The 142737-nt window shown below is 49.4% G+C and overlaps 2 protein-coding genes and 1 long non-coding RNA gene across 3 annotated transcripts; 2 read left to right on the top strand and 1 right to left on the bottom strand.

The window, feature by feature from the left end:
* The first annotated feature begins 60068 nt into the window (after window positions 1-60068).
* On the top strand, window positions 60069-80642 carry IGFBP5 (insulin like growth factor binding protein 5). The gene is made up of 4 exons (XM_032354746.1): window positions 60069-61179; window positions 74432-74661; window positions 74872-74991; window positions 76163-80642. The coding sequence occupies exons 1-4, from the start codon at window positions 60846-60848 to the stop codon at window positions 76292-76294; spliced, it is 816 nt and encodes a 271-aa protein (XP_032210637.1). The 5' UTR covers window positions 60069-60845; the 3' UTR covers window positions 76295-80642.
* A 6461-nt stretch (window positions 80643-87103) lies between these two features.
* IGFBP2 (insulin like growth factor binding protein 2) lies at window positions 87104-111446 on the bottom strand. Its single transcript, XM_032354745.1, has 4 exons — window positions 110879-111446; window positions 89841-90070; window positions 88960-89100; window positions 87104-87612 (listed from the first exon to the last, which is right to left on the bottom strand). Exons 1-4 carry the CDS (start codon window positions 111333-111335, stop codon window positions 87448-87450), a joined length of 993 nt encoding a protein of 330 aa, XP_032210636.1. The 5' UTR covers window positions 111336-111446; the 3' UTR covers window positions 87104-87447.
* An 11677-nt stretch (window positions 111447-123123) lies between these two features.
* LOC116596907 lies at window positions 123124-126733 on the top strand. Its single transcript, XR_004288358.1, has 3 exons — window positions 123124-123216; window positions 125767-125914; window positions 126561-126733. It is a non-coding gene; the product is annotated as an uncharacterized LOC116596907 (long non-coding RNA).
* The last annotated feature ends 16004 nt before the right edge of the window (window positions 126734-142737 follow it).

The following is a 142737-nucleotide window of genomic DNA, read 5'->3' as shown; positions in this document are numbered from 1 at the left end:
CTGAGCCAACCAGGTGCCCCTCCATCTGAGTTAGTTGAGATGACTGAGTGAATTAAAGAGCACTGAACTTTATTCAAATCTCTCCAGGCTGAGGTCTTTGGAAGACAGCCCATCCTTGGCTGCCCTGCCACCATCCTTCCTCAGAGAGCAACCTCCAAAGTCATCTGGCACACACATCAAAGAGGCTTCTTTTGGGGAGCAGTTATGCTTCTCATTATCACCCCATAGTCTCATAAAGAGCATTTCATAGATACAACAATCTAGGGTTCTACGCTCTGAGGGCAGACGAAATGGATCCTACCAAGTGCTAACCCCCAGGCTTATCTGTCAGGATGATCAGGCACGTTATGCTGTGTAACAAAAAAAAAAAACAAAAAAAAAAAAAAACCCAGATCTCAAAGGCTTAAAACAACACAGGTTTGTTTTATGCCACATGCACATTTCAGGCCCACTGCAATGCCCCATCTCTCCTCCCTCTAGGGTCTTGTTGGAGATGACCCATGCTGCCATCATTTCAAACATTGGCAGTGTCAGTGTCAGAGGGAAAAGGAGAAAGGTCACAGGAAGTGAAACTCATCATTTCCATTTATATTCCATCTGCCAAAATGAGTCATTGGTCACGTCTGGGTTCAGGTGGGTAGGGAAGGAAACCACCCCATGCATATAAACAACCCTAACGACCACTATACGCTATGTTTTTTATGGAGCTGGGACTCAACCAATTGACAGGGATTACAAAAAAAACTGACTTGCCCCTAAAAGTAAGGTAAAGGTTTCTTTTGTTTTACAGAAAGGAGGTAAAGCATGGGTATACACAATGAGAAGCAAATGATCACCGAGTCACTCCGTGTAAGAAAGAATGGACCCAGGAGTCCTGCGTGGGCAGAGGAAGCTTGAACCCTCTTGGGGACCAGGAAATTGGAACTAAATGGGAGAGTTTGTAGAAAGAGAGAAAAAAAAATATGGCATCCCCCAGCAGAAGAGCAGATTAGAAGTTTCTGCTGCATGGAGAGTGGCATACTGTCTTTGGACATCTCCCCCACTTAGGAGCCAGTCAGTGGGTTTGGGAAGTGACAACACGCTGAGGCTGACATCCAGACAAATACAAGGCAGGACAGGGGGCGGCCAAGGAGTCCCAGTTACTGTCAACAGGCCAAAGCCAAGTTTCGTTTCATTTTGTTTTCCTGCTCTGGCTCCAACTGACATATCGTTTTTCCTCCACTATGACTTGGCCCCTCTACAAGGGCATAGGCTACATTCTACCCCATCACCCCACTGTGGGCTGCCTGGTGCTTCCCCACCCCTATACATTCTGACTCCCTTACCTACCTCCTGAGGCTCAGCTCTAACTGTCAAAACCTCCAGCCCCCACCTCTCAAAATCCTCCCCTCTCCTCAAGCTATACCTGAGAAGCCAGCAAGTCCCTTGAATCACTAAGATGTCCTCATCTCTATCCACGCCATGCCACCCCCTTCACAAAGCAATGTCACATACAGAAATTACTGGCAGACATGATCTCTGCCTTTAATGACTATGAGGACCTCCAGGGCCAGGGAGGATTTCTACTTCACTTAATCTTTGAACCTGAGCCCCCAGTACAGAATTGAGTATGAAGTAACAACCATAGTGACACAAAATAGGAGTAACAGGAACAGATGACATTTACCAAGCCCTTGTGGGTTGGGCCCTGTGCTAACGACTTAAGTACATCATCTTTTTATCTCTACAGTCAACCTAGTGAGTATTAGCTTAATTTTACTGATGAAAAAAACAGTGGAGACCCAGAGCATAAACAACCAGCACCAAATCCTACAGCTCTGGTGTCAGAATGACCTGGGTTTGAACATCTTCCTCCCCACTTAACTCCAATGGTCTATTGCTCCTGCAGGGTTCTGAGCACGTGCGACTTAGCAGTGGGGCTCAGCTTTCACCTTGAGTCTTTCTGATGCCCAAGACAGTGCTCTGCAACGCAAGGTGCTTATGGGAAAGATGGTCTACGTGTTCAAACTACTGGCCTTCGCTCCCCACTCTACGCCTCAGCCTCTCGAACGCGGGCCCGAGCACATGTAGAGAGAGCAAGGAATGCCATGCCTACATACCCAGAGCATAACGTTTGCCACTCTCCATGCTCTCCTGCCCCTCAGACCTGCCACCTTGTGGCTTTGAGGCTCCACCGGGGACCTGGGCCATCGTGAGAAGATCCATCAGAGGAACAAGTGACTTCACGCAGTCACATCCCCCGATTCCGCCCTGACAACCCCATGCCTCCTCCCCGGGAGATGTGAGCAAGAAATGAGTTTTATTGTGCCAAGCCATTGAGGTATGTGCATTCACTGCTGAAAAAGTCAAGTCATCCTGACTAGAAAGGTGCTCCATAGAAGATTGATTTTAAAGCAATACTTGGGGCACCCCTGAGATCGTAGGAACTATTTTATGTCAACAGGGAGAGGGTCCCCAGGAGTGCTTAGCCAAGACTTGACATCCATTCACCCAACTACCCCATGCATTTTGGGGGCAGATGGCTGACTACTGGTCTGAAAGAATGAGTGGGACTAAAGATGGAGTGGAAGGAGGCCAGAGATCACTACACGGAGTACCCAGGAGCAGGGGGAGACATGCCACGCGGAGCTCCCAGGGCCGGGCTCCTTCCACTGACAAGGCCCCCTGGGGCGGCGGAGGCAGCCACAGAGGAAGGGGACACTGGTCCTGATCACCGAGTGCTGGCCAGGTGCAAGGAGAAGCCTGCCTGGCTGGCAGGGCTGACAGCCCAGGCCGCCCGCGGGCTTCATCTGAGATCTGGCCCTGTTCTTTGTCAAGCAGTCCTCCCAAAGCATGAGCTGGCGCGGTGAGCCGGCAGCTGGTTTCCCACTGCCCACTCTCTCTTTCTCCTTTTCTTTCTCTGGACTCTCCTCTCCCTGCCACCATTCTCCTGCTTCTCAGTGGCTGCATTAAGTAGAGATTGACAGTCCCCTGGGGCAAAGAACACCCTAAACCTGAAAACAGACTGTCCCTCTGCCCACCCACACACATTATGCCCCACTTATTTGCATGTCAATACCCAGAATGCCCTGCCAGTCCACGCCAGTACCATTAGACAGCTGTTGCCAGTGTCTGGAGCCTGGAATTGGCAGGGCTAGGTGTCCCTCAGATCACAACGTGTTTGCGTTTATGCCAGCCGAAGCTGGGAATGAATCGCTTCACCTGCGGCCCCAGTCCCCCTGACAGGGTTCCGCTAGCGTGGCTCTAGTTGGCAGGAGGCACAAAGGAACCCAGATGCACTAAGAAATGATTCTGGAAGCCACGTGACCACCTTTCAAGATCCTCTCACTGCTCACTAAGTGTATCTACCAGCACAGCTGCCTCCCGTTCCAGTGCAGCCCAGCCCTCTAGCTGAGAGCAGGGCCTCTCCTCACCATCGCGGGCTGCCAGAGAACTTGCTCAAAACCTAGATTTGAAGAGCTTCCCCCTTCACCCTCTACCAACCTCCTCCATCGTGTCAGGGTACAACAGCTGCCTCTTTAGGTTCAGAGAGGACAAGCGACTTGCCAAAAACCACCTGGGCATGATGAAGCCCCCAGCCTCGGTCCCAGCATCTCAGGGTTCCCGAGCCCTGTCGGAGCGGTGTCAGCTCACCGTTCCAGAGAGCAGCTTGGGAGAAGCTAACGTCTCCGGGTCAGGGACCAGCGAGAGGCACACATGGGGTGGAAACAAGCACCAAGAAAATACCTAGGAGAATGATCATAGGTGATGACAAAGAAGGTGCATAGAAGTTGAGCGGGAAGGGCTGGGTGCGAAGAACAAGAGAAACAGCACCGACTACCGCCTCCATGTGCCACCTCGTCCAAAAAGGGCTTCGTTTGTGCAGAGGATATTAAGCATACCTGCTCCTGGCCTACAGGAATATCATCCGTGACTCAGACAGATATTTAACAATTCAACGATGCATTCACTGAGGTAAGCCTAATGTGCTTACTAAACTGAACGTGTCAGACCCAATGGCAGTAACGGGAAAGGTGTGGCCCTGTGGGTGGTGTGTTTATACGCCAGTGGGACCAGCAAGCCCCTTTCCTCCCTGCCACATTTAATGACCGCCTCCTGGGGGTCAGGGACAGGTGCTCCCCTCAGTCACCCAGGCCCACTTCTCTGGGAAGCAGCTGGCCCAGGGGCACAGGGGGAACATGCCCTCTGCCTCGGCACTGCTCGTGCTCCAAAGGAGACCGCAGTTTCCCATCTAAGGCATCTGGCACGAGTCCCTCCTCTCTGTGCCTCGGTTTCCCCATCAGCAAAATGAATCCCATTACAGAACTCCCTTACAGAGCAGAGGTGAGGATCGAACATGTTCACACATGGAACGCTCTTCACACAGTGTGTGTGACACAGATCAAGCCATCGATAAACATCAACTATTCTGACCATGGCAGCTGGGCATACTTATTAGCAAAACTCGCTGCAAAACTTCAGGAAGCGGCAGCCAAGGGTCACAGACTCCAGCAAGGCAAAACAGTTTGTACAGGAAACCAAACTATGGATTTGGCCTCCTTGCATGGGGCTCTTACCAGGTTAAGGACAGGACACCAAGCAGTTGCAACATGTTTAAATCAAGGGATATATTGATTACTGGAAGGGTGACTGGCTAATAAGGTAGAATTCCAGATGTAAGCATACATAGGAAACACCAGGTTCTTCTCCCTACCTCTCCACTGCTACATTGCTTTGGGGTAAAGATGGGTGACATGGGAAGAGTCCCAGAGAGGCCGCTGACACAGCGCTTGTGGCCCAGAACCAGGAAAAGCAGGGGTCCTCGCACGGGGTAACTCTAGCTGCTTGAGAAAGGTGATGGTGGGCCGTTGCTAACCATTTCCCAACTTTGACACCACCCTGTCTTTGGTGTCCTCCCACTTGTCCTTCCCCACCCCAACCCTCAGGGTGTAGTCAAAGACCGAGGGATTTGGAGGGCTGAGCCCCAGGTCCCAAGAAAACTCCTTTCTCCATTCCCCAGGATTAGAAGATTAGGAGGAGAACAAAGGAGCAATTCACCAGTGGATTCTGCAATTCTCCCACGTCCGACTCAGCAACCACTGAGTTCCCACCATCTGAAGCGGCTAGAAAGAGGGTCGAAACCAGCTGGCTGGCTTTAAACAATGTCTGTACAGGTGCCTCTCCTGGAGACTCTTCAGGGCCTTCTGTGCTTGTAGCTTAAGGGAGACAAGAGGGAGTATGTGTGTGAGAGTTGCTTAGGGGAAAATCAGAGATAAGGGAAATAGGTACTGAACCAGAGAAGCTTCCACAGGTCTTGTAGTCTGAAAAATGCCTTAAATCCCAAAGAGACACTGACCAGGAAGAATGACTGATACAACCCAACCCCAATTCCAAAGCTATACACTCTGCCAAAGACACACATTTTGAAACTTACGGAAAATTGAGGGACACATTTGCATCATGGGTAACATTTTGGAATACTTCTTCCACTTTCTTTGTCTATGTATTTTTTTAAAATATATAAAATATCATTCAGTTTACACTTTCTTGGGGCTCACAAGGTCCCAGGCATGTTTGCATGCTGAGACACATTCTTCCCATCCAGGCTTCTTATAGGATGGAGCCCAGCATGAAGACTGATTATTCAAGAAGATTCATGACAGGGAAATGAAGAATGAAGGAGACCCTGAGTTGCCATGCTGAAGCTCATGGAAGACTATTGCCAATAAAATATGTTCCAAATAAAATTAGAGGGAAGCAGTGAAAACTGACACCATAAAAGAACATCTGCTGACTATGAAGATAATTCTTCTAGAAAGTAGATTAAAGTTCCTTGGATCATTCCATTCGGTTGAGTTGTGGTCAGTCCTTCCTAAATGCCAAGAGATGCACAAAACGTGACTCCTTCTATCAAGGAGGTTTAGTGTTTGCTCATTCGTAATGAATCTTTTCTTCCATTCCTGCTTGCCTCTGTCAAACATAGTCACACGCATTCTCGTTTTTTGGAACCACCCCCTCCCACTTAGAAATACACACAGCCTCTCCTTCTTGTTGGCACTACACTGGGCATGTTCCAAATGGATGACATGAAGGGAGCTCCAAAAATATTGCTTTTCCTATAAAATTGGGGATGTGTTGGCAAATGTAACTTTGAGCGACATTTGAGAAAGGTGATGGTGGGCCGTTGCTTCTGCCAGCATTCAGTTCTATCTTCCTATTCTCTAGACAGAAATGCCAGAAAGTGCTTGATATAATGTGTGAAGCAGGAGAAGTGTTGGCTAAAAAAAGAAGAGGTGGTTCTTAGATGGAGTAGCTCTTGCTTTGTTGAGAGGATAACAATTGGAAAGGTGAAGTTCCACGTGGGAGCAACAGCAGGACACCTTCGTATATGGGGCAGAGAAGCGTCCAACCTTATCTCTCTACTCTACTCCTTTCTCTAGTCCACAGATCAGGGAGGGGGTACTGAGATCAAGAGAGAAGTCTACTTTTCATCACTCTCCAGCCTCCAGGGAAGCATCGGTTGCTGTCAGCTGGATCGAAAAAGACAAAAGACCCCACCTCTGCGGTATCCTCATGGAGCAACCCACCAGTTGCTTTGGCACAGTTTTCCCAGGGCCCACAAAGCTCAGGGAAGACTCAGGATGTGAGTGGACTGAAAAAGCAAAAAACAAGATGTCACGGTTTGGAAGAAAAGAGATTCTTCTCTCCAAGGTTAGTTGCCTAAAGGCCTGGGATGGAAGGAGAATAGAGAAGACATTTTTTCTGGTTAAGCAATTGTAATGGGACATTTCAGAAGTTCACTGATAGCATTAATGATTTCTGCTCTCCCCCCACCTTCTTTGGAGAACCCATTCCCAACTTGGCTTCAGCCTCCAATGTCTGCGTTCTCAGGACCTCCCCCAGCTGCTCATGGGAAGTATCCCCATGACTAAGGATGAGCAGATGGTGGGGAATGGGGGACAAAACAAGATGGAATCATTATAATAAGAGCTCAGCCAAAGTCAAAGAGAAAAACTGGTGTCACCTCCAGCTCACAGAGCAGCCAGAGCCCTCATTTGGAGAGATGCTCTGGCAAGCCCTCAGTGGTCAACAAGCAAGACACAGATGCCGTGAAAAGGAGTTGATGATTCTTTTGACTCATTTTTTAGAAATCATAAAATATCAATAGCTGGAAATCATCACTTTTGCATTCCTCCTTTTGCCGATGAAGGCATACAAGCTCAGTCAGCCCAAAGTCATGGCAAGTTAGGGCCAGAGCCAGGGCTGTAGTCACAGTGTCTCGAATCCAGCTCTAGGGCTTTCTGCACTGCTCTGTATTCACATTCACACTGCCAGCATGGAAGCCCCCCAGCCTCACCAGGACATTCTCCTCCCCATACAGCACCCAGATGCATCCCGCTTTAGAGAGAAGATTAGTTCCCATCAGGGCTACCCTGCCTGTGATTGTATAGTCTGATGCCATGCAACAGATGGAGAAGCATGTGCAGGGCAGGACACCGAGCACAAAGGTCTCTAGGGAAAATCTTGGGAAAGGACAAATGGCTGAGAAATAGGGAAAGAGTGAAAATCTGAAAGCACTTGCCATGGGTAGGGTTAAAAACCTACAGTGATACTGGAGGAGAAGCTAGGAACTTCTGCTCTGGGCAGAGCCACAAAATGGAAGCCTTTGGGCTCTCAACCTTCCTCTTCCTTGCCTCTGCCTCCCCCAGACAAGGCTCTTCTTCTTCATAAGCAATATTTTCTTTCAGGAAAGCAGTTAATGAGCACATCCACATGGAAGCAGAAGTGCCTGAAAATTCTCTCCAGCACATTCCATAAGATGTCAGAGCTAAAAGGGACTAAGGCATCATGTTGCCAACCTAGCCTGCAAAAGTGTTTTAAATCCATAAGCTAAGTAGTTAAGTATCCTCATTATCTGCATGCCAAGACTGTAAATCCGACCACTTTGCAGCCTGCCTGACATGAAGCAAGCCCTCAGCAGAAGACTATACCTCACAGTACATCCCTTCTCAAGACCTCAGTATTTGCAGGATCCCACATTATTTCTTGACATACGTCCTTTCGTGATAATCTGCCACAGGCTTCACGTGGGGCCATCCTCTGGTCACTCCAGGTATTTAAGACCAGATTACTTCCAAGAGGTCATTAGCACTTCTCTACTAGAACGCAGGAAGAGTCAGGATGGGACAATACTCCCCTTTCCTTTTCCTTGGCCACCATAAGCTCATACATGAAACTGCAGGTACATGCAAATTTCTTTGTTGAAGAATTAGAAAAAACTCAAAAGGGAATGATCCTTTAGGTTGGACAAATCTCAAGTGAACTGTGAACATGGACTCTTTTTCATTTAGCTCACAAGGAAGTCATCTAACATTTAGTCTTTCACAGGGAAGAGGTCATCTATGCAGGGCCACCATATTGCACAATGCATGAAAGCACCATTCATGTGAGGGTCTACATAATGCCTCCCCTGGGGTTGTGCATGGTCTTGCTTCACCCTGAACTTGACCCACTTGCACTCAGATTATTCACATGGCCTCAAGCACCCACTTTTAGGACACCCAAGTCTCTGTGTCCTACATATTACTTTCCTTCAAGAACCATCCTCCTTTCCATGCAAGGAGGTCTCAGCTCCCTAAATCATTGTCTTTTACTGCCCCATGTAGAGCTCTAGATAGAGCCATTTGGTCATCGTTGGCATGTTGGCTATCACTGAGTCCCAGTGATACTAGTGGAAGAATGGGTTCTGGTCTCATGAGCAAGAACGAATATAGATCTTCTAGTCCTCCCATCAGGGAGAGCTACTCCAAGACAAACATGAAATGGGGAAAGGAGAAAAAAGATACATTTTAAACCATAATGAATAAATGCCCTGACTCCACCCTGGTCAGAGGGTGCCCAATATTGTACAAAAATCATTTGGTTTCTTTGGGGCTCTCTCCTGTGGACAGCCACACCCATGAAAAATCTACAATGGGGTCTATTCACTTCTCCATCGAATCAAAAAACTTTAATAAAAAACCTGCATGATTTCCCCAGATAGCAGAGCCTCTCTCTGATACACACATCCTCAAGATGGGCAATATTGTTGTGAAAATTTGTTTGAGGGTAGGGGAGGTTTAAAAAAAAATCTCAAATACAGCAATAATTTGGACCACCAAAAGTCACAGTATGAACAGATATCAAGTATATAAAGGAGGAGGGGAAATGTTCAGGAAATCATAACGCGCAAATGTGTAAAAAGGCTTCTTAGGGGAGTGACAACCAAAAAAGTAGAGATACACTGCTCTAGTACAGGAGGGAGACAGGGATGGGGAAAGCTGCCAACCCTAACTGCTGTCATAGTTATTACTATTACTATTACTATTATCATCATCATCATCATCATCATCGCAATCATCATTGTAACTAAAAACATTTTGTAATTAAGAACATTTTGTATGCATACCCTAAACTAATCCTCCTAACAATCTTAAGGGGTACGTACAGGGGAACCTGAACGGCTCAGTCAGTTAAGCATCCAAGTCTTGATTTCAGCTCAGGTCATGATCTCAGAGTGGTGAGATCTAGCCCCGTGTCAGTCTGCACTCAGCATGGAGTCTGCTTGAGATTCTCTCTCTCTCCATCTCCCTCACTCTAAAATACATAAGTAAATCTTTTTTTTTTTAAGGGGGGTAAGTACTATTGTACTCATTTAAGATGATGAAACTGAGCTATAGGGGTCTTGTCCAAGGCCACACAGCTGGTAACTGGCAAAGGCACAATTCCAATACCATTCTGTCCGACTCTGAAGTCCATGGGCTCCACCATCTTAGAATACTGACTGCATCATCCATCCAGTAGAAGGAACGTTGGCAACAGAGAAGCCCATCTCTATAAATTCTACCATCTACTCTATCATCCCAAAACCACCTCTAAGATAACGGAAGATAGTTAAGTTCTAAGAACAGAGATGGACAAATCCTGAGAAAACTCGGGTTTAGGTTGAGGATGAGGAGGGAGGAAGATGGCCCCACTGTCCCCTGAGTCTGCCTCCTCCCCGCCTTCTGGGGGGCACTGAGCCACTGGGACCAGGATCTTGGAACCTGGGGCAGAGAGAGAAGTGAGAAAAGGGAGGGAGGCCCCTGCTGTGGCTCAGCTGGGGCTGCAGCCAAGCCCCAGAGATGGGGTGACCTCTATTCAAACAGAACTTCCCCAGGCGGTGCTTCTGCAAATATAAACACGGACTCACCACGTGATGGGTTCAACCAGTTCATGTAAACACTCCAGAGAGAAAAAATTCAAGGGAAAAAAATATGCTCCGAGGGACAGAGCAGGGTATGGAGTTTTGTGACTCAAAGGGAGGAATTTCAAGAGTTAAGGGGCTTGGAAGCCACGGGGTCCACAGTAAGGTCCCAGGGGCGACTCCATACCTGGGCAAAGGGAGCCTTGATCCCCTCACAGTGTGGGAAATCCTTTGTCAGGGCAATGATCCATGCGTGGTTGGCTTTTCCCCTACAGCTGAGGTATATCGGGTTAGATTTCCATCGAAAATGGAGAGGGGCGTCCGGAAGCAGGAGGACCAGCCCTTAGAGATCAGAGGGCCTTCCCCACTGGCTAGTACCTTCATGGAAGGAAGGCTCTTCTAGAGAGGTCCGTGTAAGCTTGGGAATAGCCGACCCTCGTGGCAGCTGGAGGGTGGATGGATTGAACTCTGAACGGCACACCCTTCCTCCTTACCCACATGAGCCCCCTCCCTGTTGTTTGTGCTGGCAAAAGGGATGCTTTCCCCCACAGCCCTGCGTTATCTGTGAGAATGCCAGCACAGGCTCTGTTGTTTTTGCAAATAAACCCACGCCACCCCTGTGGAAAGAGGCCCCTCTCCAGAGCATTTGCAAATAGCACGTGGTCCTACAGAAGAGTTTGGACAGCACTCTGTCTCCATCTGTCCCAGGTACCTGTTACCCTAAAATAAACCGGTCAAGGAGCAGGTCGGCAGCTGGCCCTGGTGGACAGTGGGAAACAGGATGCCCTGTGCTGCTCTGGTGGTCTCCCCAGCATCTCCAAGAGAAACCACGGTGCTCTAGGACACCCCACAGCCAGACAGTTGGCAGTCTCTGACTTTGGATGGCACCAAGAGGATCATGGGTGCCACCCCAGGCCCCACCACTGTATCGGGATTTTTCCAAAAAGGTTTGGCCTCCGGGAAGCTCAGCACAAGGGGCTCACCTGGTCCCATTGGGAACTAAAATTGCACCCAAACCCCGTCCAGCATCGGGATGGGAGAGGGACAAAGAGAAGGACACATGAGCAGCCCTGGCCTAGAAGAGCCCGGAAGGGCATATAAGGAGAAAGTAAATCCCGGTGGGCAGGGAGGATGGTCTACCCAGGAAGAATTAGTAACAGACAAGTCCCGTAAGTAACAGGAGATACACTCCAGTGGCCTCCTAGCCACCCTTCTGCCCCCTTTTTACCTGCGCGCCCTTGGGCGAGTAATAGAATTCCTCTGTACCTGGGTTTTGAAATGGGATTAACAAGAGTACATATCTCATAGAGTAGTTATGAGAATTAAATGAGTTACTATTTGGAGAGCACTTAAAACAGTGCCTAGCACATAGGAAACATTAGCATCTGTTAAACGCCCATAGGCCAGGATGATTTTGCCTCCTATTTCATGCCAAAGGGCTGCTCACCCTATCCTTTCTCTCATTCGCTTGTCTATTCAGTAAATATTGATTGGGTGCCTACTACATGTCAGGCTCTGCGTTGACCCTGCAGCTGTAAAAGTGAGCAAACACAACCACGGCCCTGCCCACTCCTGGGGCTTAGTGGCTAAATGTCAGCTCTTTTGACGAGCTTTTCCTCTGAGCACCTCCAAGTCCCTGTCAGGTTAAACCGGCCCAACCTAGATCAAATCTTGCCTATGGGCACACGCCCCCGAATGCAGGATCTGAAAAGGAAAACAGCCTGTGGTTTTTACAGCCTTAGTCCCAGCCTTAGTATTCAGGAGAGCAAGCAGTCCCTGAGCCCCCGTGTCAGAATGCCAGAAAACCGAGGGCGGAAGCCCAGGCTTAGCTGGGGTGGGAGGGTCGGCAGTCTGCCTTGCTCAGCACCCATTCCGGCGTCTAGCAGGCTTTTCTCCAACCGCAGAGGCTAGAACCCCAAAACCCACATTTCTCAGATGCCCACGCAGTTAAGGGTTTGAATGTGACTTGATTTGCAATCAAGGTATTAGGGAAGAGAGAACCAGTATGGAATGTCTGTTGAACTGGAGCAGACTGGAGCCAGGGCAGGTGGTCCCGGAGCCAGCTGTGTCTGTGGCCTCCTCATTGAGCAGGCTGCTTTCTGAGCACGGCAGATGGGGCAGCTCCCACGGGCGCCCAGTTTTGCTGCGTGGTTTTGAGAGCCATTCCTGGAAAGTCAGCCTAGACGCTTTTCCTCCACCCTACCCCCCGTTGGTCCGTGACATATCTACACCCATTTTAATAAACCCCTTTCAGTCTACACTAGCTGGAGTGGATTCCATGATCAGCAACTAAAAGCAGGACCACCTATCCAGAGCCAAGCACCTGTTAACAATGCAATTATGATCGAACCAAGGCAGAAACCTAATGAGAAAACTCTATTTCCAAAGGTGCCAGGAAGGAGAAGACACCAGTTTCCCTGTCATTTGGCCAGCAATGCCAGCAGGGCCAGTCAGGAGATTCAATGAATCCCTCCTGAGCATTCTCTCTTTGGAGAAGGCTTCCCAGGATCAGCAGGCAGAGCAAAAGACTGGAAGATATGGGCTCTAAGATCACAATGGAGTGGAGCACTGGGTGTGGTGCAAAAATAATGAATATTGTTATGCTGAAAAAATAAAAAATTTAAAAAAAAAAAAGGAGAAGAGATGGTACAGCACTACATCTTTCCCTGCCTGAGCCCTCAGTCTTATAGCACTTCTTTCCCTCTCTCAAACACACAAAGTTTGTCCCTGCCCCAGGCCCTTTGCCCTTACTGTCCTATGTGCTGGGAAGTGACTTCTTTTCTTTTAAAAAAAAAAAAAAAAAAAAAAAACCAAAAAGATTTTATTTATTTGTTAGAGAGAGAGAAAGAGAGCACAAGCAGAGGACAGGGCAGAAGGAGAGAGAAAAGTAGACTCCCTTCTGAGCAGGCAGCCCAATGCAGGGCCCCAAGACCCTAGGACCATGACCTGAACTGAGTCAGATGCTTAACTGACTAAGCTACCCAGGCACCCCGGGAAGTGACTTTCTAGCCCATTTCTCTATTCTATCTTCTTTGCAGCATTTATCAATTATTTTATTGATTTATTTGTTTATGTTTAGATTATCTGTTTTCTGCCATTAAGCACAGGCTTTTAGAGCCCGGGAGATATGACTTGTTCACGCTGACTCCCCAGACACCCAGACTATAGAATATGCCTGATGCATAGTAGGGGCTCCAAACAAAACTGTCCACTGACTAACCTCTTCACTGACTCTCATTCCTCAAAAACCTGCTTCCTAAGGTCAGAGGCTTTTGAGCCAACCAAAAGGGTCCAGCCTTTTGAGTACGAATTAAATCCCAAGTACATTTTTTTGAGAACAGAAGGGGCTCATGGGTTAAAACTTAGAGGTCAACGGCAGGGAAATCCTTCTCCCCTGAGAAATTAATAAGTTAAATCAGATGGAAATAAATTTAATCTTCTTCTTCCCCTTATTACCCTAATTGGTTTAATTTTGTGGCAAACTTTTCAGCATTCTCATAATAGAAAGCAACTCATGTTGCGTCGGTAGCCCAGAAAGTAATTATCCTGTGGTTTTATTCTAATTCACTAACAGACACTCTCCGGCTTTGAGGACCCCTCAAAGTGAAAAAGTAAATAAAGAAGATCAGAAAATGCTTTTTCCATTTCTCAGACTTTTTTTTTTTAATTAAAAACTATGATAAAATGATTAGGTGTGACAGTCCTCTTTTTTGAAATTAAAAAAGAAGGTACATGATTTAGAGCATGATGTAAGACACAAATAAATGGAAGCAAAAATCTCATCAAACTCACTGGGCATCTCATTCACTAACCTTTAACTGGTTTCAAATATTGCTGAATGCAGCCTTGGTTTTATTCCAGAACTGAGTAAATTAAACTCTTTTTGATTATCCTAACTTGGACATAAACTTTCCCCGAGGCTTATCCCAAGTCTAGTGTGCTTTGTGTCTTTGTAGCAGTGTTTTGTCAAAAAAAAAAGAAAAAAAAAAAGGCAAGGAGCTTCTATCCAGCTTTGATCTTTTTTCTAACAAGAAAGATCTTTAATGTCTTACTTGCAGTTTATTAGAGGAAAGTCCAATTTGTCCTTTTATGTCCCCAAGCTCTTTTCCCCTGCTTCCTCTCCCACTTTGCTGCCCACCGAAAACAAAGTAAAATCCAAACGTTTTCAGCCTTTATACAACCTCACTGTGAGATTTCCAATGTATCTGGAAATTTGTATCTGAAAATTTGCATAGAAATGTATCTGAAAATTTGTGTAGAATCATGCCAGCACTCCAGGTAATGTCTGCCATGGATACAGACTATCCTGTTAAGAAAGCATCAGTTATCATCCCTTGACACCACACTTATTTTAAACGGGTGAAAATGCTATTTTCGGAAGGTATGGGAAGTGATTTCTCTACTGTGTTTGCAGCCCACCCATTACATCCAAATGTATGTGCAAAAATCTTCTGAAAGTCCTGAATCAAGTGACAAAATAGAAACTGGCGTGATTGTCAACAGAAGGAGAAGGTCCTGGGGACAGTCATCCCAGGGCCACAGGTGCCTCTTTCCCATCCCCATTTCCTTTGTTCTAGACTTGGTGGCACAAGTAGGAGGTAGAAGCCTCTCAGCTGTCCCAGGGCGCTGAAGTTTAATCCCCCACTTGTCAAGCAGCGGAGCAAACTTTCCCAGCTGTCACCATGAGTCAGCTCACTCAAACAGATGTGGACAGTTTGGTTTACAAAGAAGAGAGCCAGACAAAGACAGGGGGTAGGAGGAGCAGAAAAGAGGATGGGACAATGGTGTTGCTCAAGGAGCCTGGCTTTCAAGGACACACCGGTCTCCAGCTTCACCAGGGAACCCTGTTTCTGCGCTTTCTCTTTCTCCCTGCACCAGAACATCGATATGTGACAAACCTTCTTTGTCCCATGGCCTTGACTCTCCAATACACACTACTTCTTCTCAGCATTTCCTCCTTCTTGGTGGCTCTTCAAGCTGGGAGAAACCTACGAGGATCATCCTATGGGGCGGTTTACAGATTATTGAGAACAGCAAGATGTCCTCCAAAGTTTGGGGCCAGTGTGGGAATGACAACTCCTCATTTTCCAGGAGTGATATTGTGATTTGTGAGAAATATAGATATTTGATCTTTGTCTCCATTTCTGGCACAGAGCTCCTAGAACCTTTGGAATGTCCTAAGTAATGAGAACGCTAAAGGTGTCCTTTGTTATGTTAATGGAGTCAATTTTGGAAAGAACATAAGGGTGAGGGTTGGTTGTCAGGAGAACCAACCTTGTTTAGTGGGTTGGAACTTTTTGTACCACCCCCTTGACCTCTGGTGAGGGGAAAAGTGTGAAGGGCTAGAGGCTGAGTTTAATCACCGATGACCAATGACTTAATCAACCATGCCTACTTCATGATGCTTCCAGAACACCCTAAAAGGATGGTCTTCAGAAACCTCTGAGGTCAATGAACATGTATGGAAGCAGGGAGAGTAGCATGCCTAGAGTGGCCGTGGAAGCTCTGAGCCAATTTCCCCTCCCCTTGCCCTATGCACCTGACTCTTCCTGACTTATCCTTTCATAATGCACAGATACCTAGTGAGTAAAATGTTTCTCTGAGTTCTCTAAATAGCTCTAGAAAATTAGGTGAACCCAAGGGGAGGGGTAGGTTGGAACCTCCAAGCTGAGATAGATCAGAAGCACCGGTGATTAACTGGGTTTACAACTGGTATTTGCAGTTGGTGGGGAGGGCAGTCTTGTGGGACTAAGCTCTAACCTGTGGGATCTGAAACTACCATCAGTTAGTGTTAGAGGTGAGTTATTTGCTTGGTAGTGTTGGAAAACCCACATGCACACTGGAATTTGGTGTATAATTCTACCAAGTAAGTGTTACATCAGTTAAGGGGGTTTTCAGAGACAAGTAACAGAGAACCCAACTCAAACTGGACCAAACATTAAGGAGATTTAAGGGATGAGAGTGGCTTCAGATAAGGTCACAGTAGCAGCCTAATGACATCCTCCATGGCCTGAGGTCCTTCCGTCTCCCCAGTTCCTATCTACAGCATCCATATTCTCCCATGTGGATGTAAGAGGCTGCCAGTGGCAATGAAGCCTACAAGTAAGTTTTCACATTCCAATGAGAGAAAGCAGAGAAATCTCTGCCCCAGACATGGAATATAAATCTTTCCATGATCTAATCTGATTGGGTTAATTTGAATCACTGACATAACCAAAAGCTGTCACCAGATTAAATCAGTGGTTCTCAAACTCTTCCAACTTGGGATCCTTTTAAAATTCTAGAAGTTACTGGGGAAACCAGAGAGCTTTTGTTTTGCTGAGTTATCCATTGTTGCATATTTTACAATAAATTAATACAAGGAAATTTTTAAAAATATATATTTATCAATTTATTTTAAAATAACAATAAACTCATTATATGTTAACATAAATGACGTGTAATGAAAAGTGACTATTTTTTTTTAAAGTATAGTGAGAAGTAAGGCATTGTTCCACATTTTTGCAAATCTCTTTAATTTTTAGTTTAATAGAAGACAGCTGGATTCTCATATCTGCTTCTGCATTCAATCTGTTGCAAGATCACATGACAGCCTCTGGAAAAATCCAGTGTATGCTCCTAAAAGAATACGTGACAAAGGCAAATAATGGCTTAGTCTAAAAATAGTTTTGACCTCCCAGATGCCCTAGAAGGGTCTCATGGCCACACTTTGAGAACTGCTGTGCTTAGATTAATCGGGGTTTGGGGAATGGGGTGGAACTCTGAACAAAACTGGATCCTGATGGAAAAAAGAAGAGTCTGTGTTTCAGTAGCAATCAACTGTGCTGCTTTCACTGATACTAAAAGCAGGCAAACAGATAAAAACAACTGTCATCTACCATCTCCTACATTTCTTTATTTTATGAGCATTCTGATATGAAAAACACGAGGTGAACACAATTTTAATATGCAGGGTAATAATTTTGATTGAATACATAAAATTTTAATGAAAATCTTACCATGATGATTGGACATGGAAGGACAGAGGAAAGAAATGGATGGTCTATAGCTTGAGAAGCAGGAAAGAAAGGAAGCCATTTACTGAATGAAATAGAGAACCAGATTTGGGGGGATTGGACAGATTTGAGGCAAAAATGATGAGTTCCACTCTGGAAATGTTGAACTTGATGGGGTCTGGGAGACAGCAAGTGGACAGGTCACAACTGAGCACAGAGATATGGAACCAAGGGAAGGGTCATGGTTAGAAGAAAAGCTTTGGGAATCCTATGTATGTGAGTGACAGTTGAAGGCCCTGCCGGAGAGGAGGTGGCCCTGAGCGACAGGACAAACAGGACGTGAGAGACAACATGGGAGAATCCTGACTGGCACCTATCTTTAGAAGAGTGGGTAGGAAAGGAAAGACAGGCAGGGAATAATGAAGAGGAGTTGCCAGAAAGTTAAGAAGTCATGTTTCAATTGACGGTCTTGAGAACATTCAGGAAGAGGAAAAGGATGATAATCGGAATGGATCTGATCTGCTAGCAGCCTTCACAGTTAGCCTCTTGCCTCCAGTGTCTACAGCCTCAATCTTCTCCCTATTTAAAAACAAAAACAAAGCGCGGCGCCTGGGTGGCTCAGTGGGTTAAGCCGCTGCCTTCGGCTCAGGTCATGATCTCGGGGTCCCGGGATTGAGTCCCGCATCGGGCTCTCTGCTCAGCAGGGAGCCTGCTTCCTCCTCTCTCTCTCTGCCTCTCTGCCTACTTGTCGTCTCTGTCTGTCAAATAAATAAATAAATAATCTTTAAATAAAAACAAAAACAAAGAACAGGAAAACTGTATTCAGAAAAGAATCTCTAGAGGCATCTGGGTGGCTCAGTCAGTTAAGCCTCGGACTCTTGATTTCAGCTCAGGTCATGATCATGATCTCAGGGTATGAGATCCAACCCAGGTGTAGGCTCCATGCTGAGTGTGGAGACTACTTGGGGTTCTCTCTCTCCCTCTCCCTCTGCCCCCGTCCCCTGCTCAAGCTCACATCCTCTCTCTCTCTCTCTAAAAAAAGAAAAAAGGAATCTCTAAAAAAATGTGCAAGATTTTATTTATTTATTTGACAGAGACAGAGAACATAAATAGGCAGAGCAATAGACAGAGGGAGAAGGAGAAGGAGGCTCCCCACTGAGCAGGGAGCCCAACGTGGTGCTCAATCTCAGGACCGTGGGATCTCGACCTGAGCTGAAGGCAGACACTCAACTGACTGAGCCATCCAGGCACCCCTCTAAAAATTATTTTTAATAACTGTGTAGTATTCTGCTTTTTAAATATGTCACCCATGCATAAGTGTAAGTATTCACAGTAGGTAGACTATCCAAAAAAAAAAAAAAAAAGCAAGACACCAAACAGTATATGAAGCGTGATGTCAGTTTTGTGGGTCTACCTAGATATGTCAGTACGAGTTTATACATGCGTATAAATCGACCCACACATGGTTAAATAAAACGAGGTGCCTGGGGTGTTCTTGGATGGGATTTGTCTCTTTAGTTCTACTGCATGCAGCTGTGAGCTCTGAAAGCTGATGAGATTTCTAGGGGTGGGAGGGTGTCTGTGCCAGGTGGCTGGAGAAGCCAAGGAAGATTTTCTTGGGAAAGAGAGAAGAGACAATGAGGCAATTTCCACCTGAACTAAAATTTTGGAGAAAGCACACAGATGTTTAAAGTGTATGGAAGAGAGGCTTGATTTCTTGCACAGCATAATATAAACATCTCCCCCATCTCCCAAGAAATTCTAGAACAATCTACATTACCCAGCAATGATTTAGAAATTGAACAGGTAGGACTGGGGGGCCCAGAGAGACTTGGTGACTTATGAGTTACAGCACAATACTAACAGCAATAATAACACAGAGACCTCCCAGTTCTTGAATCAGGCAGTGCTCACTCAATCTTCAAAACAGCCGTATAGCATAGGCACCGTGATCATCCCCATTTTACAGATGTAGCAGAGAGGAGTCCATCATCAGTAGAAGGTCACAGAGCTAGTTACTGGCTTTGCACCTGCTTAGGGGGTCCTGTTTTAGCCTCTGCACACCTTCAGTAAACTAACCAGTATGCCTCTTAGAACCAGAACAAAAGTTCTGCCATTGTCTCTGAGTTATACAAGCATGGGTGATTTGGGTTTCCTTGTTTATGCATATTTCATATATTTCGTCTTTTCTATGGTGATCTGGTGGTACTTTCACAATCGGATGAAAATACGAAAAGGATCTTATTACATCATCAGTTACATAAACATGAGTTATAAGTGATCAGAGCATAAATGAGACCTCTCTTCAAAGGAGTTACATTTTAATCAGAAGCAAACTCCTAACTGGAAGGAGAGAATTTTCTCAACAGCAAGCAGGCTGTGAAATGCTAGAAGGGAGGGGAAATCCCTCAGACTCTGAGGTCAGGCCACTGCTCACCACCAATGCCTGGCCACAACGGTGCTCCCTAGAGCAGCCCCTTGAAAAGAAGAGAATTGAAGGGAGAGTGACCGCCAAAAAGTAGTCAAACCTCAAGGAATGCATGAGCCCCTGACCAGTTCTTTGAGGTGCCCCCTTAAGTCAGCATGATATTATGCAGTAAGTACTCAATAAATTCTTATTAATTCATGTGATTTCCATGTTCACAGATGACCTATAAAGAAGGAAAGAAGGCATACCTCCCCCAGGGGGGAAGTTTAAGAGGACTTCTGAAACTAAGGCATGGGGTCCCAAAGAGACCAAATTGGCTACCCTGGAAGTATTTCCCAACATGACCAACTTCAGCCAGTCTAGGAGCAGTGAAGAGGCAGAGGGATGGCCACCAGGACTTTTGATGATCCAATGACCTAAGCACAGCCAGCATGCCCCAGCTGAAAAAAAATCAACCAACCAAACCTAACAAAGTACCTCCAGGCCTGGGTTTGAGTGCCAGTTCACAGAGGTTTGTAGAATTTGGGGTTTGATGAGACCTCATGGATCTTCCCATCCCTGCTCCTAGCCCACATGCAAACCGTTCCTACCATTTCGCCGGCCAGTGGCCCTCCTACCTCCCTCTGACCATGCCTCCCTCAGTCCCCAAAGAGCCCGTTCTATGAACAATCCTCAGGAAGACACAAACATCTCCACAAGTGTCGATCACCTGAGAGACAAATGCTCTGAACTCCCTAGGACAGGAAGCCTAGTCAGACAGGCAAGCCACAAAGTTCATGAGACCCACCTCTGCCCTCTCTCACACCCTCCGGGCCACAGTCTGTCATCAGAGCACTCCAACCCACCTCCCCGCACCGATGCCCTCTAGAATGCTGGATTCATTTCTTTAAGCCCTATTTCCAGATGAGACAAGCTACCGCTCACTCCGTGAACCTGATCAAATCTCCAACCATTCTTGGGCCTTCATTTATTCATCTAGAAAATGAGAAAGTTAGATGAGACCATCTCCTGCTGAAATCTAAGGCTAACATTGTGATCCTGTGATTACCCTTGAGGGTCACATGGAAGGTGGGGGAGAGAGAAAGTACTCCGGAGTCATGTGGGAGTCACACCTGAGCCCCAGGTAGAAACGGCCTTAGCACTTAGCAAAGTCTCAATCAGGAAAAGTGGGGGTATTAGCACTTGAGAGCTGGATGGCTCCCACGTACACACAGTAAAGCCAGGATCTCAGGTCAGCTGAGGGGAGGGCCCCACTGTCCCAGCATCTGTCAGGCTATGGGGGAAGGTGCCTACAGTTCCCACTTACACCAGACCCACCTAGCATGGCTCTGGCCCACAAGGGCATGGGGAAATGGGGTCTTTTCTGGCAGAAGCTCCCAAAACTTGCTTACAGGGCTGAGGAAAACACTGAGGTAAGGGATAAAGGGTAAGCCAGCAGGAAAAACAGGCCAAAATAAAAATCTGGATATCCAGAGGCACCGCCCAGAAAGGCTCGCCTGTTGCATAGACAGGATGGAGTGGCCCCAAGATGCACCCACCATGTTCCTCAGCCCCGTCCTGGCAGAGCCGGGCTGGCAGGGTGGCGAGGTAAAGAGCTCCCTCTGACGTTGCCTGGCTCCCAGCCCCACTCCTCCCCCTGATTCACAGCTGGACTACTTGGATCCAGTAATTAACTTTTCTGAGCTTGGTTTCTTCATCTGTCTAATGGGGATGCTATTAACCTCATAAGCTTCTTATGGGGATGAAGCCGGATGATTTCAGTAAGCACTCAGGGAAGTGTCCAGAACCTAAGTCATGATAAGGTTACTTAACAGCAGGGATCATCTTGTCCCCCTTTAGACAGGCCCTCACCCAGCCCCATGCTAACAACCTAGCAACCTAGCAACCTAACTGCCCGTTCCCAAAGCTCCTGGGTTTTGGGGAGATGATGAAAGGAAGGGGGCAGGAGGGAAACCCATCCCCAGGGATAAATCAGAGGAAAAAGTCTTTTCCTTCCCTGTGCTCCACACCCAGTAGCTCCTGGCAGGGGACTGCGGCATCTGTACCCACAGCTGACGTGGACTCGGGCCCATTTCTTTTTGGTGACCTAGGAGCATGGGTGGCAGAGAGGGCCTAAGGGACAGAGGGAAGCAAGTGGGTCATGGCATGTGGTGGAGAGATGGGAAGAGAAATGTTTTGCAGTGATGTAAACAGGGAGAAAAAGGAAAATCAGTGGACAAACCCAATGCGGAATGTGGAACAAGGAATAATTTTATACTACAAGTACGTGTAAATACCGCAGGGGGCACACTTACACTTAAAAAAAAAAAAAAAAAAAAAAAAAAAAAAAAACTGTTGTTTATTTGAAATTCAGATTTAGCCTGACATCCTATGGTTTTATTTGCTAGATCTGGAAGCGCTGGCAGGAAGCGCAAGGACAGCAGGCTGGATGGGAAGAGGGGAGCTGGGCTCAGCCTAGGAGGGAAGGAGGAAAAACAAGGGCCATCAAGGCATCCAGGAGTCAAGGGAGACTCCCCCCCACCACAAGTGCTTAGGCTATGAAAGGTGACAAGCTGGTGGGGCAGAAGAGAGAAGAGAGAGCACTCGGGCCTTGCGTGCAAAGGCCCAGAGTCTGAAACAGCACGTGCTCTGAAAACAGCTGGCATCCAGGGTCACCAGTGAGGCTGGAGCAAAGGGCATGAGGCAGGGAGAGCAGGGCAGGGGGGTCCCCACCTCAAGAGGCGGTCCTCACTCAGAACTTGTTCACGCAGAACCCAGCGAGCAGCTGCAGTGTGCCAGGCTTGCTTCCGAGGACAGGTAGTGAGCAGACGGACAAGCTCACCGTTCCCATGGTGTGGTTTACACCCTAGCAGGAAGCCAGGGCACGTCAGACAATAAATAAACAGCGGGGGGATGAGAGCCAGCGACAGTCGGATGAAACCCCTCTCCCATGTTTACTTGGCTAATTCCAAGTCATCTTTAGGTTTTACCAGGATATTAGTCCCTGGAGGAAGCCTCTCCTAAAGTCTGTAACTGGGGCTGGGAGCCCTCCTGAGTTTCCCTGGGTACAGCACTTAGCACACAGGATTGAATGGAGTGGTCCCTTCTCTGTGCCACACACTAGCCCAGAGCTCCCTAAGGGGAAATCTCCAGTACCCAGGAGGGTGATCAGTACCTAGCACAAGCTGAAGCATGATCTGTTGAAGAAACGTGTGGGTTTTGGATACAAGACCTGGCTATGTGCCTCCTGGTGAAGCCTAGTCCAGTTGCAACTACAGATCTGGAAACAGGAGAAGGATCAGGTGGTTAAAATCAGAATTTTCAATTCCAGTGTATGGATGGTATGTTGGGAGTCACGGGCTTAAATACTCTTGTCTAGGGAAAGCATAAAGCATCGTAAAGTTTTGTGGGGTTTTTTTTTTTTTCTAATTTGACAGAGATCACAGGTAGGCAGAGAGGCAGGCAGAGAGAGAGAGGAGGAAACCGGCTTCCTGCTGAGCAGGGAGCCCAATGTGGGGCTCGATCCCAGGACCCTGAGATCATGACCTGAGCCGAAGGCAGAGGCTTAACCCGCTGAGCCACCCAGGTGCCCCAAAGCATTGTAAAGTTAAATAAGTTTCCTCAGTTAGCCACAAATAAGACTAACCCTGGCAGACTTGAAGAAAAAACAACCGGTATCACACAAACAGTAACAAAGCCCACTTGGAGGTAGAGATCATTTGGGGGGCTAACACAAGTAGCTCCCAGAAACAGCAACAACAACAAACACTGGGAATCAAATTTAGAAAGGTCAGATCCAGGGCACGTGAGTGGCTTAGTGGGTTAAGCCTCTGCCTTCAGCTCTGGTCATGATCTCGGGGTCCTGGGATCGAGCCCCACATCAGGCTTTCTGCTCAGTGGGAAGCCTGCTCCCCCGCCCCCCCAATTGCCTGCCTCTCTGTCTACTTGTGATCTGTCTCTCTCTGTCAAAAAAAAGAAAAAGAAGAAAGGCCAGATCCAAAGTGGGTCCGGGCATCTGGGTGGAGCAGAAGCTCTGTGTGCCCAGGACCCACGGAGCACACCAGTATGGCTCACTCATCTTGCCCATTGACACCCACCATGGCCCAGGAGAGAAGATCTAGATGGCATAGCTTGGGGCACAGACCCACCTCTTGGTTGAACCAGGACAGGACACCTCTTGGTTGGCCAAGGACAGGACTTCTTCTCTTCGATCTGCCGTTGGATTTGTAGGTATTTGCAATCTTTAGATAAGCTATCTAGCTGATCTCCTGCTAGCTGAAGTAGTCTCAGCCTGCTACTTCTCCGCCATCTTGACTCCTCCCCGGCCAAGGACAGGACTTATGGAGACCAAGATGCACCCACAAATAATTTTACCATATGACATGAGGGTGGTATCATCTGAGAGAGGAGAAAATGGATGCCCAGCAGCCAAAACACACACGTCCTCATAATTACAAAGCTTTGCCAAACAGTGATAATGCAAAATACTTGCATGAGTGAGCCAAGAAGACCACGAAGCCTTCTTCTATGTCATTCCTGAGAGAAATCATATACAAATCGCTGCCTGAGATCATTCGAATGGAGCATTGACTGGAAGTAGGAGAATTCATGAGGCAACATCTTCAGCTGTTTCTAGAGCTATAAGAATCAATGTCTCAGGATGGCCAAGGGAGCCTGGAAGTTTTGATAGCCTCTATTACGTGTCTTTTCTAAGCGAGACAGTGTGAAGTCCTGCCCTTTCGTTTCTGGTGTGGTGGTGAGGAGGGTGGCCGGGGCACGATGGGGGAGCTGTTGGAATAACCAACTTCAGGCTGAACAGGTAACGTCTAATTTACGTGTCGATGTGCCTTCAGTGGTGGGAGTGCACATGGCAGGGGAGACACCCAGATGTGTTGCTGTGGGGCAAGCAAATCGTCCTCCGTGGTAGAGAGCCTGGGATCTACAGATCTGAAGGAGCCCCCCCAAGCAAACAACTGTCAGGAATGATGGGTGCCCAAGATCTCAAAGAGGAGAACCTGTTGGAACTGAGTTCCATTCTCCTCATCCTTGACTCTCAAGGATCAAGGACTGGCCATTCTTTCCAGGCTGCCCAGAGGACATGGAAGCCAAGGCACCAGAGCAGCAATTAGAGAGGTAGTGAGAACAACATAAGATTTATCTGATCAGAGTGGAGGAGAGAGAGGGAGAGGGGAGCAGAGTGGTAATGAGGGGCGCTAACGGGAGCAGAGAGCCCACAGGGGAGACCAAGAGGCGATTTCCCATGTCAGTAAGAAACTAGGATGATTTTCCTCTGAAACTATTATTTTAGACAAGGAATCCTCCTCTCCAGCTGTAATACCAATCCACTTTCTCCTCATTTTTAAAGCTCAAGAGTCTTTCCTTCCCTCCTAAATTGCCCTGCTCAGTTTGGGTGTCCCTAAACCTCCCACGTCGCTGTTTCCTTCTTACAGTCTTGAGGAGACCTTGTATAACAAGCAGTCGTGATATTAAAACCCACAGACGCTTTTCCCCAGTTTTATAATAAATAACAGCAGTCCTGTTTGGGGTCATGTCAGCCCTGCGAAACAGGTGGGGTTGGTATTATCTTTTTTCAAAGCTAAGAAAATAGTATTGAAGAAGTAAAGCTACGTGTTCAAGATTGTGTAGCTGGTAAGGAGCAAGTGGAGAGCTTAAACCTAGACCGCTTTTTTTCTTACTGTCAGAAACATCTTTTCTACATGTATTTTTAACACTATTGACAGGTTCTACAGTGACTCTCAATCTGAAGTCTGTATACAAGTAGTTCACATCGAATCATCTTCTTTCCCCCCAGCTTCATTGAGGAATGGTTGACAAATAAAAATTGTATAGATTTAATGTGTACAATGTGGTGGTTTGACATGGGTATACATTGTATAATGATTACCACAATGTATACTACTTCACATATCCATCACTTCTTAATCATTGTTGAACAAGACATTCACATTTTCCTTCACACTGGGCCCCACAAATTCTGTTGCTGGGCCTGCACAGGACTTTAGTTTCTTGGTTGGGGATGGACAAGAACAAGGAAGCACACAGCTTTGGTTGTGATGTGCTGCTATCTTGCAGCCATGAGAAAAACCAGCCCAAGCCAACACTTAGAGGAGGACTGACCTGAGAGAATCACAGAGAGCCAGTGGATACTGGTGTACACTGCTTGTTATACAATCACAGAGAGCCTGATGCAGCCATGCCTGAAGTCCATCACGCAGCTGGACTTCTTGATCATATAAGCTAAAACATTCCTTTCTTGGTTTAAATAGATTTCAGGGAAATTTTCTATTTCTTGCAACTGAGCAGATCCTAACTGATAGAATAACTAATGACAGCTGTCAATGCATTCACTTAGACCCTTAGAGCCACATCTATAGAACAGGAATGGGTGACCTCAGCTTCCTCCCCTACCTCCCCTACATATTCTGCACTCCAGTCCCATCTTCCCAGTGCAGTCTATCCTGCCCACTCACTCCAGCCCCTGGGGTCACTCACTCATCAGAGCTCTCCCCCATAGTATTGCTCAAAGTTATCTTATATAGATATTTAACTCTTCAGTTGATGCTTAGCTTTTTGTGGACACATGCTTAATTAACCACCTTCCAGAAGCTCCTTCAGGACATGTCATAATTAAGTAACGTCTGCCCCAGCACCTAGGGCAGGGCTCTTCACTCAGTGAGTACTCAACAAAGAACTGTTGACTCATTGGCCCACCTCCTCTAGCAGATGGGATGCAAGAACTTCCCCTTTGTCAGCTTCAGAAGTCTAGCTTTCTGGTTTGCAAGATGGAAGATCCGACCAAATAATGTTAAAAATTGGTCAGTGAAGGGAAGGTTCCAGGGACTTCTTGAAGTGGCAGGGACAAGATACCTATTCTTTGTGCCAACTATAGACAAGATCCAAGAGAATGGGGCTCCACAGCTGGAGATATTTGAGTCAGGTATTAAGAAGTTCCTCTCTCTACTGCAGCTCTGATACACTCTCAAAGAAGCTCATGGTGTTTTCTGGACACTTCTAGAAAAGGGGACACTGCTTTTGAGTATGGTTGGCATGAGGTGCTCACTGCAGATGAGCAGATGGATGTTTCCTGCTCTTTCGTAGGCCTGCGGTGGAACAAGAGCAAAGAGAGCAGAGCCTTGGGACCTGAGTCCCAGAGGTCAAGCCGAAGCATCCAGTGGTCCTACTGCTGTGCCATGCCAGCTCTCTCCCCACCACAAGGGTGCGATCTGGGGGCAAACCAGTGTGAGGCAGGGATGAGGCTGTGAGGAATGAGGGACATAAATCCCCTCCAGCAATCTGAGCTCTTGGGAGAAAAGTATAGCATAAATACCAGGTCTTATTATTATGAATCAGAATTTTTTTTCTCTTTAAATCCCTTCTTCACTTAATACTCTCAATGTTGAACCATTTCTAAGAAAAGGGAATTAAAGACCAGAGAGGTGGTTTTCCAACTGAGTGGAGGGTTTGGGATGCTTTCAGCCAGGTTTCCAGATGATTTTTTATTTCTCTCTTGGGACCAGATGTCATCAACTGACCAGACACCGTTCTGTCTAAACAGGGGATTCCATATGCCTGACCCCTCCCTGACCCCTGCCTGCTCCCCCTGATTCTCCCCCTCTTTTATGTACCCTTTGACCTGAACATAATATAAATATTTAATCTCCTTTATTACCTGGAAATTATCTGTATGTATTCTGTTTATTTAGTGACGGTTACTTCAAAACAAAACGAAAACTATAAAAGCAGGTCAAACAACCAGTTTGTCTGATTTTTCCACTGAGGTAATCTCTGCTGGTATTTAATTTCAATAATTGACTGGTTGCTCCCCAAACACAGGTCAGGTTTTCCCCATCCCCTTGCCTTCAGCCTCCCCCTCCATACCATCACATCCCTTCTCTGCCTGGCAAAATCCCACTCACATCTCGAAAACCTATTTCCAACACCCCTCATCTGTGAAGACACCCCTGACCGTGTGGCCACCTGTATAGCTGGACTACACTGCCCCTTCTGTGTTTCCAGGCCCCTGGGTATCATCACAACCACTCCCTGCGACCCACTGGGAGGCAACAAAATAGAGCTCTCTCAAGAGGATTCCAGAGCACACTTCCTGACTTCGGATACCAGCCCTAAAATTTTCTAGTTCTGTGATCTATCGCAAGTGTCCTAACTTTTCTATGGACCAGGGATCCCATCTCACTAGGTTTTGCTTGATATGCTTCTGGCCTCTAAGAGATGGGTGTAATCCTCAGGGGATGGATAGATAAGGAAGAAAAGAGAACTAACCAGAGGACTAAAGATATGGATGGGGAAAGTTAGAAGGAAGAGGTTGGAATAGAAGAGGATTTTTCTAGAAAGGAAAGAACATATCATTTGGAAGTGGTTGAGACATCAAACATCTCACCCCTAAGTATCCACACCTCAACCTAGCAGCCGCTGTGGTCTATGGTTTGGGAGGCATGGGTTAATTTGTCAGCTAGCTCTGCGTTCCTATACAACAGTGAAGTCTGGGCTGAGACTCAGATGCAGTGACAGGATGAGACCTGAGCAGGCAGGTCTCAGCAGTCTGTCCTGGCACAACTCACAAAGTCTGCCTCCCAGCAGGACCTCACTTCGGGACTATCCCAGCCCGCCCCTGCTAAGCCAGATCTACCTAGCCTAGGGCTAGGAGAAGCCCATGGCTTTATAACTCAGGGATCAATGTACCCTTTTAAAATGCAAGTCAGCCCATGCTAGTCCCTTGCTCTCAGTGCCCTGATGGCTTCCCAGTCACTCGGGCTATAGTCCCAGGTACTTAGGTAGTCTGGCCCCCTGGCTACTTCTCTGCACTCAGTCCCCACCTGGCCTTCTTGTGGTTTCTTAAGTACACCAAACCAGCTCCTTTCTAAAAACCTCTGCACTTGCTGTTCCTTTTCTGCAGATCCACTCCTCCAGGTACATGCACGCATTGCCCCTCCTTTTGTCCAGTCTCTGCTCAAATGGCAGCTCTTGGGGGATGGCTGCCATGCTACCTTATTTAAGGGAGGCTCCATCATTTGCTCCCCACTTACCTGCTCTACTCACCTGTATCACACTCACCTCGCCTGCATCACATCTTGCTACCTGCTTGCTCACTGCTTTACTTGGTTTTTGTCAGCCACTCTCCCTGCATACGCTCTGTGATTGCAGAGACTGTATTTTGTTCACTGCTGCATCATTGGAGTACCTGACACATCATAGATGATGGTCAAGAAGAGTGGTTAAGTGGGTAACAGAATGCAGGACTCCAACCCTCTCCTTCACAGGGAGGAACCCAGGGCCCAGAACAGGGAAGATGCTATTGGAGGTCACACTCACAGGCTGGCTTGTTGCAGACCCTGAGTTCAGCCCATGTCTCCTGGATCCTAGTTGGAGACTTTGGTGCCACGCTATGCTGTGATCTGAGGACTGGTCCTTGCACCCTCATTGTCCATAAGCACACATGGCAAGCTAGACTCTGGAAGGGAAGCTGAGTATACAAGGCATCCAGGTTGCTTGCTCTCTTGTACTTGAGTCTCTTCACATTTCTTACTCTGAGTAGGTTCTGAACTTCAATGAAAAGGTGTTTCAAAAACCCAGGTTTTTGAAGATGACCAAAAAAAGACAGAATAATAAAGCCACAAAGGGATAAGACACGGGTAACCTATTCACTACACTTGCTGTGCCCATCACATGCCCAAAGACAAGGCCATGAAGACGTTTATTATTCAGAATATATTAGAGGCCACAATCATCAGGGACATTTCTGAGGTGCGTGTCTTCGACACCTATGTGCTTCCTGAGCTGTATGTGAAACTCCATTTCTGTGAAAACTGTGCCGTTCACAGCAAGGTACTCTAGTGAGATACAGAGGACCAAACACCCCGAACCCAATTTAGACCCACAGGTCCTGAAGAAAAACTGTTCTCTGGGGAAAAGAGAAAAGAGGAGAGAAGAGAAGGAAAAGGAAGGGGAGGGGAGGGGAAGGAACAGGGGAGGGGAGGAGAGGGGAGGAGAGAGGAAAGGAGAGGAGAGGGGAGGGGAGGAGAGGAGAGGGGAGGAGAGAAGAGAAGAGAAGAGAAGAGATGAGATGAGAAGAGAAGAGAAGAGAAGAGAAGAGATGAGAAGAGAAGAGAAGAGATGAGAAGAGATGAGAAGAGATGAGAAGAGATGAGAAGAGAAGAGATGAGAAGAGAAGAGAAGAGAAGAGATGAGAAGAGAAGAGAAGAGAAGAGAAGAGAAGAGAAGAGAAGAGATGAGAAGAGATGAGAAGAGAAGAGATGAGAAGAGAAGAGAAGAGAAGAGAAGAGATGAGAAGAGAAGAGAAGAGATGAGAAGAGAAGAGAAGAGAAGAGATGAGAAGAGATGAGAAGAGATGAGAAGAGAAGAGATGAGAAGAGAAGAGAAGAGAAGAGAAGAGATGAGAAGAGAAGAGAAGAGATGAGAAGAGAAGAGAAGAGAAGAGAAGAGAAGAGATGAGAAGAGAAGAGAAGAGAAGAGATGAGAAGAGAAGAGAAGAGAAGAGAAGAGAAGAGATGAGAAGAGAAGAGAAGAGATGAGAAGAGAAGAGAAGAGATGAGAAGAGAAGAGAAGAGAAGAGAAGAGATGAGAAGAGAAGAGAAGAGAAGAGAAGAGAAGAGAAGAGATGAGAAGAGAAGAGATGAGAAGAGAAGAGAAGAGAAGAGAAGAGAAGAGATGAGAAGAGAAGAGATGAGAAGAGAAGAGAAGAGAAGAGAAGAGATGAGATGAGAAGAGAAGAGAAGAGAAGAGAAGAGAAGAGATGAGATGAGAAGAGAAGAGAAGAGATGAGAAGAGAAGAGAAGAGATGAGAAGAGATGAGAAGAGAAGAGATGAGAAGAGAAGAGAAGAGATGAGAAGAGAAGAGATGAGAAGAGAAGAGAAGAGAAGAGATGAGAAGAGAAGAGAAGAGATGAGAAGAGAAGAGAAGAGAAGAGATGAGAAGAGAAGAGATGAGAAGAGAAGAGAAGAGAAGAGAAGAGATGAGATGAGAAGAGAAGAGAAGAGAAGAGAAGAGAAGAGAAGAGATGAGATGAGAAGAGAAGAGAAGAGATGAGAAGAGAAGAGAAGAGATGAGAAGAGAAGAGAAGAGAAGAGAAGAGAAGAGATGAGAAGAGAAGAGAAGAGAAGAGAAGAGATGAGATGAGAAGAGAAGAGAAGAGAAGAGAAGAGAAGAGATGAGAAGAGAAGAGAAGAGATAGAAGAGAAGAGAAGAGATGAGAAGAGAAGAGAAGAGAAGAGAAGAGAAGAGATGAGAAGAGAAGAGATGAGAAGAGAAGAGAAGAGATGAGATGAGAAGAGAAGAGAAGAGAAGAGAAGAGAAGAGAAGAGATGAGATGAGAAGAGAAGAGAAGAGATGAGATGAGAAGAGAAGAGATGAGAAGAGAAGAGAAGAGAAGAGAAGAGAAGAGAAGAGAAGAGATGAGATGAGAAGAGAAGAGAAGAGATGAGAAGAGAAGAGATGAGAAGAGAAGAGAAGAGAAGAGATGAGATGAGAAGAGAAGAGATGAGAAGAGAAGAGAAGAGAAGAGAAGAGATGAGAAGAGAAGAGAAGAGAAGAGATGAGAAGAGAAGAGATGAGAAGAGAAGAGAAGAGAAGAGAAGAGAAGAGAAGAGATGAGAAGAGAAGAGATGAGAAGAGAAGAGAAGAGAAGAGAAGAGATGAGAAGAGAAGAGAAGAGATGAGAAGAGAAGACAAGAGAAGAGAAGAGAAGAGAAGAGAAGAGAAGAGAAAAGAAGAGATGAGAAGAGAAGAGATAGAGAAGAAGAGAAGAGAAGAGATGAGAAGAGAAGAGAAGAGAGAGAAGAGAAGAGAAGAGAGGAGATGAGAAGAGAAGAGAGAGAAGAGAAGAGAGAGAAGAGAAGAGAGAGATGAGAAGAGAAGAGAAGAGATGAGAGAGAAGAGAAGAGATGAGAAGAGAAGAGAAGAGAAGAGAAGAGAAGAGAGAGAAGAGAAGAGAAGAGAAGAGATGAGAAGAGAGAGAAGAGAAGAGAAGAGAGAGAAGAGAAGAGAGAGAAGAGAAGAGAAGAGATGAGAAGAGAAGAGAGAGAAGAGAAGAGAAGAGAAGAGAAGAGAAGAGAAGAGAAGAGAAGAGAAGAGAAGAGAAGAGAAGAGAAGAGAAGAGAAGAGAAGAGAAGAGAAGAGAAGAGAAGAGATGAGAAGAGAAGAGAAGAGAAGAGAAGAGAAGAGAAGAGAAGAGAAGAGATGAGATGAGAAGAGAAGAGAAGAGATGAGAAGAGAAGAGATGAGAAGAGAAGAGAAGAGAAGAGATGAGATGAGAAGAGAAGAGATGAGAAGAGAAGAGAAGAGAAGAGAAGAGAAGAGATGAGAAGAGAAGAGAAGAGAAGAGAAGAGAAGAGATGAGAAGAGAAGAGAAGAGAAGAGAAGAGAAGAGAAGAGAAGAGATGAGAAGAGAAGAGAAGAGATGAGAAGAGAAGAGAAGAGATGAGAAGAGAAGAGAAGAGAAGAGAAGAGATGAGAAGAGAAGAGAAGAGAAGAGAAGAGAAGAGATGAGAAGAGAAGAGAAGAGAAGAGATGAGATGAGAAGAGAAGAGATGAGAAGAGAAGAGAAGAGAAGAGAAGAGAAGAGATGAGATGAGAAGAGAAGAGAAGAGATGAGAAGAGAAGAGATGAGAAGAGAAGAGATGAGAAGAGAAGAGAAGAGAAGAGATGAGATGAGAAGAGAAGAGATGAGAAGAGAAGAGAAGAGAAGAGAAGAGAAGAGAAGAGATGAGAAGAGAAGAGAAGAGAAGAGATGAGAAGAGAAGAGATGAGAAGAGAAGAGAAGAGAAGAGAAGAGAAGAGAAGAGAAGAGATGAGAAGAGAAGAGATGAGAAGAGAAGAGAAGAGAAGAGAAGAGAAGAGATGAGAAGAGAAGAGATGAGAAGACAAGAGAAGAGAAGAGATGAGAAGAGAAGAGAAGAGAAGAGAAGAGAAGAGATGAGAAGAGATGAGAAGAGAAGAGAAGAGAAGAGAAGAGAAGAGAAGAGATGAGAAGAGAAGAGAAGAGATGAGAAGAGAAGAGAAGAGATGAGAAGAGAAGAGAAGAGAAGAGATGAGAAGAGAAGAGAAGAGAAGAGAAGAGAAGAGAAGAGAAGAGATGAGAAGAGAAGAGAAGAGAAGAGATGAGAAGAGAAGAGATGAGAAGAGAAGAGAAGAGAAGAGAAGAGAAGAGAAGAGATGAGAAGAGAAGAGATGAGAAGAGAAGAGAAGAGAAGAGAAGAGAAGAGATGAGAAGAGAAGAGATGAGAAGACAAGAGAAGAGAAGAGATGAGAAGAGAAGAGAAGAGAAGAGATGAGAAGAGATGAGAAGAGAAGAGAAGAGAAGAGAAGAGAAGAGATGAGAAGAGAAGAGAAGAGATGAGAAGAGAAGAGAAGAGATGAGAAGAGAAGAGAAGAGAAGAGATGAGAAGAGAAGAGAAGAGAAGAGAAGAGAAGAGATGAGAAGAGATGAGAAGAGAAGAGAAGAGAAGAGAAGAGAAGAGAAGAGAAGAGATGAGAAGAGAAGAGAAGAGATGAGAAGAGAAGAGAAGAGATGAGAAGAGAAGAGAAGAGAAGAGAAGAGAAGAGATGAGAAGAGAAGAGAAGAGAAGAGAAGAGAAGAGAAGAGATGAGAAGAGATGAGAAGAGAAGAGATGAGAAGAGAAGAGAAGAGAAGAGAAGAGATGAGAAGAGAAGAGAAGAGATGAGAAGAGAAGAGAAGAGATGAGAAGAGAAGAGAAGAGAAGAGAAGAGAAGAGAAGAGAAGAGAAGAGATGAGAAGAGAAGAGATGAGAAGGGAAGAGAAGAGAAGAGATGAGATGAGAAGAGAAGAGAAGAGAAGAGATGAGATGAGAAGAGAAGAGAAGAGATGAGAAGAGAAGAGATGAGAAGGGAAGAGAAGAGAAGAGATGAGATGAGAAGAGAAGAGATGAGAAGAGAAGAGAAGAGAAGAGAAGAGAAGAGAAGAGAAGAGATGAGATGAGAAGAGAAGAGAAGAGATGAGAAGGGAAGAGAAGAGAAGAGATGAGATGAGAAGAGAAGAGAAGAGAAGAGAAGAGATGAGAAGAGAAGAGATGAGAAGAGAAGAGAAGAGAAGAGAAGAGAAGAGATGAGAAGAGAAGAGATGAGAAGAGAAGAGAAGAGAAGAGAAGAGAAGAGATGAGAAGAGAAGAGATGAGAAGAGAAGAGAAGAGAAGAGAAGAGATGAGAAGAGAAGAGAAGAGAAGAGATGAGAAGAGAAGAGATGAGAAGAGAAGAGAAGAGAAGAGAAGAGAAGAGAAGAGAAAAGAAGAGATGAGAAGAGAAGAGATGAGAAGACAAGAGAAGAGAAGAGATGAGAAGAGAAGAGAAGAGAAGAGAAGAGAAGAGATGAGAAGAGATGAGAAGAGAAGAGAAGAGAAGAGAAGAGAAGAGAAGAGATGAGAAGAGAAGAGAAGAGAAGAGAAGAGAAGAGATGAGAAGAGATGAGAAGAGAAGAGAAGAGATGAGATGAGAAGAGAAGAGATGAGAAGAGAAGAGAAGAGAAGAGAAGAGAAGAGAAGAGATGAGATGAGAAGAGAAGAGAAGAGATGAGAAGAGAAGAGATGAGAAGAGAAGAGAAGAGAAGAGATGAGATGAGAAGAGAAGAGATGAGAAGAGAAGAGAAGAGAAGAGAAGAGAAGAGAAGAGAAGAGAAGAGAAGAGAAGAGATGAGATGAGAAGAGAAGAGAAGAGATGAGATGAGAAGAGAAGAGATGAGAAGAGAAGAGAAGAGAAGAGAAGAGAAGAGATGAGATGAGAAGAGAAGAGAAGAGATGAGAAGAGAAGAGATGAGAAGAGAAGAGAAGAGAAGAGATGAGATGAGAAGAGAAGAGATGAGAAGAGAAGAGAAGAGAAGAGAAGAGATGAGAAGAGAAGAGAAGAGAAGAGATGAGAAGAGAAGAGATGAGAAGAGAAGAGAAGAGAAGAGAAGAGAAGAGAAGAGAAGAGAAGAGATGAGAAGAGAAGAGATGAGAAGAGAAGAGAAGAGAAGAGAAGAGAAGAGATGAGAAGAGAAGAGATGAGAAGAGAAGAGAAGAGAAGAGAAGAGAAGAGAAGAGATGAGAAGAGAAGAGAAGAGAAGAGAAGAGAAGAGAAGAGAAGAGAAGAGATGAGAAGAGATGAGAAGAGAAGAGAAGAGAAGAGAAGAGAAGAGAAGAGAAGAGAAGAGAAGAGATGAGAAGAGAAGAGAAGAGATGAGAAGAGAAGAGATGAGAAGAGAAGAGAAGAGAAGAGAAGAGAAGAGAAGAGAAGAGAAGAGAAGAGATGAGAAGAGAAGAGAAGAGAAGAGAAGAGAAGAGAAGAGAAGAGAAGAGAAGAGATGAGAAGAGAAGAGATGAGAAGAGAAGAGATGAGAAGAGAAGAGATGAGAAGAGAAGAGAAGAGAAGAGAATTCAGGTGTTGAGATGATCATAAGGCTCAGGGAGCCAGTCATGAACAGACACCTACAGAGGGCAAGACAAGAGTCTACTGGATTTGACTGGGTTGGAGTTTGGTTGGGTTTTGTTCCCAAAAAGTCAGGTGGAACTGGAATAGGTCTCTAAGACATTCTAATGGAATCAAAGCCCTACAGAGACAAGAGAAAGTCACAGCTATCCTTTCAGTCATTTAGCAAATATTTATTGAGCATCTACTAGAGTATTGTGGTATGTCTAAGGACAGGTGCATGGACAGGATGACCTGGGAGGCCTCATAGCCCACAAAACCTGATCCCGTATGACTTTGTCTTCAAAGGACCTCTTTGCAGAACACCTTATTCATTAACTGAAGCCTGTGTACTAGGGACAAGAAGTATCCAACAAAGAGATACAAGCTTCTTCCTCCTCTTTGCTCTGCTTCAGCAAATTGGATACCAATGATACCCATTTCATGGAGGTGTGGAGGCTGGTACCTGAACCCTCCATAGCTCATTTTCTCCATCCTCCTACCCCTAAGAATGAACTCTACTTTCTTGGACCCAGGCAAGGGTGAGCTATTTCTAGAGATTCCCCCTCATAGTTAATTCCATAGCATCTTTTGGTCCACTTTTCTTGACTATGGGCTTTTTCCATCATAAAGTTCCTTCTGAAATCACCCATACCTCTCTGCTATACCTGGTTAAGTTCTTTTGTAAAGTTAATCTCAGTTATCATAGGTAATTCCATAGACACCAGACCCCCTTTGTCATCACTTACTTAAGACATTAAAATTTTAATCAGTCAGCAGCTAGCAAATAAGCACTGGGCATCAGTTGTATGCAAAACTCTGTGGTAAGTTCAGGCAGAGGTACAAAAAGAAGGCAGAAGAAAGAGCAGTAGGTCTGGAGACAGATATCACGTTGGAATCACAACACTGACACTTGTCCCATGAGGACAAGTCCTCTTCCTCATGTCAGATTTATCATCTGTGAAATGGGGTGACCAATTCTTGTTCCACCTAACACACTGGATTGCTATGAAGCTCAGTTAAAAAAAGTACAATAAGCAGGGGCTTTTTAAACTGTAAAATTCCATAGAAATATGAGTCAGATGCAAGATGGTACAGTGGAAAAACACCGAACTTCCAGCCACAAGGCTGAATGGGCCTTACTCTGTCACTTCCTTCCCTCAGGATTTTGGGCAGGTCATTTCTTTCTCTATTTAAAAAAAAAAAAAAAAAAAAGGCTTGTTGCGCAGATTGAAACACTGAATGTGGAAGCATCCATCATTAGCCCCTGGTACCCAGCAGATTCCCCATCTGTATTTGTTCATTCATTCGCAGGTGACAAGGGGTAAGAAGTACTTGCAAGCTGATTGAGGATAGATTGCAATAGTGGTGAACGCCTGGGCCCCACCAGGCTTGAAGAGTCAGCCTGGCAGCAATGGGAAATGAGACCATAATGGCCATGAAGGGGAGTGGGAGGGTGAATGCCAGACTGAAGAGTCTGGGCTTGAGAGAGTCATTTATAGGCGTTAAGGAGCCATTGATGGTCTTAGGACAGCAGGGTAATAGATGAAAGGTATTTCTGTTCTTTATGGAAAGTGGCTCAGTAAGGGGGAATATTCTGGAACTCTTGGATTCTCCTCTCCGGGACTGGGTGGCTAACCTGCTGGAATGGAACATGGGCTTTAGAGGGGGAAGGCCTAACCAGCACCTCTTCTGAGCTAGAACTCAGAGCAAAACCTGCCTGGACTGCTAGAGCTTGGACCTTGTATTCATCGTATAGAGCTGTGTGACAAATTACTTCAAGAAGCAGTGGTTAAAAGCAATATGAAATATTTATCATTTCACAGTTCCTGTGGTTAGAAATTTGAGAGTATGCTAGCTGGGTGGTGTAGACTCTGAGTCTCTCATGAAGTTGTAGTCAAGATGTCAGCCCAGTCTGCAGTCATCTGAGGACCTGCCTGGGACTGGGCCATCCACTTCCAAGATGGCACACTCACATGGCTGACAAGTTGGTGCTGGTTGTTGGCAGGAGGCCTCCGTTACTCAACCCATGAACCTCTTTACAGGGCTGCTTAAAAGTGATCATGACACGGTGACTAGCTCTCCAGAGCAAGTGTCCAAGACAAAACAAGGCAAAGGCTACAGTGTCTTTGATGCACTAGCCTCAGAAGACACACACACTCACTTTCATGGTATTCTGTTGGTCACACTGGCTAATTCTGATATAACATGGGAGGTGGCCTACATAAGGGAGTGATCAAGGATCACTGGAGCCTTCTTAGGGGCTGGCTATGATGACAGGGAGAGTGGAATGTGAAAGAGAATTATCTTGGAATTGAATAGACCTGGGTTCAAATTTCAGGTCCTTGACTTACTCCCTGTGTGACTTCAAGAAAGTCACTTAAAACTCAGGCTTGAGTTTCTTCTCTGTAAAATAAGAATAAAATTAAGAGTCACAGCCTCATAGAGGGTCATGAGGAGTCAGCAAGGTGGAGCACATAGGGTGATTGATCCAGCTCCAAGCACAGAGTCCACATTTGGTGAACAATAGTTTTATTTTCTGGTGTAACACACAAGCCAGTAGGTAGAGATCTGTTCTAGAAGCACAAACCATTCCCAAAATGGTGGCAAAAGAGAGAAATAAGAGCAATAGAGCAATTCCAAAGATGACTGGCCTGACCTTCCAACTGAAAATGCCTTTTGCTTAATGATATATCTGAGAAAGGATTAGTATCCAAAATATATAAAGAACCGATACAACTCAACACCCCAAAAAACAAATAATCCAATTTAAAATGGGCAGAAAACATGAATAGACATTTCTACAAAGAAGACATACAGATGGCCAATAGATGCATGAAAAGATGTTCAACATCAATCATCATCAGGGAAATGCAAATCAAAACCACAATGAGATAGTATCTCACACCCATCGGAAGGATTAAAATAAAAAACATGAGGAACAAGCATTGGCAAGGTTATGGAAAAAAAGGAACCCTTGTGTGCTGCTGGTGGAAATGCAAACTGGTGCAGCCACTGTGAAAAAGAGTAAGGAGGTTCCTCAAAAAGTTAAAAATAAAACTACCTTATGATCCAGTAATTGCACTACTGGATATTTACCCAAAGAATACAAGAACACTAATTCCAAGGGATACATGCAACTGATGTTCATTGTAGCATTATTCACAATAGCCAAGATATAGAAGCACCCAAATGCTCATCAATAAATGAAGGGATAAAGAACAGGTGGTAGATATGGAATATTATTCAGCCATAAAAAAGAATGAAATCTTGGCCATTTGCAGCAACATGGATGGAGCTAGAGAGTATAATACAAATTAATTCAGTCAGAGAAAGACAAATACCATAAGATCTCACTTATATGTGGAATTTAAGAAAGAAAACAAATGAACAAAGGGAAAAAAGAAAGAGGGAGGAAAACCCAGAAACAGACTTAACTATAGAGAACAAACTGCTGGTTACCAGAGGGGAGGTGGATAAGAAGATGGGGTATATAGGGGATGGGAATTAAGAGCACACTTATCACAATGAACTCAGAGTAATGTAAGGAAGTGTTGAATTGCTATACTGTACACCTGATACTAATATGACACTGTATGTTAACTGTACGGGAATTAAAACTAAAAACTTAATAATGAAGATAAGTAAACAGACAAAATACATTTTGCTTGACAAGAAGTAAAATTGTGCTGGTTAGTTCCTGAAGACCTCTGAGGGCCTGCTCCAAAATGGCCATTCTACAAACTTCTTTCTCCCCTGAGAAAGGGGATAGGGGAAGGGACTAGGAAAAATGGTCTCCTGAGACCTTGGGGACATGAGAGGGAGGGGGAAAGAAGGAAGCCCTACTGAGGGGTTTGCCATGCACAGCCCATTAAAAAACAAAAACAAAAAGAAAAAACAAGCACAGGATTTGGAGCCCCAAGCTTTGGGGACTCCAAGAAAGTTTCACTTCTCCAAGGCTCCCTTGTGTCATCTGTCACGTGAGATGGTTATGAAGATCACACAGGTGAAGCCACGTATTTTGTCCTATACAATAGGCATATAGTAAGTGAACAATAAATGTCAGCTATTATTACAGAGACCCATTCCATTTAGAAAGGATTTATTAAGTTTTACTACATATCAGGCAGTGTAAACAGTGGACCAGCAGCAGTCGGGGCTCTTAATGAGTTTGTGGTTTGGTGGGGGCCCCAGGCAGGTTCCTGTGGGGCCTGTGGGGCAGGCCAGAGAGTCCCAGGACCCCCTGGGCTCTCTGGATGATAAACAAAGGGTTTCTGGGGAGCACACAGACTTGTCTTGCAGGCCACTTGGAGGGGGCTAGTCAGTGCTAAAGAAGGCAATCAAAAAAGTTTGCTCTGACCTCCCGACCCACAACATCCCCATCTGTAAGAGACACACTGCCCCGTGGTTGGTATAAAATAGCCCATATGCCAGCAGCCCCACTAACATCAGCTACTCTTAATCATCTTTAAGAACCCAAGCTTCGGAATCCTACAATTCATTCCAACCCTCACAGAGCACTGCCAAGCAGTCTGACTTTTGATGTATAGCTTAAATTCACTCAGTATCGGTTGTCCATCCCTGACATAGGAATGATGACCCCTCCTTGCAGGTGGCTGTGAAGTCAAGGGACATACATCCATCTCAGGGTGCTGGGCGTGGCATAGGCTCTCAGTAAGCTTGGTCACTGGCCAGGCCTCTCACACCAAATGAAAATCAGATGACCTCTAAGAATCGTTCTGCTCCCCTGTGACCCTGGCTGCTCACCTGGCTGGCACTTCTCAGGAGCAATGGTGAAGGCACTGAGCTCTTGCTTGTGCCAGACACAGCCAACCAGAGAAGTAGGAGAGGAGCAATTACCCAGCCAGGAGCTGTGCCAGCCAGAATACCCACAGGGCCCTCCGCTTCTGTGCAGCTGCCTCCAGGCAGCCTCGTCAGCAGCGTCGCCCTGGTCCAACGCGAAGGCAGTGCCTCCACTTCCGGGGCCCATGCCGGCAGTTTACAGCTGGAAGTTCTCATTGGCACAGAACCTCTGTCCTTGCTGCGGCAACCGGGCTCTGGGTGGGGCTAGAAGACAGGTGTCTGTCCCCTGTCCCTTGGCAAAATCCATGCAGTCTCCTGTAGGAGCAACAGTAATAGAAACTTCTATCTTTGCTTGTCATGTGCCAGCAGCTATCCTGGACAACCTTCTGAAGGCAGAATATTACCAAATACCCATTTGACAGATAAGGAAACTGAGACACAGCCTACATAACTGGCTGCAAGTTACTCAAGTGGGAAGGAGAGCATCAGGATTCACATCCAGCCATTTGACTTGAGAGGCCCTGCTCTTCTCCATCTAGCCACTCAAGCATACTACCCTGTGGACCTACAGTCATAGACATCACCCTCCCCCACGGCCAGAGACCCTGAAAAGCAGTGAGGAGGCAGACACTGGTACAGTGCTCCCTGGGACCACAAGAAGATTCCTGCCTGGGAGCAACCAACCAGACTGCACTTGCCCTACTGGTGCCCAGTCCCCTCCCTCCTCCCTCACGACCCTCTGCACTGGTCCCCCAGGACCTCTGCAGAGCTGTCTCCCAGATCACTGGTGGAGGGAATCCTGCCTCAACCAGGTCCTCCCCAGCACCTCCAGGCCAGCCAGAGGCAGAAGGTTTCTTGACCAAGACACTAGAAATTTTCCAGCCCTTCGCAAATGCCCTCTGGGTGGGGAGTTGAAATAAAAAGACAGAGTGGGAGGAGGAGCCAGTTGAAAAATGAGCTTTCCCCAAACACTGAGCCAGCCTTAAACATCCTGAGAACTAGAGTCCAACAAGTCGCAACTCACCAAAACATCTTCCCCTCCAGCTGCACTGGCTAATTACAAGAGAAAGGTTGAAAGGGAAGGTTCAAGCTTTCCATGACAGTGTGGTTTTTTCTTATTCTCCTTCCTCCCGCTCCTCTGTTCCTCCTTCTCTGCTCTCTCGCTCGCTCTCCTCTTCTTCCCCAGGCTCAGGCTCCTGGCAACACGCTCCACAAAAGAGGTATGACTTGGCTGTGTGCACTGAGCAGTGACCCATCTGCTGGAAGGGCCTTCCAGAGGTCGTTGAATCAAATCCCTGCCTCCTTACAAAAAGATCTGCTCACCTGTCAGCATCATTCAGAAATGGGGTAACAAATGGGGTAACAAAGCTGCTCTCCTCAAGATAGCCTCCAAAAGTAATGTCTATTTCTCTCTGTACAAGTGATGCATCCTCATGCAAAAGACAGAAACACCTAAGATCATCCATGATCCCAGCAACTGGAGAGAACACATTATGCATATTTTGCTGTACAGTAAACCCTTGACATTCCCAAGAATTATATCTCAGATCTTCATGAGTTCAAATTTAAGAAAATGGATATGTGAAGGACAATCCCAAGAGCCTTGACAAAGAGAGTCTTACTCTCCATCTAAACTACATCATTATAAGCTTCAGGAAGAGAGGCCCTAGTTTGAGGCTAGGGGATAAATGAGGAACAACCACTTTACAGATGAAGAAACTGAGGCCAAAGGGATATATCAGTTTTTCTGTGGCCCTCAGTTAAATGGGAGTCAAAGATGTGGCAAAGAAGAGTGAACTTCCTGGCAGTGTCTGCAGAAAAATGACTGATGCCTGCCTTGGTCAGGAACTCAGAGGTTCAGGGAAGCCAGTAGGAATCTTGTCCTCCACCTGCACTAACAGGTTGAGTCTCCAGCTTGACCAAACCCAAGTTTTCCAAGATCCACAGCCAGATGTGTTGGTCTAGGTATGGGAAGTGAGACACTGGTGGGGCTGAACTGCCATCCCATGGTCCAGGGGGCCCTATGCTGAGACGGGGTGTGCGCTCCCAGGTAGTAGAGCTGGACCAGTGTATCCCCAGAGAAGTTCACCAAGGAGAAGTCCAGATGCTCCCATTGGATGTCACAGGAACAACTCATTCCAGAAAGCATGTCCTACCCAGGCATTCAGGGAGAGCTTGCCAGGACTAGAAACCTGGGATCAGCCCGCCTCCTCATCCCTGTCCTGCACTTAACACTACTTAACCCTGGCCAAGTTCTCTGACAGCTAGCATCAAACAGTGCAAATCTTTCTTGAACAGAACGATCCAGACACCCCGGACTGGTGACTGAGCTTACCCCTCCATTCCAGGATAACCAAAAAGCTCTGGGCAATGCTTTGGAGTTGGTTGCAACCTGTAATGCTGCCTGTCCCTCCCCTTCCTCCTCCAGGATTGAGCCTGGAGCTAAAAGCCCTCACTTGCCACTCCCTTTGCACAGCCCAGAGCCAGCTACATAAAGTCTTCCATTCCTAGACCTGCCGCGGACTGACTCATCCCCTGCCAGCTTTCCCTGAGTCCTAGCCCAGAGTCTGTTCTCACTGCACCCACAAACCCCTTGCTGGACGCCCTTCTTTCTTGTGCTGGAACCTATGAGAAGAGTCCGTTTATTTCTCCCCAACTGCGCCTAAGATTCTACAGCTTCTGTCTTCATATTTCATCTCCCCAGTGGCTTATCGAGGAGAAGAAAGAGGAGTTTAATGAGAACAATTCTAGATAATGATAAAATGAGGAAGGAAGGATCTGCACACTACTCTAAGAATCCCAGCTAGCTCGTTCTTCCAAATGACCTAGTGGGGAAATTTAACATAGGAGACCAATTGCCCAAGTTTCACGAGGGCCTTTGGAACATATCAAGGATCTCCGAGTTCTTGGAAGAGTTTGGAAATAGAAAATTATTAATTTTGGACTCATTCAAAAGCCAAAAACTAAAACCACTGAGATGACTTCTGCCTTAGATATTGTTTCCTCCTGAGATACAAACATATCCTGCCTATTTGCTTTGATACCCATGAATCCTAAATGCAAACATGTGTGTATACCCCTTTCACACAAACCTGGGGATGCCAGGAATTTGGCCCACCCCAGGTAGAGTGGCCAGGTTAAAAAAAAAAAAAAAATAGGCCACCCAGTTAAATTTGAATTTCAGAGAAACAACAAATTTTAAAGTAAGGATGTCTCAAATATTGCATGGGACATATTTATATTAAAATCTATTCATTGTGTAACTGAAACTGTAATTTAACTGGCCCTCCTATATTGCATCCAGCATCCTTAACCCTAAGGCACCTACCTCTAGGTCCCCCACAGAAGCCCTCTAAACCTAGCCCCACACAGACTCTCTACCATAAACATTAACTTTGATCTGTTGTGAATTCTCCCTGTGTTCATATAATCACCTGAAAATTGCCAGGGCTGAAGATCCTAGGAGGAGCAGGTTATTTGAAGGCCTTTAACCATCTACCTTTCTCCTGATCTCACTCAGGAATATGGTCAGTGACTCAAAGATTAGAGATGTGCAAGGTATCCAAATTGGCAATGAAGAAGTCAAACTCTCTATTCGCAGATGACATGATTCTTTATATGGAAAACCCAAAAGACTCCAACCCCAAACTACTAGAACTCATACAGCAATTCAGCAATGTGGCAGGATACAAAGTCAATGTGCAGAAATCAGTGGCTTTCTTATACAATGAAACACAGAAAGGGAAATTAGAGAATCAATTTCATTTACTATAGAACCAAGAACCATAAGACACCTGGGAATAAACCTAACAAAAGAGGTAAAGGATCTGTACTTGAGGAACTACGAAACACTCATGAAAGAAATTGAAGAAGACACAACAAGATGGAAGACCATTCCATGCTCTTGGATCGGAAGAATAAACATTGTTAAAATGTCTATACTGCCTAGAGCAATATATACTTTTAATGCCATTCTGATCAAAATTCCACCTGTATTCTTCAAAGAGCTGGAGCAAATAATCCAAAAATTTGTATGGAATCAGAAGAGACCCCGAATCGCTAAGGAAATGTTGAAAAACAAAAATAAAGCTGGGGGCATCACGTTACCTGATTTCAAGCTTTATTACAAAGCTGTGATCACCAAGACAGCATGGTACTGGCATAAAAACAGACACATAGACCAGTGGAACAGAGTAGAGAGCCCAGATATGAACCCTCAACTCTATGGTCAATTAACCTTCGACAAAACAGGAAAAAATATACAGTGGAAAAAAGACAGTCTCTTCAATAAATGGTGCTGGGAAAACTGGACATCTGTAAGTAGAAGAATGAAACTCGACCATTCTCTTACACCGTACACAAAGATAAACTCAAAATGGATAAAAGACCTCAATGTGAGACAAGAATCCATCAGAATCCTAGAGGAGAACATAGGCAGTAATCTCTTCTATATCAGCCACAGCAACTTCTTTCAAGATATGTCTCCAAAGGCAAAGGAAACAAAAGCGAAAATAAACTTTTGGGACTTCATCAAAATCAAAAGCTTCTGCACAGCAAAGGAAACAGTCAAAAAAACAAAGAGGCAACCCACGGAATGGGAGAAGATATTTGCAAATGACAGTACAGACAAAAGGTTGATATCCAGGATTTATAATGAACTCCTCAAACTCAACACACATGAAACGGGCAAATATATCAAAAAATGGGCAGAAGATATGAACAGAGACTTCTCCAATGAAGACATACAAATGGCTATCAGACACATGAAAAAATGTTCATCATCACTAGCCCTCAGGGAGATTCAAATTAAAACCACATTGAGATATCACCTTACACCAGTTAGAATGGCCAAAATTAACAAAACAGGAAACAACATGTGTTGGAGAGGATGTGGAGAAAGGGGAACCCTCTTCCACTGTTGGTGGGAATGCAAGTTGGTGCAGCCTCTTTGGAGAACAGTGTGGAGATTCCTCAAGAAGTTAAAAATAGAACTTCCCTATGACCCTGCAATTGCACTCCTGGGTATTTACCCCAAAGATACAGATGTCATGAAAAGAAGGGCCATCTGTACCCCAATGTTTATAGCAGCAATGGCCACGATCGCCAAACTGTGGAAAGAACCAAGATGCCCTTCAATGGACAAATGGATAAGGAAGATGTGGTCCATATACACTATGGAGTATTATGCCTCCATCAGAAAGGATGAATACCCAACTTTTGTAGCAACATGGACGGGACTGGAAGAGATTATGCTGAGTGAAATAAGTCAAGCAGAGAGAGTCAATTATCTTATGGTTTCACTTATTTGTGGAGCATAACAAATATCATGGAGGACAAGGGGTGTTAGAGAGGAGAAGGGAGTTGGGGTAAATTGGAAGGGGAGGTGAATCATGAGAGACTATGGACTCTGAAAAACAATCTGAGGGGTTTGAAGTGGCAGGGAGGTGTGAGGTTGGGGTACCAGGTGGTGGGTATCATAAAGGGCACGAATTGCATGGAGCACTGGGTGTGGTGAAAAAGTAATGAATACTGTTTTTCTGAAAATAAATAAATTAATTTAATTTTTAAAAAAAAGGATTAGTGATGTGGGGGTGCTCAAGTTCACCAAACATGAGTTTGGTATCCCAAAATTAGTATCTCTCTCATTCTAAACTTTCCCTCCATGACAGGACTGGTTTGGATTAAGAAGAAGCTGAAAGTATTGGTTCGTGTGAAGAGTTTAATTCCCAGGTGCTAGAGAAAATCAAAGTGGTGACTTGGCTGGTTTCTAAGGTAACATCACAGAGATGTCCAGGACAGTAGTGGAAGCGGTCTTAGCAGATCTATTGTTAAAGGACTAGATGTGTTTTGTGCCTATTATGAAGTCCCCTGACCCTGAACTCCATGAAAGTGACCATGACAATGGAGGCAGTCCATCTCTAAGTCCTTCCCCTGCTCATCACCTGGACAGCTGTGCACTCTCCAGCTGGATGAGCTCTCTCCTTGTGGAGAAGAGCAAAGATATCCAAAAGCCCTCATACGGCTCCTTGAAACATCTCTGTTGGGGGCCTTTCTTTTGCTGGGCACGTGTGGACAAGAGTCCCTCGTGTTTTTGACTCATCCTGCAATAACCTCTGCCCAAGGCTCAGGTCTCTAGCTGGCAGCTTGGCAATGAGCCTGTGATCATTGGGGAAGGAGGCATTCTACTTGGGTTTCTAATGCTGACTTGCCTCAGAGATATCCATAGTGTCAACCAGTCTTCCTCTGAGCTTCTACTTCCAGGTTGGTAGAATGGGTTTACTTAACTAACTACATATTGTCAGAAGGACCAAAGAGAAGATGTCTGTGATTATATGGTGAATTCTCAGAAAGATAGGGCCAAGTTCTAAAACATCAGTCTTCTTCCAAGGACTGCTATGGTTTAAAGCTTTCAAACAGACTTTACATCTCCAAGACTTCTCTCCTGAGAAAGACAGAGTCTTTAGGATGCAGAAAGATCTCTGAGAAACCACATAATTTGCGAGGTGGGGGGACCGGGAGTACAAGGCTCTCAGAGAGAATAAAAAGAATGATGGAAGAGGGGGGTCCAACCTTCAGCAAGAGAACCAGCATTGGACTCTTCAGGAGTTTTCTAAGAGTAGAAGATTTCTGCTCATGAAAATTGACCAAATAATGAACCCTTTTCGTGGAGCTTCTTGCAGAGTCAACATGCCATAAAAATACACAATTCCAACACTCTTCAGGATGGCAGAAGAGGGCTTCTGTGACAGCCCAGCACCACCCAAAATCAGAAAATCCATGAAGACGTTTTAGTGGAAGCTCTTTTGATTGCAAAAGATGGAGACCCTCTCTGACTAGTTCAAGGGGAGAGAGGAGCTGTTGAAAGGATATTAGGAATGTCACAGCATCCTGGAACAAGAAAATTGAAAGGCTTTGTGACTCTGGGTCATTCTCACATGTCTCTGGCCTATTGGTTGCAGATCCTCTTCACTTGCCACTGAGCATTTGTTCATCTTATTGTCCCAATAGCCTGGTCTCCTAAGACTTCCCAGCTCCCATGATATTGGTCATTCCTTCTGTGCCTTTCCCTCACATTTATGAGAGAGAATCTAATGGGCCCAGCTCACTGATGAAAGAGTCCTGATGGGGTCAGGTGTCCTTCCCTGAGCCAATCGTTGTGATGGGGCAGGGAGGGTTCAAGGCACTGAGCAGAGGCAGAACAATCATGATACCTGGTAAGAGGGAAAAAGGAATACATTGACAGAGGAGGCTAAGGCTATCTTTAAAAGAGGACATAATCTCCCAGAAGGCCATCCATTTAGTGGGCAGTATGCTAAGAATTTTACATATGTTATCCTGTTAAGTATTCCCATCAACCCTGCACAGTGGTCTAATTATTCCCATTTTACAAGCAAGGAAAACTGAAGTTCAGAAAGGTCACTCACCAGGTCCCTCAGCGAATGGCTGGAGGTGCTATGGTCCAACCCAGCCCTGTAGGATTCCTGACTAGTGCATTTGTAGACACAGTCAGCCACAGAACCACACTCTCCCTCTGTACATGGACTCAAATGAAATGCAGGCAGTATGTGGAATCACCCTGCCTGAGGAAGAATGGGAAGGGACAGGAAGACCAAGAGAAAAAAATGACATGTTTTTCCTGCGTAAATATGAACAAAAAAGTGGAAGAAGGGTGGTCTATCTGAGGATCTTGGGAGTGAGGCAAAGGGCAGCAGAGAAAAATGAAATCCAAGGCCATAGAAAAGTACTTACTTTAAAGGAGTGATTTTTTTGTTGTTGTTCTTTGTTTCTGTACCAGAAGTGCCTATTAAAAAACAAAAACAACACACACACAAAACACACACACAAAAAAAACTGCCATTGCTCCAGCAACAGATAGAACCGGAGCCCTGCAAGGTCTCCACCAGGTCAAGAGCTTTTTCTATTCCCCCAACATTTCCATTGTCAAGATGAGGGGTAGAGGCTTGCTGAGACACACCACTCAAAAGATATGCCAGCAATCCAGACCTCACTTGAACTGGAAAGGAAGCTAAAAAAGGCCTTGGGGGAGCAGAGGGGGCCACACGATGGGCTCTGCCCAATCCCACCTGAAGACAGTGACAGAGGTTGAGGCCAAAATCAAGTCCTGAAGATGATCCACACAGAAAGTAAGAGGAAGGGGAATGGAGAGAAATGATCAAAGCTAAAGCACAGGCACCTAAGCCTAAAGACCCAGAACCAGACTCATAGACATTCTTACAGAAACAGGGAAACAGACCAGAGGGAGAGGAGGACTGCCCTGTTGATTCTCCTGAAAGGCATCTGGATTTCTCAGTGAGATCCTGATTTGGGTCTTATTCTCGTTTTCCATCTGGACTGAATGGTGAAATGCCTGGCATGAGAGGTGCCGTGAGTCAGCTGCAAATTCAGGCTTGGTCCCTCTGCCCCTCTGCTCTGCTCTCTGCCAGACCACACGGCCTCCCTCCCCTCCTGCCAAGCGTGGCTTAGCTCACCATCCAGGTAGCACACTTCAAAGACTTGGGAGTGAGGTAGGCTGGGCTGGGCCAGCCTCAGGATGGGAACAGATTCCACTCCCAGCCCAAACACTCCTCACCAGTTCTCTTGAATGCCTTCCACTCCTCTCACACCCTTGACACTTTGAATAACCCCTGGACGTTAGAGCTGGAAAACCCAACTGTTCACTGGAGCAGTCTGTCTCTGCTGCACTGCAGGTCTGTGCAGCTTTACGACTGTGGGGTTGACCAGATGTCAGCCAATGCCCAAGCACAGCCTGGCATTAAGGGAATCTTTGTGTGTTTTTCTCCAGAGTTGGGGATACTCCCCAGGGCAATCAGAAAGACAGGTGGTGCTTATGTGACCAGAAACCACAGGACCTCTATCAAGGTGTGTGGATTATGGTAACCATTACCAATGTGTGGTCTGCTTCCTTCATCTCCTAAGACGTGGCCTTTAGGCCACTTTGTATCAATTATATGTGTCTGATCCCCCACAGAAAACTATAACGTTCTCTGCAATCAAAAATACACTCATCTCTGTGTCCCTCACAACACAAAGAGAAGGACAGCACCTTGTGCTACATTGCTTTCATTAAATGTTTTCTGACTTCAGTGCCCGGCTGGTAGCCTCCTTAAACTTTTTTTGAAATACTGCAGAACTTGAGAAGCAGGAAAACAATGTCATGTCTCTTCCTTTCTCAAATCTTTTCTCTCCTGACAGTTGGGTCTATGCATGAAATTGAGCACTGGTAAAGGACTCAGAGACCTATCACTTTACTGGTAGAAAACCAGGATGAAAAGGTCATTGACCTAAAAAAATAAAATAAAATAAAAGTTTTTATTTTTTTTTAAAGATTTTATTTATTGATTTGACAGACAGAGATCACAGGGAGGCAGAGAGGCAGGCAGAGAGAGAGGAGGAAGCAGGCTCCCCACTGAGGAGAGAGCCTGATATGGGGCTTGATCCCAGGACTCTGGGATCATGACCTGAGCTGAAGGCAGAGGCTTTAACCTACTGAGCCACCCAGGTGCCCCTAAAATAAAAGTTTTTAAAACTGTCATTGACCTGTCAAGCATCATGTTGGGCAGAATTCTACGATGACCCCCAATGACCCATGTTCTTATATAAAATCCACCTCCCCACCCCAAGTGTTGGTGGGACATGTAATTTGCTTTTAACCATTAGAACATGGCCAAGGTGATGGGATATCAGTTCTGCGATTGTGGTACCTTATATGGCAAAGGTGATGTGACTCGCAGATGTGATTAATTTGCAGTTGACTGAGTCAATTCAAAGATAGATTATCCAGGGTGAGCCTGAGCTAATCAGGTGAGCTTTCTTTAAGAAAGAATCTAGATGTTCCCTAAAGTTAGAAATTCAAACCTATGGAGGTGGAGACACACCCTGTCTCTTTGTGTGTGTGTGTGTGTGTGTGTGTGAGTGTGTGTCTCAGACCTGGAATAGATTTTTTTTTGGTGTGGGTTGAGGGGCTTGGTTTCTGGGTAGGCAGGCAGCCACCCACCCCGGACATTGCCCCATCTGTCTCCCAGCAGTCCTGTCTCCCCTCCAGTCCATCCCAGTTGTCTTAACTGTTCATTTCTTTCCACACATCCCAACCTCTTCCTACCTTGACATAATGACCAGCTCTTGACCTCCTTCAGCAAGATCAAATCAAACAGGTGTCCTCCACCCACACTTCCTCCCCCCGAACTATCACAGCAGAGGCTTTCCTGCAAAATGAAGTAGAACTGCCTGTAAAACTTGACTTCTCCTCCTAAGCCAAACCGTGGCACTCTTTTCTCCCAGAGCCTTCCCTCTGGGAGTTCATACTTTATTATCACATTCGTATGGATGGTCCCCAGACGGCTCCCACCAGCTCTGCTCTTCCTAGCCCAGCTGTATTGTCCGCGTTCGAGCTAGGTTTCCCCGGATGTACTCTATCTACCTCCTTCTCTCTACTTTTCTTCAGTGCTTCCTCTGCCCGGATCATCTGCCTCCCACACCATCCTCTCAGATGTCCAGACTCTAGAACCTCAAAGTCATGTATCCTCCACACACCCACTTTCCTCAAATATTCCTTATTGGTCACCAAATTCTTGCTCCATAATATAGAAGAAAATCATCTATCTTCCTAGTTATCTTTTGAGAATGTCTGGGTGAATTTTCAGGGTGGAAGAAAAAAGAAGCTTCATCAATAGAAGTGTATCTGAAGCTGAAGAGTTACATTTTCACTGTGTGTTAAGATTCAGTCAGTAGAAATGGAGCAAGTGGGTAGAGCCCATATATATGGGGCAGGATGGCTGTGGAATAATGGTTGCTTGGACTGAGGGATGGGCTCATGGCAATTGTGATATTCCTGTCTACTTTTGTGTATGTTTGAGATTCTCCACAATTAAAATGTTCTTAAATAAAGCTAAATAACTAGTTAAATCTTTAATTTAAAAAAAAAAAAAGTCAGGGTGAGCGAGCCCACACGGTTTTAATTGGCCCCAAATTGTATCCATGGGCTGAAAGTGAATTGCAACTTTGCTACTGCCCCTCTTGAATCCATGTTTCTCCCCAGTCCCCCAGCCAGTCTGGATCCTTCTTGTTTTTGGCTGGGGTCTGCGTGCATTTGGGACATTAGTTCTACAGCTCTGAGAAAACAGCTAGGTAGATAGACAGATACACAGGGTCCTCTATGATGCTGGTACATTATTAGTGTTTTTTCACTCATTTCTCTTTTCAGAGTAGTGGGGGATTGAGTCCAGACACCTCCTCAGAGCTCCTTAGCCTATGACAGTTCATCTCTGAGTCTGTAGAATACAGAGCATTTTCCGTCTGTGTTTCACACTTCAGTTCCTGAGTCCATCACTCACACAACTCCTGACACGTTTTCAAAACAGGAGCCCACTGATACAGGTGGCCACATCTTTGGGGCCAGCACTGGTGGTTTGTGGACACAGAGTCATTGTTCCAGATGAAGGGGGCATCGACCAAATTTTTCTGACCCACCCTGGTGACCCTGTCACACCCAATAAAGCCCCTGTACTTTTCCAGACCTGTGGTCCCTCATTTTGACTTTGACTTTCAACCAATAGAGCCAATATTGACCTCATTGTCTTCTTCCCAGACACTTAACATTGGGTTATATGCATTCCAAACCCCCCAGCCCTGCCCAAAATCAAGCCCCAGGAATAGGACTCTTGCTGTCTCCAACACAGGCACCTCCAACCCCTACCCCCATCAGCACCCCCGCTGCCCTCTGCCATCTGGCTGGGTTTCTAACTGGCTGCAGGGAGCAAGTGATTATGGAGGATTTAATAATTATCAACAAAGGAAATTAAAATTTGTTCAGTTTCATGCCTTTTGCCTTTAATACTTGGGCAATCTGGAAAAGGTAACTAGGGAGAGAGGCTGGCTACTGAGTAATAAAAATAAATAAATAGAAAGGAAGACAGAAATAGACCTCATTCACTTATCTACAAACACTCACTGGGTCTGCTAGGGGCCCGCGGCTCTAGACCCCGGACAGCACGGTACTGAGCCCCACAGTCAAACCACCTGCTCTCGGGGCACTTTCTGTCTAGACATAATCAAGGCCTGGAAAGAACAGAGACGCAGACCTGGAGGCAGAAATGGCCCTATGGAAAGGCGTTTGAAGGTACTGTGAATAATAACTACCACCTGAGCATTTCTATGCAGTGTGGGTTGAATTATGCCCCCCGCCAAATTCATGTATTGAAGTGCTAACCACAAGTTCACCGCATGAACGTGTTTGGAAAGAGTGCCATCCATCACAAGTGTAATCAGGTAAGACAAGGTCATCCTGGAGTTGAGTGGCCCCTAATCCCATATGACTGGGGTCCTTCTAAAAAGGGAAATTTGGACATAGACTGCAGTCAGGCTGCCACAAGCCAAGGAACTACCAGAAGCTACCAGAGAGACCCTGAACAGATCCTTCCCTGGTGCCTTCCTAAGGAGCCGGGCCCTGCTAATTCCTTGACCTTCAGTTCACCTGAATGGTGAGACCATAAACTTCTGTCACTTGTGTGACTTTGTCACAGCGCCCTAGCAAATTCAGACACTACAGAATAGTGCTAAGTGATTTAGAGATTATCTCATTTAACCATCTTACCAACCCATTGGTAGGTACTGGAACCCATTTTACAGAAGAATAAATTGAGCCAAGGGAAGGTCAAGTAACTTGCTCGAGGTTGAGCTGCTTTCATCTGAAAGGACAGTGGTGTTCAAAGCTCGGGACTCAGACTGCATATTGTATGGAAGCACTAAATCACTATACTGTACACCTGAAACTAAAATAACGCTGTATGTTAACTATACTGGCATTAAAATCAAAGTATTTTTTTAAAAAATAGAGTTATCCACCACACCCAGTACTCCATGCAATACGTGCCCTTCATATTACCCACCACCAGGCTCACCCAAACTTCCACCCCTCTCCCCTCGTATTGCATGGAGCACTAGGTGTGGTGCATAAATAATGAATTCTGGAACACTGAAAAGAAATTAAAAATAAATAAAATTTTTAAAAATTAAAAAATAGAAAACATGGAGTAATCATTGAAACAAAAGTGAGAACAAAGCACGGGGCTCAGGGAAACCTGTCCTCCACACCCAGTGTCAGCTAACTGGGTAAATCCCACATCTCTCCCCTCAGCCTCTCAATCCTTACTCCAAATAGATGTTATCTCTCTGGTTGGCTTATGATGAAGATGCTTCTCTGCCCTGCTTGGTGGTTAGATCGGTGCTTGTATCTGTTCTAAGTCTACACGAGTAAAGGGGTCTTGTGGGTCATGATATTCCTGCTGTATGTGGTACATCCACTCCAGCACTCGTGTTTACCTGCAAATCGGTAGCTCCCTCGCATGTCTCACGCCATCTCTGCGTGCAACATCCAACACACCCCTCCCTGCCATCATAGTACAGACTGTTCGTGTTCTTTAAAAATTTTATTTATATATTTATTTTGAGAGTGTGTGAGTGAGCATGGGGGGTGGGGAGGGGCAGAAAGAGAGGGAAAGAGAAGCCCAAACAGACTCCCCACTGAGTGTAGCTCCAGATGTTGGATCCCAGGCACCCTGAGATCATACCCTGAGCCGAAACCGAGAGTCGGATGCTTAACCAACTGAGCCACCCAGATGCCCCGTTCATGTTCTTTATATTTGCTTGATCCGTGTTTTTGTCCAAGGCTTGTCACCCAGCTGTATGCAGATTTCCCACATCAGTCAGCCTTGCCTGCAGCTCTAGAAAACATGTTCCATCTTCAAAGGCATGAGAGCCAAGTGGCACCATGTTCATTGCCATGGGCTCAAGAGTGGATGTGAGCCCAACCCTGAGACAACCCACCGGCGCCGAGTAGGGGGACACGATGCCATGTCATCGAGGTAAAGATGTCATGGGACAATTTTGTGTCACAAGGGATTAAAGGAGTTCTCAAGGGGAATTTTGATTATACTTGATTTTTGTATTTCAAGCTTACTTTAACCACTACATAAGCCATGACTCCATTGTAATTTAAAAAAAAAAATAGTGAGAGAATTAAATCATCAAAAGAACATCAAACACGTATACACCAACCCCAAAAAACTTGCCCTGTAACAGTTAAACCATAATCATGACATGAGTGATTTCTTTTCAGCAAAACATCCATTCAACTAAACATCCACACGCTAAATTAATGGTATCACTTTGTATTTTGTTGGGATTGCAGTTTTGATTGAGTTCATTTACGTATTTGTTGGATTTTCTGGTGAGATGAGCTTATGAAGCCTATGCCTTAATATGTACATATTTAGGTTACACTATAATTAACATATTTTAAGCCCAACAAGAAGAGTATATTGGAATTTATTGTTATTTTAAAAGATTTTAAAATACTGTTATTTAAATGATTCACATTTGAGAAACAAAGTGTTGACCAGACTAGTATATAAAGGGACAGAATAGAAACATACCAACATGGACATTACCAACTGTCAGAGTGATGCAGACATAGATAACTAGGTGATTAGAAAAATGTTGGAATCATTAAAGGTCAGCAAATGTTTTTCATTCAAAAGTAATTAATAAGTAATTATTAAGGGCCTTCTCTGCTAGGAACTGTCCTGGAATCTCCTGGCCAAGAAGTAGGAAAAGAAGGACAAGTGGAAATAAGATAAAGATGAGTAGGACCCTGGGTCCTTCAAAACATCCGGTCTAAAGGGGAAGATTTGGTCTCATAGGTAATACTCAGTAAGCATTAATGAGGCTCACAGACACTGCCTCGATCAAGGCTCAAAACAACCATACGGGGTAGGAAATAAGTCTCCCTCCCCACCCCATTTTACTGATGAGGACACAGAGGACCACATAGGATAAAGGCTGCTACATAGGCTTCTTTAGGAAATCACACATGGGAGTTGGGGAAATCTGTTACGTAGATGTGATTTCAACTCGATCTTTAGTAATGATTAGTTCACTAACCAGAACAGAGGGGAAAGGCATTCTTGCCAGAATGAACAGCTTGTGCAAAATCATGCAAGCATTGAAAGGCATGGTTTCCTCTAAGGAATGGCACAAAGGTATAGACTGGCCCAGCTGAGAACAGAGTCAGCCAGCGTCAGCTGCTTTGAAGGGTCTCAGGACCCTTCAGCCTCAACTCTGATAACCATGTCACTAGACCAGTCCTTTCCACACTAGTAGAAAAACAGTGTTTCCTAATGGTTTGGAACCCAGGCTCAACTTTTCCAACCAGTGCCACCACATACAGTTTCGCAGGTTGGGTACTGCATAATAAGAGTCCCGTAGATTGTATATTCATTATGACAATTTCCTGGAAGGGTGAGTAAAGTTTCTTATTCTAACAAAGTCTGTATTTCATAACAACTTGCTGACAAATAGATGTAAAGTGTCTTGAGGAAGGGTATCTTTTTCTAAATCACACAAATCTGCCCTATGGACTAGTGGTGGTAAACTAGCTCTTACGGTTTCTTTCCCCTGAATTGTAATGGAACCTAGATTCCAACCATGCACTGTGGTTTTATTTGGCCTTTTCATGGCTCAGCTGCATCTGCTTCGAGCAGTTAACATACTATCCCTCTCCTCCTATTCCGTCTTCCCTATGTAGCCCATCCCCCTCCCTCCCAGATCTGATTCTACCAACACTGTTTTTAAACCACAACAGATCACTTTTTCTGGTTAATCTCATTTTTCCAAAATTCAAACACAGCTCTAGGGCTGTCCATTGTACAAACATGTCAGATCCCATGATCCAAGAAGGCCTCCAACCAGAAACTGTATTTATGGAGCTGTCCCTATTCTGCCATATCTCTCTGGAACAGTTCCAGAAGACTTCTAAACATCAATTCTTAAAACTATTAACTTGCATATTGCTCGCATAGAAATATAAGTCACTGAGTCATAGTTGGCTCCAGCTCCATCAAAAGTCAGCCCTAGGGTCAATGTGGACTGTAGTTAAATTGCCACCATACCAAGCACCGCTACAAAATTAACTCTAAGTAGCTTGTGGTTTCACCCTCAAAATCGTTCTAATTCTGTTCTGTAAGAAACTTCACGTAAAACCTAGGGAAAATGCAGTGCAAAAAGATACAAAGCTCTTTCAAAAGAGTGGCTACGTCTGCACAGAAGGGCCAGAGGCTGAAGGGGAGCGGGTGCCCAGGGAAGGGGGGAGCTGTTCTCTGTAACATCATAGATCTTTTTAACAAAATTTCAAACAAGGATGGCAACATAGTAACACATTAAACATGTGTGGTTGAGTAGAGGCTATCTGTTACACTATCTTCTGCTACTGAAATGGTTGAAATATACCATAATTAACATTGAAAATTTTTTAGAGGACCTTTTTATGCACTTTGGCTGAAGGTCATATTCTAACTATTCATCAGAGAAGCTTCAGGACATTCTTTGAACCCAAAGTAATCAAGCTCTGACCTGGCCCTACCTGTCTCCAAGGTACAGTGATCATGAATATAGCTGCTAGTGGGACTTGGAAGCTGCCTTCCTCCACTGGATCGGTGCTGTCATGGCAAAGGGAAGTGCCAAGGCCAGGGCGATGTACGGAGGACCCACAGGGTATTGATGTGGCCCTCCATCGGTGCCTTTCTTCCCCCCCCCCCCCCCCCCCACAATCCTTGTCCCTGTTGCTAAAGACTTCCACCACAGTCTGCTTCTTTCCCTTGGAGAAAGGAGGCGTGTTTGAAATGATGTATCTATTCTGCCACCTAGCCTTCAGCCCCATCACTACAACAGAGCTGCCTTAAACATTCTGCAGAAACCTCAGTCTTGTTAACTTCCCTTACCTGGGGGGGACCTGAGTGACCAGTTGCTTTATTTCTTAAAGGTGACCATACCTTCATTTTAAACTAAGATGAAGTGACAGCATCAGTATGCCTGATGTGTGCTGGTCTCTGGGAAAGGGACTGATGTCAATCTCATAAGATATTTAACACAGAGTAATTACTCAGCACAGGGAATGGGTTCGGCAAGTCTGTCTAAGGCCGTGAGGAGAGTATTGCAAAGGAAAAGAATGAAGACAAGACCCTTAGCTGACATTTTTCCTTTCCAACTAGAGGAACCCATGATACTTTATGTCGTATTAAAAGTCCAGTTTTCTCAAACTGTGATATCGGGTGTCACCCTTGCCTTGAAAAATCACTTAAAAACTTAACAGAAAATAATCAAGCTTTATAAAATAAAAATGTTACTCGCCCTTTGAAAGTTGTCCATAGAAAAGCATAAATCTTTTACTTGGTTTCATTTCTTGAGACTTGGTTTTGATATGCAGTTAGTTGTTTAAAGGAATGGGGAGGAGTGATCTCTAGGGGATGAGACACAAGTGGATGATATTTAACTTCTTACTTCTCCAAGAAAAATGTGGTTGAAAGCATCAAAACTCAGACATGGCAGGGTGGGAAGCCGAGTTGGGAAGCTCAAGGCAGGGAAAGCACGTCATCAATAAAGGAGGGCAGGGAACCTGACCTCTGACATTTGCATTTGGCAGGAGTAAATGAGCCCCTCCTAGCTAAATTCATTGATGCAAATTATTTTTTTTTTCCCCAAAGGTGATTGTGAACAGATCTAGGTCTAAAGAGTGGAGGGGAGGACGGAAAAAGAATGGAGAAAGGCCCATAGGCAGGCCCCATAATCCAACATCACATACCAGAACCTCTCTTCCACTCTCTTATGTTACGTATGGACTCGTGCAAGCAAACCCAACTGATCAGTCCCGTCTTTGGGGAAAAAAAAATCACAGTAGACAGCCCCAGGCTACCAAGAATTCTTTCTCTAGTGTTTTCAGAAGTCTGCCCGAGGTCCCCAGAAGAGCAGCTCTGTCCTACCAGCTCTCAACCCCTCATGACTTAGGCTCATTTCTAAGCAGACACACGGAATGGTCACTTCTCATTTACAGGGTTGCAGAGTACGCGCTCTCCACCGGCCCTCTGTGTGCTACCCCAAGGACCAGCCCCAGCCATTACCTCCTCCTCCTTTCCACGCTTTTCGTCTTCTCCATGAATCATCCCCCTCTTCCTTCTACCTGTCCTCACACATTTTATTTTCCAGCCACTGGAAGTCGGCTAGACAAAAAGACGTGTCACTGGAGGCCGTCTCTCTCAGAATAGCGGGTGGCTGGAACTAGCAACTCATGTTTCTCTGGAAGGAGCACCACAATTTCCCCATTCATCTTAAATGCTACCAGTGTGCTTGGAGTCAGCTTTGCCACTGAGCTGGTGCAGAAATAGGAGCAGGGGTCAGAACACACACCGCACACGGCTGGGCCACTCTTCCAGTCTGAACTTGACACAAAAGGGAAAATAACATGATCCCCATGGTTCCTGAAATATTTCAACCAAATTTTTGAATACTAATTCTCCCCCTACCTTTCCAAGCCCCCAGACAGAGGGGAGAAGCAATGCAAACAGGTCTTGCAGTTTGGGGGGAGGGGAGGTTGTTCAGGGTCTTGTTGGTTTTTAGTTTTTTGGGTTTTTTTCATCACTACACACAACTCCTCCTCCCTCACCCAGCCAACACCTAAAACCCCTCTGGCAATACAAATAAAAGTGCAACTTTAAGCTTGAGCCCTCTTTTAAAACGTGCCTTTCAGCACAGATAAGCAAGCAGGAAGATCAGGATCTGGGAATGTTAACAGCATACAGTGAGATGCTCCTGAACCAAACCAGCACGAGAAATATTTTCTTAAGAGCAGTCCTACAGACAGAATTCTTATCACAGATAAGGGTGCAGTCTAGTGGCAAACTTCATGAAATGCAGCCCCTTTTTCCAAAGGAAAGTGAGAGCACTTCTAAAGGGATGAAGGAAATGTAAAAACGGTGAGTCCCACCCCAGGTCCTCCCAAATGGGGCCCCAAGGACAAGTCATTTCTCTCTGTTCGGGCTGTAGAGTCCGCAGCCCAGCCATGTGGATTTCAGAAACAAAGGAAAATCACTACCTTCCTTCCTTTAAGACTTTAGCTTTCATTCTGTTTCACTAAGGAAAGCAGAGACCCAATAGTGTTTGAAGAGGTTGCCTGAGGTTTCAAATAGAAGAGTGATGTCCCTGGTCAGGATCTCTTCAGAACAAGTCCCACGGCTCTGTCAGCTCTCAGTCCTGAGATGTACCTGTGCGTGCCAGTTAGCCTTGTAACAAGGCACGCCTCTGGTCTGTCACCCACTCCCTCCAGAGATGTGGCCCTACCCAGTAGAAATGCTCCAGTAAACCAATGTGAAGGGAAGGTATCACTCCAAGCTGCCTTTCTTCCATCCCAAAAGCCCACACCAGGATACCTTAGGTCACCAGGCAAGATTTTTCAGATTTAGCATCTTCCGGGAAGCACGAGTCTCTGAAACTTACCACTCTTTACAATGCTGTTGAATGAGTATCCCTTCCCACAAGTATACACAACACAGATACCCACAAGCTTGAGCAAGTGCGCAGACGTGTGTGCATGTACACACACACACACACACACACACACACACACAAAACCTCCCTGGGCCAACAATGGAGCTGAAGGAAAGTGGCCACCTCTTGATCATATGACCAAAGACAGTCACTCGCACTCCAGGGGCAGGAGAAATGCTCTTAATTAAATCCCCTTTCCTGGGCTTTTAGGGGGGAAAATCCAATTTCGCTTTTCTTTTTTTTTTTCCCCCCTTTCTTTTTAATTCAGCTCACTACCCTCAGCTGGCCATCCTACACTAACACTCCCCTTCAAATACACACACACACACACACACACACACCCCTCACACAGTAACTTAGACACCAGCAGACAGCCATTTCCCAAAGCTTGGGAAGAATTTCTTGGGCACTGTATATATCCACTTGGCTAATAAGAAAATGCTTCTCCCTGCAGCCTGGGCCTTGGCTAGTTAAGGGGTGGGAGGGAGGGGGAGACCGAGTTAGTCTTCATTGTGTCCACCAGCTCCTCCAATTCTCCCTTATACTCGCACTCCCCCCCTCCCTCGTAGGCAGCCCAGCCCAGTCCCCCAACCCCCTTTCTTACATTCCGGGGGGGTGGAGGGAGGGGGGCACTGTTCCGGGAGCTCAGGGGAGCCCCCGTGTGTCTAGAAGGCCTCTCCCCACCCCCACCCCGTGTGAGTTTGTACTGCAAAGCTCCTTGGCATCCTCGCCTGGGTTGGGTGTTGGGGAGCTCAAATAGCAGCTACAAACTGGCTGGAGGCCAGGGGCCGTCTATTTAAAAGCGCCTGCTCCACCGGAGCCCGTAGTCTCTTTGGAAACTTCTGCCGGGGAAAAGAGCTAGGAAAGGGGCAAATCGGTGTGGGATTTTTTTTCTCTTTTCTTGCTCCTTTTAATTACCCCTCTTCCGTTTGCACCCTTCTTCGAGCTTCACGGAGAACCTGCAAATTTCGAAGAGGTGGTGGCAGAGTGGGAGCAAAGAGGTGTTAGGCTTTGGGATTTGGGCCTTTTTTTTTTTTTTTAAATTTCTTGATTTCGACATTTTCCCCCACTCTCGCGGCCACCGCAGCCGCCTCTTACCTGTTCCCCGGCAGCCGCGCGCTGCAGGCAGCTGCAGGTTAGAAAGGAGCAGGGTGCATTTTAGACTTTAAACAAAATTTTTGCAGACAGCCCCATTTTTCTCCCCCCCACCCCCTTCTCCACAGCCTCCGAGCTCATTATTCCGGTGGTTGCTTTGGGGTGAACAATTTTTGGCTTTTTCCTCCCTGTAATTCTGAGCGGGTCTGGCTGGGGGGGTTGTTTCTCCGGCTTTCACTCCCTCCGCGTGCACCTGGCGCGGCTCTTTTCCCCCCAACCTGTTGCAAGTCCTTTAATCCTTGCAGTTGGGACTTGCCGGCAGGCACCTCAGTCCCCCATCTCTCCCTACGTTTTGCAATTGTCTGGGCGAGGGCACCTGCTCTACCTGCCAGAAAAAAAATTTTTTTAATTTCTCCGGGCGCCCTCTTGGCCCCTCTCTCCCTACTTGCTCGCTCTCGTGTCCCGCCCCAAGGTAAAGAGGAAGACTCGGAGAAGATGGTGCTCACCGCGGTCCTCCTGCTGCTGGCCTCCTGTGCGGGGCCGGCCCAGGGCCTGGGCTCCTTCGTGCACTGCGAGCCCTGTGACGAGAAAGCCCTCTCCATGTGCCCCCCCAGCCCCCTGGGCTGCGAGCTGGTCAAAGAGCCGGGCTGCGGTTGCTGCATGACTTGCGCCCTGGCGGAGGGGCAGTCGTGCGGCGTCTACACTGAGCGCTGCGCCCAGGGGCTGCGCTGCCTCCCCCGGCAGGACGAGGAGAAGCCGCTGCACGCCCTGCTGCACGGCCGTGGGGTTTGCCTCAACGAAAAGAGCTACCGCGAGCAAGCCAAGATCGGTGAGCGCGCTCAGTGTGCCAGTCAGTTACGCGGCGCACGGCCGGGGGACACAGGGGAGGCTGGCCCCGCGCGCTTGGGCCAGCAAGTGGCTTGGAGCCGGAGTGTAGCCCGGGAGGAGGGCGGGGAGGGTCCTTGCACCTCGGAATTAGAGCCTGACGGATCCAGCTACCCCGGGCGGCTTTCTTACCCGTGTCTCTCGCAGCTTTCGCTCCTTCTCCTCGCCCCTACCCCCACCCTTCCCCACCCACCTCCTCCCCCTCCTTCTGAATACTGGCTCTGAGAGCATTCGGTCTCCAGGTCCAAGCCCCTAGGTACTCAATTTCTAGTCTCAGAAGGTGCGTGTTCCTGTATCAGCTCCCTCCTCCACGCACGTACCCACCTACCCAATACGGGTTTGTTTTTTTTCTAAACTTGAAAAAAAAAAAATCTCTTTGTTAAAATATTGCTTCAATTGGGAACCCAGAGAGAGAAGCGTTACCGGTCTTCTGCGGTGATTCCACCTTTGTCCCTTCCAGCCCCTGCCCCTGCCCCCTACCAGTCCGTCCTGGCGTTTCTTCCCCTCTCTCCCTACACCCACTCGCGCGCGCACACACGCGCAGAAACGCTTGAAAGCTAACGCCTTTCGGGGGGGGGGGGGCTTTTATGCCCCTCCCACGTGCACACCCATCGCTCTTGACTCGGTGTGATTGTTTGTGGTATAGCGTAAAACATCTTAAAATGCCAAATACCTTTTTTCCTTCCGGGAAGGATAAAATTACTTTAGCTCGCTCGGCGGCGGTGGGGAGGTGGGGGGGGGGGCCCTGAGAGGAATAGGACAGGATTTCTGTTCCCCTGTTGAGTGTTGGTCCCTGAATCTAATTCCTTTTTCCCCGCCCCAGTTCAGATTTTACCTAGGAAGAAAGGTGGATATAGGGGCAAGAAGGGATATAGAACTCAGACATCGCAACTTCTCCGCCAGTGCTAATCTCACCCCCCACCCCCCACCACCTCAGTCTTTCAAACTGGATCACAAGTGGGTGTGGTGTAAATGCTAGAGGGGCCCTGGAAACACAGAATGCAAAATCAACTGGGCGGAGACCGAAAAGCCGCGCTCCGGGAGCCTCCCCGCCGCCTCCAAGTAGCCCCGCCCCCGAGTGGCCCCGCCCCCAAATTCTCTGCGTCTGGAGTCGAAGGGTTTTAAAAAGTTAACAGAGCTGCTTGTTCCGATCAGAACAGTTCTGCCCCCCCTCCTTCCTTAGAATGTGGCTCCTTTTGGATTTACCTGATCTTACTTTTTTTTTTTTAAGCCTAATGAGTTCTACACGAAAATCTGGGCTCTGAAACGTCAATCTGGTTATTAATCCTCCCCAAAAGGGCTTAAGACTTAGCTAAATAGTGTTTGTTCTCTGTAGTTTCCCACTGGAGCGAAGCCCTTTTTTCCCTCCCATCCCGTCCATTAGGGCACCCCAATATGAGTTTTCGCAACTACAAACTGCACACTATCGCGGGGGGTAAGAGTGCGTCAGCGCTTGCGAAGCGGCAGGAGAACTTTCCTGGGTTCAGCCTGGATTCCCCGCAAAGCTTGCAGGGTTTGCCTGTCGCCCTCAGCCGCCCCCCACTTTTCGAGAGGCAGTGGTCCTCCAGACTGCAGCCTGCCAAAAAGGAGCAGAGTGCAACGCGCAGGCCCCGGAGGCCCTAGAGGCCGGTTTGTGGAGTTATTTTTATTAAGCGCCACTTTTCGAAGGCGGTCCTGGCCGCTCTCATCTTCGGGGATGTGGATTTGGAAGAGCTTAGCACGGCGCGGTGGCGAAGGGGGGCGGGGAGGCGGGGGGAGGGGGGGGACTGGGTTAGGGGGACGGGTGGAGAAAAGGCATGAATCGGTTTCCTGACTTGGAAGCGAGCGCTCTGGGTAATAATCCGGTCACATCGAAAGTATGCAAGGTATCACTCAGCCGCATTCTGGCCCCGCTTTTATTTGCCCAACCGTGTGGTTGCTGTGATGTGGTTGGTGTGAGGGTGTGCGCGCAAGGCGCGCGCACGCGCGCGCAATTGCTTGGAAGAGCAAATTGGCGCATCATCCAACTTTCCAGTTCAACGTAACACACACACACACACACACACACACACACACACACGGGTTTTTTGTCCCAAGCAAGATGCCCTTTAGACTTCTCTGCCAACCATTCTTCAACCCCCACCTTCAAGGTGCCTCCCATCCCCACCCGGGACTTTCTTGGGACTCCACGCCGCCTTTGGCAGGTGCCTGACCAACCATTGTTGCAGGATGGCAACAGGAGCTGACCCCTTCCTCCCGGAAGATAGTATGGTAGTGGGCGCTCCTGGCTCGAGCCTTTCAACTCGAAAACTGTTGAGTGGGTGCCCCAAAAGTTGGAGACGGCGCAGAGAGGGTTCATAAAGAGAAGGAAATGAACAGAGAGAGGGAGGAGAGTGTCAGCTCCCTTGACCAAAAAATCTGCTCCTCAACACCCTACTACCATGTCTCCTTACCAAAGTCATCAGTGAGAAGTTGGCTTTGCCTCTCTCTCCTGCGGTTGCCATACAGATAGAGAGGATATGCATATATAGGCGCACACCTAAGTCAAAAGATATATGCATAAAGGAAGAAAGATATGGATATAGATACATATCTTTTTTTGACCAAAAGAAACAGTGCGTTTCCAGAATCCAAAACGGGGAGCTGAGGAGAGCGAGTTGGCAGGCAGCCAAAGCTGCTGGGAGGAAGAGCTGAGGGCGGGCGGGCCCAGACTGGTGTTTTGCTGGGCGCGTTGCTAAGCAACGCGAGAGCAAGTCTGCTCTGCCGGGGAATTGGGTGCTGAGAGCGCACTGGGCCCTGCATTTTATTTTGGCCAGTTCTGGGGCAGAGATAGATATAGAAACAGAGAGCAGTGTGTGTGAAGCTGGAGGGAGGCGGGAGACGGGAGTTATTTATTGATCCAAGCTCAATAAATATGGGTGAGCTGGATCCAGCCAAGGAAGCACAGGGCTTTGCTTGGGCATTGTTTGGAGAAGGACCCTTGTGGCTTTCTGGGCAGGAGGGCGAAATACATACTTGCCCCGTTCTGGGAGATCTCTCCTGAGCGCATGAGACATTACAGGGAGAAATGGGTTCTGAGTTTCAGTTCTGTCGTTGAGAAATAAGAAAGAGAGGACAAATAGTATGATCTGGGAAAGAAAAAATATTACCGAAGTAAAAATAAATTCCGTCTTTGCTTCTCTGAGATGTTTGGCGTCCATCACCCTGGCATCCTCTCCAAGCCTGGCCCAAATGCCGTGTAGAAGTCAAGCCCTGGAGTTAGGTTTATTGGCCAGATTTGTGTCTCCGTTGAACAAGATCATGGAAAACCAAAGGAGCCAAATTCCTTTCCCACCCGCACACCCTCCCTTTGAAATAAGCCTTTGAGAGGCTGGCTGTGTCCTGAGCCAACCAAAGTGGGAGCCGGGAAGATGAGAGATGGTGCTTTTAACTTGACTTTTCTTGCCTCCCGCCCCCTCTTTCTGCTGTGTCAGCTTAGACTGGAAGGGCACGGACAGTTGGCCACAGTGAGAGCTCATTTTCTTACCGTATTTCTCTTTTCTTCTCCCTTCCTCTCACTACCCCCCCTCCTTCCCCTAGCTCCACGGCATTCCTTGGGGACTTGGATTTTAAGTTGGAGCAGCTGCCAGTCAGTGCTGGGGCTTGGGTTGGATTTGAGCAGACAGGTGGGTTTGCAGCTGCAGAGGGAGGACCAGGCTGACCTAGGAGGCAGAGGTCACTATGAGGGTTACAGCAAAGGGCATGGGAGCGGGAATCCCAACAGAAGCTCTGGGCCCCTTAATAAGGGGTGGCGGGGGCAGGGGAAGGGGAGATGGCTAGCAGGAAAGGAAGGTGATTTTTATCTGTAGTTTTTACTTTGTATCTGAGCAATGCCTTTGAAGCTTTGGGTTATTTAATGCATAGAACATAGAAACTTCGGAGAAGGGATGTGCACATTCCAAGCCCACTGCACCCAGAAACTGGAAGAACTCCATAAACAGACCAGGTACCAGTGAGGGACCAACAGGGAGCAGAAGTGAAGGCGGAGGGTGGAGGGAAGTTGGATGTGGTGAAAGATGAGGAGGCAATTTGGAGGGGTTTTGTCTGAGTTTTTGTTTTGCATTTTTACTATGCTGATCCAAAAGTTTCAGTCCCCAGAGAGCATCCTTAAATGGCAATCTGGATGTGTTTTCCAAAACAATGAGATTTATTGCATATTTGCAAAAATAAATAAGGAAATAAACAAAGAAGCTGGTTCTAAGCTTCTACCCCCCATTGCCCCATATCCAGAAGATCTCCCACTTGTGTTTCCGGTTCCATTTCTTTCCATGATTTCTATTATGATGCCTTTTATATATACATATATCTAAATCCAGAGGAGCTACTGAAAACCTCAGTGAGAGACAAAGTGTCTTTTTTTACCTGGCCACTTGGCTCAGCTCTGTCCTAGTGTCTCCCCAGGAATGGTCTAGGTGTTGACCCAAGAGTGTTAATGCTGGAGAGAACCCCGAGATCGTAGCACTCAAAGTGATGGTTTTACAGATGAGAACACTGAGGTGGAGGGTACAGAGTCACTTGTCAGTTGGGCTCTTGCTGGGGCCCTGCCTAACGTGCCGCAAGGCCTTCAGCAAATATGGCACAATACTTGTCTTCCTATAGTAGGGGTTGTGAAGACGAACTGGGGGAGAGTGCTGTCTTTTAAGGGAAGAAGTGACGTTGCCTCAAAGTGGAGAACACAACACCCTTTCTATTTTCAACACACTCTGTTGCCTCTCTTCTCCTCCATAGTCTTGGAAGCAAGACTGGCCTAGGCCAGTTGTTTAGTGAGGGATGGCGACAAGGAGGCTGGAAGGGGACAGTGCTGAGCCCAGACTTTGGGTCCATGGACTCAGCTGGCTTTGCTGAACCGCAGGGAGCTCTCTCCTGATGTGGGAAGGCAGGCAGGCCCTCACTGGCCCACCGTGCAGAAGGAGAACATGGCCCAGAAGCAGCCAGCTTCCCATGGCAACCAGCCACCACCAGCACAGGCCTTTCATGGAGGCAGGCAAGCAGGATGAGGAGACCCGAGCTCCAGGGGGTAGGAGGGGGAAGAGAAAACCACTGCCCCCAAGAGTCGCTAAGGAAGAGAGCAAGAAAATCACGGGGTTTGTGAACACAGGCAGGGATATCGGCCATCCTTCCAAAGAAGAAGGGAGACAGGCCTCCTGATTACAGCTGGGGGCTTCAGATGGATCTGAGGAATGGCAGAGAGAATTCGTAAGAATCTGAAGGAGAAGGCATATAGGTTAAGGTCCTCTTCCCAATGGGTTAGACCTGCCAGGTGCACCCCAGTGGAGTTACATATAAAGAGATTAGTTCCCTCATTTGTCATCCCTCCACCTCAACCTTCAGACATGGGCCTTCCCTTGCCGAAACCTGAGGCAAGACCCAGACCAAATTTGTACTCAGAACCTGGCGACCTTCAACCTCTGCTGGTCCCCACAGATGAGTTGGGCCGTAGTTATCCTGAACCATTCGGGTTGTACCATCACAGCTGAGCTGACTGGTCTCCACGTTCTGTCACCCCACTGAAGAGGACCCTCGTCCCAGACCCTTAAGAGCAGCACTGGCCAGTTGAAATCCAATACAAGCCACACATGTAATTTCAAATTTTCTAGTCACACGTTTTTTTAAAAAGGCAAAAAGAAACAGGTGAAATTCATCTTAACCATACTATTTTAATTCCATGTTTCCAAGATATTATCATATCTACATACACACAAGCAGTTACAATGAGATATTTTACATTCTTTCTTCCATATGCAGTCTTTGAAATCTGAGGTGTCGTTTGCATTTACAGCATGTCTGAATTTGGACACGAACTTTGCATTAAAAATACTGTATATTTAAGTTTCTGTATATTTAAGTTTCGTACAATTTACAGTTGAGGAACTGGATTCATACACCTGAGTCCTTCCAGACACACTCAGAAAGTTTCCAATAACCACCCTGAGTATTAGTTTTTAAATTTAAATTAATTTCAATGAAATAATTTTTCTTTGAGTTGGGGGCAGAGGGAGAAGGAGAGAGAGAATCTTAAGCAGGATCCACATCACGTGGGAGCCTGACTCGGGGCTCCATCCCAGGACCCTGACATCATGACCTGAGCCAAAATCAAGAGTTGGACGCTCAGCAGACTGACCCACCCAGGCTCCCCTAAATGAAATAAATCTTTAAATTCAACCCCACTAGCCACATTTCAAGCTTGAACGGCCACATGTGGCTAATAGCCTACCCAACTGGAAAGTATAGATGCCACCAGCAAGTGCCCCTGCCCCCAACCTGAGAAGGGAAGTAACGTCTCCGTTCTCCCCTCCTGCCCCAAAGAGTCCAAAAGGAAGAGTCTGAATCTGGATTGCCAGATACCACAGGACTCTTGTTTGACACCCAGCAGCTCTCTTTTCTTAGGGGGACTGGGGAGGCTGCTCCCTGCCACCCCCTTCTGGTCATCCAGGACCATTCTCGGGGAAGGTGGTTGCCTAATTGTAATGTTCTGAATGGACTGCGGTGAGTCATGAGTGGAAGTGTAGCCAGGTCAGAGAAATGGCCAAGTGCTTCCTCTCCCTCTCCTCTGAATGGCTGCTTTACACCCAGCCCCTCCATTCCCTTCTGATTAGATAGGAACGTTTCCGCTGAACGTGCTCTACCTTCCCCAGTTCTAGAGAAACCCAGCCAGAGACAATCATCTAGGACGTTGTACTTAAATGTGCATTTCTCATGTGTGTAAATGTATCACCACCTGTCTCCCAGAGATCAAGAAATCATGTACTGGAGTCCCCAGCCTCCACCCTCCTTTGGCCGTAGGGGAGAAAGTTGAGGGGGATCCTTTCTGTACCTCTGTTCCCAAGACAGTGAGAGATGTATGAGTGAGACCCCAGCCTTTGATCCTGGGGGAGTGTCACCAACTTGACAGCAGCTATCTATGCCATCAAGGGAAGCTGGTCACCTCTTCTCTCTGCATCTTTTGGAAGGAAACCTGGTGCCTTGATACACCATGAAGGAATGCCTTTAGACAGGGGATGCTTCGGAGGGAGTTCTCCCGGTGAGGACTGGTTGCTCTCGCCTGGGGCTGGCAGTCACACTTTCTGGCAGTCCGACTCTTCTGACTGTTCACCCACCAGGCTATCTGGTGTCTCTATTTCTCTGTTTAGGATAGAGATGTTACATACCCACATTGGCCAACTTCGTATTAGTCTAGAGCATGTAAGTCCCTTAGTTTTCCTGGACTGAAACGGAGTGAGGGCTGGAAAGGATCTCAGCAGGGTAAGCCCATGGTTCTCCTTGTCTAGTCACTGAGGCTCTGAACCTGCTCCCCGTCTCTGCCATTCACCCCAAGTGAAATTGCTCCTCCAGTGTCTTTTTGCAACTGTTCCTTAGGATCACGGTTGTTTGGGTTTGTTTTCCTCTTGAAAAGACAGCGCTCCTTTCCTTCTCAGCCCGTAATTCATGTTAAAAAGAGCCCAGAACATGCACGTCTGTTACTGACCGCAGAGGAAAAGAAAACAGTGTCTTCCAAGAGAGATCGGGGCAAGGCAGACACTGGCCAGGAATGGAACGGCTAGGAGGAGGTACACTGTAGTTCCCCTGGAAGGCTCAGCAGCCCCTCCCTATGCCTGCACTCTTTATGCAAAGGCACACACGGTGTCATTGATTCATTTGGCATACACAGCTGGGAAACGGTCAGACTTCAGGAGACTGAAACACACCTCACAGTTTTTTAAACAGTGAGCGGCTGATCCATCATTCCCCGTAAGCTTCATGTCCTAGCAGAAAGCTGGAGGATGGAGGTTGGCGGGGAAACGGGGCAAAGTGGGGAGGGGGTGCAAAGCATCTAGCCACAGCCTGGCGTGGATCAGTGCCCTCTGACCAGCTGTCCGATGGGACTCTCTACAGGGAGGAAAATGCCCTCTATCTGCTCTGCCAGCGCAGCAGCCACTCTCCACTGTGGTCATGGGTCCCTGAAAAGTGGATAGAGCAACTGGGGAGCTAAATTTGTAACTTGATTTAATATTTATTCATTTAAGTGGCCACATGTGGCTAGTGAGCACTGTCATGGATAGCACAACCTTAGATCAAAGAAGCCCTGGAAACCCAGGGGAGCCCCCGCTTGTTCCCATCCCCCGAGACATGTTCCTCTGCTTCTTGGCTACCTCTGCAGCAGCTACAAGCTTACAGGCCAGAGCATGAGCGAGGTGACCTCTCGAGGCATCCACGGAACTGTGGCGCGCCCGAGTTTATGTTACAGGCGCGCTTCTAGACCCACTTCTCTTTACCGCTCCAGGAAATCTGTGCATCTCCCCATTTAAAGATTATGTACTGAACACCGTACAAAGGAGAGAAAAAGATAGATGACAAAGCTCCACCCTTAAGAAGTTTACTGTTTAAATTCCACCGCAGGAGTCAGAATGAAAGCTGGAGGAAACCCAGCTCCCCTTTTCATTCCTTGTAGAGAGATTCTGGGCAAACGCATCTTGTCTCCTGGCTAGAAAAAGAGACTTTCCTCTCCCCAGGTCCAGGTGGCCTGGCATTCCTCCTGAGCTGTGAATTCTGAGTACGCCTTGGTTTCTTCAATTTCCGTAAGCAACATCGCAGTATCTGGGCCACCCCGAGTTCTCTGGAGTTCAATGATGAGGTTAAGATAGAGTGGGAAACTACCACGAGTCCTGGACCAGGCGTTCATGGTGCTAGGGAATGACTAAGAGTCCCAGGATGGAGGGTTAGACAGCAGGGGGCAGCAAGGTCCCCAACATCGCTCCAGTGCAACGCCAGACTGGAGAGCAGGATGCTATCAGAAGGCTTCTTAAGAGCATGTGCCTGCGTCTGCTGGCGTGCCAGCCGGCCCCTGCGAGAGAGCTTGAGTGGGAAACAGGCATGGTATGCTCTGGTGTGAGTGGTGCTGCCCACCCTAGGAGGTCTCCGGGTCCATAGCAGCAGGGCCTACAACCAGACACCCTCTGTGTTTGCTGGGACAAGGAGATGGCTTAGTCCCCAAGCAGGTGTTTGCGTTGCCAGAGGAAGGGCTGTGTACCTGTGTGTGCCTCCGTGGAGGCTGGCACAGCAGCGTGACCTGGGAGTGCCTTATGAATGAAGGAGGGGCTGAGCTGGCCACCCCGACATGGCAGGGGCAGGGGCCATCAGAGAGCTGGCTGGAAGGCAGACCAGACTCAGAACCCACCTGAAAGGCAACCATCAGGACAATGTGGTAGCCCTCGCTTCCGTGGTCTTCGGATGAGATCACGAAATTCACAGGCCATGCCTCTGCTACCCATGGAGGAGGGAACAAGGCTGAGCATTCCACATTTCCATCTGCTGCAGAATCCTTTCAAAATGACATCTAGAGATGGGAAGGGGGGGACCCCAGACAGGTCTCTCTTCTACCCCAGATTACTTTTCAGCTACAGATGAGAGAAGGAGCATGGGGCTAGGCACAGGTCTTCCTTGTCCCCCGCTTGAGCCTCCAGCTCTCATACCTTTGTGGTATGAGAGCCACATACCTTGTATGTGGGTTTTTCTAGTCCTCACCCGTCCATCCCCCCGACTCCTGAAATGCGTGCTGCAGATACACAGAAGGAGAGGACTGGGGTAGCTGTCAGAGAAGTTGGGGAGGGCAGCACCTAAGTCCCAGATCTGAAAATTGCTTGCAGTCCCCAGAAACCAGCGCTGGGGACATGTTGCATGGCCATCAGTCTACTCCGCCATCTACTGGCCATGAGAGGTATTGGCCTGCTTGTGGAACACCCTCCAGAGCCTCATGCACTCAAAACTTCCCTTGCTGTTCAAGGGCAGGGCAACTTCACCAGGAAGTCCTCCCTTTCATCCACCTAAATCCCCTCTGCAACCTTGGTCCATTTTCTCTCGATGAAAGATCACAGGAGCCACCTGTCTACATGTGCCTGCTTGTCTTATCTAAAACGTAAACCCTGCCCAAACTGAAAGCCTATTTATGAATTGGCCAGGAAGCTGCTGAGTAGGGCTCGCAGGCTCTGGCATTCCAATGCTGGTCTTACTTTCCAGCCTTTTAATCTCCGTAGCTCTGCCTGGGGTTTTGCTACATTTCTGTGGTCTCTGCAGCCTGCAGGGGACCACAAAACCCTGATGAGTATCTTTGCTACTCCACTGTCCTGCTCTCTGTGTAACAGGTCCCACGGGGTCACGTAGCACCAAAACCGGGAGGCACATGAAAACTTTAAGCCTGACCAGAAGCAGCCAAAAAGCCTGTGAACTAGGGAGGGCATGCCCTCAGGAACCCTACCTCTGCGACCCTAGGGAAGGAAAGAGGGTTTGCAGAAGTGCTTTGAGTTCCTTAAGGAACATACAAGAACCTACGGGAATCAGCATTGTTTTCCAATATCAACATGTGCTTAGCCCCAAGGCCATACTTGAACACTTTCAGAGAAAAGACTAAGGTCAAAGAAATTTGCTCCCAAGTTCACTGAACCCCTGTGAACAGCCCCATCCTCCCAGGAAGAGTGAATCAAGGTTAAAGGCAGCTCACAGCATTTCTTAGGAAAGGTCCTAGAAGAGGGAGGGTCTTGAGAAGAGCTGTCAGTACACGGTGTGCAGTGAGCCAGCATGCCTCCCTCCACGTCCACTAAGGCCAGAGAGAGAAGCCCCGTGAAAGGTGGCATCACGTCTGGTGGAGGAGGGCATGACACCTTCTGACCAGATGTCTTTAAGAACTAGAAAGAGTACTCCGAGACACATTCATGTCCTTGTTCCTGCTGGGACACAGGGAGATGGACCTAACGGTCTAGTGGAAGGATTCCAGGAGCTGGTACTGTCTGCCACTGAAAGTAAGCACCTTCCTGGGATCTCCCTGTGGAAGAGGGAACCCCTAGAGCCCAGCCATGGAGGTGCCCGTGAGACCAATTTACGGGCCCTCCAGCCTAGCTGAAGCAGCCTCTAGAGTTGCCGTCCAGCCCTCTCCCAGGTGCTGGTCAGCCCCGGACCTCCCACCCGTCTTCCCTCACTTCATCTGCTTACAGTCTCGATTAGGGAAAGGGCGTGACCATGCACCCCCAGAATGCCCCCCCCCCACCTTTCAGTGGCAACCATCTCTTGTCCTCTCTCCTACCAGTGGCCAACCGCTTTTTCAGGGTCAGGATGTTTGGTGATGCCCAGAGAGGTTGAGTGAAGCATCTCCGATCACCCAGCAAGATAGGCTCAGCCACCCTTCTGAGCCTCAGTCGGCTTTTCCTCTCCACGCACCTCTCCCCAAGACCTGAGCCTCGGATTTGGGCGTATGTACTAGATCACAGAGCCCTAGTCTTTCGGTTTGTCCAGCGTCCCCCAAGCAGGCTCTGCTCCCCCCTGCACGCCACCCCATGCTAGCTTGTCCCACAATGAAGGAAAGTTGCTTTACTCCAAACATCCCTCCTTTAGCTCACCCTAGAAGGCTCTCCTCTGCCTGCCAGGCACATCGCCGCCGTGCTGTGAACAATCACAGCAGGTTTGTAGAGTCGTAACACAGAGTCAAGCCAAGGTGGGAAGAGGGACAGAAAGACCAAAAGTGGGGGATGGGGACCTGGCACTGAATTTTGCTCAGAGAAAGCCCGCCCATTGCTTTCCTGTTTGCTCTCTCCCCATCATCTCCCTCTCCAGTGACTACTTCCCGTCCTCCTCTGTGGAGAAAGATCCAAAATCAGCTAACCACCCAAAACACTGCAGACCTCTGGAGGCTTCTTCAGGGCAGGGAACGCCTCTGCCAGAGCCTTAAAGACCGGATACCTATTCAATTAAGTTTGACAAATCCCAAGCCAAGAGACAAACAGGTGCTCAGGGGTTTCCTGCCACCTGCCGTCCGGACCTGGTTAGGCCAGGTCCCCACACATCTCCCTTAACCCACACCTGGCACTTCCCCTGGAGAGAGGGTTCCTGCCCCTGGGGGCACAAAACAGTGTCTTCTCACCAAGATCCTCCTTCCCTGTGCATCTCTTCTCCCTGCTTCCTTGGATCCCTCTCCTTCTATTCTCCATTCCAGGACCTTGTCACCGTGGTTCCTGGAGAGCCCGGTGACAGTGAGGCGGGTGGAGGAGACGATTTTCCTTCATCTCATCCGAGTTATTCGGGGTCACTCCAGAGCCCTATTCTTCTCTTTCTAAAATGTGAAAACAAAAGAGGCTGTGAAGATAGGCCGCCACACCCCTGCCTGGCCCACTTACACCCAGTCTCACTGTGGGCATCCTGGCCACATCCTGCCCACCTGGGAAGAGCGGTGGAGCCCTCCTCACTCTGGGTCTGCCGAGGCCGGCGGGGTCAAGGAGCCGAGAAGAGAAAGGGAGCCCCAGAGAAGGGAGCCCGTGAGATAAGAACGTACTGGAAGTCTGTGGATGGAGAAAAGGCCAGGGGCTGGAATCATCAGATCAACAAATAAATGAACAAAGTCCTACTTCTTTAAAGGTCATAAGTCAGCTAAGTATAGACTGTCACCGAGTCTGTCCTATATATAACTGCTCTAGTCCCAGCCAGCTGTCCGCCTCTCTTGGCCTGGAGCTGAATTATGTTCAGCCACCCAGGGCCCAGAACACAGACCCAGCCCTGAGCCAGAGCAGGGCCTTGGGGTTCCAGGTCCCCCACCCACCCGCACTGCACCCCTGCAGGCCCCCCATGTCCGGCTCTCTCAGGTCCCCTCCTCGCCGTGATGCTCCCCACCACCCTGCTAGTCTGGACCCCAAGGACCCTCCTGCTCCTGGTTTCCCAAAATCTGTTGCAACAGCCCTGGAAGCATGAAGACCCCACTTGGGGATAGACTTCACCTCCTGTCCATGCTGGGCTGTCACCTCTCTCCCTCCATCAGCCTGCATCTCCACCTGGTGCCTTTCTGGGCCACCCCAGCCACTGCCCAGCTACCTAGCCAGCCCCTCGGTGAACAAGACCCTCACCAGTGCCTGAGCGCCCCCAGGGGCTCCTTCCCTCCCATGAGCCCCTTCCTGCCCCCAGCATGTCCTCTCCCTCCTGTCCGACCCGCCCTCGTTGATCAGCCTGGTCTTTTCAACCCCGCCAAGTCTTCCTAGATTTGCTCCACTAGACTCCAATCCTGCGACCAACGTCCCAGCTCTTGGACGAGCGCTGACTCTTTCATCCTCCTTCTGCTTTCCCCCGGTCAGGGAAGCTCCTGGAGGACAGACACCCTCCGAGCCTCAGGCTCTGCCCTTATGGCTCTGCCCCAGAGACTGACCCTCTGCCTCCTTCCCCTGCAGAGAGAGACTCCCGTGAGCACGAGGAACCGACCACCTCCGAGATGGCAGAGGAGACCTACTCGCCCAAGATCTTCCGGCCCAAGCATACCCGCATCTCCGAGCTGAAGGCTGAGGCCGTGAAGAAGGACCGCAGAAAGAAGCTGACCCAGTCCAAGTTTGTGGGGGGCGCTGAGAACACTGCGCATCCCCGGGTCATCTCTGCCCCTGAGATGAGACAAGAATCTGAGCAGGTGAGTCTCGCGGACTCTGCAGGCTTTGCACACTTCCTACACCCAGGGAGCGTGACAGGTACGAAGAGGAGAAATCTTTGGGAGTGACTAGTTGGAACAAAATTCTCCATATATCCTCTTGGCCCCCAGTGCCCTGGGCCATGCATTCTGCATGGAGAGATGCTTTCCTCAGCTCCTGCCACATCTCTCACCCCCACCGTCTTCACACAGGGCCCCTGCCGTAGACACATGGAAGCTTCCCTGCAGGAGCTCAAAGCCAGCCCCCGCATGGTGCCTCGCGCTGTGTACCTGCCCAACTGTGACCGCAAAGGATTCTACAAGAGAAAGCAGGTATGCCCCGTCCCATGCGCCCAAGTTCAGAGGGCTCCTGAAAGCGGCACTTGCCAGAAAACCTTTTGCTCTCAATGCTTACGGTTTCTGTCATTAACAATAGTGTTTCCGGAACCCCCAATATCCACGCGAGTACCCCCACTCAGAACTTTCCCCACTCCCTCCTGTACTGTAGTCTCCTTCCGTTTTAGTGATCCCCCTCGCTAACGTGAATTCCTTAAAAAGGAAACTTTATATCACTGTCATTCACATGCTATGTATACTGTTTTCTGATGAGCACACGCATAAACACGTACACCGAGATAAGGACTGCAAAGCAAATGTTCAGAGGTAGCTAATCATTTACGTCCCATTCACAGCCAGGCTACCCTTTGGGCAGCACTGCTGTTGGTTAAACCAGTAATACTTAGTATAGTATTAGTATTAGTATTAGTATTAGTATTAGTACACTTAGTATTAGTATAGTATTAGTAATGCTAATATCTTAGGCCAGTGGTTCTCCCTGTTCCTGGAGCATCAGAACCACCTGGAAAGCTTATCAAAACACTGGTTGCTGAGTCCCACTCTGAGACTTCTGCGTTTCTAACAATTTCCCTCCCAGGTGGCCCTGATGCTCCCTATGGGTTCCCTTCATCTAAGTTGGGGGCCAAGAGCCAGACGCCCTTGAGTCAATTGTTGGCCTTCCCCCTTCTGAGCTTCGTCCTCCTTACCTAGTTATTTAATGTCTCTGCCTTGAGTCTCTCGTGCAGAATGATAATTGTACCTGCGGTCCTTATGCAATTTTGACGGATTAGGGAATTAATCTTTATAAAGCACTTACAGGCTGTACTCTGCAGGAAGTGTTAAGTAGTGTCTGGTACTGTAGAAATGATGCACCATCACCATTATCATCATCAGATCACGTAGCCCTATGGAGAATCCCAAGTTGGAGACCCTGGATGGGGGACAGAAAGGAGATTGTAAGAGCTAGCCATTGGCAGACTGTCTAAGTGAGCATTCCCCCCGGGGCCATCCCCCCGTGCAGGGCGCATACCAGAACCCTGAGGGTTGGGACACGGAAGATAAGGAGCAGGGCCAGAACAAGGACCAGGCAGGAGCAGAGCCCCCGACCCCGGGCACGGGGGCAGCGGGGAAGCGCCATCCTCACTGCCTATCGCTCTCCCCACCCCAGTGCAAGCCTTCCCGTGGCCGCAAACGTGGCATCTGCTGGTGCGTGGACAAGTACGGAATGAAGCTGCCAGGCATGGAGTATGTCGATGGGGACTTTCAGTGCCACACCTTCGACAGCAGCAACGTTGAGTGACGCGTCCCCTCCCTGTCCTTCCCTCACCCCTCCCACCCCCAGCCCCGACTCCAGCCAGCAGCTCCCTCCACCCCAGGACGCCACTCATTTCATCTCATTTAAGGGGAAAAGAAAAAAAAATACATATATCTATCTATTTGAGGAAACTGAGGACCTCGGAATCTCTAGCAAGGTCTCAACTTTCAAACCGGCAACAGCGGAGAAGCAAACAGCTAAGGAGACCCACCCCCGCCCCGCCCCCCCCCAAAATAGTTTTCTTTTTGAGGCAAGTTGAATGGACAGGGAGGGGAGGGGAGGAGGAACACGAGAGAGAGAAGGGAAGAAAGTGGACGTGTAGAGGAGAGGGGGGGACAAACTGAGTTCCGAAGAAGGAAAGAAGAATGTGGAGAGGAAGGAAAGATCCCCGGGACCAGGGCTGGACCCACCTGTTGTGTCCAGCCCTGGCCTGAGCTGGGACACGTATGGGCACTGGAAGGTACGGCCCCAGGTGTGGCACTCAATGGCACCCTTGGGCGTTTTCCCGTCTGGATTAGTCACAGGGGAGAAAGGAAACCACCTGTCTCCACCTCCAGCCAGCAGGTTGCATGGCTTGACCCTGCCCCCGCTCCCCTGTCCCCCAGCAGAGGGTTCTCCCTCCCCCAAACTTGTGAAAACTAAAATGCATTCCATTCCTCTCAAAACAAAGCAAATGACTAACCGAGTGCTGTTAGATAGATAGGTGTTCCGGAACAGAATCACAAAGTCTGTGTGCGTACTCCAGTCCCGGTGCGGACTTTGGGAAAGCAGTACGCGCCCCGAATGGAGAGACTGCTCTTCCAAGGGGACTAGACCATGCCGACACGGGTGCTTTCAGCCCCTCGTGGCACTCCATTCACTACCAGCATGGCCTCTCTGGGGGAGGATAGGCTGAAATCAAGGCGGCCTCGTACAGACTTCTCTACGAGGCTCCATATAGTCATATGTAAGGTATATACGTCTATGTTCTTTCTTTTTTGCTTTCTTCTTTCCTTTCCTTGAAAGGTTTGCATTAACTCTTCAAAGTAGTTCCTCGGGGGACTCTGAGGAGCTTCCTCATTCTGGGAAAACCAAGAAAACCCCTATTCTTCTAACACACCCCGTAACTGCTGTTTTTGCCAGCCTCCCAGCAGCGGCAGACGCAAGCCCTCGGCGGGCCACGGTGTTGGACGCCTTCACGATCTCCCGGGTGCAGGTGCGTCCATGGGAGGCACCCAGCCAGGTAGATGAGGGCTGTCCGTGGGGCGCCCCTGCAGCCCCAGCCCCTCTCGAGTTAGCCTTTAGACCCTCCGGAAGTCGCTGGCTCTGGGCCCTGCACCAAAGGAACACATCAGGTCCAAGTTTGACCCACGGGTCCTGCCCAGCCTTTTCCTTTCAAAGGGGCAGAACCTGCATTTTGAAGCCAGCAGAGCAGGAGAGAGACTGAAATGAGAAATGGCAGCAGGCGGGTTGGAAGTGAACGGATTTAAATACAGGGAAATGGAAAAGCGATTGTGCCGGCCAGAGAAGAAGGAGCGGAGGGGCGAAGAGGGGAGAACTGCCCCCTTCCAGCTTTCGAGCCAAGCAGCAGAAGGGGGGACAAAGCCAAGAGCACCTTCCCGGGTCCCCGCCCTCTAAGCTCTTTGGGATTCCAGAGGACAGAAAGAGGAGAATAGGGGTGCAGTTCCTCAGAGAGAAATGAGGTAGGTTCTAGAACCTAGCCGCTGGCCAGGAGCAAGGATCAGCAAAGGCCAGCTGTGCCTTTGAAGGGACAAGACCGTGCCCTCGGACGGCCACCTTCTCCCTCTAAGGAAGGACTGGGGCCAGAGCCTTTCAAGCTCCTCATCCCCCCCAGGCCAGTGCAGGCTTTCTCCCTGGAGTGGAGGATGGAAGAAAGGCCCAGGACGAAGGGAGGCCTCAAGGGTGCTGGCATGTGGCCGCCAGATTCTGAACCAGGAGAATTCCCGTTCCTGCTGACTTCCTCAACAAATCAGCAACCTCAGGGCTGTCCTCAGAGGCTGGAGCTAGCCCACCAGGGAAGGGGGCTTGGACTCTGGCAAAGGAGACTCCTCCTCGCTGTGAACACGGCTCTCTCTGCTCTATGCTGATGGTGTGACGCCGTGGAGACCACTTCAACACCGAACTCGGGGCCATGAGGAGGGACAGCAGACAAGCAAATAGATTTCAGCTGGTGGGAAGCTTGCAGCTACGGAACTTGTATGGGGGGGTCTCCTGCCGCTGCCACCACCACCCCCCACCCCCCGGACAGGACAGTTGGCTGGGACAAGAGAGATGGTCGCTTGTCATAGGACAAAGGGCCCGATGGGGCTGGCAGCCGCCAGGACTTACTTGACCTGCTGCGTCCATGTGCCCCATCTCTCTGCACAACTCTCCCCAAACCCCTGACTCACATTTCTGTGTCTTAGGCCAGTATTGTAAACCTTTCCCACTTCACTCTTCTGTTTGCCCATTCTTTCTGTGGATCTCGAACAGTCCTCTAACTGGGATCTGCCAAGTGGATACTGGGGTGCCATTCCCCCTAAGAAAAGACTGAGCCAGGAATTGCATACCCTACCCCACACCCCTCCCAAGACCCGGACCTGTTCCTGAGAGGGGCTCTCTCCTTCCCCCCCTGCTATTTACTGGACTCCGAATGGGTGTCTGCCCCTTCCTTCGGCTCCTTGCCAGCAGCCACAAGGCGGGGAAGAGTATGGCCTGGTTTAAGTCCACCAGTGTCTTCGGGTGTCCAGAGTTCATGCTGACTCCCCCAAACCTGTGAGTTCAGCGCTTGCAATGACTCTGCTCAGCTAGCCATGCCCTAGAGGATGCTGGACCTTCATGACAGACGAGACTAACCTCCCAAGAGGGAGGCCTGGCTTCGGAGGGAGTCACGGAGGAACATGGAGCATCCCCGGGGCAGGGCGGGTGGGGAGGCTGGTGGGAAACGCTGAGAGCTGGGATCCCAAGCAAGGGTCTTCTTGACTCCAGGCCTTAGGCTCTGGAGTTTTCTGTGGCCTCAAGACTAAATGTTGCCCCACCCACCCAGCAGTAGGCCTCTTCCCATCGCCCTTTGACTCAGGCCTCACTCCAGGAGGAGATGATTACCTGTCATTCCTACTGCTGCCAGATGATGGAGGAGGGCCTCGTCAGGACTGACCCTCCTTCTCCCACAGCTTCCCTACCCGCCTGGGCAGAGGAGGGCATGCAGGATGGAAGAGACTGTAAGGTTTCTCAGACAGCCAGGCCTGGACAGACAGGCCTGGAGACATTCAAACCCCCTCAGCCCAACAGGGGAGGGCAGGAGGCCCGGGAGGCCCCATGTGGTCTACCTCCTGTCTCCTCACCCATTTTCCCATCACCGTCTCAGTGGTCTCCACGGTAATCCTGCAGGGTCAGCCTCCCCTGGGGAGGTGGGCCCCACCTCAGCTCGCGGGCTACCTAGCTTGTGGGCGGCCACATGCCTACCGCACCCCTCTCCAGGGGGCCCAGGGCTGCCCCCCTCCACCTGTTCAGCTCCCACTGCCCCCCCCCCCAGAGGGCTGCGCTGCAGGTTGGAACTTTAGAGGGACGTGGGCCAAGGAGAAGCATGCCTTGGGCTCGAAGAGGACATTTTTAGAGAAAGGAGGCTAAGTTTTGAGAAGTGGTGGCAAAGGGGTTGGGGACTTGCCAGCCAGCCCCCTGGGCATTGTACTGTCTTTATTTTTAAAACCACTAAAGTGCAAGACGTATGCACTTTTCTCCACTTTTTTTTTTTTCTCCTAGGTTTTTGATTCTTTTTATAAACATACTTTCTTGGTTTTCTAATGGAGTTACCGTTTAGCCATTGTCACTCTTCTTCTCTAACTCCTCTCTCTGGACAGGGAAAGGGAAGGTGAGGAGAGTCGGCCTCCTGCGCGCCCCTCCTCCCCAGCTTCTCTGGTCCCCCACCACCACCCTGAGTCTCAAATCTCCCACCGCCGCCGCCCGCCCGCCGTCACCACCACACAGTAGCCCACACGGATAGACAGTTGTCAGACAAGATTCCTTCAGATTCCGAGTTGCCTACCGGTTTTTTTTATTTCTTTTTTGAAGACAGCAATAACCACCACACATATTACTGTAGCTCTCTAGTCTTACGTACGTACATATCATAGCTCTATTCTATCTCCCTTTGTTTTGTTTTAAACTTTTTTTTTTTAAATAAATGCTCATAATCTTTACTGGTGAAAAAGGATGAAAAAATAAATTGACAAATAAAACCAGTTTGTGGGGAAAAAAAAAAAAGCAGAAAAAAAAAAAAAAATCACCTGAATGCAGAGGGGCCCGCCTCCTGTCTAGCATTTTGTACCTGAGGAAATAAAAAAAAAAAAAAAGCCAGAGGATCTCACGTTTTATTAAAAAAGTGAAGATTGCTGTATACTATTTATTCAACGTATAATTTATGTTACTCCTTGATCTTTGTCTTTTGTCATGACAAAGCATTTATTTAATAAAGTTATGCATTCAGTTAGCCTGCGTCAGCGTCCTCCGAGGGCCCAGGGAAGGCAGGTGAAGCGCGAGAGGCACGCGGGGGTCAACTCAGGCCACACGCCAGAGGGGCAAGGAGAACAGGCCAGGCAGAGGCAAGACCGAGGGGAACCCCCAGACCAGGCCTCCCGTGCAAACCTGGGTGCCCCCCTCTCCATGCGTTCAAAATAGTTCAGGGAGTTAACATACACACTGTGCTTAGGGCAGCGAGGGGCCGATGCATGCTCCGCGCCTGCTTTCTCTACCATGCCTCACACCTGAATCTCAGCCCTTGCCGCTCAGTCAAGTGGCCTTAATCTACCCTTTTGCCTGCCCGTGATGAGTCTCTTTTCCTTGGAGAGGATTTTCAGGAAGGCGTTTCTAGAATGTGCCTCAGTGGCTTCTTCTACTGCCTCCGAAGATCTTAACTCCTGGGAACCTCTGGCCAAGGTGAACCCTAGCTCCTGCTTCTACCCAGCCCCTGGCCGCCTGCCCAGTGAGGAAGAAAGCTGTAAAACAGTTAGCGACTCTTTCACCTTCCTGCTGTTGTACTACGTTCTGCCTTTCCTTCCTCCTGGGCGCCTTCTTTCCAAACTCCACGTGCCCCCTTCATGTGTGGGGCGCACGGCAGCACACTGCCCTTTATGCCTCCCCCACGACCCCTACAGCACCCCAAAGGGCCTCATCAGTCATCGGGCCCAGTCATCAGGCCCAGCACAGAGACGGAGTCGGCGGCGTCCCTGTTCTGCCCGGCCCAAACCCAGGACCCCGCCCCATCCGAGGCATGTGGCCAGTGGAGGAATTGGGGGCAGCCCAGCCTGGCAAGGGGTTGGCCCGTCACTGGGCATGCATGCTTCTGAGGGGTCACTGAAACCCTTCCCTGAGACCCTTCAGCCATGCCGTCCTTCAGCCAGCGCCCAGCAGGAAAGGCAAAGATGGCGTGGGCCCCTTGACCTTGCACTAGGAGGTACACGAAAGGATCTGGAGTCTTCTCACTTCCCTTTACAGGGGGGTCGATGCGGGGGCTCAGGAAGAACGGCGTTCAGGAAGGCTATGCTGGTCCAGCCACCTGGCACCGCCTGCGCCAGGACTGTCCCTGGCCTCTCCATCAGCAGCTCACTCTACCATCACCCACATCCTGTTGGGGAGGGGGATGGGTGGGGGCAAACCAGGCATCTTCTCTGCGTGGCTCCCCCGTAGGGCCCCCCCTCAGCCAGGCCCACTCTACGATGCTCCTCAGCTGTCCCCGGGGCCTCCTCTCGGCCCTGCAGCCCTCGTCTTCAAACTCCCTGCTCACCCACAGGTCATTTAGGCAGCTCCTGGCTGCCCCACCCCCGTCCCACCCCACACAACTCCGGGGTCCTCGGAACAACCCACACAGCACCCTGGTGATCAGACACTCACAGGGTCTTGGTGACCCAGGGGGACTGGGCGGGCACCTGCAGGCTGTTCATATGCCACCATCTGCCAGGACCACCACGCCGCCCCCCCCCCCCCCCCGCCCCAGCATGCCAAGCTGTCCAAAACCAAATTCCAGAGACACGGCTCATTACGGTCTTGACTTCACCAGTCTGGCCTCCATCCCCTCAAAGCTCAGAAGCCACACGCTGAGCCCCAGGGCTCCCAGGGAGAATCTGAACACCCCACTCTCTCACTCTGACCATAGTCTATATTACAGCAAGAAACCAGACAGGCTCTGCGACGTCAGCATTTCACTGATGGGAGAATGAGACTTTGGTCTCCCCATTCTATTTTCCAAAGCTTCAAGCCTCTCTGGCTTTAGGGAACTAAGGAGATGAGACCCAGGGCTCCACTGTTACCTCCGCCTATCTGGGTCTCTCCTGCCCTGCACACCTCAACTCCGCAGAAGCCTCACCAGCCAACGCTGGCACTCCCGCACAGCCCTGCTGAGCCCCGATGGAGAAAGTCCCACCACGGTGTGGCTGACACCATCCCGGAACCCTCAAGCTCCAAATCCTGCCTGGGGAACCTGCAAGAGTTGTGTCGCTCCCACATCCCCTCCTCTCTGCAACACCTTCTCCTTCTCATGCTTCTCCCCATCCTGCCTTCTCCTGATCAGAGAAAAGCAAGTGAGAAAGTGAGAATGTCCCACCTTCCCATCCAAACCTCTACGGAGTTAGCCAGAAAGCCACCACCCTGTTCCCCTTTCCTGAACCCGTCTTCCTGTTTCCAAAGCACAGCCCTTCCCACCTGTTGCTCCCGCCCTTCTCCAACAAATCCCCTCTCCCGCTGCGTGGGCCACAGAGAGGGAGTGAAGGGGGCACATAGGAACAGCATCTTGTGGAGAGAACCAATGGGTCTTGTTCATGAACCTGGATGTCAGCATGAGGGTGACGGGAAAGTCGAGTGCGTCTTCTCCACCCAGGGGGCCCCACGCAAATGCAGTTCAGTGTGACCAAAACTGAACTCATCTTGTACACTCAGGTACCTTACCTATTTTATCTTACATCTTACAGATTACAAGTTCAAAAACAAGAGCAACGTTTGAACTCATCACTTTTCCTCCTAAACTCTCCCTCTCTTCTCTCCCATATCCCTCCTCGCCTTCTGGTTGTGATCCCCAAGATCCCCAAGAATGGTTCCAGCATCCTCCCGGCCACTGTAGCCTGACCCTTAGTCTCATTGCTGACTCCTCATTTACGTCCTACGTCCAGCAAGTCCCCAGGTCCCAGGAATCAGCTACCGCATCGAAAACTCTACCATCTGACCTTGCTCCCCACTTTCCCTGCCTAGGCCAAGTCACCCTCCCTTCTCATCTGGGTTACTGCTATTCCTTCTTACCAGGACCTCCTTGCCAGATAGCACAGTAGGAGTTCACTTTCTTTTTTTTTTTCCTTAAGATTGTATTTATTCATTTTGACAGAGAGAGATCACAAGTAGGCAGAGAGGCAGGCGGGGGGGGGGGGGGGGGGGGGGAAGCAGGCTCCCCCCACCCCCGAGCAAAGAGCTCGATACGGGACTCGATCCCAGGACCCCAAGACCATGACCCGATCCAAAGGTAGAGGCCCAACCCACTGAGCCATCTAGGAGTTCACTTTCTAAAACACAGATCCAATCAGCCCATCCTCTGCTTAAATGCTTTCCTTTCAGTCCGAAGTTGAAATCTCTTGGCAAGACCCTCAAAATCCTTCCTGATGAGCTCTCCTCTGGCTTCTTCTCCAGCTGCTCCCTTACCCACACCCTCCTTCTATCACAGGGAGCCTCAAGCCCACGTGTGGCTTGTCCTCTCTATGCCTGAACTCCACCTTCCCCTCCACACACACACACACATACACACACACACACCCCAAATCTTCCCCTGTGTCCCTACTTCCTCCCTACCACTGTCTTTGCACCCACTATGAGACAATATCTGTGCAGATAATTCCTCCTAAGGGCACCTGGGCACACCTCCGTCTCCTGATCAGGGAGGACTCCCATGGCTGTTTCAATCCACCACAGTATCAGCCCTTCAGGACGGGGACCAAATCTACTTCATCTTCACATCCAAAACCCAAACACGGAACCTGGGATGCAGGACTAACCCCACTGAGACAAAGCAAGTCTTTGAAGTAGGAAGTAGAAATTAACCCAATTAAAGATGAGGCAAAAGAGACTCAGAGCTTAGGAATGTGTCCAAAGTCACCTAAGTCATGAGTCATGTAGTCCAAAGTCTGTTCAAAGACCGCCCACTCCCAGGCGCATGCTCTCACCTACCCTGGGGGACATTACTCAAGGTGGTCCCTGCAAGCGGTGACCCTTCAGATTCAGAGCGCTTAAGAACAGGGCCAGCTTCCTAGGCATGCAGCCCATGCGGTCACACAAGCCCTGTGCTTGGCTCAAAGCTCTGCTGTCGCTGTCCTGAAATTCTTAATAATTTCTGAACAAGGGGCTCTGAAGTTGCCCTGAATTCTACAAATTGGGTCACCGAGAAATTGGGTGATTCCACGCATTAGAATTGCCCAGAGGGCATGCTTCGATGCAGTCCCAGAAGCCCTCCCAAGCCTCTAGCTCAGGCAGTCTGCGGCAACGGGTCCCCTGCTCCTGCGAGTTTAACAAGCACCCACAATGGGCCTCCTGGGCCACCCCTTAAGCAAAAGGACCCTCTGCGGGCCAGCGTCAAATCATCTGCAGTTCACCATGCTGCCCCACGGTGGCAGTATAGCCCCAGTGTGTGTCAAGAGCAGCCAGTTCCGGAAGGCCCCAGCCAGCTTGACAACCTCAGGATCCCTGCCCAGCCATCTTCCCACTTGGATGCAGTATTTTCCCTCTGCAAAGGTTTCTAGGGCATACTATCCATCAGTCAGTGGGGTTCCTGTAGCTAGAACCACAGCAGAGCTGCTGCTGGCACTCCCATAAAATCCTCCTTTTCAGAGGGTTTAGAGGACAGGGAGGCTCTGGGCAAGTGGACATGGAAATGGGCAGGGAAGCTGCTACGTGCTCAGAAGCACTCTGCAAAAATATTACAGAGCTGACCCGAGTCAGCAACCTTGGGGCATGGCGGCTGGTGCAGTGCTCACTCAGGCACCAGCTGCGTGATAATCCCTCCCATTTTATAAGGTCCTCTAGTTTGCAGAGCCTATGCCCATCCACGGTCTCACATTGTTATCACCCTGCTATTTGAGGCTGAGACCATGCCCATTAGACAGATGAGGAAAACTGAGTCTCAGATAAGGCGAGTGATATAGCTCTGGGGCAATAATGCAGCGTGGGACAGGATTCAAACCCAGGTGTCCTGACTCCAGCAGTTCTTCTTGCCCAGCTCTGCATGAGAATCACCTGGGAACCTGAAAACAAACAAGCGAACAAACAAACAGAAAAACGTACCTGGGGTCCACTCCAGGCCCATCAGATCCGACTGTCCGAAGGTGGGGCGCTGACAAGTATTTTAAGTACCCCAGTCGACTCCAATGTTCGCCAAGGTTGAGAAACGCTGCCCTGTCCTGGGACAACAGCCACCAGCTCCCGGCTACAACTGAGAGGCATGAGGCAGGAGCACCCACACCCATGGATGAACAGAATCAGACCCCAGGGAATGGTGGCTGTCCCACAGGGTGCAATTCTAAACCGCATCCAGAGCGCCCTAGGCTCTCTCCAGGCAGTCCACCCGGCTTCCACCCAGAGAGGCTGCCTAACTCAGGGCTGAGCAGCACCCACACTCTGGAATTAGGGGCCCCAGCCTGGGCCATGGAGGTTGGGTACCTCTGGGGATTTTTTCCCTTCACCTGTGAAAGTAGAGCTAATGGTGCCTCATTTGTGGATTCATGAGGACTAATTGAATTTACTCACTTCCAGAGCAGCAGACCAAATGGCCTGCTGGCCTTGGCCTTGGCCTGGTACAAGCTAGAGCACTGACTAGGGTGGGTCTGCTTCGGGAGACCTGGTTTTCTTCTAAGGGGAGAAGTTCATCCCCTACCCCACCATCACCACCCATGGGCGCCAAGTGTCTCTCTGCCTCTCCTGAGTTTCTAGAAGGAAGGTCAGGAGGGATATGGGTGGAACGGAACCACCTTCCTTCACTTCCCTGGAAGGAAAGGATCAGACTCCCCACACAGAAGGGGGGCTACTGAGAGGTGGGGCTCTGTGTCCCATGCTAGGGAGAAGAGCGCTTCTTTCCTTGTGGCCCCATGCAAAGTCGGGGAGCTCCTTGCAATTTGCCAGAGGTTAGGTGCCCCCAGAACACAGAGGGTAGAGCACTCACATAGAATTTTGCTTCAGAAGTAGGGTCTGCATCTGCAAGTGTGTAGTCCCTGCCTCTGTTAACATTGTTATTCTAGAAGCCAGTTACTTGGGCCCCTTGGAGAGCAGCACCTGAATTCTGAGGCAACACTTTCATGAACACGCTGGAGCACACCAACCCTGCTCCCTTTCCTTAAGGACCTCGGGACTGTCTCCCCCCACCCCACCCCGGCAGAGAAGGAAGCTCTCCTTATTTGAGGCGCCGGAGACCTCCACTATCTCCGAGATCCTCCTGAACTTGGGAGAAGGAAAGGCACTCGCTTCACCTCTCCTCTCTCATTGCCCACCCAGGGGCAACCCGGGGGCCCAAGCTTCATTCAGCTGGGAGTCCAGGGGGAGACAGCAGATTCCTGTGGTTTTAGTAGCGGATTCCACCTGGACTGGGGGCTTTAAGTTGGCCTAGGCCAAGGCCACGTGAGGGAGGCCACTCTCCTTCCTCCTGAATTCTTCTCATTCCCAACCCAACCAAAGCCGTGCCTGTCCTCTTCCCAGGCGCTGTCCCCAGGAGTTGGGAACAGAGCTGGACAGATGAGACGGGCAGGCCCCGGTATCTCTTTCCCAAGGAAGCCCCAAAGACTCAGGCAAAAGACACACACTTTATTTTTCCTTCCTTTAATCTTAAGCAAAAGAAACACGGGGGTTCAAAAATAAAAATTTATTCCCCCCCCCCTCCCAGGCCTTTCCCCCAGCTTGGCCACTGCAATCACCCTGCCTCCCCAGCAGGGACAGGAGAAGGCGAGGGTGCAGACAGCTCCAGCTGGGGAGGGGGAAGGCGGGGGTGTGCCGAGCTCGGTGCTGATCTCTTTCCAAATATAAATACACGTGTCAACACTCCTGGAAAACCCTCCCCACCTACCACGCAAGGCTCTCCTCTCTCTGGCAGTGTTTGGAGAGGGGGTGGGGGAGGGGAGCGCCCGGCACCGGCTGGCTGGGGGTTACTGCATCCGCTGGCTATGTACCCCACGGGCCTCCTGCTGCTCATTGTAGAAGAGATGACACTCGGGGTCCCCCCGGATGGTAGGGGCTCCCTGGATCAGCTTCCCAGTGTTGGGGTTCACACACCAGCACTCCCCACGCTGCCCGTTCAGAGACATCTTGCACTGGGGAGAGAGTAGAGAAGGATGTGGAGGAATGGCCCCGAAGCCCGCAGCTCTCCTCCCCTTCACGCAGCCTGAGGTCTGCTGAGCAGCTCTGCAGGCTGGTGCTTCACAACCTTGACCGTGCACCAGGGACCTCGCTAACATGCAGACTCGCCTTTAGAAGGTCTGGAGCGGGGCTGAACTCCGCTCCATGCACAAGCTCCCACGTGACACCGGGACCCACCAAACATGCTCCAGTTAGCAAGGTGCTGGGCAGTGCCCCAAGCTGAAAAGACTCAGTCCCCACCCGCAAGGAGGTCCTGTCCCGTGGGGTCGCCAGCAGACCAGGGTTTCGTTACAGTGTGAAGTGAAAAAACGCATGTAATGGTAGAAGTCAACACGAGCACAGGCCCTAGTGTGGGCCGTGCACTGTGGGAGCCATCTACACGCTGCTCATTCAGTTACTGGTTTTTAAGTGTGTGTGAGTGTGTGTGTGTGTATGCGTGTGAGTAAGCTCTATGCCCAACGTGGAGCTCCAACGCCTGACCCTGAGAGCAAGAGCCGCACTCTCGTCCCACTGAGGCAGCCGGCGCCCCCTACCGTTCTTCTCTAGCATACACGTTCATTTAATCCGCAACCACCTTGTAACTCCGGGACCATTACTCCACCACTTCACAGATGACCAGAAGGAAGTACAGATAGATTAAGTAACTTGACCAATGTCACACAGCTAGTAAGAGGCATAGCTAAGAAGCCATTCCTGTCCCAGGATCCCTGCTCTTATCCATAAACTAATTAATTACCATGGAAAATCCCTTCAGTTACCGGTAAGGGACAGGACACAGTCTGTTTTTCATTAGAAGAGATCACTATTTCTTTTCAGCCCCAAATGCAGCAACCGTCACACATTTAGAGGGCGCGTGTACAAACAGCTTTGAACACTAGACTGGTATTTCAAGCGGCAAGATGCCTGCCTGGGCTGAGGGAGGTATGGACGTGAGCCCCACCCCCAGACCCTACCGCTGTGCAGGGGGAGGGTCAGTAGAGGCAATTAGTCAATGGTGTAAATCAGTGATTCGGGAAGTGTGGTCCACGGGTCATCAGCCATTCCTGGGAGTTTGGTAGAAATGCAAACCCTTGGTTGCCACCCAGCCTTCTGGGATGGTCAGACCCAGGAATCACTGCCAGGCGATTCTAAGGCCCAATAAAAACGTTGAGAAGCATTAGTGGAACCTAACGTGGCTTCTCCCAGGCGCTCCACCCAACCCGGACACCAAGGGCTAATGGCAGGTAGCTGGGTAAGAAGAGGCAGCCTCTGGCAAGAGCAAGGCACAGCTGGGGTTCAGGGCCAAGGACATTCCCTCTCACCTGTTTGAGGTTATACAGGCCATGCTTGTCACAGTTGGGGATGTGTAAGGAGTAGAGGTGCTCCAGAGGACCCCGCTCATCTGGAAGGTGCATGGTGGAGATCCGCTCCAGGACCTGGTCCAGCTCCTGCTGGCAGGGGGTCTGTGGGCACAGACAAGCACAGATGGGAAAAGAGGATTCTCAGAGTGAAACTGAGCTCATGGAACAATGGCCCTCAGAACCACCTCCTGCACAGGGAAGGGATGTTCCCACAGCCACAGAGCTGGTTGGTGGAACCAGCCAGGGACTTCTGACAGCAATCTCACTAATATGTCATCATGTCCACGCCAGCCTCTCTGAAAGTCCCATGGATGGGTGTTTTCACTCGTCTTTCACTCTGTCGGTGGCTTTCAGGGGCCAAAATGGGATCTCCTTGGAAAAGCGAATTCAAGTGGCTTTCTCTAGAGGACCTCTGCCCCGACCCCATGGGCCAACCTCCATCCCTTCCCATTAACCCAACCGGGACCAAGACCCAAGACAAGAGAGCTCAGCTGGAGAGAGGAATGGGGGCAGCCGAGTGAGGGGAACACATCCCAGCAAGCTCAAGCAAGTTCAAGTCCATCTCTAGCATCCATTTCCTTGCCTATGCCCTGACGCCAAAAAGAAATGTGGAGGTTTCAGAAGGAGGGGACTTCAAGAAACCATATACCCAGTCTCTTTCACAGCCGACAACTGAGGTCCCCGAAAGAGACAATGATCGGCCAGAAGTTCCCTGAATATGCTGGTGGGAGAACCAGAAAGGAAAGTGCTTTGTCTACAGGCAAATAGGACACGGATGTTACTAGGTGCCCTCCTCCACTGCGAGACCTCCCACCCCTCCAAGCACACCCAGCCCCTCTGACCCTGGCAGGCGGCGGCCGCAGCTTCTTGGGCTCATCCAGACCAAGGTGATGCTTGCCCCCCTTGCCCATTTGCCGGTGCTGCTCGGTGACCTTCTCCCGGAACACAGCCAGCTCCTTCATGCCCGACTTGAGGGGCTTCCGACTAGCACTGCCTCCACTGCCCAACAGGTTCACGGTCCCGTCCACATGGTTCTCAACCAGACCTCCTTCAGAATGCTCGTCACCGTTGTCTGCAGAGAGAGGAAGGGAAGAACTCTAGGTGCCGTTTTCAGAATGGCAGGGCCCCCAGGGCCAGTGTGAACCCCTGAGGATGGAGATGACCAATAGCCACGCGATTGTTCTAAGCAATTTACATAGGCTATCGATTTCAGTTTTGCGGCAACTCTTGGGGGGCGTTACCCCAACTTTGACAGATGCGCAAGTCAAGGCACACAGGAACCAAGACTGAGCCCACGAATCTGGCACTGGAACACAGGCCCACTGACTGAAGAAAACGCCTGGGAGGCCTCCTCGGTACTGCCTCCATCCGGAGCAGCACGGAGGAGCACGGAAGGAGGAACGTGTTCGCAAGGCTCTCACCATGGAATGGCATTAAGTCCTCCTGAAGCCATCACTCTCCCCTAGAGAGACCTCCGAGGCTCACCCACCAGAACCCCCAGGTTAAGGTCTTCATCATCTGTGGCCTAAAAGGACACAGATTGGGTCCATTTTCAAAACTAATGCCTCAGATCCCTGGCCAGGCCAGGGTGAGGTGAGGGAGTGAGAAGGGGGAAGAGCCACCACCAGAGCCCGCAGCGTCTGACACCCGCTATCACTCATCTGCCCACCTGCCCCCTTCTCGTGTCCGCTGATGACTCAGGCCCACGGCCGCTCCAGCACTGCCCCCAGCGGCCCTGACCCGTTCCCGTGTCTGTCTCGGCATGCCACCACCAGCCACATTCCAGAGAGCCCGGGGAACAGGAACCGGCTCCACTCTGCACTTTCCGCTTACCGCGAAGCATGGAGCATCACCCGATGCTCGTTCAAAGGCACCTGTTAAGTCTCTTTCCACCTTCCTCAGCCACCAGCCCCTCAACTCCAGGGAGAGGCTCCTGCAGGGTGCACAGCTCAGGTGGAGGGGCCCTAAGAGCAGCCCCCAGCTACCACAGGCTCATGCTGGCTCGGTCGGTCCAGCCAGGGGAGGCCCAAGGAACAGAAGGGCATGGAAGAGTCGTAACCAGGGAGACAAGCTCTCACGGGCTCTAGGAGGGCTGGGACTCAACAGCCCCCTGTGGATACAGGAGGGCCAACCAGGTCTCAGACCCTGGGGCCTAAAGCCATCCCCCAGCAGGTGCCAACAAGACCTAGATGTGCGGAGGGAGTATTTCTAAACAAATTTTGCACGTTTTCTCTTCCCTTTTGTGTGCTTTCAAATACAGCCCCGATAACATAACTGAATGGCTCTTACAATATTTCTACACAAGGGTTTCAGATGAAACTTAGGACCTGGTAGTCCCCTCCGAGTTCAGGCACAGGGTGGAGGCACACGGTGGTGGGCTCAGATGCCCACTGTCCTGGACAGAGTTCCATGGGACAAAGAGCTGCCCTGTAAAAGGGGGGCTGTGATGCCCACTCTGGGTTGTTGCAAGCTGTGGCGTTCACTCACTCCCTCCATGGCTAAGGAGTGGGGACACTCTTGTGCTTCCTGGGGAACTGACACCTGCTTTCACAGAGCAAGCTCCAGAAGACTCTGGTGGAGTCTGGCCACCTGACCCCTGGGGCCCGTCCTCACCAGCTGTGGCGGCATTCCTTTAGAAAGCCAGCACGTGACCTCCAGACTAGCGAGCCCCAGCTGATAGGGCATTCTTGAGTTAAATCCCAGCTCCCCGACTTTTTTTTTTTTTTGAAGATTTTATTTATTTATTTAACAGAGAGTGAGAGATCACGAGTAGGCAGAGAGGCAGGCAGAGAGAGAGGGGGAAGCAGGCTCTCCGCAGAGCAGAGAGCCCAATACAGGGCTCGATCCCAGGTCTGTGAGATCATGACCTGAGCTGAAGGCAGAGGCTTAACCCAGTGAGCCACCCAGGCACCCCCAGCTCCCCGACTTTTTACGCCAGCTGTATTTGTCCTGCACATACAACCTCCCTATGCTTCCATCTTGTTACCTGAACGGTTAGATCATCACAGCCCCTACTTCACAGGACTGCTGAGAGTATGTTACAGGTAAAGCAGTTAAGATAAGGCCTGGAACACAGAAACTCTGTGTCCTGTTGGTGATAGTACTTTGATGATGAAGACAGCAACTGCCTCAGTTATCCGTTATCTGCTCGCTCGGCAATGCAGAACCCAAGAACCAGGCAGCAGAGGAAGAGAACCCCTTGAGCATCAAAACAGCTGTCAGCACGTTGAAGCATCGGCAAGTTCAAGTGCTTTCCTCACAGGGCGCGGGGACACTCAGCACAGGAACACTGCTGGTTTGCAGGAGCATGGCTCCAGCGAGCCTGGTCTCTGGATGTCTGGTTTCTACGGCCACGGCAGAATAAAATCAACAAAATTAAAAGGAAAGAGAAGGAAGGCATGTGGACAGTGGCGAGAAGTATCGAATGGCAGGAAGATAAGAGGAGACTGAAAAAAAACAAACATAAGAACTTTGGGCATGTTTAGTGCATCACAAACAGCTCCACACCCATGGATGATCCCGGAGGACTTCCATACTGTGTAGTCCAAAACAAGAGTTGTGTGGGTAATGACAAGGACCGTGGGACATTCAGAAAAGAGGGCGGGGGGTAACATGCCAAGCATTCCCCATTAAAAAAAAGAAAAAAAAGATGTCTATCCAAAATTGTTAAACTTTAGAAAAATAAAAATTGAAATATTTATTTTTAATAAATTACTTTTTTAAAATATTTCATTTATTTATTTGACAGAGAGAGTTCACAAGTAGGCAGAGAGGCAGGCAGAGAGGGGGTGGGGAAGCAGGCTCCTTGCTGAGCAGAGAGCCCGATGCGGGGCTCGATTCCAGGACCCTGAGACCATGACCTGAGCTGAAGGCAGAGGTTTAACCCACTGAGACACCCAGGAGCCCCAAAATTGAATTATTTAAATGAGTAGGCACTCTGAAAATTCTCTTTAGAATGGCTATTTCCCCAGGGGTCCTGGGTAGCCCAGGTGTTACCATAGATAAACTGATCATAGATCAAATCCTGTTCCAGAAGCCCAAGCAGCACCTGCAGGGGATAGCCTATTTGAAGCCATTTGCCACCAAGCTGGCTGGGAGTTCTGTCCCTTCCGTATTCGATCAGACCCATCCACCCACCCCAAACTTTCGTCACACACCCTGTCTCCCGACCCCAACACTGTGGACACTGGGACCAGAGGATTCTTCCCTGGCGAGCTGTCCTTTGCAGGATGCCAAGCAGAATCCTGGGCCTCTACCCACCACAGGCCAGGAGCCCTCCTGCAGTTGGGACAACCAAAACTAATGGCCCCTGGGAGCTGAAAGTGCCTCCCACTGAAAAGCACCCTTCAGAAGTTAGGCTTTCTCCGGAGGCCTGGAAGTTCCCCAGCCCCGTGCTGAATGACCTTAGACCCCACCTAAGGCAGATCCAAACTGCTATCTTCACCTCCCCCGGCTAAGACCCTCCGCCACGGCTCCTCCCCCAGCACACTTCGAGAGCCCAGGAGTCCACCCTCTGGTTCCAGAGGACTTGAAGGTTCCTGTTCCCCCTTCCCTGAGCTCTCCTGGGGCTCAGACCACTGACAGGAGCCAAGGCAGCATCCGCTGGCAGAGTCCCAGAGGTCAGTCCGCCTCTAGCACTCAGAACAAGGCATCTGAAAACAGGTAAGACGAACAAGATGCGCACGGATAAAGAGGCATCAGGCCGGCAGACTCCGGACAGAGCTGGCTTGTCATTAGGCGCAGCGGGCCCAGAGCCCAAGGGCCCAGGGAATGTGGGGATCTATTTTAAAGTCAAAAGGATGGGCGCCTGGGTGGCTCAGTGGGTTAAGCCGCTGCCTTCGGCTCAGGTCATGATCTCAGGGTCCTGGGATCGAGTCCCGCATCGGGTTCTCTGCTCCGCGGGGAGCCTCCTTCCTCCTCTCTCTCTCTCTCTGCCTGCCTCTCTGCCTACTTGTGATCTCTCTGTGTCAAATGAATAAATAAAATCTTTAAAAAAAAAAAAAAAAAAGGAAAGGGGCGCCTGGATGGCTCATGGGTTAAAGCCTCTGCCTTCAGCTCGGGTCCTGCCTCTCTGCCTACTTGTGATCTCTGTCAAATAAATAAAATCTTTTAAAAATAAATAAATAAATGAAATCAAAAGGAAAAATATGCCTTTAGGTAAATTTTCTTTTAAGTCTTGATCTATAATACCAATACATGCACCATTCTAAGATACAATTACCAAATATGACTTAACATCTTTTCAGAGGAGGACCACAGATGCCCAGGCATCCCGGGCCACAGTCCGAACGCAGCCCTGCACCAGGCCCCAGAAGGCAGGGGCCTACGGGGCCGTCTGCTCCCAGGAGGGCAGAGTTGGCTTCCTATCCTGAGATGGCCCCGCCCTCTCTGAAGTAAAGGTCAGTTTGTCCGCCCTCACGCAGGCCACCTGGATTCCAGGCTAGGTTTCGTCCCATTCCATTATTGATCCCAACGCTGCCAACGCACATGCCATTAAGATGAAGAAATCCACAGGTCTGGTTTGCTGACGCACATTCTGACACTCCACACCTTGAAGTCCAAGCCTGGGGAAGGGCCTGAGGGCTGATTGGGTGGAGACCACACGAGCTTGCAGACCGAAGAAAGCTTTAGTTCCATGACTGGTCTATTTCCAGCCGAGAAGCTCAAGAATTCAGGCTCCCAAGTCTCATAGCCCGACCGAATCCCAGGTCTCCACTTAGCTGTGCAGCCCCAGACATGTCACTTAAGCTCTCTGTGTTTCCACGGCTCATCTATAAATCACAGACCAACAGCACCCACTTCCAGTGGGCAGCCAGACTGCCGGCGACGCTGCTCGCAGACACATTGCCGGGGAGCATGCGGAGCCAGCTCTCAACGGCTCCCCCCACCCTGGGGCAAGTACCCACCCGGCACTGCCGGGCACATGGGCCTTATACCATCATTACCCAGTGCTTTCCATACATTCTCTTCCAGGGGACAGGAGCGATCCGCAGGAAAACATTCCAAATGGAGAACTCCAATTAGAGATGGAATTTGCCCTCAGAACAAAAATACCAAGTTGCATTTTTTTCCCCTGCCCAAGAGTGAGGTTCAGAATACTCTCTATTACACAACCACTGATGTATGCAGCTCCATGGGCTGCAGTGCAAAGGTCAGTCTAAGCAATGGTTCTTAGCAGTCCAAATCCCACAACTGGAGAAGGCTTCGGGCTTAGGGATAACCCACAGGGGCCTCCGGGGTCCCCAGTGATCTTCCCCTAAGGATTAACTGTTCTCTACTCCATAGCGCCCCAGGAAATGGTTCACCGCTGAAGCAGGGAGTTTGCCGACTATATATGGAAGGTAAAGTTTTTCCGAAGACAAGTGGGGGAGACCACAGAGAGCCTGGAGCGTGAGAACTCCCCTCCTGCATCCTGCCATGCCCCTCAACCTCATGCACCTGGAGGTATGCTCCGCTGAGAAAAGCAAGGACAATCAGAGGCAAGCAACGAGCAAACCCGAGGCCCAGAAGGACTACCACCTGGTCTAGAGGAGCTACACACGCTATGCCATCAACAGAGTGCCTGGGGTCCCCGACATTGTCCTCTGGCTCTGCCTTACTAGGTGGACCGGTCTCTCCCTCCAGGAGAAAGAGCTTTGCACCTTCATTCTGCATTCCGGACTACGCATTAATACCCTGGTTTTAAACTTTAATTTTGGCATAGCCTTTTTTTCCCTGACGTGATCTTGTTGGATCGTAGCACTGACGACCTGACCCAGTGCATGAAAACCCTTGTGTTGGATGAGTCCCACTCTCATGAAACCACATTTTCTCCTCATGCGATGCTCTGACCTCCACGCTCCAATTCCTGATCTATAGAAAACCTCAAAGCCCTCTTAGGAAAATAGGCCCCTGAAATCCAAACGCAACCCCGTACTCCTTCCTGCTTAGGGTGTGATTGAGGCTTTGTCCTTACACAGGCCTGGGGAGAAAAGGGAACTTTTCCCCGGAACATGCCACATCTTCCAACAAACGACTATGCCTCCCTGCTTTCTTCTTGTCTTTATTCTTAAGAAAACCTAGGCATTCCTCACCTTCTCCTTGGCCTACCTCCTCTCTGGAAATCTAAGAGCTGGGGGCCCCCAGAGAAGATAAACTCTGACTCCAAATCTGTCCTTCCCTCCCGTGCCTTCGCCTCCTTCCGCAGGTAGCGGCACTGCAGACCCTGCGAGAATGGATTCCGAGCAATGGGCCGGGGGAAGGCTGGCCGCTTTCCCGGCTCCACTCTCGCTGGACACAGAACTCACGTGGCTTCTGCTTTGTTGGTTTCTCCCCAAATGCACTTAATCTTGACACATGTTGGGCAAAAGAATTAATACTCACTCCCATCTTCTCATTAACATCCATGGCAATGGACAATTCATTAACAAAGTCGAATGGGCAGAGAACTCCAGGAGTCAAGAGGACTTCCCGCTTTGCCGCTTCTGTTTCACCCATGATGTTGGCCAAACCCTCTAACCTTCCCAAGCTCCCCCTTCTCCAGTGTGAAAAACGTGGATAAGAATCCTACTCCAGTGAAGGCTGCGACTTATCATTACCATTTGCCCAGGGTGGGCAAAATCAAGTTCCAGAAGAAATGTGCAGACAGGTGATCGATTTCTTAAATGGGTAAATGGAAGATTCACGTACCAGGCAAGGGCGGGGAAGATCCGATCTGTCGGATGGCCATGCACACTGGAGAAAAACGAGTTACCAGAAAGTTCTGCAATACTATCTCTCTGCATATTCCTTCTAAAGCCTGATTTTGTTGATCGTATGAATTCTGTATGTCGCTCAACATCACAGTTCTCTGGCATCTGATGGAAGTCCTTGGGCAAGCGTGGATTCACCTAAATAACTTTACCTTTACAGAATTTGTGGGAAGGAAGGCGAGAGAGGGAGGGAGGAGGGGCGGGAGGGGGGTGGGAGGGAGGGAAAGGCGCTCATAGCGACCAGGCAGGCATAGGGGAGACAGGGCTCATCGGTAAAGTCACCAACATGCACGGGAACCAGCTGTCTTGAAAAGAATGTAAAGCCAGTGCCTTCAGATGGCTGACTGTGGCCCCCATGTGCAGTAACACAGGCCCCCGAGGCTGGGGTGGAGAATTCAATCCCCGCTGGAAGGCAGGCAGAAGGTAACCATGGATGGGGAAGAAAGGGGAGCTGCTTTGGCATCTTTCAGCTGAGGTCCTTGGTCTCTCTGGGTAAGTGGCCTCGTTTATGTGTCTCCCTCCCTCCTTTCTTCCAAAGGTCAGAGGCAGCCAGCCACCCTGGTGCTCATAGGGGAATTCTGAAGAGAGTGTATGTACACGGACGTTCGTACATGGACATCCACTGCGGTGGAGGCTGGCACCCGTGGCACATTCCAGCTTCAGGAATGACGCTCTCCCGGTCAGCCCATCTACCCCCTGCTGGCGCCCAGCTTCCTTCCAAACTCCCTTCCCCTTGTCTCCCAGCCTTGGAGGCCCTGCTCCCTACACCCGGCACCCCTGCGTGGTGTCAGCAAAGCAACCCTGAAGTCTCCCAGGTGCCACCACACTGGGTGAGAAACCCTCCGGGCGACAGACCAGGAGCTCCTAGGCACGGCTATGGCACAAAAGGAACTCCCTTGGGGGAGGAAATAGCTACAAGCAGTCTCTTCAGTCCTTCCTGATCCCCCGTCATCCAGGCTGTATCCCACAGGGGCAAGCACTGGTCACCTCCCCTGGTGCTCATCATCCTACCCTCGGAACTACCACGGGCTACTGGAGATGATGCATGAAAGCAGGACATCGAGCCCACTGCCGGCCAAGCCACCCTAAACTCTTTCTGGATTCTCTTTGAATACCAGCTCTTCAGTTCAAAACTTTGGCTAACTTGCTCTAGCCAAGCAGGAAGAGAAGCACTGGCCTAAAAGCCAGTGGGGGGCGCGGGGGGGCAGGTGGCGGGGAGGTGGCAAGGTTCTGATCCCGATGCTAGCACCATGCCCCGGATAGTGAGTGATGCCCATCAGGGGGTTAAGATATGTAGGCTTCAATATATGGGGGCGCCTGGCTGGGGTAGTTGGTAAAACACATGACTCTTGATCTCCAGGGCATGATTCGAGCCCCACGTTGGATGTAGAGATTACGTATTTAAAAAAAAAAAAAAACAGCTCAACCTGCTCATCCATAAATTCAGTGAGTTTGATTAGGAGAACGGCGCCCTGTCTTGCCTGTTGATCAGAAATCATCCCAAGAGCTTGCTACGAATGGTCCTGGACTCCAGCCCCCTGGGGTTCACGGCAAGCCTGAGCAAAGGTTAAGGGCTCTGTACTTTTAACAACTCCCTCCAAGCTCTGGCATTTCCAAGGCCCCATTCCTCTGCATTTCTCGCTCTCCTGCCTCAGTTCGCTGAAGAACTTCTTGGTGACGGGAGAAGGATGCCAGTTCTTTTCAAGGGACAGGACTTCATGGGAAGACAGTCTCACAAGCTCTTTCCATCCACAGGCTCGTAGGTTCATAAACAGACGCGTATACATGCATGGATGCAACAGGGGCCCTTCTTGGCCAGGCATCATGGAGATTTCTAGAGCATGCCCTCACGGCGCCATCTCCTCTCGGGCTCCACCGAGTTAGCAGGAAGAGTTTGGACTCTACAGAGCTTCCCTGCCTGTGCGCTCTCTAAAGGGCTGCTTTATAAACACCAGGGTCATTCCTGGAATCACAAAGACCTGGGGAGGGTCAGCGCTGAGGCACACCGTTTGAGAAAACAAAAACAGGCTCAAATTCAGCCAAGGTCCCCTGGGACTCCGTGAGCCAGGCTGTCCTTGAAGAGCCAGAGAAATTGAAAGCAAGATGGCAAACAGCCCTATCAGCTTTCACCCTTTCCACGGGTCCCAAACATGTCTCCTCTGGCTCAACTAAAGCCATCCAAGAACCCGGCAAGGTAACCCCGCCACAGAAACCCCAAGGGGGTAGAGAGTGTGCTCCGGTGCAAAGCTGGGATAGGGGATATGGGAACAGGAAGGAGGTGCCTGACCCAGCAACTCTACATCTCCCCGACACGTACACAAGAACATGCATTACAGCATTACCTGTAGGGGCAAACCCAAGCCAGCAGCCTTCCAGCAGGTGAACGGAGAAGGAAATTCAGTAGGGTAAATACAATGGAGTAATACACAGTAGGTGACCAGAATGGCTCGGACCTGTGATCACTCCTCTGATCTATCCACCTAACAGACCTCTAAACCTAACGCTGACACAGAGAAAAAGTTGCAGAACGAGTCCTTTTTGCACATGTAACTTATTTTCAGAGAACTCTAGATGTTGGGCATCTATTAGCAAATCTGTTTTGCCAAGGAACAGAAACAGGAAGGAATGCATGCTGGTCGCTGCCTCTAGGGACAAGGGACAGCAACAAGAGGCTGGTGGGGAAAGCCATCGGGAAATATTTTTTTAAGCAGACATGAAGCTGGGACACCGGGGTGGCTCAGTCCGTTAAACAGATGTGAAGCCAACAGGACAAAATGTCCTCCACTCCCAGTTCTGGGTGGCACACTGGTGTTACTGCATGATTCCTATTACTTCTTCTCTGCATTTTTACCATTTTTTAAAATATTCTATTTTTAAGCAATCCATAATCTCTATAGCCAGTGTGGGGCTCGAACCCACAATCCCGAGATCAAGAGCTACACACACCACTGAGCCAGCAGGTGCCCTACAACCATTTTCGTTAACAAGTCATTTCCCTCATCACATTCATTCCTCCCTCGCCTTGCCAAGCAGGGGTATCCGTGAACTTGGGGTCCCTCTGAAAGCCCACTGGGTGCAAGAGGGCCAAACATGAGTGACCTGGCCAACTTCACTGGCACTCACAGGCCACCAGTGTCACCAGGGTCACCTGCCTGCCAGAGACTGACCATGGGCTCCTGGCCAGGTCTCTGTGGGATGAAGAACTGAGAAATGAATCAGAGGAAAGACCCAAAGAGAATGGAAGACAGTCACAGAGTCCAGGAGAGGAGGACAAAGGAATCAAGATAGTGCGGACCTGAGAAGGGAAAGCCAAGGGGACAAGGGCATCCCAGTGGAGCCCACAGGGCACCGGAGACACCCACAGGTGTGGCGTGGTGCAGGTGCCCACAGGCCAGTCATGCCCGGAGGAAGGGAGACAGCTGTTCCAGTTCCCTGAGGCCCAGAGAGTAAGAGCCTTAACTGAAACAGAACGATCCAGGGTAGAAGCCACTCAAGACTTTCACGGTAATTACTAAAACAGGTAGCACACCCGGCAGATGGGGAAAAAACTGCAGACTTACTCTGGTAGAGTTTAGGAGGAACCTTGCAAGGAAGAAGGGCAATATGGCTTCCAAGTGTCCAAAGGCCCCTGGACTGAGACTATGAAGGGCCATCCCTGGGCAAAGCACTCCTTTATTTGACTCAGCTTCTCTCACAACTCCCTACCCAGAGCACACTGGCAAAAAGCCTGGGTCCCTGCTTTCCCTTCCTCCTCCAAAGGATGGAGCTTCTTGAAGATGCAAATGTGGACTTCGCGCCCATAGCGCTTTAAAGAAAAGTATGAAAAAATGAAAGGAGGGCCGGGAGGACATTTGGTGTGCTCGATTCACTTTTCTGGAAGAACAAGATGGTGCCTTCTAAGTCGAAAGGAGAGACCCGTCAAACCCAATTCTCCCTCTCCTGTGACTCGACTCACCAGAAAGGGTTCTCACTAGTTCACCTAGAGAACTTCCCAAAAGCCTTGGTTGAAAAGGCTAAAAGCTGCCCCTTCGCTTGCATTCGATTTATAAAGAGCTCTACTGACTTTTAGTTCCTTCATAGTTAATATTCAACTTTTTAAAATGCTTCTCTTGGGGCCTACCGCTGGCTCGGTCAGTAAAACTACACGATTCTTTATCTTGGAGTCGTGAGTCTGAGCTCCACGTTGGGTCCGGAGATGACTTAAAAGAACACAATTAAATCTTTAAAAAAAAAAAAAAGATTTCAAATAAAATAAAATGCTTGTCTGGCTCCGCTGGTGCCGAGTCGCGTGTCAAACGCATCTTCACATTCTCGCACGCGGCACACGGCACGCGCTCCCTCCATGTGTGACCCCCAGGATCAGGACAGCCGGCTCCCTCAACACCACCCCACCCTTCTCTGGCCTAGGGTCCTGTGTTCTATTTAATTCTCACTTTTCCAGCCTCTCCCTCACCATCCAGGACCCCCAGCAGCAAGACTGGTCAGGAGTTTTGAAAAGGGGAAAAAAAAAAAAGGGATCAGCAAGTAAAGTAAAGAGGTAAGAGAAAAGACGCGTCCCTCTCCCGGGACCCACATTCAAACAAGCGTTCCCACACTCCGTTCGGAGGATATGACCCCACAGACCAGCTCCCGGAGTGATCGAGACTGGGTCCTCCCCACCCGTCTCCTCCTACCCTCGCCTTCTGCCCGCCTCCTCTCCAGCCCCGTGAAGGCTGTTCCCAGGGACTGCGGGCCTGACAAACTGAACCCGGGGGGCGCAAACAGAAACTAAAAACCTGTAAAGATGTCCAGGATTGCCTGCCCACACTCTCAAAACCAGCACAAGAAGTGTCCTGAATATAAATAAGTGTCTTTAAATAGGTCACCATGCTTTTCTTTTTCCTCAACGAAAAGTTCACTAATTGTGTCTGATAAAATAGGGCGTCACATCTGGGGTCCTCCCTGGTTCTGCTCTCTGGGCAGACAGGCAGCAACGGGAACCGGGGACAACCCGCAGAGCTTCGAGGGAGACTCCCCGACTCTGGGGCGTAAACGGGCCACGCTCTCAACCACTGGCAGAACCATAATGAGTGGCCGTGGCACCAAAGGCCATGACCACCCACTGGAAAACCCTCCACCACTAACCCCATTCTGGACTTTCCAAAGCCAAGGGCAGCCATCCAGGGAAGCCACACCCCACGGAAGAAGCCATCCCTCGGAACCGGATCCCTCCGTCCCTGCTCTTAATACACTTGGCAAATCAGAAAATACAGAAAAACAGTCCCTCTCCTCCTGTTCCGTGGGCTGCGATTAGGCGAAGAAGGAAGGAAAACCTGCAGGACACCGATTATCGATTATCGCAGTTTCTGGGCTAAGAGCTTTGTGGACAGAACTGCATTTTATCATTCGGCAATCACACGAGGTTGATAGTTTCTTATCCCCTCTCACCTTGACAAAAAAAAAAAAACACACAAAGCCGGAGTGTTTGAGGCCAGCTGCCCAAAGCCACGTCATCAATGGCAAAGCCAACACCAAATCCAGGTTGTTCGGCTCCAGGGCTCTTCAGGGAACCAGGCTGGCGTCATTGGCGTCACTGGCAGCTTTTAACCCCCAGGGCTTTATTCCTTCAGTTTTATCACATTCGTCCCCTCCTCATCTAGGGATCTTGTCTTGCCTGTCGCTGGAAAGCCCTTCTGATCTCCCACACCCATCCTAGCTGGGCTCCCCTTCCTCCCGGCCAGCCACACCTCCTGCCGCCGTTGCTATAGAAACCCAGCCTTATCAGGCCGGTTGCGAGACAAGGGCCCCCAGGGGACTGCCATTTTCATTTTATCTTGGCCTCAGGCACTTTCTCCTTGACAGGCAACTTGGCACCTCCATCCAAAAGTCAAGGCGACAGACCTGAAAGAAACTTCCTGGGGAGCTGCGCAAAGGAACAGTTTTGCGAAGTTATCCCTTAAGGTCCACCTCCCAGGGAAAAGGAGCTTTTCCGAGCAGCGTGCAGCAATATATATATGATTCGCTGCTGCTCTGCAGGCGTTGAGTCTGCGAGTCTGCGGGACTGAGGCCCTGGGAGAAGCATCTGGTGACCCAGATCCACTCCGGTCTGCGCCTGCACTGGAACTGGAATGCAGCCTTGATTTCTTCATCTGTCAAGTGGGGAGAATCCTGAGGCTAAAACAAGAGCTGGAAAAAAAAAACAAAGCCAAACCAAAAAAACTCGACCAACACTTTCGTCAAAGTGGATGATGTCTGGAAGAAAGCGATTTTAATTACCATTATTTTGTCCTTTACCCCTTGGGGCAGACCCTTGGCTCACTGCACCCCACAATCCAGCCCAGACCCCTCCTGCTAGAAGGTCCCACCTCCTTGAATCCTTTCAGGGGTTCAACATGCTAAGCCTCCCCACGTCCCACCTCCCCAACTTGCTGAGGCCTTCCTGGGTTCTGAGGCCCTCCCTCCCTGGCTTCCTGGCTTCCTGCCTCCCAGCACTCAGCTCCTTGAAGGAAACACAGGCTGACACACCTATACCCATTCACTAATTAGAAACCCCAGGCTCTCCTCTGCTCAGGCCAACTGAAGGGGGGCCCATGGGCCAATTCTCCAGCCCCACAGCTGGAGGCCAGCCAGCCCCTGCCCCTTCTCCCCAATCTCCACTCCTGCCCTGCCTCCCAACAGCCAGGAAGAGATGTGGGGCTGGCAGCCAGAAGGGGCCCCACAGGCTGCCAAGTGCCCCCTCCCCCCACTAAAAAAAAGGTTGTGGGGGGAAACAATTCCTGACTACAGTCGACTCTGTATTTCTTTCCGGAGAAGCCGGCTTTCTGAGCAAGGTCTCCCTCTGCGCCCTGACTGACACCCAGGAGTTGAGCCAGAGCACATCTTCCCTGGCTATGTTAAAGGACAGGAGTGGCCCAGGAGGAAGGGCATAGGGGGATGGTCCATTTTCCAGGAGGGGAAAAAAAAATCCATAGCCAGTACACTCTACTCACTGTGGAGGTGGGGGCGGGGGGCAGTTACCCTGGAACCTGAAAGCCAACAAGCTTCTCTGGACTGACTATCCCATCTGTAAAGTGGGCTTCTCCTCTCGACACCTCCCTCCTCACGGTCATGAAGGCCCTCCAAGTCGAAGGAACTTTCCACCTCAGATTCCCAGTGGCAAGGGCTGTGTTTTGTCCCAACTGTCCTGGGTTTCACTACAAGCCTCTGCTGACCCCTGAAGATTCAAGCAGCCCCCTTCTCTGCTTCCTGGGGCCTCCCTCCCACCGGAGGCTCCAGAGCACAGCCGCCACTATCATTATGCCCAGAAAGGCGGTCACGAATGGAATCAGACACTGGGAAGAATCTCAGAGCCCAGAAAACACTCTCCCCAACAGCCCCCCGACACCCTGCACTCCTGTGGAGAGCCCATCAAACCTTTTCAAAATGAGAGGCTGCTCCCCAACTCAGAGCGAGGTCCACTCTGCAGACAGCGTAGTAAGGACACGTCACTTTTTGGACAGAATGCCCAGTGTCTTTGCCAGGATCACGTTCAACTTTCTGGCACCCAAGGCTCAGGCAAGAGAGACGTGAGAGCCCATTTTCCTGGAGCAGGAACCAGGCACCCCAGGGCCTTCCCTGCCTTGGACAACTCCCCGGCCGTGCAGCCCGGCCCATGCTCTAGGTACTCAGTGTGCTAAGACCAGCTGGCTCCCACCTGACCCTATTGTTCTGAAGCTGGGTCTACAGCAGGGCGCCTGTAGGGGGCTGTCCCCGGAGGAAGGAGCTTCCCACCCCTGAACAGGGGCCTCAGGGATCCTCTGGTCCTCCGAAAACCTCAGACAGCTAGGTCCTCACGGCTGGCTGGCCGGGTGAAGGCAGAACCCAGCCCTGTCACCAGCTTAGAGCAGCAAGCCCGCACAAGTACCCAGGGTCCCAACCCTGGGGCCACTTCTGTCCCTGCAGTCCCTCCACTCCCAACTGAGGGGTCAAAGGGTGAAGCTCCCAGATGAAGAACGGTCAGCCTCAGACATCGGGGTACGGGCCCTAAGGAGCACTGCCTAACTCATCCCTAAAAAATGGAAGCCTTCTCACCTCAAACCATTTGTTTGACGTCAAATCCATTTATACCGTATTTAAAGTACAGTTTCCTTACCCTTTCTACAAACAGCTCAACTACAGTCTGTGAAAGTAGGCCAGAGGGATGGTTATTTCCATTTTATACGTAAAGAGATGAAAAAAAAAAAAAAAAGAAGTGCTTAGTTTTGTCTGTATTATCTAGCTTTCCACATACACACACCCACACGCAGACACACACGCGTGCAGGTGCCCCCCTAAAGAGTTGCTGCTGTCGATATTTGATTTACAGATAAGGAAGACGGAGGCTTGGGGAGAACCTGCCTTGGCTAGCATGTGGTTGGAAACCGGGCTTTGAGCTGAAGCAACTTCACACCTCGATGAGGCCACGAAGCACGACCCTCAAACTTCCGGGGAGACGCGCGGCCAGCCCGACGCAGCCCACGTGGCCTTCGTGTCGAAGGCCAGCTCGCTGGGCGTCAGGGAGGAGACACGGTGGGCTGCCGTCAAGGCAGCCAGCGTGTGTGAGCGCCGGCTGCATGCCGGGCACTCGCCGACGCCACAGCTGTCCTCAGGCGCACCCCGCTGAAGAGACGCAATCGTCCCCCGTTCCACCAACAGGTAAACCGGTATTCGAGGAAGGCCCACACGCGTCAGCACTCGGGTTCTCGAACTCAGGCTGCAGTGGAACCCGGTCCCCATGATGGCACAAGCAGGGCGGCCACCCCCCACCTCTGCTCACCCCACCCTGGGACCCTTTTGTCTCTCCCAACTGCAGCACACTGGTCACCTCCCTCTCTGAGAAGTCCCAGGCCTTGGGCCTCCCAGTGGAGTTGAGGGAATGCAAACAGCCAGACCTGGCCCATGCACGGCAGGTGTCCAGGAACAAACTTTCGGGCTGACGGGGTCAAAGACTTTTGCTGCCTACAGCCCCCCCTTCCCTTGCTTGACCACGGGGGCGGAGGGGAACAGAAGGAAGGTCAGCAGCCTCTCAGCTCGTGACTCACCTGCTCAGCCGTCCCCTAACTGAGCTTCAGAGTCCAAAGCTGCAACAAGGAGGTAAAACGCCTCCCTCTCTCCCTCACAGGGATCTTGGAAGACAGGAGACAAAGCAGGCTAGGAAGCCAGTTCATGATAGGAGGAAGACAGATGGGAAGGCGACCGAACCCCTGGCAGCTGCCTGCCAATCTCAGCAAAAAGCTGGCCAGAGACAGCAAGGAGTAGAGAGGCCTAGAACGTCTGCCAAGCAGAACACCAGCTCCCCTGGTGACTTAAAAGCTTAACCTTGCTCCTCTCTGCCTCGGTTGCAGGGAGAGCAACCCTAGCACAAACCCCCTTGGGGAGGTGACCCCTGCCCTCCAACCCCCACCCCACAAAGCCCAGCCCCATGTTCCTCTGCCAACCACCCTCCTCATCCCAGAATTAGACTTGTTTCCAGCATTCCAATCCCCACCACCTATGGGGTCTCCACCTACCTGGAGTCCTGTGGAAGGCTGGGGTACATCTCTCTTCTGTGCCATTTCTCAAGCCTTACCCGCTTGAACCCGCTGTTCAAGACCCAGCCATAGTGGGAGAGGCCGAGGGGGCCAGGGGAGAGGGGGTTAGAAAAGCAGCATCGATTAAGCAGGGAAGGAAAGGGGGACTGGGAACACTAAGAAGGGACAGACTGAAATGAAATGCTGTCCCTGGTGATGAGGCTCTTCAAAAATAGTAATAACCGAGCCCTTTGTCGTCGTTGTTGTTGCTGGTACCGTGTTGTAGCATGTGAGCGGGGTCAACAACGAAACCAAATGTGGGCAGAGCCTACATATTTTCTGCTCCTCCTTCATTCCCTTCAGAAGACCCTGCTGTGCCCCCAGGCCCCACCAGGAACTGTCGTCCTATTTTGCATTTCACTGGAACCAAGAATTTTTGGAACTTCCTTATATCAAAATTTAGCAACTGTGCATCCAGTGTTCTACAGCAGAGAACAGCTAATGTGAGACCCGACAAGAAGCTAACCTGATTAATGGGCTCCAGTACAGGGATTCTCTCCAAGGAGGTCCTCAAGATGCAGGACAAAGGGAACCAAATAGGCTCCTGCTCCCAAGGCCCGCAGGCGTCTTTCTAAGACTAACTTCTACGTAGTCCCCTAACCCAAAGGAAGGATTTGCCCTAAAATTTCAGTTTAAAGCTCCGTGCTAAGGTAAGCAAAATCTTAGAACTGTCTAAGCTTCCCTCTTCCCTCTGCCTGCCAGGAAACTCAATAGTTCAACTTGACCAAGAACCACTGCAAAGATAGACCTCTGCGGTGGTCGTGAACACATAGATTCCTCTTTCCCCTGGACACCACCACCTATGCTAATTCAGAGACTCCTCAGCCCTATTTTTACAAGATCCTATGACCTCGTTACAGAGGATTTGGTTTCCTCAAAGCTTCTTCAAATACCTTGTCAGGGGAATGGATGAGATCGTTATTACCACACAAAGGGAACCATCACGGTGAACAATGCGGACAGAGTGGAAGGTGAGTAAGGAGATTGCAGGCAAACAACCCTTGATTCCATGACTTCCTCGGATTCCAGCCCTCAGAGGAGCACAAGGGACGGAGGAGGCAGCCAGCCCACCACAGCTTGCCTCCTCGCCCGGTTGGGACTTGGGGAGCCACACCCTCCAGACCAGACCTCCAGGACCAAAGTGTACACGGCCACATCCCACTAGGTCAGGTGGCCCAGGAACCACCGGTCTCTGTCCCCCTCCCGCCACCTCAACTCCCCCACCTCCTCCTCCCAACGCGTCCTGGTGACTCAGGCAGAGCAGCTTAGCGGGGCAAGTGCTGGGTGTTCTGTCCAGAAGGGGGGAGGGTGGCGGAAGGTAGTGGTGTTAGCAATCAGTGACAGTGGGTCCCACTCATTCCCCAAGTCTATTTTACGACTTTGAACTCAGTATGCAAATTTATGCAAGACAAGATGCAAAGCAGCGCTTAGAGCCAGAAGTCCCATTGCTTTTCTCCCCTTTCTTGAAGCTGCACTGAACCACTGTAAATCAGCGCTAGCCTCTGCCCCCCTTTCTGGTCCCCCAGCAACTGCAGATGCAAAGGCTCCTCAGACCCGCCCGCCCGCCCGCCTGCCTGCCCTGGGACTTTGAATGACTGCACATTTCTATAGCACGTTTATATGTGCAGACGGCCAGACGGCCACTGGGGCGGCTCCGCCCCTCGGCATAATCCCAGGCATTGTATACGGCAGGGAAGGAGGCAGGGAGATGCGGAGGGAGCCAGTCCACCCCGCCAACCCTGAATTCTGAAAGGGTGCCCACTTCCTCCTCTTACCCCGACATTTCTAGGCACTCCTGCCCACTCCATCAGCAAACACACCCACACACTGTTAAGATCCAGACCTCAACAGATCTCAGGGGGGCCCCCACTCCCATTTTTCTTCCAGGCTCACTCACCTATTCCAACCCCTAGTCTGGCATGCTGAGTTTCTCTGAACCAACCAGTCCCGACCCATCACCCCCAAGGGATGGAGGCTCAGCACCCGCAGATGTGCCCCACCCCCCACCCCCTGCATCCCAGCCGTCCCCAGGAAGTCAGCGACACAGCCCCTGAGTCCTGGGAACAAAGACAAAAGAGCTAACAGCAAAGCCGGAACTGCTGGGGTTTGCTGCCTCAAAATAAGAGGGTATGTTTAAAATTCTCAAAAGCAACCTGCTCAAAGAGGAATGCAGTCTGGGATGGGAGAGAGCTCGTTCTCCAGAGAGGGGAGAAAAGGGACGGGTGATGGAGGGGGGAGGAGGCAGCTTTCAGGGCTACGGTCTCTTCTGGGCCACATTCTGTGCACCGTGACACCCAACCCGGACCCCAGGGCTCTATGGGCAGTGCCACGCCCCTGCCCAAGACCCTCTCTGGCACAGAAAGCCCCTCTCTTTCCTGCACCCCTGCCAGCCCAGGTTTCACCCTGCAGTGCCCCCTCTTGCCCAGTCCTCAAGCCTCAGCACCCTGCTTTGGAACACTTCTTTCCAGGGTGCCCACCCAGCTTCCACATCTAGCTCCCACCTCCCACCCCCCGTGCCCCCTCTTCCCAGTCTGGAGCACAAGAGAAATATGCGGAAGGCGTCTGTCTGGGCACTGGGAGGAGAGGGCTGAGGAGGCAGCTGGGGCTAGCTGGCGGAAAGGAGTCCCATAACCAGGCAGAAAATCCAGAGTGACATTCTTCCCATGAACTCACCCCATTGTCCCTGGGCTCCCCTGACAACTCCCCCCTTCGGGCTCTAGGGAGGAGTGAATGGGGAGAATCTCCCGCATCTGTTCTGGGGCTTGGAAGCAGGAGAGCTGCCAGTGGAAAGGAGGAAGGGTGAAAAAAGTACAACGTTTAGGGAGGACCTGTGCCACGCACTTAATGATTAAGACGATCACAATCCAAAGGAGTCTGTGAACTTGGAGGCCTTTGAAAAGTTCACCCTGCTGAGGAAGATGTTTAGTTTGTCAGAGTTCAGCTCAAAAAGCACAGTACCTCCCTGGTGGGGAGCTTGGAGGGGGGGGGCGGGCAGGCAGGAGCGAGGGGGCCACGGAGGAGGAACACAGGGCCAAGTCTTTTCCTTTTATTATGACTTTCTAAGAGAAGCAGGAGGGAAGGGTTAACTTGGAGGCCAGGGGGGGGAAGGAAGCAAGCAGAGGGAGAAGAAAGGGACTCGGGGTTTCTGCTACCTCCTCTGAGGAAACCCCAACTTGCTCTGCACTCAAGGTCAACATGTGCCAGAGAAATAGAAGAAAGATTTCAACTCTTACCCCCAATTCCATTCCCAAGGAGAACAGGGAAAAAACAATGGCTGGGGAGGGAAAGGTGGGGAGGCCTGACGGTCCTGGGGGGCGGGGAGGGGGTACATGACTATGACCACATACGCTTACAAGCAAGCAAAAATGTTTTCACTTATCCCTTTTCTTCCTTTCTTCCATTTTTTTTTTTTTTGTTTTTTTTAAGCTTGAGGAACTTGGTCAGACTCGCTTGCTTTTTAAAACAACAGCAGCAGGCAGTGGACACATTTCCCAACTGTCTCCAAGAAGAAAAAAAAATAATTACAGTCTCCTCCAGACCACTGGGGCAGAAGGCTTTTGTAATTTTTAAAAACAAAAACCAAAACAAAAGTGAGATTCTGACTGCCTGGTCGTGTCCCTCAAAATCGTTTTGGGGGTAATGAGGATCCCTTACAAAGACTCCCCGGACCCCCCTTCCACCGCACAGGAAGGATCTCCCCGGATCAGGACGGGGGTAACACCTCCCCGCGGTCAGAGCAGCCCGGTCCAGCGCCCGGGCATCGTCTTGCCTTCTGCCCTGGGGCCCAGATGCTCCAGTGAGTAGCACTGCTGCCCCCGCCCCGGGTCTGCAGCCGGCGACCCGGCTTAAGTTACACTGACTCAACTGCTGGGCAGAGTCTCCGAAATGCCCCTCTCTTATTGTTCCTCCCAACAGAGAAGCACGAGCCTTCCTCGTTCTCCCCGGGATGAGAGCAGAGCTCGTCTGCGTTTCTCTCCTAAGCAACCCACCCTACGGAGTACCAAGTCCTTTCTTTCCACCTCACCATCCCAAACGGAAGGGTCCCTCGACGAACTGCCGCCCTTCTCCTAGCGCCCCGCTCTCATCAGACGTCCCCGAAGTCACCGGCACCCGCCAGCCTCCGCCCCCCAGCAGTGTCCTCCACCCGGACCTTTCCAGGAAACCCTCGGTCGGCGGCCACCGACTCAAACTGTGCCCCAGCTAAGCCTCAAGTTCGTACTCCCCCAGGTCTGGCCAACACCCTCCTCCCCAGTATATCCCCCCTTCCAAAATATAAGTCGAGGTACGTCCACCCGGGGAAGACCACGGTAACAGGGATGCCTCTCCTCTGCCCACTTATCCCGACCAAACCGGTAAGCAGCCAGGGCTCTCCCGCACGCTGTTAACTCCAGCTTCCCTCCCCGGGCCTGACTTTCGGGTCCCCCTCCCAAGCAGTCGCCCACAACTGGTCGAGGACTCCGCTGTTCCTCCACTAAAGCGGTCGCGGAGCTCCCGTCGCACGCCGCTCCCGCACGGAACGGCCCCCGGCCCCGCGCTCCGCTGCCCTCTAAGTTTCTCCGAACTAGTTGTCCCAGTGCGCGTTACCTGCAACCTGCTCGGGGCTGGCGCCGTACTCGGCGTCGCGGCGCTTCTCACAAGTGCCCTCGCCCAGGACCAGCGCCTGCAGGGGCAGCTCGGAGCCCGGGTGGGGATAGCAGCGCAGCCCCTGGGCGCAGCGCGGGGTGTAGACGCCGCACGCCTCGCCCTCCAGCCGCGCGCACACGGAGCAGCAGCCGCAGCCGGGTTCGCGGACCAGCTCCGCGCAGGGCGCGCGGGCGTCTCCGGCCACCCCAGACGCGGCGGCCGCGGCGGCCGCGGCGGCGGGCGGCGCGGCCGGAGGGGGCCCGCAGGCGGCCAAACGCTCGGGCGTGCAGGGCGGGCAGCGGAACAGCACCTCGCCGCGCACCCCGCTGCCGCCGCCGGCGCCAAGGAGCAGCGGCAGCAGCAGCAGCGAGGGTGCCAGGAGCAGCGGCAGCGCGGGGCCGCCCAGTCTCGGCAGCATGTTGGCGGTGGTGAGCGCGACGGCGGAGAGCGAGCGGGCAGGTGGCACGGCCCTGCGAGCGCGGGAGCCGCCTCCTCCACTTCTTCCTCCTCCCCGGCAGCCGCAGCCGGGTCCTAAAGGGCCCTGCTTCTCCCCGCCCCCTGCCTTCTCCCCTCCCCCTTTTGGAGACCACCCCCTTCCCCCGACACTCCCGCGCGCCGGCCTGTGAGTGCGCGCACGCCCGCACGCCCACCCTCCCCCGCCGCGCTTCTGGGCTCTGTGGGTCCCTTGCACCATCACCACCCCGCCGCCCCGCTGAACCTCCGTCCCTCCACACCCATCTTACCCCGGGCTTCCTGACTCCCGGGGAATGCGAGTAACTTGGGGCTTGGGTAGCATCCGCGCGGGAGTGGAGAAAAGTGGGTGCTTTTGTCTCCTGTTTTCGGTTCCGTTCAGAAGGACTTAGTTTGCGTGCTTCCCATGCTGCCGGCACTGGGCTAAGTGCTGGGGCGATGCAAAGGACAGAAGACGGAGTCTTGGCCTTCAGGTGGATTTCAGTGCGCTCCCACCAGCTCCCTCCATCCTCAGGGTTCCACTCAGTGCCGACACGTTGCTTGGGGAAATGCCTCTGGTCATCAGTGAGTTGGTCGGAAGAAGCAGGTTCCCACCCACTAGACCAGCCTAGCCTGAAGAGCCCCTCCTGGTGACCACCGCAGTTTCCCAACCCTGCCAACATCTGCTAACATATAATTACCAGAAATGCAATTTCTGGACACTGAGAAACCTGTTCCCTTCCTCTTTGCCTGACTTCCCCCAAAGTAATCCTTTAGTTGCCTCCTCTCCCTGATCCAGAGGCATTTGCTATGGGCGAGATCCCCACCCCCCTAACCAACACTCTGCCGCAGGGGTCTTGGAGAGGTCAGATCAGACTGCCAGGTGTGAGAAGGGGGGGGGGCATTTAGAGCTCTATGGGGTCTTGCAGATGGACAAGGATGGCCTCCCTTCCCTGTTTTGTTTGTTTAAACTGAGTCATCTCTCTTGGCTAGCCCCGGCTGGACCAGGCCTTAATTATTACCCATGTTGTGACCCTAACAAAGACTCTTGTCAGAGAGGTTCTCTTGATCAGGGATGCACCTTTAAGCTGACTCCAGCCTAGGTTTAATTTCCCAAGCCTCTGCCACCCTCCCCCATCCCCACCCCCAGAGCCCTCCATGCCAGCTCCTGGCCATTTGACTGAACTCCACAACTGCTCGCCAAGTGGCCACCTGGTCCTGGAGGTGAGTGAGAAACCCCAGCATTTGGGGTGAAGATGTTGGTAAGGTGGACAAACAACTCGTTTGTCAGAGACTTGAAGGAGGAGGGGGCTCCTGGGTGAATCAGAATTGAAATCTAAACTTAGAAATCTACCCAGGGAGACACAGGGAGAGCAAGGACACTGGCATCAGAGGGACCAGCCAAAGCAAAGGAGAAAGGAAGGTTGGAGAAAGGAGGTCCACTTAGACCAGCAGAGAGCTTGGGGGTGGGGAGGACCAGTAGGAAAGTCCCTTGACTTGTGAGGAGATGTGGCTTCATTCAGCGGGCAGGGGCCGCAGTGTCCATGTTTGAGCAGAGGAGTGCCGCAGCTGAACTTCTGGAAGAGTCCATAGAGCTGTGTCTAGTGCAGATCTGACAGAAGTAGAAAGAGACAGTCCTCTCTCCTCCTGGGTGTGCCCTGGCTCCTTGTGCCTCTCTGGTAGCATTTGCTCCTGTTGTCCTCAACCGCTAGCGTCTGAGTGCCCTCAGCATGCGGACAGTGCCTAGCGCGGCATGGTCCCGTGGAAATCTAATGCACAGCACAAATGTGAGCCACGGTGCAATTTTCAAATTTCTAGCAGCCACATTAGATTATAGTGAAAAGAGATAGGTGAGGGAAAAAAAAAAAAAGAGAGATAGGTGAAACCCATTTTAATACCCTATTTAGCTCACTATATTCAAAATACCATTTTAATATGTAATCAATATTATAAATTATTAATGAAAGATGTAGCATTCCTTTTTTCCAACGATATCCTCAAGCTCTGGGGTGTATTTTATGCGTAGAGCTCATTTCAATTTGAACTAGCCAAAAATTTAAAACATACCCACAGGCGGCTAGCTGTTACCACGTGGACAGGACACAGGTCTAAAATACAGGGCCTGGCACGTAGTAGGCACTCAGCGAATATACTGAATGAATAAATGAGTGAATGGATGAAAAGTACTGTCTCTAAAAATACTCTGGGCAGTATGAGAACATTCTCCATTATGATGTCCCGAAGAGGAGCTGGAGAGAGACCTTCATTCACTCATTCAGCGCCTCAAGGACTCTTTGAGAATCTTTCTCTTTCCAGCTCTATTTAAAGTTCTTGATCTCTAAGCAAAGCACTGTGGAGATGAACAAAGTGAGGCCAACTTGACAAATCCAAAATACTCAAGATTGCTCTGGAATGAGTCTGATGGCCAGACCCCAATTCTTTTCTCCTAGTTCCCTGGGGAAGAGTCCGTTTTATCACACACACGCACATGCACAGCCGTACACACCGCCGCCGCCACTAACCCCATCTTTTTAAGTCCTAACCCCTGTGAGGTTCAGAGTTCTCCTCCAGAAAGCCTGGCTGTTGCTACCAGGTGGCTCTCTGCCATCCGAAGCCTGGAGAGGTGGAGGAACTCAACCCCGTTTTGTTCTCTAACTGCCCGCACAGGGCTTCGAACCGCGCTGGGCACTCAGAGGCTCCACAAATATTTGTTGAGTGAACCCAGGCTCTCTGTGCTCCTTGTCCCTGCTGTGCCTACTCTTTCTGGAGCATACCTTACTTTAAATTGCTCCTGAGTCCTCTGTCAAGGGTATATGCTTAGGCCTGAGAGATGATGCCAGGCAGTGGGGACTTGTTGAGAGATGGGGACAGGCTGAAACTGGTTTTCTCCCCTCCCCCTAATCCCTGCCTTTTTCCATTTGAAAAGTGTTTCACAAACTCCACCCTCAGGAGGTTTACCTTAACCAAGTACCACCTGTCCTATTATTTACATAATATTTGTTTAATGTGAAGTCAGATCTCTCTCTCTTTTTCTTTTTCTTGGCAACTAAAAGCTATTTTTAAAATAAACAGTATATCACTACCATAAATGGAAAGCCAGGATTGATGGCCATATATAGATGGCAACCGTAAAAATAAACACAGTGAAAACAAAACAATGCCATTCCATTCAAGCTGGATACTGTTGCCTCCTGAAAGCCTCTGAACCTGGCATATTTCTCTGGTTAACAAAAGATGAGCCAGTCTAAAGAGAAATATTAAAGGCACGTCAGACCCAAGGTGAGATTTATCTCCATTAAGTCATCAGACGGAGAAGTGTATTTTTTAAAACATTGTATTGAAATGTGCTGTTCGTCCAAAACAGTGCACATACCATAAACCTGATAAATGTTCACAAATTCCCTATAACAAGTACCCAAGTGAAGAAAGAGAACATGGGGGTGCTTGAGTGGCTCAATCGTTAAGCGTCTGCCTGAGGCTCAGGTCATGATCCCAGGGTCTTGGGATAGAGCCCCGCAGCGCATTGGGGCTCCCTGCTCAGCGGGAAGCCTGCTTCTCCCTCTCCCACTCCCCCTACTTGTGTTCCTTCTCTCACTGTCTCTCTCTCTCTCTGTGCCAAATAAGTAAATGAAAGCTTAGAAAAAAAGAAAGAAAAAAGAAAAGAAAAAGGAAGGAAGGCAGGCAGGCACAAATAGCACCCAGAAGCCCCCTTCACGCCTCCTTCCGGGTATTACCTCCAGCACCCCATTACCCTGACTTCTACGAACATGGATGAGTTTGTCCTCTTTTTGCATCTCACATCAGTGAACACATACACCAGGCAGTGTTTTTGTGTCTGGCCAATGCTCCCCATCACTCTGGTGAGAGGCATCCATATTCTCGTATGTGGTCAGGTACTGGTTCCTTCCCCTTGCAGGGCAGTGTTCCTTGCTATGACGGTCCTGCAATTTCTTTATCCGTGCTACTGTGGATGGGCATTTGGATAGTTCCCCATGCTTGACTCTTCTGAGCACAGCCGCCGCGAACCTTCTAGAACAAGCTGCTTCTTGAGCACGGGCACACATTTTTGTTGCAGCTCTACTAGGTCCGGAATTTCCGGCTGATGGGGTATCCATGTGTTCAGCTTTAGTAGACAGAGGACAGGCAGAAAGCTTTGCAAAGTCAGTGTGTGCGTCTCTGCCGCCATCAGCAGTCTTTTGCTCCGTATTCCAGCCAACACTTGACAAAGCCCATCTTTTCTCACATACCCATTCTGGGGGATATACAGGTGCACGGCATCGTGGTTTTATTTCGCAGTTCCCGGATGACTGAGGAAGCTGAGTACCTTTTAAATGATAGAATGGGATGAATTTTAAAAGAAAATCGTATCACATAATGTTATGTAATGTCCTACCCGTGTATCATGATTCAGTACCATGAGTAACACCTAACAAGTGCAGACGTTTCTATGATGGAAGTCTTGTTTTAGTTTTGTTTGTTTCAGGAGGAAGAAAAGCACCAAAAAAAAGAGAAAGGAAGGAAGGAAGGAAGGAAGAAGAAAGAAAGAGGTAAGTGTATTGCTTGAGCAGAGGGTGTCCTTTCTTCTCCGTCCACACCCCTGGGAATTGCCGCAGACGGTGTACCTCTTCTTTGACGAATCCTGAAGTCAAATGAGCAAGCAAGAGTACATCTGGCTCTTCTGAGCCGATGCCTTGGTTGGAAACTCCATAATGAAAATCTGGAAAGCATTGCTGTGGAAAAGATAAAAAATGAAAAATGTGCTCGGAGATAAGGAAGAGGCCAGGGCGGCGTGTTCCGTGGTGATTTCCCAACCGGCCTCACGCGCCCGGCTGGCAACTGGATCCCATCACCATCATCATCTCTGTCCTCGGAGCATCTTTGCCTCTCCCCAGATGCTGGCTTAGGTTCCCGGACAGCCCTGCCCTCTAGAAGGTATGGGCTTGGGCTGGGTGACTTTACAGTAATCAAACAGCGAGAACACTAAAGAAAATCCGAATGGGAATGGGAGCCCCAGAGGCTGGCAGACGCCAGACGGGACGCAGGTCCAGCCTCTTCCCTCACTGGCTGTGCCGTGAGGGGCAAGTTGCTGCACCTCTCTGAGCCTTGGTTTTCCCATCTCTAATAAGGGGAGGATAATAATAGCGCCTGTTTCAGAGAGGAGCTGCAAAGAGTAAATGAAACCCTCCACCCGGCACGCAGCCCTCAGTGGCACATAGTCACGCTGTTATTATTACCTCCTTCTCATGATGAGGGGCCCATGTCCTTTGGCACCGTATGGGGATGGAGCACGAGACTGACAGCTCCTCAGTGTGAGCCCAGGAGAGCCCTTGCTCTAGTACAGCTGGGAAGATGGGGGCTCCTGGAAGGCCCAGTTAGTCAGCTGGAACTCTTGGTCTTGGCTCAGGTCATGATCTCAGGGTCATGAGATTGAGTCCCACGCTGGGCTCCATGCTCAGCACAGAGTCTGCTTAAGATTCTCTTAAGCTTAAGTCTCTCCCTCTTCCTCTGCCCCCAGCCCACGCGTGCACATGCTCTCAATCTCTGTCTCTCTCTCTCTAAAATAAATAAATAAATCTTAGCAAAAATAAATAACAGAGCTGGGAAGATGTTTGCAGGAGGAGGAAATCACCCCAAGCTTGGGGAGGCAGGGGTGGGAGTAGATCCCCAGCCCACAGTGAGGCAGGAAGGGGATAACTGGAGGCACACAGCCTCCGGGAAATACAATGAAGAGTAACAAGAAAGATATGGAGGTAGACCTCAGAGCGCAGTGGTGCCTCAGAAGCCTGGAAGAAGGCATGGAACTGGCCAGAGAATTCAGAACCTTCTCCCTACTGTAAGCAGGAAACCCAGCTGATCAGCATGGCCACAGGCACAGGCAACGAAGAAGAAAGAAAGGAACAAACCTCAGAGGAAGAAAGGAACAAAACTCAGAGCACTCGCACAGATGTTCTTATTATATTAAATTTCCTTAAGTGTCAGATGAGGCCCAGAGAGGTTAAATGACCAGTCTGCGGACCCTGCACATGGTCCCTGCCTCACAATGGTTCGGCTTACAATTCTTCCACCGGTGGGCAATGGTGCCAAAGCAATATGCCTTCAGCAGAAACTGTTCTTCAAGTTTTCAACTTGGATCTTTTCCTGGGCTAGGGATGAGTGGATGGTCTTCTCTCCTGTTGCTGGGCAGTGGCAGAGAGCCGAGGCTCAGAGTCAGCCCTCAATCACGAGGGTAAACAACCAGTACAGTACAACCATTCCAAATCCATATGACCATTCTGGTTTCCACTTTCAGTACAGTAATCAATAAGTTACAGGAGGTATTCCAATATTTTACTACACAATAGGCTTTGTGTGAGCTGCTTTTGCACAACTGAGCACATTTCGGATGCACTAGGTCAAGCCGGGATGCTCAGTAGGCTGGGTGTCTTACATGCAAATTTTTCAACTTATAGAATTTTTAGCTTACGATGGGTTTATCAGGATATAACCCCACTGTAAGTCAAGGAAGATCTATAGTGTGTAATAGAGTCAGATGTCAAACCCTTACATTTCCACTACCCTGGGAACCAACCCTCTAACTCCAGACTTGCTAACATCGAGGTGCATGGCACAGTTGTCCCCTAGGCCCTCATGGCCCATGCTGCCATCGTCCCATTACCTTTCCCTGTGTAACAAACCATCCCCAGACTTAAGTTTTCAAACCACCACCTGTATCATCTCTTGAGGTACTATGGATTAATTGGGTTCTGCTGGGTAATTTGCACACAGGCCCTTTCCTGTGGCTCTGAGAGACGGTGTCTGGGACTTGGGTCATCTGGAAGCCTGACTGGGCTGGACACGCCTGACAGTGCAGCTCACTCACCTGGCCAGCACCAGACGCTGGCTCTTGGCCAGCAGCTGAACTGTGAGGTCGACCACGGTGTGACTTCCCCCACACCCCCTGGCTGGTCTTCTCCATGTGGTTTGGGCTCCTCAGGGTGAAGAGGCTGGGTTTCAAGGGGAAGTGTCCCAAGAAAACAAGTAGAAGTTGCAAGGTTTCTTGGCATCCAGAAGTCTCACCACATCATATCATCCTCATTCTGCTGGTCGGACAGCCCCGAGGCCAGCTCATCTTCAGGGGCTTGGAGAACGGACAGGCAGGACAGAAGAGGCTGTTCGGACCATCTCTGGGGAGCATGGCGGGCATGGCCCCCACCCCTCTTTACCAACAAGCTTAGGTAAACTGTCACTCCAGCACCCTCCACTTCTCAAGCTGCCGCTCATTCCCTGGAGAACAAGGAGCCCTGCGGCTCTCCAGAGGCTTGCCCATAGGAATGAAGCAAATCAACCCTTTTACCTCCAGCGTGACAGCCGCTCCTTCCCAGCTGCAGAAGCTCACAGTCTCACATGGAGCACTGCAGAGCTCCAGGCTTCGAGTAGGGGGTCCACCATTAAACAAATCAGATGCCCCCCACCTTCTTTTGTAAGGCGATCGAGGTCAAAATGTTGTGGACGTTCTGGATGGGTTCAAAACCTTGCAACCCAGTGCATCCAAAGAGAGGGGGGTTGAGCAAAGCATCCCTCAGCCTAAATTCCCTAGATTAGGCTGAATTCTCTAGATCAGGGGTCGGCAAAAGTAAAAGACCCTTCAGTGAATCTTTTCGGCACTGTGGGCTTCATGAGGTCTCTGTCACAACTAGTCAAGTCTACCATTACAGGCCCACAGCGGCCAAGGGTGATATTCAAACACATTCACAGCGTGGCTGTGTTCCAGTAACATTTTATTTACGAGAGCAAATGGAGGCCAGAATTGGCCCGAGGTCTGCAGAATGCCAACCCCTGCATTGGGGCCTCCTTAATTAGAGAGAGCAGGCTTTCGAAGACTGTCAGGCCATAGGAGGTCATTCAGACCCTGGAGTCTTACTCCCAACCTGAATGTGATCCACCAGCCATGAGAGCTCCGCCGGCTTCCCGCTCCATCCCCATGCCAGCCCAGAAGCCCACAGGGAGGTGCCCGGGGCCCCAGTGTCCCCAGCTGAGAGTCTGGATCGGGCATTCGGCCAGGCCCCAGCAGACCCTCCTGGCCATCAGGACAAGACCTGGAGAGGACACAGCATTCCCCAATGCTTCTTAGAGAAGGAAGGCAAGACAGGGGGGCAGAGGGAGGCAAGGCAGGGGTCCTGGCTCAGATTGGGGGAGAACTGGCAACTGGCTTCCCTGAAAAGGTCTCAGGCAGGGTGAGCATCGATGGAAAATGTGAGCGGGGCTGCTGCCTCCATTAGATGGGCCTGCCCCCCTCCCCCCACCGCAGCTCTTCTTTCGAGGAACAAGACTGCATCTGTTTGGCGATACTCTATCTGGAATGGTTAAATAAACCTTTCAGGCCCTGGCAAACAACAGCCCATCTTATTCCAATGGGGGAGCTTCTGAAGCACAGCAGACGCTTAATCCTAAATCTGTCTGCAGGCGCCCCCTCCCCTCTCGGTAAATCCAGGCTGCCCCCACTCCCGGGCCCTCAGCTGGGAGCAAGACGGCTCACCCTGGCCACCTCCTTCGGCCCCACTGCTCTTAGTTCTGCGTCTTCACATTGACTCCCAGTGTTGTTGCACTTGGTTTTTCTCCCTCCACCCCCTTTCTTCTCAGGGGTCTCCCTCTCTCTCTCTCTCCCCGGCTTGCCCGGTGGATCGCAGCCACACAAAACCGTCTGAGCAAATTTGTTCAGGCCCCCACAATTATCTCATCTCCCCATTACCCCCACCCTCACCCCCTCGAGGCCGCTGAGAAGCAAGCAAAGCTAAATAAATAAAGTCTGGGAGGGGACCCAGCCAGCTTTCCTGAGCCCTGGCGGTATAAATCACAGGCGCACAGGCTCAGCATGCCTTCTACCTACCCCCCCCTCAAGGGCACCAGTCTCCCCCATAGTCAGAACATCAAAAAAAGCGGAACCCCTCCTACAGATGAAACCCAAGTCCTCTGCAAAGGCGTGTTGCGATGCAAGCTGCAGAGACCGTGTGTCCAGCTGAGCACACAGACCTCCCCCTCCCGGGTCCTCTCTCACTCCCTGCTCTCCTCCTTCAACATCACACACACTTCGGGGCCCCAGCTCCCCTTTCCAGGAAATCTCGTGCCTCAACAGAGAGTCAGGGAAGGCAAGAAGTTGCTGTAGGCATGTTTGGTCTCTTACAAAATTGCTGCTGAGGGGTGGTGAGAAATGGGTTTGAACAGCACCCCTCTGACTCCTCACCTCTTTCCTGCCCGGGAGAAGGCTGTAGAGACCACACACTGCAATTTACAGACAGCCCTTGGTTCTCCTTTGCTCTGTAATTAAACTGCAGCCTCTCTCTTCCAATCAGGAACCAGCTCCACCGGGACTGAGGGGGAAGTGAGGGAGATGTGAGTATGGGAGGGAAGGATGAAATCATCCAATTTGGAAACTAAGCCATTGGGGTGGGGGTGAGTGGAGGTGGCAAAGAATCAGTCCCTAGGGGAACAGGAAGACCCTTCCCTCCCTGTTCCAAGGTTCCTTGGAACCAGTTTGAGGCCAGTGTGAGGATGAGAGAAGCTCCCTGAGGGAGGCAGGCCCTCTTGAACAGGTGTGCTAGCTTCGCTCCTTGTAGACCACCTTCCTGAAGGTGTGGCAAACCTCAGCTGTCCCTGTGCATTGCTGCTAACACAGCCTCACAGGACTGGAGGTGTCTATCTAGGCTGTCCTAAGATCTGCGTTTGTATTACTTCGTGCCTTCTATCACTCTCCTCCATTTCCAAAGACCCAGAAAGTTTAGTGAGGGCAGCGACTGGTCTGATTCCTGCACACCCCTCTCCCCACCTCACGCTCTCCTCCTATAGCAGATAGAGACTACCCCATTCTCCCTACATGAGTGGGCAGCCTCAAGGATGTCTCCATAAGTGGAAGAACTGCAGCCTGAAGAAACAGAGCTCCTCCTCACTCAAGGTCATTGGATGAATGTGGTTTCACTCCCCTAAGCTCTGGTCACTCCACCAGACACTCCTACCTCTTGCTCCAGGCCATGTGCTGGCAATAGAACCCCACAGATGGCATGGCACCATGTACAGAGCTGACACCAAGCAGCATTACCCAAATATCAGTCATTCGGGAAACTACTTCTAATTTTACCATATCTTTGAACCATCTTGATTATTATTTACTTAATATTATCTTTAAGTCAACTCATTTGATTTACATAAAATACTGCAAGCAGTAATGTGCTAAAAAAACACAGGTTTAACATACTATTTCCCTCTATACATGAAAACAAAATATGTATCTTGCCAAATGAAGGAAATTTCTTGGAATACCTTCTAAAATCAGCTTGTGTGCTATATATTGGCACAAAATGTAGAAAGTGTTTTAATCTTTTGGCCAGGTTTGGTATTTTAGGCAAGTCTCTGAGGATTGGTTCCCTCATCTATAAAGTGAGAATAAAAATGTCTGCTCTGCCTTTGTGAGATAATAAATATCCTATAAAGAGCAACAGGCAGGATCAAGAGCTTTAATAGAAGACACGGCCAGAAGAATGGCATGAAACTTAAGAAGTATGGGAATTTTTAAAAAAGTATAAATTGCTAAAAAAGGAAGGAATAGACAGTGTTGTACATACTCAAAAGAACAGGATCCCTGCACCAAATATTGCAAAGAGATCTAACAGAAATAGTAGAGGAAATGTACAGGCTGTTAAAGGAAACAATATACACCCACACGAAAAACACAAATAAAAGGACCTATGGGGCATTATAACCCTGATTATAATTCTATTGAACTATGAATGCAAAACAAGAGAACAGCGAGACTCTGGATATATCAGAGGGAGCTCTGCAGCCTAAAGAGTGGGCTGGGAAGGCTTCCTGGAGGTGGTGTTAGAAACAGAGTTCCGGCTCCTTGGTTGTGAGGGTGTTTCTGGAATTCTTTTTTCTTCTTCCCTCAACTCAACTCCACATTCCCCTGGGTTTCAGCTGTGCACAGCAGGTGCCTATTGGAAACTGCTTTTCTGGGGTTGCTGGTAGTTAGCAAGTACATCAGGGCCCTCGGAGGCAGCAACACAGAGTCTCTGTGGTGTCTCCCAGTGCCCAGCCCCTGCGGCTGCTCTGAGTCTGCTCCATAGGCCCCCACTCCTCTCCTCGTATCTGTGGCCTCCGGTGGGCACCTAACCTCCCTCACTGTCTGTAAAGTGTTTCTCTCTCCCCTCTCCAACTTGTCTCAGCACAACTATTTCTATCTCCTATGTTGTCTTTGCTCTGTCACACCATATCTTAGCTCAGGGCGGGTCTCTTTCTCTCTTTCTGCATTCTTGGCCTCTTTTTCTTCATCATTCTTATCCTCATGAAGGATATTATTTTTCATGCCCACACCTGCCCCAGCTAGAGGCCTCCTGAGACCCAGCCCTCTGCTTCTAGAGGAAAGAATCCCCAGGACTCTGCTACGTTGTAATGATAATCAGTGGCCAGGACTCTGGGATAACATTGTCTGGGGTTTGGGAAGAAGGGTTGCTTTAGAGTCACAGTGAATCCCCTACTCCTGTTACACACACACACACACACACACACACACACACACACACCCTGCATTTGGGCACCTTGCCAATACTTTCCAAATTGTGCCTCTTGCCCCTGAGCCAGAATGGAGAATCAATAATTATTTCCATCCACATCTTTACAAAATAGTAAATAACCCGGAGGCTCAGCCAAGTCAATGACCTCAGTTCCTGCTCTTTGTCCAGAATCCTGGTCTCTGGACCTTCAGCGTGTAAAGGGGCATTTGAGTTGTAACACCACAGGCTTCGTGGCTTGAAACAACCAGAATGAGCACAACCCACTTTGGAGGCTGTTATTTGGGGTCCCCAGGCCAGCTCCGCCAGGTAATCCACAGGGTAATCGAAGCTCAGTTTCCTCATCCGCAGAATGGGGTAAGAACTCCTAGCTCACGGGGCTTCTGAGGGATTGAGTAGAATCACTCATGAAGGCCCCTGGCAGGAGGTCTAGTCCCAAGAGCAGGCTCAACAGTGTCCACCAAACCCCAGCTGGTCTTGACCGAGGGACTCCTGACTCTTGCAGCAATTCTCTGCCCTTGGAAAAAACTCGGATCCACAATATGGGGTGCCTGGCATTCTTCAGGACCACTGCTGGGACTGGGCCGTATCTCTCATTCCCTGTCCTCCGGGATTCTGAAGGGACCCCCCAAGCCAGAGGGAGACCTTCACCTTGCACTGTGCCACCTGTCCCCATCTGTCTGCCCCACTAGGTCCTGGCTGTCCGAACAGGCACTTCTCCCTGGGGAAAATATTATTGTTTTTTTGGCCACTTGTTTGATCCTCCAGAGTCAATATTTGTGGAGATAAGCACAGTGTCATGGAGCCAGGGGCGTTGTTTACGATTCAGTCCCCATCCCATTGGGTTCCAGTCCCCTCGGGGCCACCATGCAAGGTGAGAGGGTGCATTTCAACAGCAGTGGGTCCTGTCACTTCCCTGGATTGCCTGACAAAGGCCATGGAAGACAGGCTCGGGTCAGTCTACCCCTGTTCCTGAAGGCATGCTCTTGGCCTGCTCAGACAGGAGTGCTGGGGAGGAGTGTAATGGGACCTTCCCGAACTCCTGCCCCTCCCGGGCTTTCCTCTAGTGCATGTCCCAGGCCAACCCTGGCCTTCTCCACCAGACTGTCAGGTCCTGGAGGGGGTTTTCTATCAGAAGAAGACTTCCTATTTCCACTTCACATACAAATGCCTAGAGGAATTTTCCACCAGGTGCGAAGGGCTTATCAAAGGACTTGACTTAAAATATAAGGTCCCTTTGTAAGTGGTCTGAAGGGGAGAGCACCAGCAAGGGCTGGGTGTGCCAGCGCAGCTACACACTCGATGCAAGGAGAGGTCACAGCAAAAGCCTGATTAGGAGAAACACCTGCTCATAGGAAGTCAATGAGGACAGATAAGAAAAATGTGGTTTCAAATAAAGTCCAAACCACAAGTCACAGGGACGTGCTGTCAAAGTTGTAGCAGCCACATCCACAAAGTTGTAGCCACATCTCATACAGGCGGCTCTAATTCTAAGGGAGTAGAAGCAGACATTGAATTGTTTCACTTGGTTCGTGGTTTTCTGGAGAGACACCAGCGAGTCTGGCTAGCTAACACCACCACCAAGAACCGGAGAAGAGGGGACAAGGCAGAAGAAGGAGGGCAGAAGGGGAGGAGAGCCTTGGCATGGCTGGCGGGTCGGCTATGTACCCGTCTCCAGCAAAGTGACTTCCGAAACTGATCTCATTTAATTATCTTATTTCATTCTCGTGACCATCATATGGGGCAGCTGTCCGTATCCCCACTTTTCAGATAAGGAAAGTGAGGCTCTGAGAGATTAAAGTGATGGAGCCAGCAGATCCTTGTTTGATAAACTCATCATTCTGTACTGTAGACAGCCAGGCCCTTAGTATCCTGTCTTGGCCATTTTCTGGATGATTGCTCTTTCTCTCCTTTGAGATAATGGGGCACACTGTCCCCAGCCCTGCCCCCTTACGACTGCACCCCCACCCCGCCCAGTATGGGGACCTCTCTGCCCCGCACTTCCCATAGAGCTTCACATGGTGCAGGACACGTACCTACTGAATGTCCACCCCCCACCCTGGACCGCCAGCCCCTGCACTCCTGGACTGACGGTGGCATTCACTGCCATGACCCCCCACCCGGTCCGGGGCATGACTCTTTCACACCCCAGCACCCCACGTTTCTGCTCTTCTCATCTGATCTGTACAAAACTCCCTCTCCTGAAAAGTCAAAGGAATAAGCCACAGGCAGTGTGTCCAAGCCAGCTAGACCTCCAATCAGGACCTGTGGTCTCATAACACAGGTGCACATGATAGCGAGGAAAGAACAAAAGGTACACTGAGGGCAAAACACAGAGCTGACACCTGCAAACCACACCTGTCCCCTTATGATGGAATGCGTACCTAGAACCTTCTCAGGCACCAGTGACAGCCTAAGGGGGGAGAGGGGACTACAAATGGTCATTGGATAAAGATCGCACTCATGTAGGACACAAAACTCCACTTGACTATGTCACTGTCTTCATGATTTCCAAGAAAAACACAATCTTAACGATTGCCAGACCTCTAGAACCTACAGACTCAATTTCCTGGAGCCCTGACATCACCTTTGCCTCCAGAGGATAGAACCCCTATGTCATGAGTCACTCGTCACAATCCCAATGCAGCTCTTGCTGCCCACGGGTCCTATCCCTGTGCTGTAACAAACACCTTCTCACACCATTAAATGTCTCCAGAATTCTTGACCGTTGGGCTCACGATCCCACATCGTATTTCGGTGGCCCCGGGTTGGGGATTCTGCATCTTTCTTCATCTGGACTTGGAGTTTTGGGGAAAGCTTGATAAGTTACTCTGTCTTCTCTTTTTACTTTCATTTCAGGGGCTTTTCAAGGAGCAGAGTCTTATGGGTCTCGCTGGTCTTATGTTTTCATTGTGGATTGCTCAGATGCAATACTCCAGCCCGTGGTTATTCTACGGGAGGAACAAAGCCTGACTTTTGACTGGGAGTGAGCGCCCTGGCTGGAATGGTAATAAGACCCAGAAGCTTGATGCCCTCTCTTTATTTCTATTCTTATACAGAGTTGCCTTTCTTGGACTCAGAGCAGCACCGAAGTCACTGGGATGGCCACCCATCTTAAGACTCCCGTGTGAGGTTTTTTCCGCATGGCTTATTGTGATCACCTCCACACCTCTGGTCATGCTGCTTCTGGCTGCAAGACCTCTGCTCCCACCCAGCTGAAAGCAGTACTTGGTTGAATTAAAACCCAACCAGGGACCATTTCCTAGGGGAATCTACATGTCTTGAAATGTCACTTCGATAATGATGGATTTCTCTCTTTACTCTTCTTTGTTAATATGCCCCACTGACTACTTAAATTACAATATGAGGTCATTATCCCTTATCAAGTTTTCTGGTATTTTCCATGGGTTAAGAATGGCAGGTTCTCCACAGCATTTCTGTCCTTTCACCAACACCCATTTGTAGTCTAGATTGCAGTGGGGACGCAGGTGGATCTCGGCATCCCTCCTACAAGACAAGGCAGTGTTCACAGCAACTTCTTAGAGGGATACTTCTGGTCACTTTGACACCAGGAACCTCTGACATACCCGGTATGGGATGCAACCAGAAAGCCGAGGGGGATTTTTGGTAATAGATCTTCTCTACTTTTCTAGGAACATGGGGTCTTTAGTCCCCAAGGATTCTCCCTCGGGATGCCTTTTATCTCACTGGAATCAAGTTGGATCGCAAGATCTAAGAAAGAGAACACTGATCTTTTTCTATAACATTGCACAGACTCAGTACTTCTTAAGATATTAGGGAAACTGGCCCATCGATGGGACATTAAACTGTGATACAATCTATCGGCTTGATCTCTTCTGCAGGAAACAGGCCAAACACCGAGGTGCTCTGTGTCCAGGCCTTCATGGCCCTGAATAAGAGCCTTTTGTAGAATGTGTCTAGCCACCAGCCAGGTTGACAAAGCCACTCTGGACGGATTGTTTGGTGATTGTCCAAATAGGCCCAGTCCTCCCAACAGACCTGGGCCCCTGGAGGACTCACCAGCCAGTCCAAACAAAGAGGACACTGGCTCTGTTATTATCCCTCCTTATTATAAACCCCACTCCCCACCCGGTGTCTTAGAGGGTAAGCTACTGGAGTCTTTAATAATAGATATATGGCCTTAAGACAAGAAAAGAACCAGAGAGCTAACATGCAGGCTACAACAGAGGCTCAAGTATGGGCTGCCACTTCTGTGAATCCCCCACAGCACCACACTAACCAGGGACGGGAGAAAAAACCCACATCAGACAAAGGATTAAGGTAGGACCTCCGCTGTGCGTTTGGCCAAATCAACCAATGGAGCAAAGAACGTCTGAACAAAGGCTCTCCATCAGGGCCATGTCCTATCTGGAAGAAAGAAGGACACTGGAGGAGAGACTGTCCTCATCTCCAAAGGGAGAGGAAGACAGAAACTCACTCCCCTTCCTGCACCCCAGCAGGAACAGGAGGATCCACCGTTATGGGGACCCTTAGGCTAGGTCCGGCTCCCTAGGACACCAAGATGACCGAGCCCTGGGTTGTCCTGATGTGGAAGGTAAGTCTGTTGATTTTCTTACTGATGTAAGAGCCACTTAGTCTATTCTTTTTCAGCACTGGAGGCCTAACTTGTCTTTCTAGCCATAAAACTCTTGGCATAGAAGGGAGCCTAAAACATGCCTCCAGGCAATGCCTTTAACCTGTGAATACAAAAGTCACTGGGTTACTCATACTTCTCTGGTCCTCTGCCTTGCCCCATCCATTACTCGGATAAGACGTAATTTGGACTAGACATAATGTGTAAACTGGGAAGCCGATTTGCTCTTACTAAAGAAGAGAATGTCTTATTCTCTTTAACACCTGGCGAACTAGCACCTTACCCTGATAACCCTTCGAATATCTGGAAGAAACTAAACCCACAAATGTGGGATGGCGATGTCCCAGGATGGCTCACAAAGCCCAGCCAGTGAAAGTGACCTTGAAGGGCCCAGCCACTATTCTCAGAAAAACCAATATCCCCTAAAACCTGTGTCAAAAGCTAATTACAACCATTTACTGATTAAGTTTCTCAAACCTGGTGTTTTAAAACCTTGTTGATCAAGAACAAATAATCCAATTGAGAAATGGGCAGAAGACATGAACAGACATTTCTGCAAAGAAGACATCCAAATGGTCAACAGACACATGAAAAACTGGGCATCAGAGAAATACAAATCAAAACCACAATGAGATACCACCTCACACCAGTCAGAATGGCTGAAATTAACAAGTCAGGAAACAACAGGTGTTGGGTGAGGATACGGAGAAAGGGGAACCCTCCCTCACTATTGGTGGGAATGCAAGCTGGTGCAGCCACTCTGGAAAACAGTAGGGAGGTTCCTCAAAAAGTTAAAATTATGACCCAGTAATCGCACTACTGGGTATTTACCCTAAAGATACAAATGTAGTGATCCAAAGGGGCATGTGCAGCAGAATGTTTATAGCAGCAATGTCCACAATAGCCAAACTATGGAAAGAACCTAGATGTCCATCAACAGATGAATGGATTAAAAAAAAGTGAGATATAGACACACACATACACACACACACACACACACACCCCGGAATATTATGCAGCCATCAAAAACTAAAATCTTGCCATTTGCAAAATGTGGATGGAACTAGGGAGTATTATGCCAAGCGAAATAAGTCAATCAAAGAGAGACAATTATCATATGATTTCACTGATATGCAAAACTTAAGAAACAAGGCAGAAGACCATAGGGGAAGACAGGAAAAATGAAACAAGATGAAACCAGAAAGGGAGACAAACCACAAGAGACTCTTAATCACAGGAAACAAACCGAGGGCTGCTGGAGGGGAGGCAGGCTGGGAGATGGGGTGGCTGGGGATGGACACTGGGGAGAGTACAGGGTACATGTTGTGGTGAGCACTGGGTGTTGTGTAAGACTGATGAATCACAGACTTGAAACAAATAATACATTATATGTTTATTTAAAAAAATAAAAATAAATTTAAAAAATCTTGTCAATCTCTTTATAACACTCCAATTTTACCGGTAAACAAGCCAAATGGAGAATATCAGGTGGAACAAGATTGAAGAGCTATGAATGAGGCAAGAGTGTCCCCCCATCGCCCCAAATCCGTATACTCCTCTCACCCAGGCCCCTGGTCATGCCAGCTGGCTATCAGTACTTGATTTAAATCATGCCTCCTTTTGCATCCCTCCAAGCGAAGAAACCCACCCATTGTTTGCTTTCGAATGGGCCTCACCTTCAAGCCCAAGAGCGGCTCACTGAACTTGGACAGCCTTCCCCAGGGATTTACAGACAGTCCTTACCTGTTCCGGCTGCACTTGGTAAACACCTCTGTGATATATTCTGGCCTCGGGGGACTATAATTCAGTACGTGGGTGACATTTTAATCTGTGATCCCACAAAAGAAAAGTCTGATAGTAATTCTATAACTTTACTTAATTTCTTGGCAGACAGAGGGTATCATGTTTCCCCTAAAAAGGTGTAAATATCGGGCACCTGGGTGGCTCAGTGAGTTAAGTCTCTGCCTTTGACTCAGGTCATGATCTCAGGGTCCTGGGATCAAGCCCCACATCTGGCTCTCTGCTCAGCAGGGAGCCTGCTTCCCACCTCTTTCTGCCTGCCTCTCTGTCTGCTTGTGATCTCTCTCTCTCTCTCCTTCTCTCTCTTTCTCTCTCTCTCTCCCCCCGTCAAATGAATAAATAAAATCTTTTTTAAAAAACGTGTTCTTAAGAAAAAAAAAAAGTATATATATCTAAACAGAAATTGCAATATTTGGGATATGAGCTAACACCAGGTCACCGTACCCCATCTCCTGACGGGAAAAATGCTATATTAGATCTTGGACCCCCAGCTACAAAAGTCCATACTTTCCTAGGTATGGCAGGTGTTTCCCTTTGTGGATTCCTGCATTTGGGCTCTTAGCCAAACCATTCTATGGTTCAATTAAAGGTCCCAATGAAGAACCTTTACTCTGAACTAAAGCCCAGCAGACAGCCTTTCAGACATTAAAGGCTAAACTTTTGTTAGCCTCAGCCTTGGCTTTACCAAATTCAGAAAAACCTTTCACTTTATATGTAGCAGCTTTGGGAGTTCTTACCTGGAAATTAGGAAATGAAACAACTCCAGTGGGCCATTTTTCAAAGTCACTTGATAGCACAGCTCAGGAGTGGCCAGCCTTTTGAGCCATGGCTGCCACAATCCTCCAGGTCGAAAAAAAAAGCTTCAAAACTTACTATGGGACTATCTTTGACAGTGATGGCTCCACATCAGGTTCGAAGTGTCCTAGAGACCCAAGGCCACCAATGGATCACAGGAGACCAACTTACTCAACACCAGGCTATGATTTTTGACACAACTGAAATGATGCTTAAAGCCTGTGAGACTTTAAACCCAGCTACCCTCATACCTGGACCTGACCATCATACATCCATGTTAGAACATGACTGCTCAGAAATTACCGATCTTGGGGTGCCTGGGTGGCTCAGTGGGTTAAAGCCTCTGCCTTTGGCTCAGGTCATGATCTCAGGGTCCTGGGATAGAGCCCCACATCGGATTCTCTGCTAGCGGGGAGCCTGCTTCCCTCTCTCTCTGCCTGCCTCTCTGCCTACTTGTGATCTTTGTCTGTCAAATAAATAAAAAATAAATAAATAAAAAAATAAAAGAAATTACCAATCTTGTCTATTCTAGCGGAGCAGACTTAAAAGATACCCCTATTGAAAATGCAGACAAGGGATGCCTGGGTGGTTTAGTCAGTTAAGCGTCTGACTCCTGCTTTCGGCTCAGGTTGTAGTCTGGGGGTCATGGGATCAAGCCCCGCATCAGGCTCCATGCTTTGCCTGAGTTGAATTGGGATTCCTTTTCCCTCTGCTCCTCCCCCATTCACACATGCTCTCTCTCGTTAATTAACTAATTAATTAATTTCTTTTTTGTAAAGAAAATGCAGATGACAGTTAGTTTACTGATAGCAGTAGCTTCATGGATACGGGAAAAAGAAAAGCAAGATATGCTCTAGTTAGTTTAAGATCATTGAGGCAAAAGCCCTTCCAATAAATACTTCTGCTCACAAGGCTGAATTAATAGCACTTACCTGTGCTCTTCGGTTGACAAAAGGCCTAAAAATTAATATTTATACTGACTCCAAATACACTTTCCTGCAGACACATACCCATGGGGCAATTTGGAGAGAAAGGAGATTACAATCAAGCCGTAAGCCCCAGTTAAATATGGGCCTGAAATTGTTGCTCTCCTTGAGGCTGAAGCCTGACCTCCAGAGGTAGCTGGCACTTACCTCAGAGGACATCAAAGGACATGACCTTGGAATGTAAGGGAAACAATTTGGCAGACCATGCCGCTAAGCAGGCAGCACCAAAAATAAACAAATATTGGGTCTTATACCAGTCTTGACTCCAGTAAAGTCCATTCCCCCAGTCTACTCACACCACAAAATTCACACAGCCCAGGAAAGAGGAAATTCAAAAAATACACAGGACTGTCTTCTTAATGATGAAGGGGAAATCTTTATGCCCCAAAATATCCAATGGAAGTTAATACAGGGTTTACACCAGGCTACTCATTTGAGCAGGAAAGCTTTAAAACATTTAATCGAACAAATATCTGGTGGAAGGAATTTAACAACTACAGTAAGACTGTTCCGCCGATCCTGCATTGTTTGTGCACAAGAAATCTGGAAGGTGCAGTCCCCTAACCCCTCCTCAGCCCACAATCCCACTTCTGAAAGCAGTCCAAAGGCAGGGAACATATCCAGGAGAGGACCTGTGGCTCGATTTCACACAAATGCCTCCTTGCAAAGGCTAGAAGTCCCTACTAGTATCTGTGGACACTTTCACTAGCTGGAGCAAGCTCCTTCCACATAGAAATGAAAGAGCCATGGAAATAACCAAAGTCTTGTTAGAAGTTATTCCTAGGTTTGGCCTCCGACAATCCCTTCAAAGTGACAAGGGTCCTTCTTTCACAGCACTCAACAAATAGCACATGCTTTGAGAATTAAATATTTTCTACATTCAGCCTGGCACCCACAATCCTCTGGAAAGGTAGAGAAAGTCACTCACAATTTAAAATGACACCTTATTACACTTAGTCCTAGAGGCCCAGGAAAACTGGGTCACTCTCTTACCAGTAGGACTTCTCAGGGTCAGGACAACTCCAGCACAATCTCTAGGACTCAGCCCATTTCTTACAGAGGACCTGTTATTGGATGAAGATTATAATACTTGATGAAGTGATTCACTCGAAGCTCATTTAATTCGTAAGTCACTTAATGAATAGACTGATCACATGCTCCCAAAAGCCAACCCAAGGATAACTGAAAGTCGACCCCACAAGAGCCCGGGAGACATGGTTTATTTAAAAGACTGGAAATCCAGCACAACGGGAGACTTAAATTCAAAACGGAAAGGTCCATATCACGTCATATTATATACTCCCACCAAAGTAAAATCAGAGTGACCCTCTTCCTGGACTCATATATCCAGAACAAAACCTGTGCCTCCTTCACAGGAAACCCATGAGCAAACTAACATGACTTCTTCCTCTTGTGAACCTGTTGAAGATCTCAACGTCCCCATTGAATGACGGTGAAGATGGTCCTTACCACGTGGAGACACTTCTTTGCTGTCCACATTAGACTCAGCTGCCTCCACCTTCCGTCACTCCCATAGGTGCTCCCCGACTGACCAACGCTGACCCACAGGTGAGGACATCTCTACACCTCTAGTCAGCAGGAAGAAGCTACAGAAAATGAAAGCTTCTGCTGTCAATAACCTTTAAAATTTAAGGGTCAGGATTGTTCACAGTTGGTGGGGGGTGAGAGAGCAAAAGGCACGCTGAGGGCAAGACACAGAGCTGACACCTGCAAACCACAACCTGCCTTAAGGTGGACTGTGTACCTGGAACCTCCTCAGGCACCAGTGACAGCCTAAGGGGGTGGGGGGACTACAAATGGTCAACGGATAAAGATCGCACTCATGTAGGACACAAAACTCCACTTGACTGTGTCACTGTCTTCATGATTTCCAAGAAAAACACAATCTTAACAATAGCCAAACCTCCAGAAACCTACAGACTCAATTTCCTGAAGCCCTGACATCACCTTCTCCTCCAGAGGATGGAAACCCCCTATGTAATAAGTCACTCGTCACAATCACAATGCAGCTCTTGTGGCACCCGGGTCCTGTCCCTGTGTTAACGAACACCTTCTCACACCGTTAAGTGTCTCCAGAATTCTTTCTTGACTGTTGGGCTCAACGATCTCGCACCGTTTTGGGACAAGACAGAATGTTTGCCCTCAGATAGTCCAGATCAGATGGTCACTGCACCTGTGATGAGAAAGAGAAGCCGCGACAATGCGAAGTCCAGAGAAGAGATGAGCAAGGTGAGCGGCTACCAAGCGCATCTCTAGAAAAGCTGCTGAGCAGAAACCCTCCAACCTCACAAAGCTGGGAGCGGCGTACCTGCACGCTCTGTCCCAGCTACCTCCTTTCCTGTCCTTGGAAAAGCGCAGGGCTGGCTGCAGAAGTCACTTGCTCGTGGAAGACGTAAGAAGCATTCCTTCTCTTATTTGCTCGCTCAACATGCACGGATTAGACTCCAAAAACAAGCTCTGGGCATATGAAAATGAACAGGACTCATGCAGTTCTTGTCCTTTAAAGTCCTGCCACACTAACAAAGCAGGAAGGCTTTGTGGGATGAGGGGTGGGAGGAATGCTAAAGATCTCCAGGGCAACGTGGCAGGGCACATGCCTAAGCATGGGAAGGGCTGCTTGGAGGTGGTAAGACTCGGGAACTGAGTCTAGAGGCAGATAAGAGTCCATTAGGTTGGGAAAAGCTTTCCAGACTATTGGTACCATATATGGAAAGGCAGGGAGGTAGACACAGCTTGGGGCACTGTGGGACTAGCTAGTGTTTGATGTAGCTGGCAAGTCAAGTGTAAGATCCCCGTCTCCCGGACCATCCCCGGTTACGGACCGCCTGCTCCCATCTGACCCCCAGACCCCGGTGTTATGTGTCATCCTGTGATCTAAGGTAAGGATGGAAACATTCCCATATCTAGGAAGAGAACTCTAAGTTCAGTAATTACTGTAAGAGCAAACAAAGAGTGGGAATAGAGATAGGTCCTCAGAGATCTCTAGAAAGGGGGTTGGTGACCAATGATCGTGGTGGTTTAACTCAGCTCAAACCAAGAAGTATCCAAGAACGAGGAACAGCTGCCACACGTGCCAGGCTACCCATGGACCAGGCACTCCCAGGCTAGAACTCACAGAATTTTCCCAACAGTCCCACAAGATAGGCGCCATTCTTGTGCGGCCTTTACAGAGGAGAAGCTGAGATTCACACGGAGAGGTTAAGTCCCATGCCTTAAGAGCTTGTGGTCCTTTCCGACCCAGACTTCTGCTCCAGAGTTTGTGCTCCATAATAGGGCTTCCACAAGTTGCCTCTGGCAAAAGACCAGCTGTCCCCACTTCATCAGAGACTGACACTTCTGTAAAATACCAGTAATAAAGTGAATTACTGGGAAAACGGTCACATGTTTGGATAGTGCAGCCATGGCAAATTGCTCTGGGAGTTTCTGATGCTTCCTCTGGGTTTCTACCTCTATCTCTTCACAGCCCTGAGCAGCGCGGGGTATGCACGCTTGGAGCAGTGCTAATCCACCTCACTATACACTTACTGGTGTGCTGAGGAGGTGAAAGACTGAGCCGGGTGCAGGGAAAAAAAAAAAAAAAAAAAAAAATCACTTGTCTGGATTCCAAAGGCTGAATTGTGAATCTCCACCATTTGGCCCAGCATTAAGAATTCATGAGACACTTGGCTCTGGGTTCCTGGTTGGGGTGACTTAGGGAGAGGTCCCCTGTATTGTACAGGAGGGGTATTAGTTAGCTCCAAAGGTGTCCTCCCAAGCCAAAATGCTAGCGAGGATTCCATCTCTTTTTGCAACACCCCAGCTCAGCAGAAACGTCTGCAGGACCAGCTGTTTCTGTTCACGCATTCATTAATAAAAGTCGTGAATGCACCAAGAGCCACCCTTTTCTTTCCTTTGTCATGTCCTGAAAGGGGGCAGGGAGGGAGCAGGAGAGCCTGCAGACGCAGGGGACGTGCCAGACGTGCAACAGGAAGGGCTCAGCAGAGGAGGACTGCGGGGAAGGAAGGCAGGTGGGCGGAAGGCGGGCTGACGGCAGGGGGGAGGGGTAGGGGGAAGGGCGGGGGGGGGGGGGGGATGGGGGACAAAAGCAGACAGACACATGGAACCAATTACCCACAGCAGTGGGGTGATCCTGCACCTGGGAATTAAAAAACACCTGGCCGTTTCTGGAACAGAGGAGGATTAAGAGCTGCTGAGGAAAATGAGCGGATGATAGAGCAGGACTGGGGAGACCGGAGGGCACTCAGAACAGCTCAGCTGCCCCCCCACCCCCACCCCTACCCTCATCCCCGGGACTTTACTTTGATCCCTTGGGGACTGGGCAGTGGCTGTTTCTCACAGTCTATCAGTAGGGCAGGGAGGAGGCCACTCTGGGTCTTCCATTCAGAGACTTGAAAGGAGGAAATTGGTTACAGAGGTGCTAGAAAGCCTCTTGGGGCCAGAGGGAGCATGAGGAGTGAAGGATTCTCCCGAGAGAGTTGCCGCACAAAACGCAAGACGCTACTTCAATTCCAATTTCTGATCAATAAATAATTCAGGGTACAAAAATGATGGTCTCTAATGTATGAAATGCCACAGAACCCTACACTTCAACATGATTAAAGTGGTACATTGCGTATTACATGTATTTTTCCATAATAAAAACAGTTGAATATAGAATTGTATTCAGTTTATCTGGAATTCACATTTAGCCGGTGCCCTTTATTGAATCTGGCCACCCCACACGCAGCAGGAGTTCAAATGACCCAGGGGACTGCCCAGAAGGAGGGGGTGCGGCTGGGGGAGGTCCACAGAGGAGACTTACCAGCTGCTGCGGGAGCTGCGGGCCGAAGGGGATGCGAGAGAAGAGAAATGGTCCGGCTTGCCCCCTCCTCCCACCCCCTAGTGACCCACCAGTTTCTCCCAAAAGCCAAAACTCCTAGAAGCTGGTGGGTTTAGGAGCCTCAGAAATGCAAGGGCGAGGGAAGGATCGAGAGCAAACGTGCAGTTATTTTAAATGCCCCAAGAAGGCTGGATGGGCCAGGCCCAACAACGCCGATCTCATTATAATCTGCTGCAAGGGAGCCCCACACCTCCATCAGGCCAGCAGTCTGAGGTCCTTGTTCTCCCTTCCCTGATCCGCAGGCCCTCCAGGGGCACGGAGTTACTGCTTTGCTGTTAAGGCAGCAGACAAGGGCACGCTTGTGAGTGTCCCCGAGCTGGGAATCGAGGAGGCGTGCTTCAGCTGGGAAGTGGAGGGTCTGGTTCCCGTCTTGCAGCTGGGTCCCCACTGTCTATTCATGTCCTTTATCCGACGTCGGCTTATGAGAGAGGCACAATCCACAACAGCCGAGTGCAGGGCCCTAAGCGCGGCAGACAACTTCACGTTCTTCGGGGGCTTACGGTCTAGTGCATCAGGCAATGTATAAAAGGCAATGAGAATGAGCTGAGACCCAAGATAGAAAGAAACTAGAGAAGACTAGCAGAGAAATGACAAGGCAGCTGGTGATGAACAGGACATGGGTGGTCTAGGTGACACCGACTGTGGGTGGATAATGTGGACAGCCTGGTCCTTGAAGCTGGGGGACAGCAGAGCAGAACTGGACACATGCCCCCTTCTCTAAAACTCATGATGTCGATCACAAGAATCTGCAGAAGACCATCACCAATGCGTGTCTACCTGTCTGGGATTCGCATAACCTCACTGGAGGAAGAGAACAGGTGTCGTTGCCCAGAGCTCCTGGGTTCCCACCAAGCTCTGCCCCCAGTTCTGTGGCTCCCAGCGCCTTGGGTCTTCATTGTGCAGTGAGCGGCTGGCCTCTGTGCTCTCTGTCTTTGCTCTGTGATTCCTCCTGTTCTGTCCTACTGACATTCCTCGGCTTCGTGTCTGGTGACCTCTGAACACGGTTCTGGTGTCAAGCTGCCAGGGTGACTCCAACGGGGACCCGCTTGAACCAAGTTCTACAAACGCTCTGTTCACGTGTAAAATGGAAATCACAACAGGACTTCCTGGATTTGTAAGGCTGAGTAAGGTACTGCCGGGAAACATGCCTATTAGCCATCGTTCCTTATCACCAGTATTTACTAATCACACTTGACAGACTTACAACCAGGAACACGTTCATGCTCACCTCTCTTCCGGTCACTGCTTCTTAGCCTACAGGTTCCGAACCACTAACAGGGGGTGAGGTCACTTGATGGGTATACTACAATACAGGTAAAAGAAATATTTATGCTAATTACACAACAAAAGACAAGCATGTAGGCAAAAAGGAGGAAAAGAATAGAAACTATTAGTGTATCACACATGCTGAGGGTAAGCATTTTTCCCGGAAATCAGACTCTCATTTGTGGGTCGGGGGGCAAAGCCTCGGGGGCTATGTTGTGATGTAAAATGAATCTCGCATGGTCAAAAAATTCGAAACCTCTGTTTTAGGTTAAATCATCATCTCTCATAATACCGTTCATGCTGTTCAACACCCTTGCTCCTTTCGACCCAACCCCCTAATGAAGGCCACGCACTCTCTCCTCCACAAACACATTCACCCCTCCTTTCCCTTCCCTGCCTCCTCAGCACCCCAGAAAAATTCCTCTCCCTCCCTGATCCCTCAGTGTTCCCTGTCGTCCCCGAAAGGTGCTTTGGGGGACGGATGGGTGGAAGGCAGCCAAGTCTTCTGCAGCCCCTGCGTGGGAGGGGGAAGGGGCGGTGATGGAGGGTTGGCCTTTTTATAATCAGGGGCTGGAAGGGAAACTGAAGGAGGCAGAGAGGAGTAAAGGTAGTGGTCTGGGGCCACTTCTCAGGGGCACTGGGGTTCATCTGGAGGCAGGATCAAGAGGATGGAAAGAACTGTAAAGAAAACAGGGCAGGAAGGGTCCCCGAGACCATTAGGAGTTAAAGAGGTACCCTGCCAAGGCAAACTTGAGGACAGGAGGTCTGAGGAGGGGCAGGTCTGAGAAGAGCTGGAAAATGCTGGAAGCCTGGCCTCTTGGGTGCCAGATCTCTGGGCCCGCCAGGCCCACGCAGAGTCTGCAGGAGGGCTTGTGCTGGCGGCCTGGGAGCCACCGCCGGCCTTCCTCAGTGAAGTACATACTCTGGGTGGCTGCAGCCTGCCTGACCAGGGCCGTGGCTCCCCGGGCTTTGCTCCTTCCTGCGTGGGCCTCTCAGGCAGGCTAAAGCCTGGTGTGCGAGCGGGGTCTCTGCAAACCCTTCGTGGACCCCCCTCCCTCCCACCCGTGCTCCCCGCCCCCCCCGACGGAGAGCTGAGAAAGCCCGCAGACCTGCTCCACAGCTCTCCCACTCTCTCCCCACACTGAAACCCCGGAAAGGGTCTGTATCATCCGGAGTCTGCCCCTGGGAAGCATCTGAGCCTCAGACCTGGGACAGGTCTGGGATGGGTTGGGGGATGGGGGAGGGGAACTCTCCCGGTCAGATTCTCCAGCCCCAAAAGCCCATGTGAGCCAGCGTCCTCTCATCCTGCCCTCTGGGCTCGGTGAGGAAAGGCACCCGTGCCACGTCCCTTCCGGGGTTCTGCTTGCTTACCTCTACAAGGTGGCGCTTCCACTGAGTGGCGTCTAACACCCTTTACAGATACTCGGTGCCCGTACAGGTGTTGCCAGGGGCCAGACAGGTACGGGGGGGGGGGGGTGCGGGTGTGCTAAGGAGTAGGACGCTCTCTTTGTCTCAAAAGGCAGCTGCTATTCCACTCCTGCCCACAGAGAAGCTGGAGATCTGAGATTGTGTGTGATATCTCCCAAATATTAAATGCTGACAACTAATTTCAAAATATTCTACCATCACGCGCGCCAAGCAAGAACCTCTGCACGCCTGACTCAGCCCCGTCTCGGCGGGTTTTCTGCCTCCTCCAAGAGGCTCTCAGACTTAAGAGGGCTTCCAAATCCCCCACAAAGGGCTTATGAAGACACAGATTGCCGGGCTTCAACCGAGAGTTGCTGAGTCTGTAAGTCTGGACTGTGGACTGAGGAACTGCATTTCTTTTTCTTTTTTCCAGTAAGCTGTGAGCCTAACATGGTTTAGAACTCAGCCATGATTGGCACAGCTACTTTGGAAAACAGTGTGGAGATTCCTTAAGAAATTAAAAATAGAGCTTCCCTATGACCCTGCAATTGCACTACTGGGTATTTACCCCAAAGATACAGATGTAGTGAGAAGAAGGGCCATCTGTACCCCAAAGTTCATAGCAGCAATGGCCACAGTCACCAAACTGTGGAAAGAGCCAAGATGCCCTTCAACGGACGAATGGACAAAGAAGATGTGGTCCATATACACTATGGAATATTATGCCTCCATCAGAAAGGATGAATACCCAACTTTTGTATCAGCATGGACGGGACTGGAGGAGATTATGCTGAGTGAAATAAGTCAAGCAGAGAGAGTCAATTATCATATGGTTTCACTTACTTGAGGAGCATAAGGAATATCACGGAGGACATTGGGAGATGGAGAGGAGAAGGGAGTTGGGGGAAATTGGAAGGGGAGACAAACTATGAGAGACTGTGGACTCTGAGAGACAAAGTGAGGGTTTTGGAAGGGAAGGGGGTGGGGGGTTGGGAGGGCGTGGTGCGGGTATTAAGGAGGGCATGGATTGCATGGAGTACTGGATGTGGTGCATAAATAATAAATCTTGGAACACTGGAAAAAAAAAAAAAACTCAGCCCTGAGTTCTTGGGTACTCAGGGTACTTGAACTCAGTAGCCTAAGAGCAAGAGTCACACGCTTCATGGACTGAGCCAGCCAGGGACCCCTGAGGGACTACTGCTTCTGACATGCTGCCAGCTGATGCCAGTGCGGCTGACCCAGGGAACGGACTTTGAGAACCACTGTCCTGCACTATAGAGGCATACCACTGTGGTCCCACGTGACTCTTTGCGTGATGCCAGAGCAGCTTCTCATGAGGCATTTTCGAGATTCTAGATCCTTCACTTAGCAAGTCTAGTGATGGAGATGATGGTGATGATGGTGATGATGATGATGATGATGATGATAAAGAGTTGGGGAGCACCTGGGTGGATCCGTTGGTTGAGTGTCTGCCTTCAGTTCAGGTCGTGATCCTCAGAGCATGGAGCCCCCTGCCTGGCGGGGAGCCTGCTTCTCTCTCTCCCTCTGCCCCATTTCTCCCACTCAGACTTGCTCCCCACACCCCCAAATAAATGAATAAAATCTTAAAAAAAGAAAAAAAGAAGCTAACAGGGGTGCCTGGCTCAGTCAGTGAAGCATGTAGCTCTTGATCTCAGGGTCATGAGTTCAAGTCCCACACTGGGCCTAGAGCTTACTTAAAAAAAAAAAAAATACAGTTAAAAAAAAGTTAATAGCCAGTTTCTTAAAATGTGTCCTACATGTGGTATTTTACCTACCTTAGGGCCTTGAGTCTTCACAAAGCCCCAGAGGTAGGCATTATTAATAGCCCCTAATAACAGATGAAAATAGCTAATAGGTGTGGATTTGGAGCCAGACTCCAAGACACCAGAGACCACCTTCTCCCCACAAGGATTCACAGTCTTCTTTGTACACACTCCATCACTTATTCAGATCCCCTAGATGCTGCTTTTCACGGTATGACTCCGTAAGTCAAAGCAAATTGTGTGTTCATTTATCATTCACTCATGCGACGGATCTTTGCCCTTAAACTAGAACTGTGAGTCATGCTACTACAAAGAGGGAACACTGCAAGCAAGGTAGAATGGTAGGGAGTGATGGTGGGGAGAAGGGTCAGGCTATTTTAATACAAAGCAAGCAGAGAAGGCTTCTCAAAGGAGGTGGCATTCAAACAGGGACCAAGTTAAAGGAGAAAGTAAGGAAATGAGGTAGCAGGAGCAGCGAGTACAAAGACCCTGGGGTAGAAGAAGTATGGTATGTTCTAGGACCAGCAAGACCAGTGTGGCTGAGAAGCGTGATCAGACTGGGCAGGTATCCTAAAGGCCAGGCTAAGGAGTCTGAATTTTATTCCAGGTGGGATGAAAAGCCAGCGAAGGTTTTGAGCGGGGGAGTGACCAGCTCTAATTAGGTTTGGACCAGGATCCCTCTGGTGGTAAAGTGAAGACCAGACTGCATGGAGGCAAGAGAAAAGGGAACTGATGTCTAAATGGTCAGATGCTCAGAGATGCCAGATTGATGCGCTGCTGCAACCCATCAGCCTCCGTGGACGGGGGAGGGAGATGGTGGAGACAAGAAAGAGGAGAGGAAATGAATGGTGGTTGCAAAAATTAAAAGTATCTGACAAATCAAGGCGAGGGAAGTTCTGCCTTCCTGACTGGGACTCTGGAAAATGAAGGAGGTAACCAGGGTTCCTCCCTCCCAGCCTTGGCACAGGCTGCCCTAACTTGCTGGGGAGAAGAGGTGACCGTCCGTGGGGTCTGGGTTTGCACAAAGATGGTTCTAGTCCCCAGACCGCTCTACTCTTCAGCCTATTGAAAGTGCTTATCAAAATTCCATGTTCCCACTAGGGGACATGAAATTATTTGGAAAGTTGCGGAGAAGACTGCACAACTGTATACATTTACTAAGTCACCAGACTTACGAGGGGGTGAGCAGCACGGTATGTGAATCCTCCTTCAGTAAAATTGTTTAAAAAAGAAGAAAATGTTTGCCCATAAGGGAATCATCCTTTGAACCTTGAGCTTTTAAGAGTTTGCCTGCCACAAAACAGCCTACAGCACTTAAAGAATGCATATGGTAAGCGTCCAGCTAATGGAACAGCAAGCATGGAGAGTCCTACTTTTGCAGAATGCTGGAAAACATCAGAAAAGAAATCCTCACTGAATAAATGTGAGAAACTTTTTTCCTTAACAAGCAGGATAGAAAACTATGTATATAGTTTCAATTTTGTGGTGTGTGTGTGTGCATGAGAGAGAGAGAGAGAGAGAGAGAGACAGAGAGAGGTTCAGACATTAATTGGGTGCTGGGATTAAGTTTTATTCCTGTGTTTTTATTCCCAAGTTTTTAATTTTCCAAATTTTCTACAATAAACATTAATAGCAAAAATGCCCCATTACTCAGGTGAGGGCAAAGTAAAGCTATATAAACTCAAGTTAAGGGAAACAATGGCCAGGAAATAGGTCCTGGGCATTTTTCACTGAACAGAGTGTGCGATCAGCAGTGGGCAGAGACAAAGCAAAAAAAGAGAAGCAGAAGAAAACAAAATGTTAATCGTGGAACCATACGCAATGTCAACATTTTTCTCCTCGCTTATCTGTATTTTCTCATTTTTCTGCCAGGAACGTGTATTCTTTGCCTAATGAAAAGGAGGCGTAGCATCTCGTAAATCATGGGCATCGCGATGTTCCAGATTGCTTTCTGATTTTTCATGGGCTACTTCATTCTTGTTTTTCCACTGCGAAGATTTAATTTAGTTCAAAAACTCCGCAACTATTTATGGAACGCTTCATCTATGCCAAGCACTGTCCTAGGCACGGCAGGAAATGGAAAGATTACTGAGACACGATCCGGTCAGCCTCCTCTCCAGCAGCTCATCTGACCATCGGAGAGACCGGGACTGGTGCAAAAACCAAGCTGGAGGTGGGAAGACAAGGGGAGTTCAGTTAATTCATCAGCACAAACGCTCTTTTTTAAAGGAAATTCTATTATTACTGCAAACACTTCTGACAAAACTAATCTCGCTT

The sequence above is a fragment of the Mustela erminea genome, chromosome 8 (genome assembly GCF_009829155.1).
Source record: "Mustela erminea isolate mMusErm1 chromosome 8, mMusErm1.Pri, whole genome shotgun sequence".
Lineage (NCBI taxonomy): Eukaryota > Metazoa > Chordata > Mammalia > Carnivora > Mustelidae > Mustela > Mustela erminea.
This window is presented reverse-complemented; position numbering and strand designations above follow the sequence as displayed.

Bases quoted from the DNA above. Each gene is read 5' to 3' on its own strand.
- IGFBP5 (XM_032354746.1), top strand. From the start codon at position 60,846: ATGGTGCTCACCGCGGTCCTCCTGCTGCTGGCCTCCTGTGCGGGGCCG. The intron at 74,662-74,871 runs GTGAGTCTCGCG...GTCTTCACACAG, and splicing joins TGAGACAAGAATCTGAGCAG to GGCCCCTGCCGTAGACACAT. The intron at 74,992-76,162 runs GTATGCCCCGTC...TCCCCACCCCAG, and splicing joins GATTCTACAAGAGAAAGCAG to TGCAAGCCTTCCCGTGGCCG.
- IGFBP2 (XM_032354745.1), bottom strand. From the start codon at position 111,335: ATGCTGCCGAGACTGGGCGGCCCCGCGCTGCCGCTGCTCCTGGCACCC. The intron at 90,071-110,878 runs GTAACGCGCACT...CTCTCTCTGCAG, and splicing joins CAGCCCCGAGCAGGTTGCAG to ACAACGGTGACGAGCATTCT. The intron at 87,613-88,959 runs GTGAGAGGGAAT...CTCTCTCCCCAG, and splicing joins GCCTGTATAACCTCAAACAG to TGCAAGATGTCTCTGAACGG.